Source organism: Seriola dumerili, unplaced genomic scaffold (genome assembly GCF_002260705.1).
Source record: "Seriola dumerili isolate Sdu_G_001 unplaced genomic scaffold, Sdu_1.0 BDQW01000260.1, whole genome shotgun sequence".
Classification (NCBI taxonomy): Eukaryota; Metazoa; Chordata; class Actinopteri; order Carangiformes; family Carangidae; genus Seriola; species Seriola dumerili.
In genome coordinates this window covers 331,987-476,165 of record NW_019174515.1, presented here as the reverse complement: position 1 = coordinate 476,165, position 144,179 = coordinate 331,987, and the positions used below count along the sequence as shown (strand labels likewise).

Below are 144,179 nucleotides of genomic sequence, written 5' to 3'. Positions count from 1 at the left end.
AAGTGTATGTGGGTTTATTATCTAATAAGCTTTATAAATAGTATTATTAATCTGAGTTCTTTTGTTGTTTTTTTTTGAAGAGATAAAACAATCTTTTGAAACGGCATGAATGTGAATCGAGCTCCTCTCCTCAGCATCTGTATTCATGACTCAAAGTGGACAAAACAAACACTCGTGATCGTAGCCTTTAAAATTTGACATTGCGTAATGAAAGGTTAGCTATTAAATTATATCCCTTAATGAGTTTTTCTCTCATGGCATTAATAATTGTTAAGAGTAGATGTGACATTTTCAAATTCCGGATATCTCATTTGGAGTGGATATTGTGAGTTTGTGAGTATTAGAGGCCTGTGATATTTTGATTCAAAGGAGTTCAGACAAAAACAAAGCTTTTAATGATTGAGTTTAAATATCCTCTATTTGTCCTCTCCTGCCCTCTGCGTCTCCTCTCCTCCTCTCCTCCTCTCCTCCCTCCTCCCTCCTCCTCTCCTCCCTCCTCCTCTCCAGCCTCCATTTGATGGTGAGGATGAAGATGAGTTATTTCAGTCCATCATGGAGCATCACGTCTCCTACCCCAAGTCAATGTCCAAGGAGGCTGTCGCTGTTTGTAAAGGGGTGAGTGGACACACACACACACACACACACACACACACACACACACACACACACACACACACACTCACTCACTCACTCACTCACTCACTCACTCACTCACTCACTCACTCACTCACTCACACACACACACACACACACACACTCCACAAGTCTTTGTCTCACAAGCTCAACCTGGCTCCCTCCTCGCAAAATCTCTCTTTCTTTCTGTCTTGCTCCCTCTTTTATTCTCACTTCCTGTCTTTCACACACACACGCAGAGAGAGTATTAAATTTGAGGAAAAGAAGCAGAAAAAAAGAAAAGGGAGGAGGTGAACGGAGGAGAAGTAAGCATAGAGGGACATCAAAATTATCTGCATAATTAAAACCATTGTGCGGGAACATTTATTTGGAGTGAAACAACATTGTTCACTCTTGCTATCTGTCCTGCTCCCATCTCTCTCTCTCTCTCTCTCTCCCTCTCTCTCTCATAACGCTCTCCTGTCCTGCTCTCTCTGCAGTGTCCATTGTTAAGCCGCTGTTTCGCTTTTTTCATTGTACATCCTCTATTCTCACTTCCTGTCTTTATGTCCTGCTCCCATCACTGTCTGTGCACACACACACACACACACACATTCTCTCTCTCTCACACACACACACACACACACACACACACACTGCTCTAATAGCCTAAGCCTGTGCTGTGTGCTCAGTTGGCTGTGGAAACTCCTCTTCAGAAAAAAACGGCCAGTACCAAATGATGCCCTGACACTTCCCGGCTGGGCTTGTGTGTGTGTGTGTGTGTGTGTGTGTGTGTGTGTGTGTTCTGATTACAGCTATATACGGACTACGTCCTCTCTATCAAACCACCACCTCTCTGTCTCATCTTCTAACTCTACGCTTCACTGGCTACGACAAACTACACACAACACACACACACACACACACACACACACACACACACACACACACACACACACACACACACACACACACACACACACACACACACACACACACACACACACACAGGTTGATGCATTGAATGTTTAGGTATACATTTAGTCCTTTTATGCACAGCAGGTCGTCTCTCTCTAGTGATTTCATCGGCATTCAGGACCTCACCGAGTTCTGCTTTAGTGCACCAGAGTAGCACTCCTGTTCTTTACTGTATATCACACGTGCACAAACATGAGAAATACTTACATATATTAGTTGATTAATAAAGATAAAAACAAATGTTCTTGCTCATTAATATGGTTTAAAAGAGAGAAGAGGAGGGAGAAAGTGAATGAAAAACGCTCTGCTTTTCCTAACAATAACCTACAAACACACACACACACACATACACACACACACATACACATACACACACACAACCATATTAACATCAGTATATAGTGCGAGCATGAATTAAGACACACTCACATACACGCAGATGACTTTAGACTGTCTGTACGTCCTCGTACTAAATTTAAAGGCAAATGCATTCATAGGCAAATTGATGACAAATATGTTCACCAAGATACAGACACACGCACATACACACACACACACACACACACACACACACACACACACACACACACACGCACGCACCCACGCATACACACATACGCATACACAGGCTGTGTTATGTATTAGTGATGATTACTGGGTTGTAGTGCTACAACGGTGGATCTTCAGTGGAGCATGAAAGCTCGCCTCCATCCACCCCCACAGCTCCCACTGTGCCCTGCCAGCACTGCCTGGGTTAACTCAATGCATGAGTGTGTGTGTGTGTGTGTGTGCGCGCGTGTGTGTGCATGTGAAGACGACATGAAGCTTTCCTTTTTAAACGCTACAAGATATTTCCATTTTGAAAAAGAAAAAAAAAAAAAGAAAAAAAGATCATGTAAAGTTCATTTTTCAGTTCTCTGCAGTGAAGACAATGCAGCCTGTGAGCAGGATGGCGTTGTGCCAAGCTCAAGCTCAAATAGCCTGTTGTCCTTTTTGAAAATGACAGTGTTTGCACAAATTCACGTTTACAGATTTATTTTGTAAGCTTTAGTGCGATTGTTTTTAAATACCAAAACTAAAATCAGGAGTCATCAGGCGAAGGAGTCCTGTGTGCAGATCATCTGTCAAAAAAAAGTAAAAAACTCCCACAAGAGAAAAGCAAGTTTTCTAAAAGAAAAAAAAAAAAAAAAAAAAAAAAAAAAAGGGCCAAAGCCGACCCCCGTCTCCGACCCCCGTCTCCGACTGCACGCGAGACACTGCTCTCCCTGCTTTGTGTTTTTTTACAAAATGATTGTTGAATATCAGTGTAAAACTTAAAATGGAATTTGAAAAACTGCTCGGCTTTGGCCAGTTTTGAAAAGAATATTTTCCTAACAAGTGTAAAAGTAACGCTACAAACATGATGGTACTGTGCAGTCCAGGAAGGAGCCTTAGTGTTTGTCTCTGACTGACGCCAACATGTTTTAATCGATGACTGAAAACAAGATGCGCTGGAGCTGCTGCAGGTGTAACATCATTTATTCACTAGTTATCTGTGTTTTAAGGATAAGGATATTTCCTTTAGTATTATATTAGGACTAGAATTATAGAGTTTAATTCCTGACTGCGTACTGTACAGGACTGAGGTCATGTATACAGTAGACAGCTTTTGCGGTTTGTGATGTGTGTGTGCTAGTGTGTCTGACCGCATGTGTGGAAAGGGAGTGATCAGAGACATTTCCACTCCCCTGCTTCCACCCTAACCACCATCTATATTTCATAGCCGGCAATGGGCCACACACACACAAAGACACACACACACACACACACAGCTGCTACTACATTCTGTAGTACTGTAGTGTTAGGTACAAGATGTCTTCTAGTTCACGATTCTACAGCACAGAGTAATTGTCCAGATATGTCCTTACACATGCAAAGGCCGGTGGGCACACACACACACACACACACACACACAACCTCACTGCTGTTTTCCATAGCACTCAGCATTGCGGCTCAGTTTTCTTGTAACTGCCTGCCGACGAATGTGATTACAAGTATAGTCAGAGTGTGTTCAGAGAAAAGGATGTTTAGTGTTTTGCTTAAAGTAAAAATGTACAACACCTCCGATAGGTCACGTCACCGGTATGAGGAGCGGTTTAACATCTTGAAACACCAAAGGTTAGACGTCTTTAGTTAGAGTCTCATGCAATGTATACTGTTATTGTGTATAAGTGAATGATTCCTGCTGCTCTGTGAAGGCTTCAGGCATTAAACACTTCAAAGTGAGGGGCCTTACACATTCTACAAAGAGATGAGATTATTGATAACGATTGTTTCAAGAAGCAAAAACTTCTCTTTGCATAAGAAGTTGTTTGCACGCGTAAATATGCAGTAGCACGAAAAAAACTAAACTGCAGAAATTGATCTGCATAAACACAGTGACTCAGCTCCACCACGCCATCGCTTTCTGCTGCACACAGATCCATTTGGAGCCATGAGATTACTAAATACATCCTGGTGCCCCTTTGGCAATTCTAAAAATGACTAGATAGAAGCCTAGGAGGTAAAAGAAATATCTTGATAGTATTGCTTCCTGGTTTTCTCTATAGTTTGCAGCCTGCTGGTACTGAGTGACCCTTGCCACTTTCACATACGCCATAAATACCATGCAATCAGCGACCCGATTCTGTCCGGCTGCTTTGTGGTCGACTGAATGTGTTGTTCTAAGTCAATGACGGCGGAGGGTCTCGGCCACAGTGAGGAGGGCTGTGGATTCACCTTCAAAGGAGAGTTGCTACCGGCACGTCTGCTATATTGTTTTATCAAATCAAGTTGCTAAACGGATCTTAAAAGCTAGTCAGAAACGTTCACGCTTCTAGGCCACACCCACCTCCACAGGTCAGCAGAAAAGAGGAATGCAGACAGGAGAGGTGAAATTAGAGACTGAGAGACCAGGAGACATGGAGAAGAAGAAAGAAACCATTTTTATTTTTCATCTGACAAGTTCTACCCAACTGCTGATTTTTTTGCATTTCTTTTAATAATTGAGGTTTATATGTGTGTATATGGATGAAAGAGTGAGTGTGTGTGTGCGCATGCCCAGGCATTTTGAGCAGTGTGTGTGTGTGTGTAGGTAAGTGTAAGGTTGACTGACCCGTGGAAAATGTTATTTTAGCTGTAATGTAATGAGTTATGACTGCTGCTCCTGAGGGAGGCACATCCCACCGACACACACACACACACACACAGACACACACACACACACACACACACACACACACACACTCTCACACTGATGTCACTAGCCCTGATGCTGTTCTTAAGGTTTTGTGTGGACAGACATCATAAACGGTCCTTAATTACGCCTGTGGAAAAAACTGCTGTGGTGAAAGAGAAAAAAAAAATAGCAAGTTATTCATTTGTCTGCAGGCAGCAGCTTGGTGGCTTATATTTGTTCCCCAGGGACAGGCATCTAACATGATAGATAGTAGAACGGATGGATGGTTAAGAGGAAGGAAAGGAGAAAAAAAAAAGGAGGTGAAGAAGTAATAATAATAGTAACGACGTTAAAATATAAACAGAGATAAATGAAAGGAGGAATCATGGGTGGAAACACTGAGGGAAAGAGACAGGAACAAATGAGATGAAACTTAAATGATTCCAGAGGGGAAATTTGGGGCATCGCAGCAGCTGCACACTGTGGAGCGTAGATCAGATACGGACCTGTCTTGTGGTTTAGGATTATTCCTACCACTTAGTTTATGTAAATGTAACAAGTCAAGACACTACACATCATTAAAATGTAATCATTAGAGGACATGCAGTCTGCTGTCAGTGAGCAAATCACTGTTGCCCTGAAATATTTCTCACAAGTGAATAAATCATGCAACCCTTGTCTGTTATTTGTGTTAAAGTTTAGTGGAGTGGAGCGTGTACATGGTACTTGTGAATACGCATCCTGAAAAACACGTTTCCTGTTGCAAAGACGCAACGAAAGAAATGACGAAGCAGCTCATTTCGCTTTTCACCTGTGATGACAGCGTTGCTCAGTCCAGCGCTTTGGTCCAGGCTGAAATATCTCAACAACTATTTGGGTGGATGGCCGTTAAATTTTGTGCAGATGTTATTGACGGAGGTCGGAGGTGGCAAAGAAAGGAGGAGAGAAGAGAGGAGGTTGTGATGTTAATAAAAAAAAATTTAAAAAACATATTGTATTCGGCAGCTGCACATATGCAAACAATAATAAAGAACAGAAAGGTTAGATTGAGGGAAGAAATAAAGAAAGGAAATAATTCTGTGTCATCTCTCCGCTTGTCCAGCTGATGACGAAGCATCCAGCGAAACGGCTGGGCTGCGGTCCGGAGGGGGAGAGAGACATCAGGGATCACAGCTTCTTCCGCTACATGGACTGGGAGAAACTGGAGAACAAGGAGGTCCAGCCGCCATTCAAACCCAGAGCTGTAAGTCTGACCACACTTAACCCGACTTGACCCCAAACGAGGGGACGTTCAATTCACCCGAGTGGCGCAAAGGTGCAAATTAGTCGCCCGCCACAGCCGAGACCAGGAGTTTAATTTCTCTCAGTGGTTAAATTCCTGGTGAAGACGTTGCCCAGAGCGATGTTTCGTTGTGGTCTACTCCCCTTCCTTTATTCTAACTTCCTCTCTTTTATTTCGGCGCCTGTCTGTACTCTGTTATCTTCATTCATCTTCTCACTTTCAATGTGATGCTTCTGTCTCTTTCCCCTCCTCTGAACGGAACAATGCACACAGGTAAGTGCGGAAACGATGGTGGTGGTGGTGGTGATGAATGTGTGGTGAAGAGGGCAGGCGTGGTGACAGTAATAACACCAGAAATGTTGATAACGGTGCCTGTGAAGATGATAATGATGAGAAAGGTGCAGCGAAAATTGCGGGTTGGATGAGAAAGATGCTGAATACGGTGATAAAGACCCAGATACTGATCGTGATGATGTTTTTTTTTGTTGTTTTTTTTTTTTTAGATTTTTGGAGACTGGTTTTTGAATTTACATTTGTTTGATTGGTTTCAGCTGTTGAACAGAAGCACAAAGTTTTGGTGCAGTCTCACTCTGCATGAGCCGAAAGTGTTTCTCTGGGGTTAGACTGAGTTTAGAGTAAAGCTCCGGGGAGTGAGCGCTCGTCCACACAGCGTCAGCAAAAAGTGACCTAAAACAACAGTGTGTTTGTGTTTTGCTATGACAAAATTAGTTTGATCATAACTCGAGTCAGAATGATGTCATCACATGCTCACACATACACACACACATACAAACCGTAATATGTACACACACACTCACACAGCCTTGGGCCACACTGCTGCTAAAGAGTTTTTTCTGAGTTGAGTTTTTTTTGCAGCTGTCTTGGCCCGCTGGGGTTTTGTGTGTGTGTGTGTGTGTGTGTGTGTGTGTGTGTGTGTGTGTGTGTGTGCGCTCTAAGCCGGATCAGGAATGGGGCAATGTGTAAGCATGCTGCTGCATTTGGGTTTGTGTGCATGTAAATATGATATTTTTGTGTGTGTGTGTGTGTGTGTGTGAGAGGTCATAATTAGGACCTGGCTGTGTTTTAACACTGCAGTGAGTCCTCAGATGTGACTGGCAACATATGTTGTCTGATCTCTTCTTCTATCGTCTCTCCTTCTCTGCATCTCTTCTTTCTGTTTGTTCTAATCTTTGTAGCATCTTTTTGTCTTTCACCCCTCCGCTCTGTCACTTGCTGTTTCTCTCTCTTCTCGTCTTTCATCCCACTGAGGAGAACAAATAAAGGTTCAGATTTATTTTTGAAGAAGAAGAAGAAGAACCGTTGTGTTTACCCCGCATTAAAGTTTAGGGTTCAGTTTGGCATTTGAAGGTGGTTCTTTGATCTCGGTGCTATGCCATCAGACCTTTCTGAGCTATGTGTGAAAAGAGGGCCTTCCTTTTATTTCTGACTAAAACCCCTTCTTCTTCACACTGGTACGTGATGGTGTTTTCGTACAGATAATTGTTTATGAAGGATGCTTCATGCTTTGAGAATCATATTGCTGGTTGAAGTGGCAGGCTCACTTTGGTCAGAAGTTTGTGTCCTTATTGTTTCTGATTATGGTCTGTGTTTGTGCTTTTAAACGCTGCGAATGCCTTTGAAGAGTCTGTTTCATGATTGAGCAAATGAGCTTTTGAATGTGTGAGTGACTGACTGACCAACTGCCAGACTGACTGACTGACTGACTTGGTTTATTCGTTCATCTGACAGATAAAAAAAATGGTCATACCATCACCTCTGAGTTTCAGTTAAAGTTATTACTGTGAAACTGTCATCATCCATCTGTCCTTTCAGCGGTTTTGTCAATTTTTTTTATCCATCCTCCTCCATGAGACTCCATCCATCCATCTGTTCACTGTTCACTGCTGCCATGCATCAACCCATCTGTCTTTCCATCCACCCATTTTTATTTGTCCTCTCTGTGTTCACGGTTTTTCTTATGTTTGTTTCTGTTTATTTGCATGCTCTGGAGCTCAGTCTCAAATGAAACCTGTCCTGGAGTGCACTACTTTAAACACAAGCCTCACAATATAACAACATTTATTTATTTATTTATGTTTTAAAATCTCACAGAGAGATATCAGCCTTTTTTCTGCCATCTTGGCTCACAGTTTAACAACCATTAGCTTGGCTCAAAGCTAACAAATTGCGAAGCGCCTCTTTTGTGCTAAAGGAGCATTTCACCAAAACCAAACCCAGTGACATCCCTGGTGCTGCGTAGGATTTGAGTACGATATGGGAGATGCTTACCACATCTGCTGACAGACTCTTGGCTGGGATGTTGTGTACTGAACTGACACTTTTAAACTTTGTGGCAGTCATTTCATTTCCCTATATACTAAATTCTTCTCATCTGGTTCCCCAAAACAGGTTAAAACAAACGCAAGTAATTAGCTGCAAACACTGTTTGACCCTGGTGTATTGCTCATTTCACATATTTCCCCAAACTCTAAACAGTCTGGTTTAATTTCATTTGGTTTTCCAAGTTACAGAGATTTAATGAGTTTGTAGTTTTCCTCTGGGTGATGTCAGAGGACACTGAATCCTTGTTGTGTTAATTAAAGCTCAGCACACTGATGGAGATGGGGGAAAAAAAAGGAATAGCTTGGGCCAAAGTCCCCGTGAGGCATACTGTCAGGAAAATATAGTTTTCAAGTTAATAACTTGTTTTTATGTACTTAGACAGACACACATCCCATGGGTATAAAATGCTCTTTTTGAGTCCCCATTGGTCAGAATGAGGAAATGAAATTGACTAAAATGAACAGTTACTTTTTTTTTTCAAAGTTGCTTTTTGAGAAAACAAAGTCTAATGTAAGCAGTTGTAGGATAGCCAAGAGTTTGACTGGATAGTGGTATCGATCTTCTTTTGCTACCGTCATTATCAAGGATAGGTGTCAAGACGACATTTCATCCTCATAAATGGAATTCTTTGAAAGCAAATGAGAAACTGTGCAGCTTCTGAGCACATGTCTAAAGAGCTTTTTGAGTTGTTCCCGGTGCTCAGTATGTGTGCTGATTGTCTGATTTGGGTTATCATATCTCAGCAGGTCTCCACAGCTGCAGCATATAATTAACCCACAATTAACCTACAATTACACCATAATCATCTCATGGCTTTGAGCCTTTTCATGTGCGACTATTTAGAAAGTCCAATTAAATCCAAGTGTTACAAGCAAATAAAAAAATAAAAAAATCAAGATGAAATGCCAAAGAAAAATTGTTTTTGGCTATTTACTTACAGCCATGGTGGGAGGGTTTTTTTGTTTTGTTTTTTTAAGTGAAATGCTCGTTACCAAAGAGTAATAGCTCCATGCATATACTAATCCAATGTAGTGCACTGCCACAGGACGTTTGAGACTCCTTGTTTTGAATTGAAGTTGAATATGTTTCAAATATTTGAAAAAGAAGCACCTGATGTGTACTTGATTTATAATCTCCTGAGAGTGGTATTTTTGTATCACTTTGAAGGTAATAAGAAATTACCTTCTAGCCATGGCAAATGGAGGTTGAATCAAGCTCATCCCAAGTACTGGCACTTGTTCTGATATTTGAAACGATGTTCAAGTAATGTCATCTCACACCCTGGTTCAACCTGCCATTCCCCCTTCTTTTGTTTTCCTCTCCTACTTCCCCCGCCCCAACCCAATCCATCCATTCCTCTCCATCCCCGCTCTCCCCCTCCCAACCCTACCCTACCCTAACCCTGCACTCCATCCCTCCCTGCCCTCCTCAACAGTGCGGACGGGAGGCCGAGAACTTTGACCGTTTTTTCACACGCCACCCGCCGGTGCTGACCCCTCCCGATGAGGAAGTGATTCAGAACCTGGACCAGGACGAGTTCCAGGGATTCTCCTTTATCAACCCAGAGTTCCCAGGAACCTCTGCTATCACCACTGCCGATGAGCAGGCTTGATTTCAGCTCATGCACGGACACATGGACACATTCACGCAAACACACAAACACACACACACAGTCATTTCTTCCTTGAAATATACACGTACACACTCACAATTATATCAACTTCAAATATCACGGAAATTTTTTGTGCTGTCACGGCCATGACCTAAACAGATCTGTAAACACATACATTTGTTGTTCACACTGTTGCGACCTGGGTGATGCATTGGTCTCCTCTGAGGGTCCATGTGAAATGAATGTGATTGAATGTTGTGCAGCTATGAAATTAAGATGCAGACTGAGAAATTAAGATTAAAGGAATAGTTTGGCAATTTAGAAAATATGCTAATTCACTTTGATACCATTCTACAAAATTATTAGTATAAAAACATCAATTTGACATTTTACATGGTGGTATGGTTGCCTGGCAACTGTTCAGAGTAAAGAAATAAACCAGCACATAATTCCTGTTCTGTTTAGACGAGCCACATATATCATGTTCATTATAGGCAGGACTTTCCCGTCTTTGTGCTAAGGTGAGTTAGCCGGCTGCTAACGGTGGCTTCATTTTCAGCGTATCAGTCCTCTCTGCAAATAAAGATATTTCAGAAAATGGCAAACTTTTCCTTTAAGAGAATCAGAATGCATTTCGACAGATTCTGTATTTTTCCAGGCCTCCATCTGATCAAAGCATTACTATACGTTAGCAACATATGCCAGACAGTATGCCATAAACTTTCTACAATTGGTTTTAAGACGTTTACTGCTAAAAGTTAATGTTGTATAATATTGTGCAGGAAACTAAATAACATTTGAAGGGAAACAATCAGATTATTACTTTACTTATCAACCCGCGTTGCTCACAGTGTGAACAAAGTGTTTGTGTTGATTTTACCAGACGTAATCGACATCAGTGTAAGGAATTCACAGTGACCTTTACACATTCACAGTGAGGGACAAAACTGTTTGGATAACAAGAGCACAACTGTTGAAGAGTATTTAAACTGACTGACTGAACTACTGGAAATTTACAACCTAATTACAGAACATGGTAAATTTATATAGCGCTTTATCGACCAGTCAAAGCGCTTTATAATGTACGTCTCCATTCACCCGTTCACACACATTCATGGCGCAGCGTCAGGAGCAGTTAGGGGTCCAGTGTCTCACTCAAGGACACTTCCCTCTCCGCGCTCGATGGAGGAGCCAGGGATCAAACCAGGACCTGTCCGATTACTAGACAACCACTCTACCTCCTGAGCCACGCCGCCCCAGCAAACTATTTGATCTTCAAACATTAAGAAAAATAGCCGTACTACTATTACTACCAAAACTTGAGGTAGTAAGAGACCACACAGAACTGTTGGTGTTCCTATAAAAACATATAAATTCCGCCAGCACACACACACACAATACACAGCTGCATAATTTCACATGTAACATAGCTTCAGCTTGTGATTTAACTTTTTCTCATTCCTCGGCTGTTCCAGCACATTTCAAGTTTAGGCCTGGCCTGTTATTCTGATGTGCTTTTTATTCAGTACAATAATAATAATAATAATAATGATAATAATAATAATAATAATAATAGTACTGTCTGTATGTTTAATCTTATCTTAGCTAAAACTGGAATGCTTGGCATACTCTGCATGAATTTCTATATCAATAATGGCCAAGGACTTCGTCTCCCAACCACATTTTAGCATCTGATCTCAGCACCTCTCTGCGGCCATTTTGTGGCTCTTTTTCATAGTTTTCAAAGTAAGTATGAAAAGAAAACATTGGAGTATTATTTTACCCAATTACAAGAACACCAAACAACAAAATCAGATTTGTGCCTCAAACGACAAATACAAATATCAAATTTTTCTTTGTGTATTTTGCTGATGATGATGGTAAAGTGCTGTTGGGAAATGTAGTCTTTATATGGGCTTTGAGTCAGTTAAATAGATAGATATAGATAGAATAGAAAATACTACTTCTTACTCTGATCTTCTCTTATCTAGTATTTAAGCAATGAAAGAGACTAGCGGTTAGTTTCTTTGTGTTTTACAAAAGCATGATTCCGATACGTGGGCGCCTGTTTACAGTGTGAGTGTGTGTGTGTGTGTGTGTGTGTGTGTGTGTGTGTGTGTGTGTGCGTGTGTGTGGTCACGTGTATGTTTTTAACGTGTGCAAACAAGCACTGTGTGCGTTTGCATTTGCGTGCGTTTGTGTGTCCATACCTGCCTTCCCAGCTCATTGCCTGGCCTTGTGTTTACATTTGGTTTTGTGGTGAATGTCCGCAACCCCTCCCCCGCCTTTATATCAAGCAGTATTGGTATGATCCACTTTATTTTCAACCAGCAGCTCCACAAGTAGGAGAAGAGAAAAGAGGAGAAAAGAAAGAGGAAAGGAGAGAAGAAGGTGTGTTTCTATAGGGATGTATTGAAATTATATTTCAGGAAATGTCAGCAAGAGCTAAATAATTTTACATCCCTAGCAACAGCCAGTTCTAAAGCTCGTGTTTGAATCAGCACTGATGTTCAGTACCCTGGAAAGCACCACCTTAGTATTCGGGATATTTTGCAGGTTAGCACTGGACCCAGTTCTGTTTCTGTTTTCAAAATGTAGGTTAAATACCTGAGCATATCAAAAAGTTCTCAGACCTGGGGAAAGTTTCTATGGTAGAATAAAGGCCACCAGCTGGAACAGATCAGCTGACCAATATATCATTCAGCCCTACTTTCCTGATCTAGATTTTCGGTGGGAAAGGATTTGAGGCTCAACTCACTGTGACTGGTATTTTTTTTTTTCCAAGTAGCCTTCAGCATGCGCAATGAGAATGTCCATCCTAACTACAGCAGCAGTAAATGTTGACACGTTAAAGCTGAGCCTTCTGCAGCAGGAAGATGTGTGTGTGTGTGTGTGTGTGTGTGTGTGTGTGTGTTTTGTCTTTTGTTTTCCCTAGCTAGCAATAATCTTGTTGACAAGAGGGAAGTGTCAGTACTGAACCAACTTTCAGAGGACTCAGGTTAGGACCGTAATTGATTTACATACAAAGTCCATGAGGTTCTGAAGCTCATCTCAGCCAGAGAGAGAGCTGGCTGTACTTTGAGTGCAGCTAACATTGTCTGGGAGGTACCTGAAGTTCTTCCTCATATCACCCTCCTCTTCATCACAGAGGGATATCAGGAGTGTGTGTTCACATGAACATTCAGGCTCACTGGTGTTTATCAGTAGTGGTGGCATGAAGTTTTCTACGTGTTAATCAGCAGATGAAGAAGACAGTTTTGTTCATTTTTTCTAGTACAGTAGGAAACAGAGGTCATCAGGGGTCCATTTGGTTCTGACCTGGGATCTGAGTTGGACCGCATCCTAATTACACTCAGTCCAGTCAGCTCAGACTTTACTTCCACAGGTCTCAGATCTGTGTCAGTGTGGATCAGAGTGTACACTCAGGACTGATCACGTGGAGAAAATATTCTAGATAATAGATTTCTGCTATTAAATGACAAATGCTTTGTTGAATTGGATTCTCGGATATAAGATTCTGTCTATTTATCACCCTGTTGGCTACAAAATATTGGAAGTAGTTTGGTTTCTATAAATTTGTCTTAGAAGCATATAAGCTAATCATTTTTGAAATGTGCTTCTATGACTTTACATTAGTTCTCAGGACATTTTTATTATATTTGCTGCTGCTTGTTAATTGATCACATATTATCCTGCTGCCAGTGTTGGTGTTGTCTCTGTTTGGCTCGACTGTATTTTGGATGTTGGATCAGGTCCAATTATCCTCCGGTCTAGTCGGGTCTGACAGCGCTCGGGTCCCCTTCACATCAGATCTCTGTTTTTTAAAATTGAGTTTAAGCACTTTGGGTTTGAGTAGATTTACCACGGATCCAGTTCAGATCAGGTCTGTCATTTTGGACCCATGAAGACCTCTAGGAGGAATGCAATCATATAGTTAGTTAACTTGATCAAATGACAGTTATCTGTCAAGCCGAGTCAGTGTAGTCTCCACTAGTATGACTTCTCACAGGACATTATCACGAAGATAATAGAAGATAGTAATATATCTAATATCTGAAGTAAAAAAAGAGAAGAGTAGAGAGAGAGAATTAAAAAAAAAAAAAAAAAAAAAAACATTTCAGATTTGTTTCAGAAGATAATTACAATCACGTACAGCTGTGTGATAGCTATAGTTACAGTAACTCCTGTGTTACTATCTAAACTTTGTCTTACAGAGCCCGTAGAAACATTTCCAACAGGTGGTGAAAAATGTGCATCTACAATTACAGGAAAAAAAATTGAAAGAGACAATATTTGCAGGAAGCTATTGATTTTTGCTTTGGCCTCGTTACTGAATATTCTCACACGCTGGGAGAGTTAATGGCTGGAACAAGTCATAACTAACATGTGGATAAGGTCGGTCCTGTCTGTGATCTCTAATCTTAAACTTTAGAACGGCTGATCAGTTCAGCAGCTTTAGTGCTTTCACATTTCATTCACGGTTATGAGTGTAGTAAATGCAGCTGTTGCGTTTTATGACTTGATAACATTAAGCTTATCCCATGTCCACCATCTGTGTCGTACCTTCAATGTTGGTATTTATTACAATCAATGTCCCCTGTATTACAACAATAAAAAAGACCTATATATAAACCTATACATAAACATATATAACTGTCTCAATTGTTGATATATATATATATAATATACACCATGTGGTCTGTATTGTAAAGGACAAGAGGAATAGAAGTCCTTCCTGCTGAAGGAGAAGCAAAGTGAAATCTGCATGAAAAATGCTTTTGTTTTACCTTTTTGTTAGTTTGGAGTTGTATACATTTAACATATTAGGGTAATTCATGTTTTCTGTCAGCAGTGCTTCAAAAGTGTGATCCAAGCTACTGCGCTATGTGTGAAAATAATGAAATATATCTAAAGAAAAAAAAGGAAAAAATACTTCCCACAATGCTTTCCATGTGCCAAATTTTTTTTGTTTGTTTTTGTTTTCCAGGAAAAACAGGCATACCTAAAATAAAGGATTTAAAAGATATTTTAGGGAATGTTTGTTGTTGTTTTTGTGTGTATTGTGTTTTCAGTGATGTTCACTGTGTATGTTTTTATGTGCTTCAGGAAATGTCTGAAGTGGGGGCTGGGTTATATATAACTCTCTTTATTTTAGCCCCTTCTTTAATTTCTCTTAATTCATTCCCATCTGATACAAACATAAACACACACTGTTGCTGTGCATGAAGCACAGACTGATTGTGATGGTTGTAGAGAATGAGGAGTGAGGAGAAGGTGGTGAGAAAGATTCAAGTGATGGAGAGTGACAGATGGGGCGGTTTCTGAGCAAATGTGAGGGAAAAAAGGGAAATAAAAGAGAAGAAGAGGGAAGCAGTTCAACAATGGAGGGAGGCGAGGAAGAGAGAGAAAGAGGTAGTGAGAAGGGACGGCGGTGAAGAGGGAGGGAGGGGACGAGGAAGGAAAGCGAGGCTCTGTGAAGCGAGGCAGGCGGCTACGACAGGCTGTGCATATTTCATGGCTGCCACTTATCATAAGAGCCTTTCCCTGATGGGGGAGCGTAGGTCTGATGACTTCAAGGAAATAACATGCAGAACACGGCCTACATACACACAGCCCTGCTGAGCCACTCAGCCACTTCACACCGCCTCTAAAGCTGCTCGCAATCAACCGCAGTCGAGCCGCTGCTGCTGCTGCTGCTCTGACTAGCTGCACATTCACTTAATAGGGGTTACTGTATGTTGCACTATTTACCAACCCCTGGTACAATATAATGTTTACAAGTGTGGACACAAACTACATGCAGTGGTTCTGAACCGTGTCTGAGCTGTGGCACAATGTGATGGGAAACAAAATCAACAACACTGAGTCTGAATGCAGGACTGTGATCACAGAACTGGTTAAGGTTCAGAGTCCATGGATATGAAGAGAAAAACCACGGCAGCGAGGTTAAACTTTAATGAAGTTAGTCAAACATGTTGAAGTGACCTTTAAGTTTTGTTTTTTTACATTTGGGTAGAAACTCGAGGCTTATGGCCCCGATATCCCACAAGAAATGCTGATGTAACATCTGGCTCAGATGGTTTTTAAAAAGTTTTACCATTTGTTGCAACTAGCGCTAAATGCCTGCGTGGTGGCTTCAAGATTGTTAGGATACGTTGGTGTGACTGTCCAGATCTTAAACCCTGATGCTCATTCATTTTGATCATTTGACAAACCTCATCGCCAAACAAAGAAGGCTATTGATTTTTAGCCCAGGCCCGATTACACTGAAATTACACTGAGTCAGAATAGGGAAAAGAATAAATAATGATAATAAATAAACAACTTGATGCGTAGGTACATGAGGTGGCAATGTTTGCACCAGAGTCAAGTTAAATTAAAATGGCATTTAATTTGCAACATGCAGTTGTAAAACTCAACAGCACATGCAGTTAACCTTGATTTATACAAGCGCATGTATCACATGTGCACTGGCACTGAAGAACTCTGGCTCAGTCAGCATTCTTTGGCACTGTGACTGTTGTTGATACATGTTTACAACAGAATCCAGCGCTTCATTTTTTTTTTATTACAGTATCACCTCCACATAAACAGCTGTAATGCTGTTTTCTAATCAAAGTGCTGCATTTTTTTTTTTTTTTATACCAAAAAAAAAAGCCAGAGGAGAGCGCTCCTTTAGGTTGTTTCATGTTGCCCTAAAGGAATGGTTCAGCATTCGAGGCTTTCTTACAGAGAATTAGATGAGAAAACCAGACCACTCTTACATCTGTCCATTAAATATGAAGCTACAGCCAGGAGGCAGTCAGCTTAGCTTAGCATGAAGACTGGAAACGGGAAGGGGGGGGGCCTAGTCTGGCTCTGTCCAAAAGTAGAAAAAAAAATCCACTTGCCAGCACCTTTGAAGCTTACAAATATTTGTTACTCAAACAGAAATGTGAAAACAAAACTATTTCCCAATTTTCAGTCTGTAGGGAAACTATAAAACTGACTGGAACACCGTGTTTAATATCACAGGTTTGTTTTGGTCAGATTTTCATTTCACTGAGCAGATAACTGTTCCTGTTAAGTACAATGTTAATGCACTTTTATTCACAGGAAATGTTAGCCAAGTCGCCAGCTGATTAGCAGGCGAACTAAACATTCAGGATCTGACAGTACCACTGTCAGACAATTCATGTCCGACGACTCAAATCTCAGCAAATGGCTCAAGAGTTGGGATCAACTTATAATCAGTTAAGTACATTTCCACAGTTACTGGCTGCTGCTTCTATTCTTCAACTTGTAGCTGCTTGATGTTTTAGCTTCCTGTTGCTTTGTAGCCCACAATCTGAACACATGCAAACACTGTTGCAGCTTTGAAGACATACACCACTTCCCCCTATGTTGACTGTAAACAACACATGTAGTGCAGCTGTATTTTATGCAAATTTATTATAACAGCAATTCAGACTCCTGTGTAACAGTAAGTTCCAGCACATAAGCTGTATAAAGTTTGTATTGGAGTGGATGTAATAGCCAGTGTACACAGTAAGCCGCAGCAGTGCTGGAGTGTGTGTGATAATTAATTCCAAATGTTGCGGCCCCCAAATTAAAGCCAGTGGCTTCAGCACAAAGCAGCCTGCGCTTATCAGCCCAAAACAGGTCAGCGTTCGATACCGCCTTTCATTCACCCTCCTCTCCTCATCACCTCCCCTTTCCTCTGTGCCTCCCACTCTCCGCATCCTCGGCTCACATCGGCTCGTCTCCCGCTAATCCTCTCGTTACTGAAAAGAGATGGGGCGAGAGAGGGAGAGACTAAATTAAAGACTCAGAGTCATGTTTCTCTATTAAAACCGCTGCCTCTGGAACACAGCGATGTGAAAAATAATTGTGTGTTTGCCCTGATGCTACTGTAAATTCTGAGCTTCTGATCTACACCAAGGGCCACTGATATTTATCTCGTTCCCTGTCCTTTACTGCATCTCTTTCCCCCCCCCCCTCCCCCCCACCCTCCATATCTCTGTCTCTCTGCCTCACAGCATTAACTGCAATTGAAGCGCGCTGAGATGGAACACATTATGAGCTGGCCTACATGGCTGCCAGCTGTGTGTGTGTCTGCGCGCGCACACGTGTGTGCGTGTGTATGTGTGTGAATGACCTTATGTGCGCGTGTTTGGTAAATAACTGCGTGCGCGGTCTTTAGCAGTGTACACAGTGGATTTCCAACGTCTGAGAAACTGTCTTCACTGCACGAGTCCTCACTTGATCGTAAGTTGAATGATATTTAGTTTGACGGTATGTCAATCAGCAACAAACACTGCTGACAAACAGTACGTGTAACAGTTCAGAGTTCAAACTACACTCATAGATACCAGCATGGTGAACCCACTCAGGTGATTTTAACTGACCCTTTGCTGACTTGACTCGTTTTAAAACACACCTGATATGCACCCTGACGGCTCCATATATGATATCATGCTAACAAACTGAGGCTAAAGCTGCATGTCCCAGGCAAAAAGTCAGCATCTTCACTAACTGATGATCCACATGGAAGACATCTCACATTGCAGTGTAGAACTAATCAACCCTGTGATAAGTATGAGAAAGGAAAATGTATGTTGTTCTGAAGTAGTCCTGTGTGGCTGTTTAGCTTTGTTTCACTCTTGATGTTATCAAAGCAAAAAGCATTTAGGGTGAGGACTGACCAATGTGTGTGAGGTCTAAAAGAAGTAGAACAGAGCCAATAATAACATGACACTGAAGCTGTGAACAGGTCTTTTGTTTTGTTTGTTCTCAGCCTAAGAACTAACAGTCTACTACTGGACTGCAGGTACAACAGCTGTCTATGTAGGCCATTAACTATGTAGTCGCACATGCTAACGACTGCAGCTCACAATAGACAGAGACGGATACACACACTGTTAAATCCATTCCTTCCCAAAAGACTAGAAAAAAGACACAACCCTTCAAGCTCTTTAAATGCCAAGTATCGCTGTTACAAGTCACCCGAGAAAAACCCGCTCCACTATTTTAAGAAATCCAAAGCCTGACAGGCCTGCTTTGCCTACGTATAGTTGCTAAACTGTAATTAGACAAATGCATGTTTTGGGGGCGGGGTTTATTGAATGGCCAGTTATTATCTTCCCAGGACTGTGAACGGGCTCGATTTACATTTCCCTCACCGATTTGTTAGCTTTGTTGCACTTGTTGCGACAAATGACCTCTTCGTCATTGGTTCATGGAGTCCAATGATCTCACCTAAATTGTAACGTAGCTCCGCCCACTTTCAAGATGAACACTAGCCTACTCAGCCAGAGTAAAAGGTTTGCAAGATTTAAGGTTGGAAAAGTCATCTTATTCCACACAAGAAGGTTCTGGAGTTCATGTATTATTTTATGCACATTTCAGCAATATTGTATATCTTTGGAAACTTCTGGTATCTGATGTGAAAAGTGAATCACACCACATCCTCATGAGTGTTGAGGCAGCCAGGAGTGCAGGCCTCTCTTGAGTGGAAGCACTCTAGCGGATATCATGCCCAGAACGTGAGGTGGATCTGGGCCAGCTGTGGCAGGTGTGTACCTGTGGATGGAGGGAGCTCCTCTCAGGCCATGGGAGAGTTGGCAGAAGGTAGGAGATGCGACATTTGTTTGTGGTTTCTGTGATCTTCAAAGCTCTTCTGTCCCTCGCTGTCTCTCTCATTGGTGTTTCTGACCCCACCCCCTTCCTTCTCGCTCACGTCAAATAGAAGAAACAGGAAATGTTGTGATGTACAAGCTTGAAATCGACTATCTACCTTCAGAAGTGTTGGACTAAAACTATAATCAATGCCCACTTTGCCAGATTCTGCTCTTCTTTATTCCTGTCTCTTTCTCTCTTCTGTTTTCTTGCTCTTCCTTGTGCTGTGAGTTGGACTGTGGCTTCAGCTATTTGTGTTTTCCAGACGTACATGGTGTTAAGATGCTCACACTCTTGACTTTGTGAATGTATTTGGTAAATCTCTAGCTTCCCTTGCTGTCTTTTTACATAAAATATTTATGGTTGTGGATTTTCTGAGATTGCCCCTTGTGTGTATTTCTCTGTGGCCGCTGCTTGCTTAGTGATGTGAATATTGATGTGGCCGGCTTTTATTCTATTCATTTCCTACTGTCCCTCGCTCTCCATCTACCTACCTATTTATCTATCTATCTATCTATTTATCGAAGTAGTTCTACTCATAGCACACAGACCGACAATCCCTCTAATTAAGTCTTATTAATGAGTGAGTTAATACCAATATACATGTTGAGAATGGTTATAATTTGTTTTCACTGTCCTCTGCTGAAAGGTCTGTTCCGAATCATCTGTCCCACGTTTAATGATCCCATCCATTAAGGATTTGTTTTGTATCTTTCTGCAAGTTCCCCTAAGCTTCCACTAAATCGGCTCCTCTCATGTTCAGCACAGCTCAAAATACGCTTCACGTTGTAGAAAAGTTAAACAAAAAAAGGTGACAATGCAATCGCTCTAAAGTGTTGCTTTTAGAAATCAAATTTTTACCTTTTTAAACACTGAATTTTTTTGTTGTATATTTAAAATAATAACTTCATACGGGAGAAGTGAGCAAAGCCCAGAGAGCCCTGGGGCTTTAAAGATCTACCTGCATGGGTGTTTCCACTACTGCTGCTCCATCACTCCCAATTGACTCTATAGTGCACTGCATTTACCCTCCACCACTTTATTCAAGCGGTCAGATTCTAAATGTGGGACTTTAAATTACGCTAACAGCTGCACAAGTTAACGTGTCACACTAAATATATACAAACGTTATAAGTGATGATGATTAATAACTAGTTTCTATTATATGTGGTGCAGTTAACGAGTGAACAAGGGAGAAAAGAGCAGAGCAGGTGAAAGAGCAGACTATGAGAATTACATTGATATTTGGATCTACTTTTTAATGAACTCTTAATTAATACCGTTTCCTGATAGAGCACCTCTTTTTGGTGCATCTCAAAATAAACAAGCGGGGCTGTTTTTGCGTGTGTGTCTGTGTGTGTGTGTGTGTCCTGGACATCACGCATATGAATGCCCCTAAACAATCCCGCCCCAAGGTTCAAAAATCAAAAACAAAATCACGGAACCCGCACACACTCTCTCTGCTTCTCCTTGCTGCCCCTCTTTGGAAGACATCCTACAGGCCATGTATGGCATACTGTGGTATGACAGCACGTGTGTGTGTGTGTGTGTGTGTGTGTGTGTGTGTGTGTGTGTGTTTGTGTGTGTGTGTGTGTGTGTGTGTGTGTGTGAATACCATCCTCCCTTTGGTATTTGCTCTTACACACAGAGCCTTACGATATGCGTGCATATAGCATGGGCACCGAATAAGAATCATATCCCCTCTGAGTGTGTCAGTGTCAGTGTGTGTATGTATGTATGTGTGTGTCAATACAATGGCAGCCGCTCCCTTTTACCGCATCTAACTTGCCCCTCCCCCACTCGCTAACATACACTCCTCCATCTTTAACACCCAGTTCGCTCTTTCCTCTATCCATACACCAACTGAGCCAAGCAGTGCATTAACAATGCCCTGCCCTGGAGAAACCACACACACACACACACACACACACACACACACACACACACACACACACACACACACACACACACACACACACACACACACACACACACACACACACACTTGTATTTTCATGACTTCAGAGGACATTACACTGACTTACATTAATTACTTAGAGACTTACTCTAACTTACCCTAACCTTAACCTAAACACAACCTTAACCTAACGTTAAAACATGTCCTCACCTTAAAATGTAATGATGAATGTACAGTCTGGGGACTTGCTTTTGTCCCCGTAAGGAAGGCAAGTCATCATAATGTGCCTGTGTAAACAGATTTAGGTCCCTACAACGTGAGTAATACCTGGCAAATACACACACACACATACACACACACACACACAGATTTCCCTCTCCTCCTACACAAAGTCACAGTTGCTGTTTTCCTGTACTCCAGGCCCTCCTGTCCGTCTCATTCCTCTCTTGATTTACAGTATGTCACTTAGCATCTTTCTCTCATCCCTCTGTCTTAGTGTTGACTCTGCTCTGCACTTCCTTTACTTCCTCTCCCACTGTTTTGGCACTTTGATACTGTTCTCTCTTTCTCTTCCCCTGACTTGCCATTATTCTTGGAGGTAGTAGCATGTGAACATTAGCAAATCATTATAACACGAAGTCTGAAACTTCTACAAATAGTGTAAACAAAAGAGACCATTGCAGCAAAGACAGGGGAAGACGAGGGCGCTGTGTATGTTCTTGTTATTTTCTGTGTAAACCAACGGCCCATGCAGCAGCAACACAGGCAGACAGAATATACACCACTATCCTATTATTCAAAGCTGAAAAGCAGCATTGTTTTAGACTCAGCAGGTCCAGGCTACTACACCATCTTCTCTTGTCAGGTGAAAACGAGTCTTCTGCAGCTGTCACAGTAGACAAGGAAAAGACTCATTGTTCAGCTATAAAAGTCCAGATTCCTGCAACTCACTGCTCCAATATTAGAAAAGATGAAGAAAAATGGTTTTGGCTGGTGAGACCTAGCTGGAGAGATTGAATGCTCAGGTGAGGAGTAAAAGGATGTAACAAAGAAAATCCAACTAGCCCAAAATTGATGTCAAATCTTTAAAAGCCATAGCTTAAAAAGGAATAGAAATTTTCGGAAATACACTTATTCACTTTCTTTCTTTGCGCTTCTATGCAGCAGACAGTAAACTATGAGGTATCTAACAGTAATGCTTTCTCTTCTCCTTCTTCCAAATCCATCCCATTCTTCTCCAATCATTTCTCTACAATTCTCCCTCCATTGTACCCTCTTTCCTTCCAAAATCCCTAAACTCCACCTGCAGAGGAGCCGTCGGGACACCTGCAACTTTGACAAGGAGTTCACCAAGATGCCCGTGGACTTGACGCCAACAGACAAGCTCGTCATCATGAACCTGGACCAGGACGATTTCCTCGGCTTCTCCTACACCAACCCTGAATATGTGGCTCCTGCAAACTAACATGCGCTGGATCTCACTGATGGACTGGCAGAAAAAAGGTTTCAGAGCAGATAGGAAAGACAAACTAGCACTAAAATTACAATTATTTTGTGTGTGTTCTCTAAATGTCTGAATTCCTTTTAGGCCACATCGGGGTTTGTCCAATACTTCAGCACAACAAAGGTATCACAACATTTAACTTGCACAAAACATGGGATACCAAAGATTTTGAAGTATTGTTTCAAAAATGTTTAACTTGTCAAACATGACAGATGTGTGGGAAAAATATAAATTCCATATGGCTCTGTCTTTCTTGCCATTTTATTCAGTTAGCTGCACTGTTTTTAACATTGACCTGCTGAAATCCTACAACAAACCTTTTACCATTCTCAGTATTCTTAAGTGAAGTTTTGTGATACGTTCTCGCAACCCTGTTTCCTAGAAAGTAAATACGTTTTTGTAGGAAACATAATTGCAGACTGGATTATGTTTAGAATCAATGTTTTTATTCTTTTTTTTTTTTCTTTTGTGAATGAATGAGGCGCTGCATTTATTAACATAAGCGAAGCCCACAAGGAGATGCACATGACTGTCACAGAGACTGGGGTTCACATCCACAGACCCCCTCTGTGGTTGGGTTTAGGCAACAAAAGCACTTTGGTTAAGGTGAGGACTGTTTTTTTGTTAAATGTATGTAAACATGTTGTCTCTGTTCAACCAGACCGCAAACTTTCCCTAACCTTAGCCAATGTGCCTAAAATATAAACATAAAAAAAGTTTAACAATATTGTAGTCACTACAATCAGATCAGCTATTTTGGCGGAAAACAAACACATTGCCTGTGAACTTTTTACCGAGACGTTTAGCATCAACATATTTTCAACTTGCCAAATATGCAAATTAACAACATATCCTCGCTACGTTAACAGAAAACCCAATTACGTTTTCTACAATTGTATTTGCTGTTGCAGTTTAGTTGTATGTAAACATTATTTCCAGGCGACAGGGTTGGTCCTCTGGTGTTTCTGCTCGTTTAATTGCATTTTCATGACGACTCAAACCAAACTACATCATTTCCAAGAATCCCGTAAGGAAAGTAATAAAACAATGAGATGCTTGACAAAGACTAATCTGAATGGATACAAGCTGCACTCTGGGCTGTGAGATGCCTTGTGTAACTGAAATGGCTGCCATTGACCATTGATGTTGAAAGGAACATTGTCTAAATATGTGAGTTTCATTTTAGTCCTAGTTTTCAGTCTCGCTCCCTGTCCATGTCCAGCAGACATAGGGAACAAGTACCAAACAAACATAAAACGCAGACTGGATTTTTGGATCACGTGTGGACTAAATTGAAAAATGCTTTATTTTTGTTGGCATGTCTTGATGTTAGCTGTTTACTATATTTTAATCTTGTTAGTGCCATGACTTTGTAAAACTGTATAGGAGTATATCAACTTCCTGAAGCTGACAAACTGCACCTGCAGCTGTAATATCCGTATATATGATGCAGCCATTTTTGTGATGGAAACAGAGACGTGAGCGTGCAGGCTTAACATGCACCAGCGTGAGGAGCACTGCCTACCAGTTCAATCTGTGTGTCTTGACCATTGTTGCCTGTTTCAACCAGCCTGTACACTGTCATGAGTTTCACTGTGGAAGTGCTGACACACTCTCAGACTGAGCGTCTCACACTGGGCCATCACAGAGGAATATGCCTAATGAGCAAACTTCACAGCCTGTCAAACCTTTTTCGTCCTTCTTTTTCTTCTTCTGGCTCTTGCCTTCTCTTTTCTCCCTTCCCCCCATCCCGCTGTTGTCTCTTCTTTCATTTTTTTTTGTTTTTGCTCTAATCCGTTCTTCTGACAAGGCCTAACTGGGAGCCTAGTATGACGTTGTGTCACAGGGTTAGCAATGCGGCAGTCACCAGTGGAGCGTACACACATATACACATGCAGATGCGCACACAGTGAATGAGGACCTGTCCCCACATGAGTGATTTCACAAATGGCAATAATAAGAACAGCAATGCTGCTTTTCTCAATTCTTTATTTTGCACGTCCTTCCCCTAAGCCGTGTGTGTGTGTGCGTGTGTATTAGTGCGGTGTTTATGTGCATGAACATATGTGCATGCACTGACAAATGTCCATATGTTAGAATGTGTGTGTGTGTGTGTGTGTGTGTGTGTGTGTGTGTGTGTGTGTGTGTGTGTGTGGTTTATAAGGCTTCATTGGATAAAGCCAATTATTTCAAATTCAGCTCAAACTCAGCAAATCTGCCTTCCAGCTCCAAACCACATTACATTGGCTATAATGCCAACTAGCTCCATGTACTGTATATATACACACGCGCACACACACGCACCCACACACAGCAATACAGTCCAATCCATGACTGAGGGTTGGAATTATGAGGTGAAGCGTAACAAGGCGGACAATGACTGTGAAACGTTCGCTCCTGGAGGCACACAAGACATATACTGTAGGTCCATTACACAGGCCTAGAGTTTTTTTTTTCCTTCTTTAATCTGCACAAACAGTACCCTCATGCATACTATATGTAGTACATATGCATATACTGTACATATTTATAATTAAACACACACAAACACACAGAACAGAAAAGAACTATTTAAACTTTTGGGACACTGAACTGGATTGGACTCTGCTGTCTTGTTCTTATTTGAGTCGATAGTGTATAATATAAAATGTAAGTAAAATACATGAAGTGTAATTTGTGTTGACCTTTCTCAAGCACAGAAATGTATATTGTTCAGGTCAAGGGTGTAAATATCTCCTAATGTTAATCACGCCTACTCTTGACATCTGCTGTTGGGAATTGTGAACCCTGAAGCATTTAATAGCACTCGACAGCTGTGTCCACCTGTGTGTGTGTGTGTGTGTGTGTGTGTGTGTGTGTGTGTGTGTGTGTGTGTGACTGAGCGAATGAATGAGTGTGTAACTGTACATGCATGTACTCACCTTAAGATATTTTAAGTACTGTGCGATTTAATATAAGTCTTTCTTTAAATCTTATAAGAAATCTCTCTACTCTGGCAAAGACAGACGCGAACAGCCTCAATGTACACCTGACCAAACAGCACTTACATGAAATGAAAAGTGACATGCATCAACAGTAACACACGTACAGAGATGTTGCCCCCACCCCACCCATCCATTCTCAGTGTTTTAAGAACCGGCAACGTAATCATCACCCAGTAGATATGGTTATGTTTGGTGTTTAAAATTCCAGATCAGGACTATAAGGAATTATACTATGCATGCATGTGATGATCTCTCTCTTTCTCTTTCATATCTTGTTCCATATGATATGGATTTATCCTATATTAAGTGTTGATCGATGGACTGGTGTGTGATAATTACTTCAATAGACATTAATAGGGTTTATGATATAAATATGTCATGTCATTGTTACCTATTTATGAACTATCATACAAGGGCCATGTTCTGCTTCATTTGTACAAATATAAATATTTTTCAAGTCTATAGAAGTAAGAGTCTTCCATTTCCATAGTTGCATTTATACTCAGATAAATTGATGTGTTTAAGGGTAAAAATTATATATGTGAGTTGCAATAGAAACTATGATGTTAAAAAAAATCCCACCACCATTCATAGATTTATAGGTTCTGCAGGGTGGAACATATTGGCCTAGAAGTGGACCAACTCTTAAACAGTGTCCTCCTCTCTTCCTTCCTTTCTTTCTGTCCGACCTTTTCTCTGATCTCGCCTTTCCATCTGTCATTTTATTTTTTCTTCTGACCTTTCCTCTCCTTCCTCCTCTCCCACTCAGCTTCCACATTGTCTTTTTCTTTCCTCATTTTCTTTCCTCTTGACCTTTACCCCACCTCAATAGACTTTGTCTCCACTCTTCTCTTCTCCTTTCTTGCCCTATTTATTTTGTCCATTTTTAGCTTTCTTTATTAAGGATGAATTTTTTGCCTACTTGTGTTTACTTCTTACCTCCTTTGCCGTCTAATCCTTCCTTTATCATTCTACTTGACCCTAAATTTGAAATCTGATACTACTATATTACTGTTTTACAACTGAACATTTTTTGGCTGCCTTGAATTTATTTCTGCTTTGATTTCAGCCAGGCTTGTATGTGAAACAACAAGTAGTTTAACAATAAATCAGAAGATAATTTACAGTTTTTACCTGCAGAGAGCAGTGAAAACGCTGCAAAAGTAAGAGCAAGAATGTGTTTTGTGAGATAGTTTACTAATAAGAAAATGTGTATTGTGATGTTTTCAATTGCAGAATAATAAATCATGTTGAAAGATCACATATTGCCTCGTTTACATTCAAATGTGATGAATGTGGATGTTGGTTTTTCTTGTGTTGAATGTTTATAATCTGGGCCAAAGGAATGCCTGGGGAAATTTACTTCTAAAACTTTATTAACTTTTATACACTTTGGATTTTGTAAATTTGTCAGTTTGCTTGCAGAGTTACTAGTATTTACTAGTTATATTCAAGCAGTTTGAAGTGAGGGAAAAATGATTACATCAACCTAACCAGCACTATACATCTTAATAACATTTAAGGATGTCTAAATCTCCACTTAGTACACACTTACATTATAGCAAAGCTAACCAGCTCCTGTTCCATTGTGTTTATTTTCAAGCCAACTAACATTATCGCACAACAACAATTTTGGGTTCTTGAATACATTTGTCAGGACAGTTTTCCTTCAGGGCCTTGGTAGGTAGCCTGTTTATTTGACACAGTAAATCTGCATGTGTGCAATTTACAGGAACAGAGATTAATGAGGTAGCTGTTAATGATGTGTTCTACATTAGACTCTTTTCACAGTCAATGCAGCATAAATCTTTATTATATGCATCCTTTTCAATTGGCAGGTCTCCCTCACGCCTATGTTTTACATTTACACACACACACACACACACACACAAACACACACACACACCTCTATGTGCACATCCCACATGGACATGCTTGGCTTCATGTGCCTCTGTGATAATAACAATAATAATCAGACTTCTCATAATGGCAACATCAATATTATTTTCTGCCACAGAGAGCACGCGATCAGTTGGAGGGAAAGAGGGAGTGACATGAAATTTAAACCAAATACAAGGTTGGAAAAAGAAAGAGAAATACATATGATTGGAAAAGAAGAAGAAATAGGAGATGGAGAACTGATAGGAACACAGCAGGTTGCTGATATACTGCTGTACTCACTTGCCCGCACAGTTGGCATATACACAGTACCACGGTATAACACACTGACACACATTCATTCCATATGAGAACACAGAGAACTGTGCAAATACAAACATTATGTGCTGTCCTGCCAAACAGTTATCTTCCCCGAAGCAATGACATTTTCCAAATAAACAGACATAAGTAACACACACACACACCCACACCCACACCCACACACACACACACGCACACACACACACACACACACACACCACATACTGCTTGGAGGCTGTATGTGGTGTGTGTGTGTGTGTGTGTGTGTGTGTGAGTATATTGTCTATGAATGTGCCTGGAAACTCCAAAAGGGGCATCATCTACTCCTTCTACACATATCCTGCTGTCAGAGTTGATGAGAAGAACTTCATTGATTGGTCATTATTGAAGCTCCTCCTCTAAACTGCAAACATTGATTGGTCACATCCATGTACGCTTGTGCTTGGAGTTTGGGCTTGTGCCCAGTTTTATGAAATTAGAGGTTTTGCTGTAGTTCAAACAGCATCTCAATTTACCTCTGACTGCAAGAGACAGTCTCAGGTTTCATTTTAGGATCAATATAACGCAACTACAAATCAGCCAGCTACTGGCCACATAATGCTAAGTGGCAAATTGACCTTTTGTTAATGCCCTTCCCCCTTACTGTTTCTATGCCTGTCAAGCTTTCCGTTCTGACACTTGTAGTTTACAGTCATTTTTTAAACAAGGCATCGTTGACTTCAGACAAAGGTAGACTAGACTTCTCATTACTAGCCGATAACCATAGATTTTTATGCCTCCACGCTGTTGACAGCTGTGGCAAGATGCATAATGTTTTCAGGATATCTGTCCATTAGTCCCATTCTCACAAACGCGATATCTCAGGAACACCTTGAGGGAAATTTGGTTGAAATGTTCACCTGGACTCAAAGATTAACTGATTAGATTGTAGAAGTCAAAAATCACTGTGACCTCACAAAACAAGTTTTTGGCTTTAATTCACAAATAAAAAATACACTTGATAACTTTCATCGAATTCCTTCAAAGTCTTTAGACATGGCTGTGAACTGCAACTTCACTGAGTGGTGAAGACACACAGCGAGGTGGTGATTCTAGTTGTGTGTAAATTGACAGCTGTTGCTGGCAGACATTTATCAAAGGTAGCTAGCTGGCTAATTGAGCTAAAATTAGCATCTTGCGTTGGTTGAAAACTGTGTGTGTGTCTGACTTTTTAATGTTTCCAGCTAATTCCTTTAACACACAAGAACCCTATGAAAGTAAAGGGAAAGCATCTCAAATATGGATTTGATGGCTACACATGATAAAGCTCCATGTGACATATCTCAGGTAAAGGTCGATAGAGTGTAAACACCCCCAAATTAAAAAAAAAAGAGCAGGAAAGAGTGGGTAACACACCTTTGTTTAACAAACAACAACCCAACAAAATAATGTTATATGAAATGCTTCTTGGCCTTGAAAGTAATGCTAGGTTCCTATAGTAGAAAGTAAGATAATTAGTCGAACATGCAAAGAATTAAGCAGATAAACTAGCAATTTAATCAATTCCTTTTTGCCCCTGAGTTTTTGGTATTGGAATGGCTAACAAAGCAAAACACCACCGTCCACACCCTCCTTAAATGCAGAGTACCGTTCTTACTACAACCCCATGCACACCAGGCCGGCATGTGGAGAAATCCAAAGCTTTACAGGCCTGACGTGCCTGGTTACAGTTGCTAAGCTATAAATGGATAATCGCTGTCCAGGGGTGGGGTTTAGCGAACAGTTAGTTAGATGTCTTATCAGTGGTTACCATGTTTGTGGAGCATCACACTCATTATCTGGTGAACTAGCTAGCACAGACACTAGCTGCTCTTGCAGATGGAAAGGGAAAAAAAAAAGGATGAAGGGAAGAGTGGGGCTGAAGTGAACGACAGCAGGGCACTGCAGCACACTGGAGAGAGAGATGAAAAAGGGAAACTGACAAAAGAAAAAGAATCTCTTATTTATTTCATTCAGTGGATCTTAAAAACGCTCAAGAGGGGAGCATGACGGAGAAGCTTATTGGATTTATTTCACACTATCTTTCTTTCTTGCTCACTCTCTCTTTTACTCTCTCTCTCTTTCAGCCCTACACATATTTTCATTAGGCAAACATATTAGACACACTTTCACACCATCAGACATGTGCCTTCACAATTAAGATACATCTCTTTTTCTGTGTCTCCCCTTCATTCACTCTCTACTTCCTCTCCCTCTTGATCAATCAATCTCGCCGTCAGTCAAACACACACACACTTACACACATTTTCATTATGCATGCATATTAGAGACATTTTCACATGATCACTGACCTCATGTCTTCTTCAGAGTGTCCTCTCGTACACTTTACAGACATACAAGCACACATTATTACTTGACTACTACCGTTTTGACAACAAACACAGATCACATCTGCACTCCATCCATCTTCATTTGTCTGCTCTTCCAACTACAGCTGAATAAACCATGAATGGAATAAACACAGAGTAAAGAAGTGGGTAGCCTGCATGAGCAGAGCTAACCACCATGGCTGAAAGAGCGCCACCTACAGAATACCAAACGTCATCAAAACTTTCAAAAACGTAATTTTGGAATTTAATCTTGGCCAGAAATAATCTGGTTTTGGTTCCAAATGATGTAACATCTCGACTTAAACAATTCGCCCTTCCAACCAAATAAACACACATTACACACTGACCTACACCACACATCACACACACATCATCACCTACACACACATCAACAACACACCAGCATCAACAACCCACACACACACACACACACACACACACACACACACACAGCTTCATAGACCATTTCCTGGGGCTGTGTCTGTGGACATCTAAGTCATAAATCACAGTTTTGACATATTAGCATCACGCCAGAGTCATGCCACATCACCATATGTCCTCTCTCTGCCCTGGAGTCATTCCCATCTGGTAAAGCACACACAAACATTAGAAACAAACACAAACACACACACACACACACACCCACACACACACACACACACACACACACACACACACACACACACACACACACACACACACACACACCCATACTGGGCACAGGCAAAGAAATACATTGTAATACACACATACGCATCAAGGTCGCTCGAAAATGAGACACTTAAAAAGCCTATAAAAGGCATCAATGTACATAAATTGGTTTTAATACAGGACTAATTGGTGTATTTCACAGAACACTCATGTTTTTAACATTAAATTCATGTGTGTGTCTATCTGCCCACCCCCACCCCACCCCACCACACAGTGTCTCTTTCACTCTATAATTTCTCTGTGGTTTTCAGTTTCCTCTAACTTCTTCCTCTTGTCTTGTCTTGCCTCCCCTCTCGTCCCCTTCCTGCTCCTCCTCCCAGTCTCTGAGCACTGTCCAGAGGCATGAGAAGGTTCCAGCTCACTGAGCAGAAACCCTGCAGTCCTCCTCCTCCTCTCTTCAAGAACCACCCCCATCTTCCTCTCCTCATCCTCCTGTTGTACTGCCAATAACTGAGAGAGGAGAGGAGAGGAGAGGGGAGACTGAACAAGAAAGGGCAAACACAAGCACTAATGATTTCAAACTGCATTTCCCATGATGCTTTCTTCCATGGGGATCTTTGACCCCTCTCCACTCCTGCTGCCTAGCAACACCAGGGCCATAAGCCAAATGGTAATCAGAGTTTTGATAGACGTTAATGCTGCATCTTTCTGAAAAGTTGCTGTCAGCTACGTACACTTTACCTCCATTCAGAGAAAGAAAGACACCGTTACGTTACAGCGATGAAAGTGCTGAGAGACTAATGGGCCTGAAATGTTCAGTCAAACCTGCGTCGCCTATCGACAAGAAATGTAACAGCAGCAACAACGACATGTTGATGTGCAGCATCTACAGGCAAGAAAAGACATAGATGCTGCAATTTTGACACCTGCAGGCAACGAGAATCGGTGTGTGTAAACCATTCACTTACATTTGTATATATCGTTTAACTGTTTTCCGTCCGTCTCTCTCGCTCTTTCTTCATCCCTACATCCATCACAGTCTCTCACTCATAAAACCTGTCTTGAAAATCATAACAGCATGTTCTCTGAGATGTGTAACACGGACAGCAAGGTTTTTTTTTTAATGAACATAATGAGAAAACATTTTAATGAACTACTATTTGCATATTTGTTGCCTGCAACACAAGCACAACTGACACTGCTTGGCTTTACGGATGCCGATCGAAGTTTGTCGGTTGGTCATTGAGTTGTCCCACCATATTGGTTCAGACTCAAATACTGTACCTCAACAACTGATGTCCACAAAAAAGAGCAATGAATTCCCAGAAAAGTAAAGGCCCACTGCTTCATCAAGGTACAAAGGTGAAAAGCTTTTATTACAACAAGAACATAATCGAAACAACTACTGGATGAATTGCTGTGTAATTTGGTTCAGACATTCCTGGTTCCCTACAGAGATCCAGGTAGTGATTATGTTTTCCTCAGAGCATATTTGGCAACACAAATTAGTGGGATATAAACATATTTTCTAGAAGACATGCATTGCATCCATGAATCATTGCCTTGCTCTTCCTTTCTCACATCACTCCCTCTCTTCCTTCCCTCCTGCTCTATCCTTTCCTCTCATCACATCCCTCTATCATCTTCACTCCCTCTTCTTCCTTCTGCCCTTTTCTCATTTGTTGCCTCCATCAATACCTCTCCCCTCTGACTTTCCCACTCCTCATCCGTTCCTTGCTTATCTCTACACTCTTCTACTCTCTCTCCTACCACAGCCTCTCTCACCTTTTCCTTCCCCTCTTTTTCCTCCCTCCTCTCCTCCTGTGCTGTCGCTCCTCCTCCTCAGCTTCCCTCCTGTCTCTCACCAGAGGTGAAATGCTGTACTTCTCTTCCTGAAGTCATTTCTATGTTAATGAGTCTCCTTGTGAGATAACGCAGGCGGCAAGGGCCTCGGACACACACACACACACACACACACACACACACATACACACACACGCACGCGCGCAAGCAAGTGAGAAGGATGATAAGACCTGTCACTACTCTCTCTGTTGATCTGTTCATGCATTTATTTATCTGTAATCCGTCTTTCTCCCTCTCTCTTCACTTTTCCTTCTCTGATTGTTTTTGATGGCTTTAATCCCTGTTTCCTCCTATGTTTATTTCATAGTCAGTACAACAACCACCAGTTCCATCAGCTAAACAGCCAGTCACTCAGTTAGTCAGCTCATCAGTCACTTAGTTAGATAAACAGTGACCATATTGATGCCAACATACAGATACTCCTAAAATGGTGTAATTACACTAAATACTAACATTTATCTTGTCTTTTACCATGTTAAAAGAAAGAAAGAAAGAAAGAAAGAAAGAAAGAAAGAAAGAAAGAAAGAAAGAAAGAAATGCATTGTTTTGTACATGAGCACGAATGTGTGCGTGTTCAATCACACACAAACATACTACTAGTTGGGGAAGGGTTAGGGGGGTGGGGGTCCTGTCATGCTATCATTTTCATTGGTCTCCAGTGAGTAAGACAGGCTACAATTCGCTGCTGTTTAAACAGGCAATACAAGGAGCTTTTAAACGGTCCGATCTGTTCAGCCGCCTGTGGCACACGCACACACACACGCACACACACGAACACACACACACTTCACAAAGACACACGTTTCATATGTGCACACATTTGCACATAAGATAGTCACGTGAACACAGACATAAACACCTACAAACGCCTACAGTAACCTACATGGACACACACACACACACACACACACACACACACACACACATACGTGTGCACACACACGTTCTCCAGCGTGTTAAGTGAACTGTGAAGCTCAGACCGCCTTGTGTGGACGCCTCGCTGGAGTGGAATCATTAAAAACGGTCCGTGGCTCTTTAAGTGGCGTCTCTGCTTCTCTCCCGGGCGCGATTCTTCATGCATCGCTTGCCAATCTCTCTTTTCCCCCCCCCCCCCCTCCCTCTCTCTCTCTCTCTCTATCTCTTACTCTCGCTTCTAACTAATCAGTGCGGTGCAGGGGCCGCTGGAGCCGCGAACAGAGGGGAGAATAACGCTACGCTTCGAATCAGGACCAAGGACAGCGCCTCTCAGCGCCTGGTACATTCAGCACCACGGACAGCTCTCCAGACGCCGCACAAACTCCTGACGCGACAGCGGCAAGTGGCGCGGCACAGCACTGCCCAAAAACTGGAAGCTGCATTAAAGACATCAGAAGCGGATTTATAAACAAATCTGGTCAACATCACTGTTTTTATAACACCTTTGTGTAGATGTGGTCCACTATGTAATTACAGTGAGTTTATGAGTTTGACCACTATTCCACCGCTTGGAAACCTGCTCAGTCGCCTACTGCGCTTTGATATTGGTAGTCTGACTACATAAACGAAATTCTGTTGACATAAACACAATGAGGTGTCTCTTATAATGGTAAAAAAAAGTAGTCCTCCTTTTACTAAAACTCACAACGCTCTCTTCCCTCTTGACAGAAGCCTCTCACGCTTTATACTGACGGCTTTGCGGCGGTGGGCGGGACATACAGCAGTGACGGTGTGTTATTAGCTCCTGAAGGGCGCTGTCACCCACGAGGCCTATCCGAGCCGAGCGGGGCGGCCTCGGGCGGAGTTTGAGGAGACGCGCGGTTAGTTTTAGTTTGTGTTGGTTGGACCGAGCGGAGGAGGAGGAGGAAGACGAAGAGGAGGAGGAGGAGGACTAGGAGGAGGAGGAGGAGGCGACGGCTGTCATTTTTTTTTCATTTGCACCAACGGGCACGTTTCTTGGGAGCAAACCCAGGCGGGTGTAACTGTCCTACAGGGTCCATCAGCAGGCGTCTTATTGGCCGGTTTGTCCCGGTTGTGGTTGCACTTCGGCGGTGAGAGAGAGCCAAGACGGCTGTTTTGAAGGAGAAAATTAATTAACCCCGTCTTGGTCTCATTTTGGTGCCTCTTTAAAGCCTAATTTAAATACCCGTCTTGGTGTGTCTCCACACTGCAGATAATCGATGGTAAAACTGATTTTGGTTTTTATTAGCGGCTGCGTGTTTGGTCGAGTTTCTGTTGCCTGAACTCTGGACATCGAGGAGGAAGAGAAAACATGTCAGTGAGTCAACAGCTGGAGTGGATAACGCACGACGGATCTCGGTGAACGTCCACTCTCTCTTCATAGCTGACGTATGGGCTTTATTCATCCGTCCATCTATTTAGGAATTCAACGGGAAACCGAACAAAAGGGAAAAAAGCATAAATCCACCGCACCGCCTCATATCTACCACATACCGAGGGGATCATTCACCGGTCAAGAAATCCAGCGGTGAGTTAAGGGCGAGCTGCCTAAACAATTCTGTTTTTGTAGAAACATATTCAAAATCCTCTCTTGTGACATATGCTGTGTGGTTACACCAGTCAAGAAAACAAACTAACCCCCTTTTTTGTTGTTGTTTTAAAGATGGAGTCCCCCCACGCAGACCTTGGCTGCTAATGGTTAACAGATTAATAAGGGAGCTGTTTGGGAAGAGCAGCGGCAGAAGTTGAGAAGAGAGGAGGGAAGAAAGGAAGGAAGGAAGGAAGGAAGGGAGGGAGGAGGAGGAGAAGAGACAGGAGAGACAGAGGGAAAACGGAGCAAAGAAGAAGAAGAGGAGGGAGAAGAAAAGATCTCTGGTTACTGGTGGATAACGCGGCTCCAACAGCAGCTCGCCCTGATTAACCCTGGGACAAATACACGGAATGAACGGAAGGAGGAAAGGAGAGGCAGAATGTGGTACCCTCCGCTCTGACTGACTGAGGGCTGTGTCGGGTAGTCGGGGACAACCGGTGGTCGTTAAACCCCCGGTGTGTGTGCGCGCGTGCGTGTGTATGAGGGTGGTGGTGAACACCGGTTTTTGATGCGCGAGAAAGTGACGTGCCGCCCTCCCACCTTCCCGCCCTTTGCCACGAGCCTCTTGTCAACTCAACGGACAAAGCAGCCAAGTATTTCATTTTTCGCTCCATACTCACAAAATCTCCAGCTTTTACCTAGGCTATTTTTATTATTATCATTAACCTATTGTTTGAGTGCCTGTCTGTTGAACCCCTCACTCTGACTCCAAGTCTCGCGGGATATAAAGGAAATAAAAGGCTGAATCTAAAAGAGAGGAGGAAAAAAGATTAAGACAAACAGGAGCCGCCTATATGAAGATGCTGATGTGTGACCGCGGCGTCCAGATGCTCGTGACGACGGTGGGCGCGTTCGCCGCCTTCAGCCTCATGACCATCGCCGTCGGTACCGACTACTGGCTGTACTCGCGCGGGGTCTGCCGCGTGAAGAGCAGTGGCGACAACGACACGAGCCGCAAGAACGAGGAGGTGATGACGCACTCCGGCCTCTGGCGAACCTGCTGTCTGGAAGGTACGTGATCAGTCTGACCGACTGACTGTCTGTCTCTCTCTTATAGCTGTCTCTCTGCCTCTGTGTGTGTGTGTGTGTGTGTGTGTGTGTGTGTGTGTGTGTGTGTGTGTGTGTGTGTGTGTGTGTGTGTGAACATGTCTCTCTATATGTTTGTGTAGCTGTCTCTCTTTCTCTGTCTGACTTTTCCCAGTGTGTATTAGTCTTTCCCTGTCTCTGCGCACACGCGCGCACACGCGCGCGCACACACACACACACACACACACACAGAGTGTCTCTCCTACTGTCTGCTTCTGTCTATCTAACACCAGAGGAGCTTTGGTGTGCCCAGCGTGTGTGCATACCTACGTGTGTGTGTGTGTGTGTGTCGGTGTGTGTGTGTGTGTGTGTGTGTGTGTGTGTGTGTGTGTGTGTGTGTGTGTGTGTTTATTCACCAGTGTGACAGCATCCCATAATCCCTGTAACTCACTTCTTATGAAGTTGTCCTTTCCTGAGTTCACTCTCGCATCCCTTCCTCTGCCACAGAATAGAATAAAGTGTTGTGCTCTTGTTTGGTTGTCATCACGCTGCATAGCTGAAGGTACAAATAAAGCACTAACAGGCACAAACAGAGACAGCTGGCAGTGTTATTAGCCAGGAAGCTGCACCACTAACAAGTACCTGGATCTGCACACTCTTGCTGGGACTCTTGCACACAGTATTGTCAGGAATTTGTTCTTTTGAAGCCATCTTGTCGTCTCGTTATTGGGAGCCAAAAAAATGCAAAAGTGAGCAGAGTGGCTTAACCTGTGTGGTGCTTGGATCAGGCGTCCATTTGGCCACCACCACAAATGAGACAGACCTGTCGATTTATACAGACACTCCCAAATCACTCCCTGATTTAAATCATAATTCTCATTATAACTGAATTTAAGATGCACAGTGGCCATTGAGAATATTATGTTGTGGGAAAACATGTGTTGACTTTGTATTTCTGGAGAGAAGTTTAGGTCTTTTTCTTTTTTAGTTAAACCTGAATACCCCACAGCTAGCTCCCCTACCAGAGACGCAGTTTCACCTGTAAGAATGTATCACTAGTGCCAAGTGTGTAGCTACTGCTGCCAATCAGAAGTAGATTAAGATTATTTCTGTAGTGAATTTAGCAGTGTAATCAAGTATACTCAAGTCAGACAATTAAAGCCCAAACAAGGTTAAATCTAACTCCAATGGCACTTGGCTTTAGAGACATATCTTCTGTCTGTAATTTCAAATGCCGTGACTACCCTCCCATTCATGTAGCAATCTTATGTTTTGTGACTGTGTGGTGAACTTCAAAAACATCAACCAAATCGGAGGAGACGTGCCATTGAAAGATGTGGATTAAATATCAAAAGTTGGCTGCACAAGTTTATACATGTTGGGTGAAGCAAGCATATTTGAGACAGACATAGAGAAGGGTAGAAGGGGCATGGATAACTGGAGCAGACAGACAAAATAATACGATAGGATAGATTATATAGATTAAAGAGGTGACGTGCCTTTTACTTCAGTTGGAAAGCAGTTAAAGCCACCTTGATGTTGATGTGGCTCCAAACTCTGCTATGACAAAGCGAGCTAAAGCACTAATGTCTTAAGAGAAAACAAATGATAGACAAAGTACTGAGACTGGTAGATCATAGATTTGAATCTGGGCTTTGACCTTGGCTGCATGTCATTCTCTGTCTCTTTCCACCTCTGCCATCCCTGTGGAATCTCAAATGAAGCAGAGATGCCATAACACTATTAGAAAATTTGGCTTCTTATATCAGCAGAAGCTGAAATCACTTGTCTGCAATGTGGACTTCCAGTCATATCCAGTGGAAACCTACACATTTTTTCCTAAAAACGGCTCTAAGAAGGCTTTTTAGCAATTGTTTGTTTATATTTAGTCATATTTGTGCTGTAAGTGTTACAAATTGCTTGGTTGCAGCATCCTGCTGACACTGTGAACAACCAAATATGTTTTCACTGCAACATGTCTACCATCTCAAGCAAGCAAGAACTGAAAACTCACAATTGGATTTGATTTGAGGATAATGCAATATTTGTGGTTTGCAAAGGATTCTCTGAAATATGTCAATTTGTGTGTGTGTGTGTGTGTGTGTGCGTGTGTGTAGACAGAGGAAGGATGGATATTATGAAAGTGATTGTCCTGTAAAATACAAGCCCATGGGTCATCTCTGCATCTCATTATTTTCTAATAATTCTAATTTTTATAAATAGAATTAGTTAATTATTATTATCAGTTTAATCTAGCTCAGCACAAACAACTCCAGCTGTCATATATTTGTAAAAAAGTTGTACCACAAGTATTTAAGACTAGAAACATAACTAAGAGTCTACAGCCACGGTAGTGATTCTGCCAGGCTGTATTGAGGCACAGCGGTGCTTTGAGCTCCAAAGCAGAGTTTTGTGCTGGATGTTAATTCAGGGGATCACCAAGGTTATTACATTTCATCCTGAGGGGGGCACTAATGTGTGCACCAAATTTTAATGACAATCTTTTCAATAGTTAGGAAGACATCTCACTCAGTGCCACAAATGTGAAGCCTGTGGTGGCAGCAAAGGAAAAGTCAGGGGCTCACCAAAGTCATTAGGATACATCGTCAGGGAACCATTAATATCTGTACAAAATTTCATGGCAAGCCATCAAACAGTTGTAGTGATATTTCAGTCTGGACCAAAGTGGTGTAGCAGCTGGCATTGCCATCCCTAGAGCCACATAGCTAGCTAGCTAAAAACACTATGGCATAACAAGCAGTTTACCGACCATCACAGCCAGACCTAGTGACTCTGCAGAGCGTCATAGCTCTGAACAAAACCCAGGTGATTCTTGGGTGTATTTCTGGCTTGCATGCTAGCTAACAAGACAAAACCTCTTGTGAGACAATTATACTTTACCTCTAGCCTTGTTCCCCTGCTTATGTTCTCATGCTAAGCTCAGCCAAATATGCTGCTGCACACACCAAGATGAAACTGACACCAGTCCTCTCATCCAGCTCCTTTAAAGACAGTAAACAAGCATAGTTCCAAAAACTTCTGATTATTTCTTGAAGAGTGAAGGTGAGTCACCTGTGTGGGGTCAAACTTCACGGTAAGTGTAGTTTTGTGTACCACGCTTCATTATGACTTGTCTCATAATTTACACTAAATGATTTGACTTTGATCCTCTGAAAATTCTCCGCATAGAGACAAGTAAACTTTGTTTTTCAATTACCATTAAAAAAATACATCGCCTCCAGTAGCAGCATGTGTGTGCGTGTCTTTTGTGTAGGCCTGTGTGTTTGTGTGTCTGATGCAGCCAGACATAACCATGTCATTCTGGGGGGCATAGAAGGCTATTACAGGGCCAGATGGCGCAGGTATAAGGCTGCATTGAACACACACTCTCATTTTTACACACACACACACACACACACACACACACACACACACACACACACACACACTTGTAATTGAATGAATAATAGAGAAATTCTAGGATATTCCCAAGGCACCAAATAAGCACAGCTGTGGGAGCAGTACACCAAGTTAACACAATGTCAGCACAATGTCAGTGCATGCGCACATGGACACATGCAGGCACACATACAGGCTCACATGCGACAGACACAAAAATATGCAGATGCACACATACTCACTCATGCACACACGCATATAACGCATATAACGCAATACACAACTAAAGTGAATAAGTTATCCTTTATCTCTTTTCTCATTCTGCCCATCTTATCCCCACCTCACTCATTCCCGAGTCCCAGGTTGTCACAGTTTTATAATTCATAAACACCTCATAACCTGACAGGAAATGGATGTCTCTGACTGCTTACATGTGGCTTGTACTCTGCCCGACATCAGAGAGTGAGTGAATGAGAGATAGAGCGAGGGTTGTGGGGGTGGAGGGGAGTAAGAAACATCATGTATGCAGGGTTCTTACAGTAAATGTATAGAGCAGTCATGCATGTGTACCGTGCAGCATATATAACATGCACAACATTTTCCAGTGGCACAGTTTATTTAACTGAACACATGAGAAGAGAGAAAGAAAGCTTTGACAATCATCCTATTCTTTTGATTTCAGCATCATTCACAAAGGAGCAAAAGTTGACTCAAGTGTGGAATGATTGTTTTCTGTTTTAAGTAATTGGACTGACCCCATTTACACGTGGTATTAACATGCGATTTCTAACTGGATATCTTATCAGGATAAAGAAAACTGCGTTACTGGATGTTTTGGCACACATTGTAAACAACTCTCAGCCAGGTGTGGATTAAATCTGTTCTGCTTGGCCTCATTGTAAATAAATTAAAAAAAAAAAAAAAACAGAAACAAACAAACAACAACAACAAAAAACACTTGAAAGCCCAACTGTAGCGGGTTTGACACGTTTAGAAGAAAAGGGATGCCAGTCACAGTCACTTCTGACAAATAATTACTTAATCAAACCATACAAAAACAATGAGGCACACAGCCAAATGATAATGAAATATGCAACACAAATAAATCAGCACTGCAAAAGCAAATACACAGCTCAAATCAGATTTCAATGATGTTCCTATTCAATCAAGCAAGCCAGCAAGTGGGTAAGTTCAGTCCACTCACTAAAGAGCCCGTTTCGGTATTTTCCAACAACCCAAAATCAACTCAGTTAAGTCCAGTTTCACCTAAGAAAAGACAGTCAACTCAACACCGGGTTTTACCGTGGATCCCCACAACACTAATTAACCAGGAAAATCAACTAAAAATGGCGGCGTCTGTAATCGCAGTGAAAATAGTGATTATTTACTAAATATACACCGGGTACTCACGGTACTGTCAGTCAGGCAGGCAGGTTTGCAGAGTCCTCTGTAGCTCCGTCATGACTGGCAACTTCTGGAAAAACTCCGCCTGGGAATATACATCCACTGGGAATCCTTCTCCTGACACAGCTCCAGACTCGACGCTTACTTTTTAATCCACAAAGCTCGACATGCCGCGGACTTTACAACGCGGTCGGATGCCGAAGGTAAAGCTGAAGTTCCCGTGTTCACTGACCAACAAACCGGGCGGCTCCGAGACAGATAAGCAGACTTCTTGAAGGTATCATTCGCATTGCGCGCGTTTTTTTGTTGTTGTTTTTTTTTGCAGGGGAACTGTGATTGGATTGTTGCAAGATTGGGGGCGTTAACTATGGGAAACATAAATGACAGGTGGGTGGTGACGTCATTCAGACGAATGGCGCTCAATCTCTTCCACCCATCTCAAGCTCCCCGGCAAGAAAACCTGCAGACAAGCTCTTTCTTGGCACAGGAAAAATGAGCACTGCTCATATAGTAGCATCACCTGTATCATGTTTGTTGAAAAGTATGCTAGCTCTTACCACCTAACCTGTATATTAAGATCCAGGACTTTCTTTCAGCAATTTATTGTAAACCTCCAGCGTAACTCCCATACAATTACAGAGAAATTATGCATTCACAAGGTCTCCTGTTTAAATTCTTTCTTTGTCTTCCAAGGTAAAGGTAAGATTGGTAAGAGAGCATAATTGGTACTAAAATACAAAGAGATCTCCTCATAGTTATGTATAAACGAATAAAGTAATAAATGATGAAAATGAATAAAACTTCAAAATGTAAAAAAAAAAAACAATCATATTTTCATTTGACACATATTGCACAAACACTGAAAGCAGAAAAAGTGCAAAAAGACAGCAAGACAACATATGTACTCTTCCCTTCACAGTAAAAGTCTCCACTAAAGCCACATAGGATGTTACAGGATTCTTTTTTCCTGTCTAGTTCATATTTTAGAAAGCTTATTGATTGGTATCAATAAGCTGTGAATGCCTGACATCCCATGTCATAATCAAACTAATGAATCCAGATATAAATGACATGTTAATACCATGTATAAATAAGGTCTATGTTAAGTGTGGTGGGCTTTAATGTATCATAGTATTTGTGCAGGCCTCTACACACCAACTGTGTGTGTGTAGTTTGCCTGCAGTGAGTGTTTGTGTCTCTGCAGGTGTACTGAGGGGTTAAGTTCCCCCTGTGATAAATGAGCATGAGAAAGCCAGGAAATGAGGAGAGAAACACGGAGGGGGGGAGCTAGAGGATGGAGACTGTGCATGAATGAGAGACCAGAATGTGCATGAATGAAGCAGGGGAGAGAAGGAGGAGAGCGGTGGTGGGTGGAAAGTGATGGATGAGCTGTGCATGGCCTCAGTTTCAGGTGAATCTCTAGGGAGTGTTTGACCACGCCGGGGATCTAAATGATCACCTGGTAATAGAGAGAAGGAAGAGGGTTTTTTAACACAGACGGGGACAAAAGCGATCACCCAGGTGGCTGCGGGAGGAAAGAAAGAATGAAGAAAGTAGGAGGTGGGGGGAAAGAATGAAGGACAGAGTGAAAAATGAGGTCACTGCATAGGGAGGTAGGCATTAATTAAAGATGCGGGGTGTTTGACCGTGTCTGGGATAAAAACAATCAGCTGACAGAGAGGGACAGAGGTAATGATAGAGGGGGCAAGAGGAGTTGTGAGGGAGAGGATAGGAAATAAATAAAGAGAGGGTTTGTCTAAATATTGTCTGGGAATAAAAAAGAAGGAAGAGAGATGCAGATGCACAAGTTGATGCAACAAGTAAGAACGAAACTTTAATTTGAAATTTTGTTTCTTGGATTGTATTTCAATTCATGACATATTTATTGGCTATAACTGTCTTTTACTCAGTTCCGTTTTTATTTCCAGCAATGTCTTTCAATATTTCAGAATTTTTAAAGGAATTGTTCAACATTTTGGAAAACATGTTTATCTGTTGTCTGGCTGATATGAGAGAATCAATACCCCACTCATATCTGTCCATTAAATATAAGGCTACAACCAACAGCTGGTTAGCTTAGCTTAGCATAAAGACTGGAAGCATAGGGAAACAGCTAGGCTGGCTCTGTCCAGCGGTTGTAAAATCCCTCCAGCACCTCTAATGCTCACTAATGAACGTTATATCTTGTTTGTTTAATCTGTTGAAAAACCAATGTGTGAGAAACAAATGGACATTTTCCAGGTAAGAAATAGACCAGCACACAACCCCCATAAAACAGCAACATTTTCTTACAGATTAAATATATGTATTATGTTAATTAGTGAGCTTTAGAGGTGCTGCTAGAGGTGGTGGTTTTTAAATTTTATTACCTTTAGACAGAGTCTAGCTGTTTCCCTGTATTCCTGTTTTCTTTATGCTAGGCTATACGTCTCCTGGCTGTAACTTCCTATTTAGCGTACAGACATGAGATTAGTTTTGATCTTCTCTTCTAACTCTCTGACAGAAAGCAAATAAGCGTATTTCCCACAGTATCGAACTATTGCTTTAATGTTTCCTCATTCTGCAGTGGGTTCTGAGTTCTGATAGTCCTGCGAATATCAACCCCTTTTCAGTGTAGGAGGTATAGAGGAAGACAGGGAAGGATGAAAGAAAGGAGACTCAGACACAAGAAGGCAGCATGTACAGTAACCATGAGTGTGGATATGATCAGTCTCCTAACAGGGAGACAGAGTGAGTACGGCAAGATAGTGTGTAAGGGATGAGTGGAGAATTTGCAAAGAGGTGATACCGGCTAACGGGAAGCGGTTGAGAAAGGATGGGCATCAGGTCAGGAGGGATAGTGTTTGACCAGGCCTGTGATGAAAAAAAAGAGTTGTTAAATAAAAAAGAATGTGAAATAAATACTCCTGGCTTTGGGAAGAGGGAGGGGAAGACAGAGCCGAGGGACATTTAGCCATGTTTCAGAAGACAGTATCAAGGGAGGGAGATGAGAACAGAAGGAGGGGTGAAGGAGGAGATATAGCAGGAGATGAAAAGTTTGATAGTGCCTTGGGAGTAAGTGGGGAATGGTGAGAGAGATGGATGGAAGGAGTGAAAGATGATACAGCAAAGGGAAAGAATGTTTCAATATCGCAGTGCCCCCGTGAACAAAGCAAAGTACATAAAGAAATGATTTTCTAAGTTTGATGTGGAAGAATATGTCCTGCACAGAGCTCTGATCTCGACCACATTCAACACCGTAGGCCTTGTCACCCAGCATCAATGCTTGACCTCACTAATGTTCCTGTGCCGAATGGGAGCAAATCAATCCCTGCAGCCGGATTCAAAATCTGGTGGAAAGTCCTTCCAGAAAAGTGGGACTGTTACGGCAATGTATTAATGTCCATGGGTTTGGAATGAGATGTTCACCTATTTTGCATGGTTGTAATGTTCATGTGTCCACACACTTCTGGCCATGTGGTGTTAGACAGATGCTGGAAACAAGCATGCATAAAAGTGAGAAGAGACGAGAGAGGATGAGGAGGAGATTGGACAGGGATGAATGGCTGTTTTGGAAATGAGAGTAGAGAAAAGGAGGGATGATGAGAAGATTTGAAACAGGAACAGAGGGATGTTTTTGGAGGAAGAGAGAGAAAGAAACATAGGTGGATTTGAGGAAGAACAGACTGAGAAAAGGGGGAAAGAACAGAGAAAGAGGAGAGGTGTGCAACCAAGCAGAACCTGTCTCGTTCTCTTTCATCAGTCATCACCGTGGAAACTAGCCTCTTCCTCTCTCTCTCTTTCCCTCTTTCCCCCTCTCCCGTCTTCTCTCTCCTCCGCCTGGAACGAGGTAATCAGAGAGAGTGAGAGAGGTAGAGACAGAAAGAGAGAGTGAGAGAGAGAGGGGAAGAGGCACAGTCACCCACACTGAGCTGTCAGAGGCGCTCTGAGGAAACAAGCAGTCCAATTTGCTCTGCTTTTCAACTTCCTCTCAGTTCCCTTGCTCACTCCCCCCTTTTCCGTTTTCTAGTCGACAAAATCCTTTATATTCTGAGTGCATGTGTTTGTGTGTGCATGTGGCTGTGTTGAGACAGACCACTCACATGCAGTGTTTGGACCACACACCATCTGATTAAGGGCAGCTCGCCTGGGAACAAGGCTGGCTTCACCAGAAATACTGCAGCAATGGTCATTTGTTCAAATGCCTAAAACAACATTTTACTGACCAGGACCTCTTGTGGTTGCACAAATTATGACTGTAGTTTCTCAGAAACAAAGGAATAAGTAACAATGGCTCCTTGTTAGGAGGACGTCAGGTACGTAGTTAAGCACACAAAGCCTGTGATTTTAACAAGGACCACTGTTTTTGTTCATTTCCAACCAGCAGTAAACAATGGATTGTTTTAACCATGAGTGTGATGCGACCTATTGATTTGATCTAGACTTTTTCTTTAGCAGCACCTTGACACATTAATGCTTCTCTCAGGATTAAATGAAATAACTTTGATGTCCCCAAACTTTCCATCTAGCACCATCATCAGACCAAAATCTTTAATTTGTCCAATACTAATTCATTGAAATTAAATGAAATTCTCATCAGACTTTGTTTGTATTCAGTACTACATTATCAATTGTTGGCATGTAGGTAAACATAACCTGTTGAAAAGCAGCATGTTAGCATGGCGATGTTAGTATTAAGCCTGCCAGAGCTGCTTGTACAGCTGTAGACTCTTTGTCTTGTTTTAACCTAAACCATGATCTTTCTCTAACCATAAGCCTAACCTTATCAATGTGGCATGAAGTATTTTTGTAACAGTAATGTTTTGATAGTTTAGTTATTGCCAGTGGTCTGTTTTGTCAGCCAGTGCGGCTGATTTGTTGCAGGGAACACATTCGGTGTCCCTGCTGTGTTTTAACTGCAGCTGCATTTTGGAAAAACTAAAATCCTTAAAGTCTTCAGTGGGGTTAGTTTAAGATAGTTAGAGTTAGCCATGTGGAAATTAAATATGCCAGTTAAATTTTGCCCAAACTGCTAAAGTTTTAACACACAAAAAAGCTCTCCCACTACACTGAAAGTAAATCTTTTTACTCTGACGGTTATGTCCAAGATTTGTCCATCCTGTACTTGACGGTACGTGTTACAAAGATATTAACCTGGATCTTTGTTTACATCAGAGCATTCTGGGTTGATTGTCATTATTTGATTTTGTGTCAGCGTATTCCCTGTAACTCTGCCGTAGTAGAGTGTGTGTGTGTGTGTCTGTGTGTGTGTGTGTGTATGTGTGTTTGTGTGTGTGTGTATGTGTGTTTGTGTGTGTGTGTGTGTGTGTGTGTGTGTGTGTGTGTGTCTGTGAGCGAGTAGAATAGTGTGTGTGTGTGTGTGTGTGTGTGTGTGTGTGTGTGTGTGGTGGAGAGAGAGAGTATGTTGGATCAAGGACAAACAGCTGGCATCTCATGTCCAGCGCATCATAATCGTGGGGGCATGTGGACACACAGTGTTGTTTGTGTTGGTCTCCTTTTTAACCTTGATTCAGGCACTGTTTTTTCTAGTGGAATATTTAGTATGCATGCTGCATGACTTGCCTGTAATTTCACAAGTAGAACTAGACTGATACTGTAGACCTGTATATATGTTGTAATTGAAATCATGCAGCATGTTAACTGGTCAGAGTTGTCAATCTTCAAACATGGTTTCTATATAGAAAAGGCTTTTTTCCTGTGCTGATTTTGTAATGTTTTATTTATTGATTTGTAATTTTTGATAACATATTGTAAATGCAGACACCACAGAAGCAAGCTGACCAGGAAAAGTTAGCGATAGAAGACAGTGAAAGAGAGACTGGGGGGGGGGCATACTCAGCTCAGCAGGAGAAACTAGACCCCATGACACATGAGATAAAACATACAGACACACACAGGCAGACAATCATGAACACACTAGACTCCCATCCTCATTCGCTACTTCCCATAATGCCTTTCTGTGGCTGTGGTTGCAGCTACCCTCGGGCCACCCTGACCTTTGTGAGGCAAATGTCTCCTGATAGATGGGCCCACTGTGTGTGAGTGTGTGTGTGTGTGTGTGTGTGTGTGTGTGTGTGTGTTTGTTCATTAGTTTGTAGTTAATTAGACTAAAACAAAAACAACCCAACAGCACACAGAATTAGAGAAACAAAACAGCAGTGTGACGTAGTAAGTCCTAATTACAAATAAGCAACATGTCAATGTTACCGTATGCTCAAATGAATGTATGTGTGCTTGCATGTATGAAAGGGCTACACCTGCGTGTGAAACAGAACAGACGATTTCTATACGTAGGAGTCAAGCTAACTTACAGAAATCTATCCGTCTGTGCACACTTCTTATGGTTTTGTGGGGAAAATACTTTCCATGCTGTTTCCTGTGATGAAAGTAAGCTGTCAAAATATAAAAGATGTGGATTCATCTTGATGGTATTTAATCTGCCACCTGATGATAGTGGGAGTGAGATTCTAATGGTCTATGTTGTGCTTGAGCTGTCCTATAATTGAGGGGAAATTTGTTTATAAGAGATGTATATTTCAGAGTATTTGAATCTGTAAGGAGGAAGCTGAAAGGGCATCAGTCTAAGAGACATTACCTGTATGTTTACCTTATCGCCTGAGATTGGACAGAATCTCAGTAACAGATGTAAGATCTTTGGCAGAAATGATGTTGGTTCTTAAAACCTTACGTTCCAAACCACCTCTCATTATTCCTATATATCTTATATGCAGGTTGCTACACTTTGCTCGGTGGCTAGTGGCTCAGACTCAGTGGTAAACACTAAGAATGGACAGCTGCATCTACTTCCTCATTGTACGTTGAATTGTTGAGTTATATTATCTGTATGAACGATATCAAACCTTACTGTCCTTTCAAGCACACTGAACCAGTGGTCCTGTTACTTTATAAACTCTATCTGATCAGGCAAGATTATATTGGGACTATAAGAATTATATCCAACAGGCAACTGTTATAATTTCACTAGAATTCTGCTGTGCACTCATTTGATACTGAACTGCTCTGTAATCGATCCCTCAGTGGGGAGGGAGGGGGAGGAGTTCTTAATCGCTGCAGTAACCTCAAACACCTTGTCCAAATCTTCTGCTTGTGTTGTGTCTTCATAATGGATATCAATTAGAAGACTCTTATCAGTAAGCCATCAGGAAGAGATTTGGATGTGTGCAGATTTGAGTGAAATTTTAGGAAATTAAAAAATTCTTAAAGCAAAGAAATATGAATGACAGATTAAAAAATAATAGTGTACTATCCTACCCTGAATGACATAAACCTGTTTGTGTCCATTTGAGTGGTCTTAATGGTTAGTGATCTGTTTATTTCAAAACAGAGATAGACAGATTTTCTTTCAGAGGAAACGTGGTATTTTAATTATTCAGCCCATGTGTTCAGCCCACATTGAATGGTTTTACTGTAACCATCCATTTGAGTGGCTTCCATTGTATTTTACTGTACATGCCACACACTCCCTTTGCATCCACATTTTCTCTTTTTGTTTAGTTTTGTGCTGGTCTCTGGGAGGGGCTTCTGTGTGAAATAGACAAAATGATTTACCCTCCCTGAAATCATTCATTAGAATTAAACAGGAAGTAACAAGCGTTAGCTAGGGGAACATAAGCAAACCTTAAGTACCCTGTGGCCTGGGTTTTGTGCTGGTTTCTCTGTGATGGGATCATGAGCTGGTTGTGACACTTGACATAAGCCTGTGTGACAGCTACTGACTCACTCACTGATATAGCATTTGGAGGTAGCTCACCAAAACCTTAGAGAGGGCTGAGCAGTATGCGATACATGCTCACCCATCTACACACACACATACAGACAGTGGTACCTGTATCTGTTCGGTTGATTGAGCTGATTCAGACAGTTAGACAGTTAGACAGCTACTTTTTTTTTTTTTTTGGACCATTTAAGAAAAAAAAATGTTGATTCATTCATGGTTCATATTTATCCTACTATATGTTGACAACCTGTCTAAGCTGCTTGCTTACAACCCACCAAGTGCATGCTGGGATACGCTTAGGGCCACCTGTGCAACCAAAGAGGAGTATAAAGAATGTATGAATGTATACACAATACAGAGATTAATATCTAAAATGACTGCAAAGGAGGCGGAATCCAATAAATCAATAAAATAATAAAGCCGAACAGTCACAGAAAATCTAAATGCAGTGATTCAGGAGAAATGCTTCAAATGCCCTATTTATGAAAGCAGCTAATTTGTCCCTTCAGCTGTGGCCAGGTCCAGGAACATAACTTCTTGGTGAAAGTACAGCAATGAAACCTTTTTATACAACTGAAACCAATAAAATACACTAATGATGAGGCTGGTGTTATTTTATATGTTTGTTACTGGCATCAAATTTCATGAAACATCTTGAGTTTGCAGACCAACTCCTAATACTTTGTGTCTGAGGCACTCAGATCTATAAGCCCATTGGTTCCTGAGGAGGAAAGTCTATAAAAGCAGGTCAATATTACCAGACACCAGACCTTTAAGCGAGGTTTGACCCAAGCAGCTACCACCAAGTGATCAGCCCGCTGAGCCTGCCCTGTGGGCTGATCAGCACGCACAGCGGTATTGATCTCTCTCCCTCTTGCTCTCTCTTGTTCCCTCCCTCTCTCATCTTCGCAGCCCACCAACCACAACAGTCCACTGGGAATCTCTGTGCCTCCCGATTAGCCACCCCATGCCCAACGTACACCAAACTTCATAGAAAAAAATTCAAAGTCATAGTAATTGATCCGGATCTGCTATGAAATTGACTGGGTTCCTCTCTGGCCCATGCCCCATCCCTCCACCAAGTTTGGTGCAAATCGGTTCAGTACATTTTGCATAATCCTGCTGACGAATAAACAAGTCTCAAGTCACTGCAATTCGAGTTTTTAGCAGGCCATCTTTATTTTTAAGACAGTAATAGTGTGACATCATCAGGTACACTAACACAGAATTGTGTGTGTTAATGAGGGTGTGTGTGTGTGTTTGAATGTGTGTGTGTGTGTGTGTGTGTGTGTGTGTGTGTGTATGTGTGTGTGTGTGTGTGCGCATGTGTCTGCTTTTATTCAGTTGGGATTTAGGCCACCGAGAGAAAGCAGCCATATCCTCTCTGTGTGTGTGTGTGTGCGTGTGTGTGTGTGTGCCAATTCACTGGTATGTCATTGTTTGAAGCTGTTTGTTGCTCTATAAATCAGAATGGTTCAATACAAATCCGTCCATTTAAAAGGCAGGAGGTATAATGAATTTCCCAGGTGGTAAACACAAGGCAGAGCTCTGACTGATGATGCTTTACACTTTGATGCATCCAACAGGAACATCTATGGTTACATTTACCTTCTGTGACTCCACTACTTTTATCATCCAATTAAACGAGGCCACATTACAGGATCAGCTGAGCAGTATTCTGCATTTTTCTTATTGTCAACAAATCTCATTTAAAAAAAAAACTGATCCCACTGAGAAATAGTGTCAGTGTAGCTTTAGCTTATTCCTCCACTGAAAACTATTAAAAACACATCAATGAGTCACATCGTTGGACTGGGGGACACGTTCCTCCATTACAGTCAGCATGTGCACTTCTTTTGAGTCAAACCTACATAAACCATTCTGCTGCCTGAAATACTCATTACACACAACAAATATGAATTAGCCCTCGTCTGAAAATATTCTCAGAAAAATGCACAAATTTACTCCCGTTCGAGTAAATGAAACTATAGACTCGCCGTCTGTCTTCAGTAGGAACCTGTGGGCTCGGGGGTTGACAGCCACACAGGGTTAGGAAGTCAGAAAGTATTAAGAGAAAAACTGATGCATTGTTGGTTTAGGCCTTTTTATGGGGTTTGTTGACAGTAAGCAAAATATAGAATCACAGCAGGCTTATGCTTTAACCTGTCCTACACTTTTGATATTATCTGTTCCATCGTTACCAACCCAAAATATTTCCATTTGACTAATTACAACCAGAGAATTTTAGCTTCTTTTTTTTTTTAATAAAACATTACTTTAATCAATTATGGAAATAGTTGCTGATTCATTTTCTGTTGATTGACTAATTGATTTACTGGACAAATTGTTGCAGCTCTAGTTGTTTTTCCAAACATCAGTATGTGTGTTTTCTGAAAAGAAGAAATCTCCTTGTGTTTGCCCTGTGCCACCACTGTCCAAAGCAGATTGATTTAAGTACACAGCCATGGCATCCATTTTTAAATCATGTGTAGGTATGCAGTGAGAAAATCAAATCTCCAGATATGATTTTCTCTTGGTTTTCCTTTGTTAGCCTGGTGGTTCTATTTTCAACCACAAAAGCAGAAAAATTATGAATGAGAGGATGAATTGGATGGATTACAGCATTAAGAGCGTGTGCAAAGATGATGCTATCCATACACTTGTGTGTGTTTGTTGAATTAGTAGTGTAACGCTCAGTGTAAGGGACTTTGATTCATATGAAAAGTTTACAGAATATTACTTTATTAATTCTAGATATCAAAGACTGTCGGCTACAAGCGTATCAGAGTCTCAGTCAGAGGTTAGTTACTATCCCTGACTGCATGAGCGAGATGAATCAATTTATGAATGATTTTCTGAGTGTGGGTACTGGAAAGAACCTCTTCATATGCAAATAAGCAATTAGGTTGAGTCGTTCATTTGTTCCTCACCAGCCTCTATCCTCCCATTTCTCTCTAATTCCCCCGTGCCGTTTTACCACCAAACCTCTTTCAACCAGCATTTCCTCTCTCTTCATCCTCCTTCATCTTCCTTTCTCTCCTCTTCCCCTTCATCCCCCGTCAGTCCCCCCTCCCCCCTCTCTCTCTCATATCCCCTGTGGTGTTGACCATGTGCGAATGGGACTGAATGATGGGTGGGAATGAAGCTGCATGCAGTGTATACACACACACACACACACACACACACAAACAGGCACACATACACACGTACAGCAGGTTCATGCTCACACAGAGAAACACACTTCCACATGAAAGCGCATAATGGATGTGTGCGTGCGTGCGTGTGTGTGTGTGTTTGAGGAGGTCTTGTACAAAGGAGGATGAGTCACTCTGCCTGACACACGGCACGCTCATAGGAGACTGCATCCTCGTCAATACAATTCTCTCTCACACACACACACACAAACACACACACACACACACACACACACACACTAACTGACATACACTGATATGTACTATCTAGATACAGAAGGCTGAAGACTTTTACTTACATGCATGATTGATAGTGTTCATGTATCAGTTTAATGAGCTTGCTTGATGTGTGTGTAAATGTAATGTCTGTATTTCAGTAGCTGCGTGTGTCTGTATTAAAAGTGGTGTGTGTGTGTGTGTGTGTGTGTGTGTGTGTGTGTGTGTGTGTGTGTGTGTGTGTGTGTGTGTGTGTGTGTGTGTGTGCTGGGTGTGATAAGGCTTTTCATTAGTGTTTCCCACACATAGCCTGAAGGCTACAGCCCTGCTCTGCATCATCTGTCATCTCTCTCTCTCTCTCTCTCTCTCTCTCTCTCTCTCTCTCTCTCTGTGCTGGTTTTTTCTGCTTTTGGTGTATTTTCATATCTCCATACATGATGTGTATGTTCACTCATACTGCAGCACAATCACACAAGGTGATGACTGATTACTGTAAAAATATTTCAATCCAACAATCCAAATCAGTGACTGACTTTCATAACAAGAAAAAATTTTAACATTTTGCATTTAATGCATTTAATACTCATTTTGATCCATCGACAGTGAGTGCAACATTAAAGTAAGCTGTCATTTGAGACCTTACAGAAATGAGTGCAAGGCAAAGCAACACCCTGTTAAAAGATACAACTTCTCATAACAAAGTAATTACATGACATAAGGTTTTGTCCTCTCCTGGTTTGTTAATCTTGGGTCACTGCTCAGAAAGTGATTTGAAGACTTCTGATCTACAGCATGATGGGTAGAAATGCACAGTTTAAAATATTTAATATTAGCATGAACAGTGGAAATCCAGTGTGTGTATGTTTTTAAGTTGAAGAAATAGTATGTCACTGACTCAGAATTTCCTCTTGTGGGACAGTAAAGGAACTGATCTGTGTTTCTCCTCTGCAGGGACATACAGAGGAGTGTGTAAGAAGATTGATCACTTTCCAGAGGATGCTGATTATGAAGCGGATGCTGCTGAATACCTCCTCCGTAAGTTTGATATGAACACACAAACACAACACGTGTACACATGCGTACACACACACGGAAATGTTTGCAGCTGGCCTCCGCTTTTACTGGCCTGTTACCTTATTTTTAGCTCCCAAAATTCCTGTAACCCTTTGAAAAAGTAAGCAAAGCTCTCCGAATGAAGCATGGTGATATATTTCATTCAAACAACCTTTTTTCCAGTTCTTAGATCCACTTCTATAATGTGTTTTTTTTACAGTTATATTTGGTTGAGATGTGAGACTACAGGGTTTTTTTGTGAAAAGCCTGCATTACATGTGGTGCAGGGCTTGAAACGGGTATTTTTTAAGTATTTTCAGGCGAGGACGGTGCAATGAAAGACACTATCAAGTTGAATCATGGGAAGTGTAGGATCCAGCTTTTTGGAGCTTGACCATGGAGACTAAAAGTTGGGATGTCTCCGAGAGCAAAATGAAAGCCCTGGCGTATACCTTTGATGATCATGTGGACTTTCCTCGAGCGCCACCACAGGGCAGACTTTCGTTTTTTACCTCCACTGTAATCATTCTGAACTTTAATTGAATTGATTTGAAAATGAACCCTCTGTGGAGAGGAGTTTTGAGTTGAGAGTAAATTATTATAGATGAGATGGATAAAACAGAGATGAATGAATAGATGGAAGGGAGGTCCTACATGTGTTGTTTAGCTTTCACCTGCAGAAACAAGGAGATAGATGGACTGCAGGTATAATGGAGAGAACAAGAGATACAAACAGTTGCCAGAGTTTTATCAGCAAATAAGAAAAATGAGGGGGAAAAAACATTGCTGTGGCAAGAAAATGACAAAGGAGGAAAAAGGAAGCACCTTATTATTTCTAGATGTATCAAAAGAGTAATATGACAGAAGTGAAAAGGGATGCAGCCTCAAAGACAGAGGGTGGTTTAGTGGAAAACAGAAAGGAGGGGGCTCTCTGTTTTTTCTCCCACAGTAAACATAGAGTAAAGATGGATGGAATGAGAAAACAGCCACACACAAAAAAAAGAAAAAGAAAATGGATTCAGCCTGTGCTTCTTTTTCATTGCTCCACTGAACACAGAGCAACATCCCCAGAGGCAGCCAATTAGATCACAGGCCTCAGAGCTGGCCAACCAATGGGGAGCGGGGACCTAGTGACCGGCATTTCATACAGCCCAGGGGTGTGGGCCACAGGGGCGGGGCCTGTACACTCAACCACACGACGCCACTGGTCACAGCAGCTGTCAGTCATACGGGATGTGTTTTGGAATGTAACAGGACATAAAGAAAACAGATTTACGATTAGAAACACATTATATGCTGGATACATGTGTATATATGTACATTTAAGTACATGTCAGCTTTTAAAGATATCTAAACAATACCACACATCTCTGTTCTGCATGACAAGCTGTTTGCAAATATCCTTCAATATGCTATCACATCATGCAGACATATGGGGTTCTGGCAAATATTTCACTCCAACTGCAGCCTCGCTTTCATACTTATCATTTTGCCTTGCATATGTGTCAGTGCGGCTCTCCATCTGTCTTGGTTTTTGTCCATATTTTTCCTCTACATCCCTCTGTCCCTCTTGCTTTCTCTCTTTCTCTCTCTCTCTCTCTCTCTCTATCTCTCGCTCTCTCCCTCTGAATGCTTTAACATGTTCTGGATTCAGATTCAGTCAAGCATGTCGCAGCACACTGGCTCATGTGTTTTTGTGTGTCTTGTGTGTGTGTGTGTGTGTGTGTGTAAAGTAGCTCTGTCCTTCAACACAGTGGATTGTGCCTATGACATTAAAATAGCGAATAAAATGGTGTTCACATCTCTCTACCATACATACATGGTGGACCGTTGTAGGTGTGCTTGTTTCTTGTTGCTTGTCTCTTTTTTTCCTCTCTACAAATATTAAAAGTGGGATATATTATATATATTACACAGGGTCTTTGCTTAGTACAGTGCACCATCTGCTATTTTGAGACGTGTACTCCTCCTGCATGGTGCCATAAAGCAAACCAGCAGATTTACCGCAAAACAGGATGTTTAAGTAGGAGATTCAGAATTGATTCACTATCACCATGGGCATCGGGTCAAGATGCAGGATGAATAAACAAAGGCCATTAAACATCCAACCCATCAAAATTTATTTGATTCTCAGATAATTGAACATGAAAAGAAAGAAGACACACATGGGCTGCGGGTTCAGAAACTGCCACCCCGTGTGAAGCTGAAGAAAGAGTGAATTGAATTCATTAGTAAAATGCAGAGTAGATGATGGCAGCATTTTCAGAGATCTGTTTTTTTTTGTACTTTAATTTCAATTCACCAATGCCGCAACATGATTATATTCATCACAAGCAACAAATTGATTGTAAAGAAAAGGTTGGTATATATCAGCAAGTAGATCTTTACATCACAGGAGATACTGGAAAACATGGTGTAGAAAACTAAAAAAGAAACTTATGAATGAATAGAAATAAGGAACATACAAACCTGATGAAAACTGTCACATTCACAAATCTTCATCTATTTTCCAAAACCTTAACACAATTCTGGAGGCAGTGTTCATACCCACAATAACAACTGAAAATGCACTTTTTGATGTATATTTGGCAATTGAGCTCTGTCCCCAAAATGTAAATCAGGAGTCAAAGGTATTACTGGTTCTAACTTTGAACCAAAATATATACACAATGTAGGAAAGCTGTCTCTTCCATCCTGCACCTCCAACACAAATCATCCATCATCAGTTTCATTCTGTGAGGTCTGAGAGGCAACATCTTTCCACAGCAAACGTGTTTGTACTTTTCAGTTATAGGTATATTTCCGCTCTTTTTCGTGTGTGTGCAGGTGCTGTGCGTGCCTCCAGTATCTTCCCCATCATGAGCGTGGGCCTGCTGTTCCTGGGGGGGCTCTGTGTGGCCGCCAGTGAGTTTTACCGGAGCCGACACAACGTCATCCTCAGTGCAGGAATCTTCTTCGTCTCCGCAGGTTAGTGTGTGTGTGTGTGTGTGTGTGTGTGTGTGTGTGTGTGTGTGTGTGTGTGTGTGTGTGTGTGTGTGTGTTTGTGTTTGTTTGAATTTGTGTCTTTGTTCTATAAGAGGGGAAGTACAGTGGTTACCCGTCATCAGTGCACCATTGTATATGAAGTAGGTCTAAGCATAAAGGCATTTTTCTTCATTAAGCTTATATGTAAAGCCTTGATCAGGTTCAATTTAGGAAGAAAATCCTTGGTTATTAACTAAGAATCGGCTCATTTTAACCTTCTTGGCTACATATGCTGCTAAACTTGTATCATACTGATGTCACTATCTAAAGTCACTTAATTAATATTTTTTGTATATTATTTTCTGCTTATTTTTTTTATTTTTTTTCCTCCATGATATTGATGTTTCCTATTACTTGTGCCACTGTAATGGACTCATTTCCCTACAGGATGCATGAAAGTAATTAAGTTCTCAAAATGATGAAAAATGAGAGCACACAGTCATACAGTAGATATAAAATGGTATCACCATAGTGTTTGTGTTTCCCCCTGATTTCTATGTTGCTATGTATCAAAAAGTTGTGCTCATTACATGCTACATGCTGCTGATTTTCTTATATTCTAATAAAGGTATTTTTATAATTGTTCAAGAAATTTTAAATAAATAGTGCGAAAAAATGGTATGAGCCCTATTTAATCTCCCCAATGTGACCAAATTTTATTGTGGTTTCAGTCAAGTCAAATTTTAATTATATTGCCCATTATCACAAATCACAAATATGCCTCAAGGGGCTTAAAAACCTGTACAGCATTTAAATACAAGGGTGTCCACTACATTCGAGATACGGGCTACATTGTGTGTATGTGTCTATGAGTGTGTGTAATTGTGTCACTGCGGAACCACTTGAAACAGAGAACGTGCAGCACTCAAATATTTGTTGAAGGAGCCCATTAGGCATCTAAAACACACAGAAGAGCCTGAGTGTAAGGAGTCGCACTGTGGAAACTGGACACAGCAGCTGATTAATCAATCAGCAAGAATACCATGATGCCGCTGTGATGCACTGTGAGGGTGTGAGAGTGCAAACACACACACTCACACACATTATCTATTTACGGTTTCTCATAAACACACACACACACACACACTTATGCTCTAGCCCCTGACACACAAAAGGCGGTAATTGCTGTTCAGTGGGATGTGTAGGGTCCCATTGGGATTTGTCGTAAATTTATGAAGCCAAATTGGTAATTATTTACCACAATAGTGTGGGGCTGATTCTGGTTAATTACAGCTGGCTAATTGTCCCCATTCTGTGCGTTCCACCACACTGCATGAACACTGTATTGTGGACTAATGATATGGAATAAGAGAGCCCAGCTGTGTGCAATGACTCTCTCCAGTGTTTCTATCAAGCTCCACTCCCTCTCTCTGATGCTCCCCTCTCTTTACTGTTCTTTATTTCGTTTGGCTGTCTCACCGTCACTGCTCCTCTCTAACCTCTTCTCTCCGCTGCTCTCACTACTCTGCCACTCCCTCACTCCCTCTTTGTGATTTCTAAACAAACATGAGTGCTTTAGTCATGCCAGCAGCATGGATGACAATTTTAAAAAACTATTAGTATACTAATATTATACCTGCTATACCTGCTAAACATCAACATGTTAGCATGTGAGCGTATTTGCATACTGACTTAGCAGTTAGCTAAAAGCACCCTTGTGCAGCCTCACGTAGGTCACTCCAATCTCCTATTATTTTTCCCTCTCTTTCTTCCCCTCCAGGCCTCAGTAACATCATTGGAATTATTGTCTATATCTCAGCTAACTCGGGCGACCCGGGCCAGAGCGACAGCAAGAAGTCCTACTCCTATGGCTGGTCCTTCTACTTTGGCGCCCTCTCCTTCATCATGGCAGAAATGGTAGGCGTGCTGGCCGTGCACATGTTCATTGAAAAGCACCGCAAGCTACGAGCAAAGTCCCGCACCGAGCTCATCAAGAAATCCGCCTTCAGCCGCATCCCCTCCTATCGCTACCGCTTCCGGCGTCGCTCCAGCGTGCGTTCGTCCGAGGCCCCCAGCCGTGACGCCTCACCCCTGGGGAAAGGTGGCTACACGGGGCCTGCCGCCTCCGAGATGCCTATGTACACGCTGAACCCACGCGAGGCGGGCAACGCCGGCAGCAAAGCAGGTGGCGGCATGGGCGGGCTGCTCAACTCAGAGAGGGAGTTCCTCCAGAGCAGCACGCTCACTAAAGACTACAGCAAGGACCCCAACCGCAGGACCACACCTGTCTGAGAGGTGCTGGCTGCAGATATCGCCCAATCAGAGTATCAAAGAGGATGATGATGAGAAATACAGGGGGAGTGCCGGCAAAAGCAGGGGCCACACAGGGTTACGGGGTGGGAAAGGGGTTTGATAAACTTCGACTGTGAACTGTGAACTTTTAGCCTTTGAACTGTGAATCCTGAGCCCTGTGAGAGATTCAGTGTGTGTAGCAGGGTCGGTTCTGATGGAGAAGTTGATCCCAACTCCACTTTACCACATATCACTGTAGTTGTACTTGTAACTCCTTACATATGAAGGCACATTCAATTTATGTTCATGATTTTTATGTTCATAAATTGACTTTTTCAAGAGGGAAACAGAATTGAACTTAAGAAAAAGTTTAAGAGCATATTGTAAGTGGTTCACTGTCTGGTGCAACTTCTCCTAAAAATGAAAATAATGTGAACTAAAGGAGAAGAGGGAAGAGGTGAGAGTGATCTCTGACCTTCTGACCTCCGTCCTCCTGACCTTTTGGATAGCAGCAGAGTTGGATCAGTGCAGGGTGCTCTGCTATTTCAATGCTATTTAAAAGTGAGGGAGTTAACACCTCAGGATAGGGATTGATTCATTTTCAGTTCAGCTGAAATTCAAAATATGAATTGAAGATGTAGTTTGTCCATGTTACGGCAGCACATTTGTGGCACTAGTTATTATTTTCTATACATATTGTATATATTCTCCTTTCATAATGATTGATTTTATTTTTAATGATGGAAAAGCTCACTTCATTACCGACTGAACTGAAACTGAATTGAGCTCATTCCTGGTAACATTTACCCCCCATCTTCTCCCAGGTCAGTTGTTAAACCTGCAAAGGGATTTTTTTTTTTTATGAAGGGGAAAGAGTAAACTGACTGCAGATCAGCTGCTATTGGGGAAAAGGTGTGACTCAACAACACTAATGAGTCTCTTTTAGGGTAATGTTAGATCATTGGTGCTTCCTTTTACTCCTCCTTTCAGCCACACAAGTCTTCTCTTGATTTATTTTTTCACCTAAAGCTTAAAGAGATGATCAAATATTTATCTATCTGTCTGTCTGTCTGTCTGTCTGCCTTCACTCATCACCTTTCATCTTCCACATTTTTCTGTGTAGCCCCCCATAACTCACCTCACTGCCGCCCTCTGCACACCTCCTCTCACCCTCTCTTTCCTCTGAGGGACACTCCACTAGATTTAGGTCCTGTCTTCCGTTGTTGTCGCTCGTAGACTAGTCACGTTTTCTGGAGGTTGTTGGTTCGGGGTACTGTGGAGGGGAGACCGCTGAGCTGTGAATATGCTTTAAGGCAGAGCCAAAAAGACATTAAACAAACAAGAGATGGACTTTTTGTTTGCCCACTACCTCTTGGTGAATATCTATCAGATTCATTTAATATAAAGTTGTCTTTACTTGCTAGAACAATTGTCAAAATTTCAGCTGCAGAAACAAACGCTGAGAAAATGCTCACTTCAGTCTAAAGTACACATCTCTCTTCTCCAATGGAGGATTGAAAACGAAAATTGTATGTGTCGCACAATTTTCAGATAGATAGATGGAGCTGCATTATTCAAAGGATTTGTGCTCCATTCATTCAGCCGTCACTCACAGCCTCTCCTCCTTTTTATCTCCCTTACATGTGCACACACACTGCACAAATACACACACACACACACCTAAACACGTCTGTCAAATGTCTCCCGGCTGTGACATCCACAGACAGCCATGGCCCTATCATATTTCAAACACCTGTACAGTTTTTACTGTAACAGACTCTAGAGACACATCAATACATTTCTGTTTATCTCTCTCTCTCTTGCTCTCTCTCAGACATATACACATTAACATACTGCACGGATGAGTTAAAAAGCAACAAATATCAACTACTGACTAAAAGCATTTTAACATACATTGGGCAGGTGTGATCTTAGATTTGGTTTAGATTTGATCTGGATTAAAAACAAAAAGTAGATCAGACACATCAATATGAGATTCACGTGATTTATTGTGAAATGTTTTGGTGCAGACTCTAGTGCCCATGTGATCCGAAGTCCTGCGAGAAGAGCAGTGCAGAAAAAAAGAGCCGGTCTTTGACTGGGAAGCACAACAGAAAGCTTGGATCCATTTGATGAATAATACAAAATGAGAGATAAGATAAGAGGAGAGACACAAACGAGCCAGCCTCAATCTCATTTTAAACGTCAATAAAACTCAAATTTTTCTGTTAGCTGATGTCATTGAGGTGATGTATTGGATGTCTTGGGCCGCTGTGGCTTTCAGATTATTGTGTCTCTAAAAATATACAAATCTGAATGAACAGATATGTTAAATACTGCGTTGTTTTTGACTGGAAACTGATCAGATCCCCATCGACCCTGACTGAGAGTTGTTTCAGTAATTTAACTGCACATTATCAGGCTTTTTATGGTTATACCACATACTGTATATGTAGCTATTGTTTACACACAGCCACTTCTCCACTGGTAATCTATCGCTACCTCTGACCAATTGTTGGCAAATGATAAGTAAGTAAATCTCCAAGCTTGATGCGACATATACAAAGACCCAAAACACACATCACATCACATTACACCTGATCATACACACGTCAACATGTAGATGCACACACAAGGGGAGGGGCTGTGTGGTGAGAAGGAGGTAAAATAGCCACACAACAGAGAGAAAGAAGAAACTGAGGGGAGGAAAACATGCAGCAGGGTTATGGAGAGAGAACACAAGTAGCTAGTAAATGTTCACAGCATTTTTCTCAAAATTTTTTCTGGAACTGTGATTAACAAGTGAGTGTGAAACTCAAAGAGGAAAAGAAAAATGCATTTTTGTTTGCTTCGTTACCTCCCTAAGCCACCATTGCACTGTTTTGTATAAACTAAATATGAAACAACACCAAGCTAAAACCATTACACCACAACTTTGACAGTTATTACCCTGATAATAAAAGATGTTTTAAACCTCAGTCATACTGTTTAATTTATGACAGTGCTGTTTTATCTCCTGTCTTTTACGCCATAAAGGGAGCTTAAAGGGACAAATGTGCATCAGTATGGACTTGCTCTTGCTGTCCTCCACATGTAAATATTAATTTTGCAAGCTAACTACAACATCAGCAGTTGTCATGGGCTGTGAAAGGGAAAAAACTGCTTTTCTCCAAGCAAGGGCTTTTAATTTTTAAAGGACAGGAGCACACAAGGGCTTTTTATGCTCAGCGCTGCAGAGACATCGTTTTAAGGGTGTTATGTGGGAGGGCGGGAAGGAACGGCAAAGTACATTTGCACAGGAACAACTGTTTTTAAACCAGCTGAATAGCTAACTAACGTTATAAAATGCTTCATGCAAAAGAGAAGCGGGGTAGATAAAAAGCAACAACTGTACTCTTCTGCTCATTAGGACATGTTAGCTACTGGTTAGCCTTTAGCTGCTTTTTGGCTAACTGTAGGTTAGATGCATAACTTTCTGAATAATTAGAAATGAAAAATATTGCCTTAAGTAAGGTAGGATAAAAAAAAATTTATAATTATTTGAGTTAGCTTAAGGATCTAACATATATCAGCAAAATATTGCTAATCATACTTGATGCCAAATATTACTTAACATGTTTCCTGTGTATCATGGCCTCCAGGTTAGCTTTAGATCATAGGTTCGCTGCTCTAAATACTCTTTTCAGCATAGGATTTCCAGCAGTACGCTGACTCAGCAGTAGTAGCTATGTAGCTCAGCACATCAAGGCCCCCTCGGATCCTGAGGGTCTGTCCTGAGGGGTCAAAGTTCAGAACTGCCATCCATGAGCCATGTCAGCATTGACCTTTCAAATCATGCATGCCATATCCATCCGCTTCCAGTGCTTACATTCGCTGTATCTCTAATCGAGTCTCAAATAGCACCCTAATCTCTATACTCCGTAGGGACACTCGACTGCTACATTTACGACGCCTTACATGGGTGTGTGGGCCCGTGAGCCTGTGCCGTGTTTAACGATGTTTACTCCAATAGAGCACAGGGTGCTTTTTGAGATGAGACCTCTCTATCTCTTCTTACCGCCATACAGCTTTGATACTCTGATATCAACAACAAATAATTGTATTATTAGTAAAAGTTATTCTATTCTAAAGGTGCCACTGTGCAGAGGATGACAAACTCTGTCACATATTATAGTAATTAATGTATTAATGGGGGGTTTGATCGAAGGGAGCAGAGTTGGGAAGCAGGGGTCATAGTCTTTGTAATATTATATTATTCTAGTTTCATTTTCTACTTTGATGTGGTTTTTGAGATTGTGTTGTTATGATCACATCTGAAGCCTCTGACAGGACGGACAGAGGAGAGGAGGAGACAGTGGAGCGCTTGGACGATCTCTCATGGACGTTAACCTGCAACTCACTGGTGTCAGCGAAACACTTGACTCTGAAAAGGCAAAGCAAACACATACATGCATTCAAAGTAAGGTTACTATACTATTGAGGACTTATTGACCATATTCATTAGCCCATAACCTTAACACAATGTATTACAGGCAAATGGTCTGTTCCCTGGTACAGGTTCTCTGTGTAGAAAATAATGCAATCAAATACAACAGTCAGTAAAAATACTATTATGAAGCTTAGAATATCCATCTTTGTTAGCAAAATATTGGGAATACTTTTCATTGTAAAGCACTCAACTACAACTCAACCACAGCCTCAAAAATACCTAAGATTTGAACCAGGGCTGTCTGACAGTTTCAACAAAAAAAATTACATTTTACAGATCACAGAAATTGTGTTTTTTGCAGAACTAGGTAACTTGATTAACAACTGATATGTCCTGATTTGTCCTAAACTCAACCATTACAGCATAACTGCTAATTAGAAATGTAGCCCACATAATGTGCCTTAAAGGAGCTATTTTTAAGTTTTGCTATTGCTACATAGCCAACTGTTTACTTTATTAAACTTAACTCCTTTACTCGCCAAGAGCTGTCTCCAGCGCTGGATACCAACATCAGTGTTAACTCTTGTCTCTATAATGTCTTTTCTTCTACTGAAGTTAAGCATGCTAACCAGTTAGCTCTGGCCTGTCTCTTTCCGATAGCGACTCATTGTCACCTCCAATCTGCCCTGAAGACGTAGCAATGCTCAGAGGGCGTATTGTAACCTCTTGCATTGTTAGCGTGACAATGGCCGAAGCACTTGACAAGCGGCAAACACAACCACCCACTCCCAGCAAGAAGCCACATTCAACGGCAGAGAAAACTTGCAAATAGCCTCTTTAACAGGGACACACCTATTTAGATGTTTATGGTTTTGCTTAAAATTAAGACAGCAAATGCAATTTTGTGTTAAACTGTTCTGATGCTCACTACAAACTTTATCAACTTAACCCAAAATCTGAAACACACCCTGAGAGAAGTAAAAACTTGCTAAATGAAGGATTTTTTCAAGCAAGTATTGTGTGGAATATTGGTCCTCATAAGTATAGAAAAACACAAGAACACATCATACACACACTTATTAATGGTCACAAAAAGACATTCATGGGTGCACAGACATACACTGAAACACACACTCATACAGTACACACACACAGCTTCAGCTTCTCCCAGTGCGATGTGGAGGGAAGTGCGTCCTGTTAAAACAAAAAACCACTGTGTCATGTTTGGAAAAATCATTATGAGTGTTTCTTTGGGAGAAAAACAACAAACTGTTACTGTGGCTGATGTGTCGCTCCTCATGGGAACTTCAAGTAAACTGAGCCTGCTAATCCAGCAGCGAGGACCAGAAGGACTGTTTGAGAAATGTGAATTTAATGGAATAGTTGTGAGACAAACACAAGTACTCTACACTTTGCACTTGTGCTACCAACACACAAACACACATAAACAACACATACAAGGTTTCTCTGTGAGGGGGGCTGATGGGTGGAGTCATGTGCCTGCATGTTTGTGTGTGTTGATATTCATATGTGTGTGTTTGTGTGTACGTGTGCGTGCAGTTAGCCTCTCCTCACCCATGCACCCAGTGCCTGCCTGTCCTGCCTTCAGACAGCACCCAGATCAGCCATGGGGCTTCCAGTATAACCTCCTCTGCATTCCCACAACCTTTAACGGTTGCACTGGGATCAGATTTAGAGCTAACTGCCCCGATCATTCCTCAGCAGACGCAGCCATACAAGCTACAAGGACTGTTTTGGATTCAGAGTGTTCTGATGGAGTCTTTTTTTTCAAATTTTTGGACTGTTGGCCCTTTATTTTGACACACCTGCTGTTAAGATCTGATTTGTTTTCTGACCTTGTTGTCTCTGTCTGTGAGGCTGATTTAGGATCAGCAGAGGGGACTTAGCAGGATAGACAATGATCTAACCAGTCTCTAATGATAGCTGGTCTTGAATCAGTGCACCCTGCTGGAGCCTGCTGTTCCTCATGTTCTCAAACCTGACAAAATCAGCCAAGAAAAGGGAAACCCTGAGGCTCGATCTGCACGCCTTCCTTGTAAAACTTGTGTTACTTGAGGATTTGTCTATCGAAGATTTCACACGACAGCATTTCTTCTTTCAGATGACACAAGAGGTCGTCCCACTTGTACTGCCAATTAGAATTAAAACTTATACTGTTAATGTGGGACAATATAAAGAGAGATTGTTGGTCTCCAACACAAGTTCCCTGAACAGAATCTGTGATTAAAAAAAAAAAGCAGTCATGATATCAAGACATATTCTGGCCATTGTGCCTATTAAGCCCGTTTTCCAGACACGTTTCCTCTTCCTTAACAATTTCCTTTAATTTGTGCCAACCTTTAGCCCTTTAGCTAGAGTGATTTCATACCTGTCCTGAATTTTACATATATCATTTTGACAGGGAGTACGGAGTGATTAAAATCTGCTTTTTGCGGTTTTGCCTCAAGCCCACGGGTCAGACAGTGTTGTTTACATGCAGAACATATCGGAGGCTGGCATGGTTGACTGACCAAGGATGAAAGGCCCAAATGGCAGGATGTTTTACCAGGCTTGGAGAGTTTCGCTCTGCATCAGGTGTATTGAGTCTCCCTCTTGCATTATTTGCTTATGAGCAGGAGCAACAGAAATGTTAAAGGTTTCCTCTTCTTGGACGTAAAGTAAAATCATGAGTTATGTTTTATTTATATTTCAAACAGAGATTTTCAGAGTAATTCCTACAATGCACATGATGTACTTACATTGGATTACTACTCAGATTTTTGTATGAGTTCAACTCTCATCTGAGAGAGCCATGCCCCAAAGAGACTAAATTGCCCATGACTTTCTACTGAGCCATGATGTAATCAGTAGAGTCAGGCTACCAGGCATAGAAACTGGTGAAAGCAACACACAAAAAAGGACACAGTCTGTACAACAGAGTGCACAGACTGCAGGGTTTTTAGCCATGATAGCGGTGTGGCCTCTGGATAGAAATGTCAGTCGGTCGACCACTTTGGCCCAGACTGAATTATCTCACCAACTATTGGATGGCTTACCATGTTGCAAACATTCACATCTCCCTCTGGATGAATTACACCTACTTTGCCTTTTATCATCAGGTCAAAATTTGTCCAGGACTTTGGTTTATGACCAAATACATGCAAAACTAATGATATTCCCATTAGACTCAGCTACTTAGTGTATTTAGTGAAAATTATCAAGTGTTAGCATGCTAATATGCTAAACTAAGATGGTGAACATGCCAAACATCAGCTTGTTAGCATTGTCATTGTGAGAATGTTAGCATGCTGATGTTAGCATTTAGCTCAACACACAGTTGACTCAAACTACAGCCTCACAGGGCCGCTAGCATGGCTAAAGACTTGTTATTTAAAGTAGAATATAAAAAACAGTTAAAGTGGTAAATGACAGTAACCTGACTTTGTCCATTTTGAACTGACCTGAGGACTGTTAGAAAACAAATGCCAGAGCACAAACTCAGGAGAAGATACATACACATAATCATGTATTAGTTAGTTGGTTTATTGATTCAGGTTTGCATTTATTTAATGTAAAGTACCAAGATGGAGCTGTCATTGACACATAAATAGTAAATGATCCAGAAATATGATATTATTATACGTTTGTTATATGTGTGGCATTGGGCTGGCAAACAGTAATATGTGTATTTTCTTTTCAGGGAGTGTATCGTGCAGGCGATGTAGCAGTTTGCTTTGAGGCTATTCAGATGGAGATGAGGCGAATAAATAGCAACTAGCCGTTACTGTGTGTCTTGAAGGGTGACACTGGGGATCATCAGTGTTACCTTGCAGCAATGATGAAAGTGAAAAACTAAAAAAGCCTAAAGACAAATGTGCAGCTGGAACCTGAAGTAGCATTGATGAACAAAATCTCCCAAAACTGAGGGTTGTAGTTTCGAAACACCTAAAAGCATGGTGATAGGTGATATGTTTAAAGGTTGAGGATGATCAACTGTTCTGAAAACCAGTGTCAGTGGGCAGCTTTTTATCCTGCTCCATATCTCTGAGCCCTATCATGAGATACTTACTCCTCTACAAACACGCACACACACATGCATGCAGAAACATGCTGGCACTCACATTTGTCTTTCTATACACAGGCACACTGACTGTATAACTCCCACATCTCACACACACACATATAGTGACACACACACACACACACACACACACACACACACACATAGCTGCCAGTCAGTTTCACTGTATACTTTATAATGTAAACCTCCAACTAACAGCGGTCTGACACAGACACATGCTGTGAATAAAAGCACACTTTTACTTACATGATATAAATATGATTACCTATATCTAGAGAGAAAGAATATTATATACAGTATAACAACTAGAAAATAAAGAGTCACCTTTTCAAAGTGCCTGTGGTGAGTTCATTTTGTATTTGAGTGTGTGTGTGTGTGTTGTGTGTGTGTGTGTGTGTGTGTGTGTGTGTGTGTGTGTGTGTGTGTTTGTGTGAATGTATGATTTATTGCTGCGTGATCTTCTCTTACATCCTGCGCTTTATCTCTCACACACGCAGGTAACACAGTTTGGTGGTCCTTTTTCTCAACAAATTAACACGTCCACAGAACCTTCATCTGATCCTTATCAGAAACCTAACCAGACACCAAAATAAACCTGCACACACTCCTCCCTGAACCTGCGCACACATACGGACATACAAGATGCGCATCAGCTGTGCTGTGTCAACCGTTCTGAATTAGCCATCCGATAGATAACATCTCTTCTTATCTCCACAGCCAACACACAGATGTTTGAATGACGAAGAGAGGGAGGGATGAGAGTTGAGACCTGTGAGGGAGAGAGAAAATATTAATGAGGAAACTGGAGGATGTGCTAGTCTATAAGTGTTTGAAGGTGGTGAAGAGAGAAGCATGTGAAGGTAATCATCTGGTGAGATTGTGAGAGCAGTATTTATCTATGTGTCACACCAGGTGGGTGCCACCCTGTATACATACCCGCTGACTGAAACATTTTGAGGAATCATGAGGTGACTTGTGCAACTCACCGCTGGTCCACAGAACCTTCAGTGGACACCATTGAAAGCAGTGGTTCCCAAGTTGGGGTCATAATATGAATCAGGTTACAATCTGAACATCTATGTAGAAAATAAGCAAAATAAACATAATTATTATAATTAAACACAAAACCTAATTTATTTTTCAAATGTTTCCCCAATATTTGTTTTTTTTTTTGTGAAATACTGTTAAGTTTTACCTCTTCAAGCCTCAAATTAAATAGTCTGTGAAGAGGGTTATGGTCACTGCTTTGTTTTAAGGTGTCATAAACCAAAACAAAGGTTGGGAACAACTGATCTAAAGCTCAAGCTGGACAACACTGTGCTTGTTTTCAAGGGAAAGGATGTCCACACCAAGACCTGTTCATCACCTTGTAAAAATTGTGAATGGTGAACTTCTTGGTAAACATAGCAGTAGCCCGTTGATTCCTTCTGTACATCAGGAGTCTGACTTTGGATGTGGCCCAGGTGCTCGTCATCTCCCAGATGAACAACTGCAACTCCCACCTTCATCTGGCCTTTCATCCGCGATCAGATCTCTGCAGCTAGTCCAGAACGCTACTGTCCATATGGTGTTCAACCAAGTTTTCCCACACTGCTCTGCTTCCCTGTTACTCGCGCCCTGTTGCCTGTTTGTTTCAAGAGTCTGGTGCTTGCCTACAGGGCAGTGAAGGCAACCGCTTCTTTCTACCTTCAAACTACGATAAAAACACACCCACTTCATGCAGTGATTTATCAGGTGTGAGGAGGTGAGACGTAAGCAGATTTTGGACTTTGAGTCTGTCCTCACACAATTACTTTTATAAATTTTTGTATGTACAAACGTGGATTCGATGATGCAACTAGTTTGTTTCGAGTATATTCCAAAGTTAAACGAATCTAAGTACTTATACTTAGTTTTTTTTTCTCAGGATGCACAATTTTTTAACATCTAGCACACTAATTCATCCAAATGAGGCCACTGGGTTCCAGGCCAAATCAAGGATGGATTATTTGGAAATCCCTGGGGGCGGTCACACTTACAGACCAACAGGACAAGAAATGAGGAAAATTATGCCTGAAAGTTGTAATTTGTGTTTCAACATCTGAAGACTTCCTGAATTTATAGTTGCAGCGGTGAATTGTGCTTAAATACCACATACATACTCTCGCTTGTTTCTGATCCTTTATTACGTGTCACCAGATTACAATTCAACAGCAGGGCAGTAAGTGTGTGTAAAATGAGAAGGAAGGATTCAGTGGAGAGCTCAGATTCACCTGATGAATATTCATAACTCTGACGTCACCGATGGAGCTCCGCGTCGTCGTCATAGAGATTAGAGTGGATGACGGGATTATTGGAGAGTCACTGGGATTGGCTGCCACTCTGCTTTTGTTCCTCTTAACTGCGTCTAAATGTGCGGTTTTGTCACTCAATCTCTCCTGCTGCTCATCTCCTCTGCTGCACAGAGATATAGTGACTGTTGCCCAGATTTCATTTTTCCATTTTTCTTTTTCCCCTTTTCACCCAGGCTCTCTCTGCTATTTTTTCTTCTTCATGATCCTCTTACCCATTTTCCCCTTTGCCACATTTTTCTGTTTTGAGATCCCACCCTCCTGTCGAGCAGTATGGTACTGTAGTAATTGCTTTCTTCAGCTCCATTGGCCCAATAAGAGAAAATTGTCCCTTATGCTAATAGCCCATAAAAGACGCAGAGCATTTCCCAGCAGGAATCCCACATCAGATTATTTCATAGTGCTTCACCAGACAGTAATGTCTTACCTCATGGGCTCTAAAAATAAATCTGAAATTTGTGAGGAAGACAATTAGTTCTGAATACTGGCGATCATTACACTGTGTTACTAGTTTATCAATATCTTTTTGATTCTATGTAGTGCAGGTGAACCTAATAAATTGGTAATTGTGTATTTTGATGTCACCTACACAGTTTCTTGATCTTAACTTGGTGTCACATTCTTAACTCATGGAAACTGTTGACAGTAAGTCACTATACTGTATGTAATACACATACAAACTTTAACTTTAAACCTTTTCTTAACCATAAAATTGAATGATCGACATTGTGTGGGCTTGTATTTTGTCCCCAAAAGGTAGGTTAGTCCCACAATGTGACTATGTGAACTGATTTATATTGACACAACTTAATAGGTAATACACACACACACACACACACACACACACACACACACACACACACACACACACATCTGGCAATGTGACACACAATAGTGATATTATGCCAGACAAGCTCCTGACATTGCATACAAATACAAGTGTCTGTGTTTGTGTGTGTTTGAGTGTTTGTGTCCCAGTTGGATGTTGCTATAACAGCTGTTTTAGACTGAATAAGGCTCTGAGGGAGAGTTGCTGCCAGCTTTGATGTCTAAATTATCTATCTATCTATCTATCTATCTATCTATCTCTGTTTGTCTGTCTGTCTGTTGTGAATGTGTGTACTTCTGAGTGCACCTGCTCTGCAAAGTCAGCTGGCATCATTTTTTGTTTGGTCGTGCCCAACCCACCTGTGTGTGTGTGTGTGTGTGTGTGTGTGTGTGCGTGCGTGCATGCGTGCGTGCGTGCGTGCGTGCGTGCGTGCGTGTGTGTGTGTGCGCATGCATGCGCGTGCATTCACCAGAGACGTGCAGGAAACACCTGATGTCAATGTGTGCAGTGTTGAACAAAGGTCTGAGTGCACATGTGCATGGTAAATTGCCTTATCTGTGTGATTGCATGTGTTTTATAACTTCTGTCTGTGTGTAATGTACCTGAACATGAAACACTGTGTATAGTTCATTATTTGTACAAACTGTTATGTGAGACTACTATCCTCCATTTCATCCAGAAGACACATTCAACTGCATTTTACAGAAATGTGTATAAACACTTTCAGACTTCCACTTCACTCTGTAAATATTCTGGAAATTTGTTGTTTTTTATGTGAAAGTTGTTTGGGCAATCTCCCTTCTTAATACCTGTTAACCTTTCCATAACTCTATATTAACTTATATTACACACATTATATTGTCAATAGGCATTTTGGCATCTAAAATGTACTGTGAATCTGTTCCTTAAAATCCCACTTACTTATCAACTACCAGCCATCTGTTAATGGGACAACAAGAGTCTACAGCCATGCTAGCACCTCTATGAGGCTGCTCTTTCAGCTAAATGCTAACTAAATGGTAAATGCAGCAATGTGTTCACTATGACAATGCTAACGTGTCGATGTTTAGCAGGTATAATGTTTACTAATATCACCAGTCGGGACCAAAGTGGTGGAACAACCAGCTGACACCGACATCCCTGGAGCTATGCCGCTAGCATGACTTAAAATCCACTTCCTCACACTTCCTAAATCACATGATTTTGGTCCAGGGTTGAGGATTGCCACCCACTCTGAACCTGAAGACACAGAGCATCTGATCAGTGCCAGACCTGGTGGACAAATCTTCTGCAAGTTGAGATTTAAGGACAAGAGATACTTCAGTTCTCTGAGAAGGACAAAGTGAGTGAAGAGCACTCTGAACCATTGACAAGGAGAGCAAATGTGTGTGTGTGTGTGTGTGTGTGTGTGTGTGTGTGTGTGTGTGTGTGTGTGTGTGTGCCTTGAGTGGAGTAACACTATGGCCATCTGCAGTGTGAAAAAAAGCCTTGGAGCTGTGAATGCTGCTCAAGCAGAGGGACAAGAAGGAGAGAGTGAAAGGTGAAGGGAGGATGAGGGAAAGGGGGAGAAGGGAGAAGAGAAAGTGTCGAGGGCTGAAGGCAGCAGAGGAGAGATGATAAGGGGAGTGTGATATCAGGATAAAGAAAGGAAAGTCAAAGATGCCAGGGAACAAGAGAAGGGGGAAAGGAGGGATGAAGACTGAAAGGTCATCAGTCATCTGCTGACCAGTTTGGTCCAAACAGTTGGTTTTTCTCTCAGTTCGGCCTTCCAGCCACAAGTGATCATTAAATGACAGATTTTGAAAATTGCATAAATCAATGTAAAGCATTGGACTGACAGAAGAGATTCTATCATTTTCCAACTGTTTAGGCATTTCAGCATAACCAACAGGCCTAGAGTAAAATGGTCTGGAAATTACAATGAAATGGAAAACTCACATCACCCAAACATATTTTCAGATTCATCAGCATATGTGTCAAAATGGCCGACAGACAGAAGGGCATTCAGATATCAGTCTGTCAGTCAGCTTGCCACCAAATCAGTCCAACAGCCATCTGTCAACCAGCAGAAGTTGTATTAATTTCTAATTATGATAATTAGATGGTTTCAGTGACTGATTCAGCTAGTTAACTTATTAGTTCCTCTGTCAGTCAGTAAGCAAATCCAATAGGTAGCCAGACAGTTAGCTACTCACATGGAACAATCAGTTTGCATTGTTCAGTTTGGGTGGGAATCTGTCCTAGTAAAACTCACTGGTTTTTACCGATTATTATTTTACGTGTTATGAGAGTCTATATATAGTATTGGAAGATCATTTGTGTAGGAAAGCTTAAAATAAAAATAGTAATTGTAAGTCAAAATTATGAGATAGAAAGTCAAAATTGTGACTTACTATCTTTAAACTTTAGACTTACGTCATAATTTTATTAAAAAGTTGTGATTGACGTTTTTCTTCTTTATCTGGCTGAAATGGGCTTCCATATATGATGACTATAATATACTCCATTTTAAACACATCATATGCCAGGATATGAGATTGTTTCCAAGCAGCTCTTTGATGGCTGAGTCACTGAACATGTCCTGTATCATATCACGATAAGAAGAACATCAGTTTAAAGGCAGCAGCTGTTTCCCTTTCATCCTCGCTCCCTCTCTCTCCCTCTCTCTCTCTCTCTCCCTCTCTCTCTCTGTCTCTCTCTCCTTCTCCTTCTGCATCTCTCCATCCTCCCACTGCTTTCACAATGGTGTGCTAAGCCAGGGAAGATAGGGCAAATCCCTCCTCTGAGCAGAGCAGGCAGGAGAGAAAGAAGCAGAGCAAGAGACTGAGGAGAGAGAAGACTGAGCGCAAAACACTCCTCTCTCTTCTCTGTTCTCTCCCTTCATTTATCTGAATCCAACCAATCAGCTTGCTGTCCCCAGTGAACCACTGTCTACTAGCTTCACTGTGATATCCATGCCTCCTCATGTGTATGTGTGCCACAACCCTCCACCCCCCCCCCACCCCCATCAACCTGTGGTGATGATGTCACAGCGTCAGAAAAGGATCCTGCTTCCTAAGCCCCTTGCTTGCACTCAGCTTGTTTCCTCACTTCTTGTCTCCTTCCCTTCAATGGTTCCTCACATCCAATATGCTTTTTAGCTTTCTTGCCCACAATTTGATTAAATAAATCAATACCGCTCGCACTCCTGTACATGTATGAAGCTATAGCCAAGAGAGGGCTAACTTAGCATAGAATAGAGACTGGAAACAGCTGAAACAGCTAGCCTAAATACCACTCACACTTCTGTACAGTAAATATGAAGCTTTAGAAGTGCAGATAGACAGATTTCATTACCTTTGGACAGAGCCAGACAAGCTGTTTACCCCTGTTTCCAGTGTTTATGCTAGGCTGAGATCACTAACTGCTTGCTGTAGCTTCATATTTACCTTACAGTTAAAGTAAAGTAAGTTAAATCGATTTTCTCATCTAACACTTGACAAGAAAGAGAATGTTTTCCCACTGTGTCAAACCATGTTTTTATTTTCTTTGACATGAAAAATGTAACTTTTATCAAAATTTGTTCTGTCTCTGCCAGTTAAAGAGTCAGTTTTCACTAGATGACAACAATTCTGGAAATCAGAAATGAATTTCTTCACAGTAAAATATAACTGCCATAAATTTCCTTTTTTAAGTCAAGAATTCACCTGCAGGTTAAGTCTTAATACAGCCTAGATAACATAACTGCTGATATTTGGAAATTTAGTTTCATGCATTTACCAATTGAATTAAATTCAACCATAATTAATTTTTTGGTATGGTATTTTTGTTGTTGTAAACTACACATTCTCTTTACTGCAAAATCTCAATGGCAGCCTAATTCTTCGTAAAGGAACCCAGTTGGATTTTTGCATAGGCTATAGTTAAGTCAAATAACACTGGGCTTACGTTTTGTTTTGCCAATGCCACCAAATGTGTCAAAATGTGAGCCTTTCAGACTGACTGCATACTGCAGTACAATTCACCGATCACAAAACAGCATTATAAATGGTGCTTTGTGTCCCTCTAGTGGATCATTTAGACTGCATACTAACAGAACTGCAATCAGCAACTAAGTGTAATTGTAATGTATGAATTTTGTACTCTAAAAAACAGTAGGCCAAATATTTTTCCTACTTGGTACTCAGCCTCAGTGAATTTGGTCGCGACTCCACTGGGAATAAAATGCAAAAATAAATAAATAAATAAATAACATGTCACATCTTCAACACAACAACTGGACAAGTAAAAGCGATTATTTCATCTATAATTGGCGTTAATCTGGTTGTCTTTGAACCAGCCTGACTGCTGTCCCCTGAGCCCAAACAGGTGCACTGCTCCGAGCTCGGACGCAAGATGTTGCTTTCAAGTGTTGGACGAAAAATTGTACATCGCTATTTTCAAACAAAACGAATGTAGAATACGAGAATTGACCCTTTTTATGTTTCCTCTTGTATTATTGTTTTGCGTGGTAATTTCCCTTTTACCTTTCCCTGTCACAATTGCATCGATTTGGTTGATTTCTTTTACCCCTTCCCCCCAGCACAATCACACTACACAACTTTATTTTCCACTAACCTTATTCCAAGGCGTGTAGTATATTTCTTTTCTGCTTTTTGTCCTTGAACTTGAATATTCAATGAGTGTAACTATCTACAGTTTCATGTTCATATGTTCAAACTGACATGCCAAATTCTTACCTTTAACGACAAAATACTGTTCTTAAAAAAAACCCATCAGATTGAAAGGGAGTCATTTTGTGTGTCTTTGAAGTCATTCTGCATTTCTTTGTAGTCATTTTTATCTTGTCATGTTTATAGCTGCTTAGCCTTGCTTTGTGTTCGTATTGCATCTAATTTTACTTGTTTTGTGTCCCTTTTGGGTCATTTGGTGTCTCTTTGACGCCATTTTGTGTCAAGTCATGCTTTTGATGGACTTTCTGACAAGAAATATTAACAGTCACTTCATACAGAGGCTCTGACCTATTGGGCCCCTGGGCCCATTCAGTAATCAACCCATGTGTGTAGATGATAATTAGTTACTGCTTAAAACATTAATTGCTAATGACCATTTTATTTGAAATGATTTAGAATGTAATTTAGAAAAAAGAACATAAAATGTTTCGATGTTCTGATAAATTTGTCAGAGTTGTTATCATTTTATATGGTATGTGTTTTCACATTGATACTCAGTTGTGGAAACTGAGTCAGGCGAAATTACCGTGGTAATGCAACTTCGACGCTTGGAAGACGGAGTGTACGGGAATCACGTGAACGCAGCATCAGATGGTGCGTGCACTGTGCTGACGAGCCGTTGCTTGTGGAAACAGCTGGTGGTTTCTGTCAGCGAACACCTCGGATTGATAGCAGCTTTGCCAGGAATAAAAGTTCAAATTAGACCCGAAACTAACTGAATGCGCTTTCACTTGAGTCTCCGCTGCTGTTCCACCAGAAGCCGGGACATGTCATCCTGTGAACGCCACTTTATCAGGCAGTTGTTAATTACCGACCTAGCTTGTTAGCGGCAGACCACTGACGCTCGACGCAGCCGGCTGCTAACGCCTGCTAGCTAACTTTGTACTACCATAGCAACTACAACGATACCGATTTTTTGTCACCGTAGGAAAACGGTCAACTGTCGGGTCCCTGACAGTTTAGTTTTGCTCAGTTTCAGCATGACTCATGTTCATTATAAATTCTCCTCTAAACTCAGCTACGACACGGTGGTTTTTGACGGCCCGCACATCACGCTGACGGATCTGAAGAGGCAGATCATGGGCAGGGAGAAGCTGAGAGCCGGGGACTGCGACCTGCAGATCACGAACGCACAGACAAAGCAAGGTAATACTACATATATGTAAACTGATGAGAGTGCGTTTATCCTGATAAGTGAACGACAGGTTGACAATTTGAACTTTGGAAGTAAACACGTGGTCAAGATTTGACAGCTGTCCGAGTTAGGGGTGGAGGGTTGCGTCACCTTTTTCAGCTTGACGGGGGTCCAGAAAAGTCAAGCCGGGACAAAAGGGTCCAATGAATGGGCCACATTCCTGATGCATTTAGGCTTCATGCCCTTAGTTAAACGGCCTGATGGTGGTGGATCAGCCCTGTCTGTACCATGCATGTAAAAGTCACAGGAGAGGTGTGGGATAAAAATAGCAAAAGTAGAGTAGGAGCACAGCCTAGTTATGACCATAAGATAAAAGTCCAGCCAGGCACACACACACACATATGAAAATCATCAATACAAGAAATATAATTTGCTGCCATGTAGGTTAAGTAAACTCACTACATTAAAGAAGGCAAGAGTGACATGCAGATTAAATAATGATAAGTATCTTAGAGTGTGTTAGTATCTTGAAAATAAGATCTGCAACCCCATCATATTCTGTGACCACAGAAACCACAACCCGCTCAGTGTGTGAGAAAATACAGGCACATATACAACTCCTGCCGTATGATAGTTTGTAGAGATTGACACACAAAGTTAGTCTTGGCTGGCACACACCAAACAAGTCAAATGAGTAACGTGCATTATAGGAAGCCTTAAGGGGCCCCCTACCCAGATTTCTGTCATCAGATTTAAGTCTTGCAACAATGCTGTGTCATGCCGCCTGTGTTTTTTTGTAGACCACACTGCTGGATCCAGGAACTATGGTTTGGCTCACAACTGAGCAGCTGGTGAATCAGAGTGATGCAAAAGTGTTGACATCGACTGTAACATTAGCATGAAGTCAAAATAGTTTTTATGAAATGTGAATCATCATATTTGGGGCTTTTTTGTATTACTTCACAGATTTACACATCTGATAGACATTTTTTTATGAATTCACAACTTTTGTCGTCTAAACAGTTCATCTGTGAATCAAGAAAATAATCAGTAGGTAGATAGTGAAAATAGACTAAGACCAAAGACCAATTAATTTGTACCCATTAGAGTCCTAGACTAGTTTAAGACTCTGACATTCTCTCATTAACTGATTTTCAGTAAAGGATGCATGATTTCATAAAAGCCCAGAAGATAAGAGATCTTCTCATAACTAATATTCTTTAATGTGAGCTAATCTTCAGACTGTAAAACCTCACTTTCACGATCTCTCCCCTCTCAGAGTACACAGACAATGAAGGTCTCATCCCCAAAGGGTCCTCTGTCATCGTCCGGAGAATCCCCATCAGCGGAGGCAAGTCCAGCTCAAGTGGCAAGAACCAAAACATGTAAGTTTTTTCTGGGGTTTGGCACTGAACTCGACTGTAGCTGAATTCCTGCACTCCTGCATTCCTTATTAGTGTTGCTATCCTTGCCATTGCAAAGCTCCACCCTGCCTGCAAGAGCTACACCACCTGGCACCTACAAGTCTACCTTTAGTGTTGCAAAATCACTCTCAGATGACTCAACCAAGAAACAATGCGTCAGCCATTCAACTGTTCAAAGCAAACATAAGATGATAGATAATTTTAGTATACAAATTAGGCTAAGTTTTGGTCAAAAATATTATTATATTATAATTTTATCAGCATCACCCAGCTTCTGCACAGCTATGTGGTAATAGATGAAAAAATAAGCTCAGAATGGATCCCAATCAGGAAGCTCAGTATATTTATGAATAAGAAAATGATTCCTAATTGAACACATTTACTGTTAAATGCCTGAATCACACAGAGACATGGATTGTAGATGATAAGCAGTTATTAGTATAAAAAACAGTGTGGAGGTTAATGGATAAAGGAAGGGTCCTTTTTGCTTACTGGGATGGTTTTGAGCAGCAGCATGTCTTTGCAGGTCACATACTGAATCCATCCAGAGACCTGACTCAGTTAATAGTCGCCAGTTGATAAAACAGGGTTTTGCATGATATGTCCATGATAAAATATGCTCACAGGAAAAGAGTACGACTGTAACTCCACTGTGACGTACACGAGGATTACCCAGATATTAGTCAGGCTCAGGCAGGAGAGTCAACAGTGGTGTGAGTTTCATGCATGGAAAGCAGGAAAAGACCTCACTGGAACAGACGGACGGTCATGTGATTAGCCCCGTCAGCACCATGCAGACGGGCAGAGAGGAATGAGGGCTGTAACACTGCCCACAAGATTAGATGCAGCAAATCAACTCTCCACCTGCACAATCAGGATGACAGTCACTTAGTTTCACCGTGCTGCCAAGTAAGCCTTAAATGATGAGCTGGTTTAAAGGCTTTTATGTTCACATTTTACATTACACTTCACATGAAAATTTAAACTCAACCAAAGCAAAAAACATTCACTGTAAAAACATGTCGCTAACACTGGTAGAAATAGTTGTGGGTCACATAACTGACATTTATGGCTCGGTTTTATTGCTCAGTGGAGTGTTTCTCATATTGTACATTTAACTGGGCCAATTGTTGTGGTTGTGATGCTGCAATTATGCCAGTCCTCATAGAAGATCTTATTAACGTTTGCATTTTATTCTTTTGTTTACTCCCTTTTGCTGATGTAAAGTATCGCCAACAAATGAAGTGTGCTCCTTTTTAGAATAAGAAAAAAAAAGAAATCATTAAATTGTCATGGATGACTCTGGTTTAAAACGATTTTTCTTTTTGTGTTTCAGTGAGCGTTCAGATGTCCATCTTCACCACGCCTTTGCAGCCGTCAAAGCAGTACGTAACCAAACCAAATCCCACTGCACTTCATTTATAGCACAGCTCAGCACACACATTGTTAACACAGCAGAGCAGAAATGCTTGAATATTTGCTAAATGTGTGCTTTTGAAATTGCATATTGCTATTTCCAAACGTAGAATAAGATAAACAAATGAGACCTTCATCGAGATCATTGAAAGCCTCTGTTTCCTCTTTTGCAGTTTAAGTTCCTGTTGCAAAGAGGAAGTTGATTGCTGTTCAGTGTTTGATTTTAGCTAATAAATCAAATTAAATAATGACACTAAATTAAAAAAGTTATCAAGAAGTATTATCTGCAGTTGCACCATGTACAAATAAGAGAAACTAAGCCTATTTAACCAGTGCTATATGGTAAAAAAAAACAAACTACATTATATACGTTATCGCTCATAAAGGCTGTCAGCTGTTAATTTAACAAGCTGCTGTGTCACCAGTCGGTGTTCATTGTTGAAGATCGTTCAGTATCTATCTGTGGGTGGTGGGAGCTGCTCGGGCGGGTCAAACATTATCATGCCGGCCAGCTATTCACAGCTGATAAACCCAACTGTTGTTTTATGATGGTGGCTCTGCTGACGGTCTTTACTCACTTATCCGTCATCCATGAGCGGCTGTAGCACTCACTTATTATTTTTTGATTTATCTGAGGCACCTCACCACCACTGCAAAAGCACTATACAGTTTTATTCTTGATAACTGTGTAGCTTGTGAGTCTTCAAGTAACATTACAGGCTGTTTTTTTATTTGTTTTTTTTGAAAATTTGGTATATTGGATCAATATCAGTCCCACCAAAGAGTCAAATGTGTCAGAATGAATGAGTTAGCGTCAGAATAATCTAAGTCTGTTGTGGACTCTAGTGAGATGAGCAGATATTATTATAGAAATTATTATAAACACCAACCAAACTTTCCAAATCTGTCAAGAAAAGGAAAGAATTTGTACTTTTTGAAATAAACCTTGCACAGCACTGTGATGTCAATAGTAACAGAAAAGATCTCCCTTACTGTAGACAAAAACATTATTAAAAAAAAGGCTTATTGAGGCAGGATTTACAGCATTTTAGCTTTAATGTAAAACCTCTGACCAATAAATATTAAATGGCGCCTCTCTTAAACCCGCTCCCCAGTCACCAAGTGGTGCACCATTGTTATTTTATGCTGAATTCTTGTAGTGCTGTTTTGTCTATGATCCTGTGCACTAACTCAAACACATCTCAAAAGCTTTTACTTGCTGCAGTCTGAATTAGTGTACACTGACCTGACCTGATTTTTCTCTCGAGTTTCTCAGTAGGAGAAGTGTCTGCCGTTCTTCTTAGCACTTTGAAACTTTTTGTGTGTGTGTGATTTTTCTACCAATAAAGTCGTTTGTATGAAGCTGTCTTATGTATTGATTATGTGTTTGACTTGACTGGACAAGTGGGGACACAACCACAGTCACATCGGTCTCTGTCATCATTTGACATTTCTGATTGATGGTTAAAATCTTGGTTCCACATTTCTCCTCTGCAGGAAAAAAAAAGTGAACATAGATACAACAGATATGATGGTATACACACTGGAATCACATTTAACTCAAAGGGGTATTCAACTTTCTTAAAGTATACAAGAAACAGATTTTCCAAAAAACTGGATCCTACACTTCCCATAATGGAACTTGATAGTGTCTTTTATTAGACTTGCCTTACCTTTACTAAATACTCTCAGAAAATCTGTCATGCTGCTACAGATAATATCAGAGTGCAGTCAGAAACTATTTTTATTGGTTTGACTGCAGCATATTGGATTTGCACTGAAACGGTGACTACAAGCTTCAATTTGACAAGTGTGTTTACATCCACATCAGATGAATAATTTAGGAATTGTAGCCCTTTTGGTTACAATCAATGCCATCTGTTATCTTTGCTCTGCCAGGCCATCCACACTTCTTGCTTGTTTCAGTGTCTTTTTGCCTGTAGTCTGGTTTACAGCAAGCAGATGTGACTAACTTGTCCAATGAAGGCGAGCCAGTCTTCAGCTGTTTGGCCATAAAATATAAAAAAAAACTTTGATTGTCTTGTTTGTATGTTAAGCTGAAAGTCAGCACTTGAAGCTCAGTCATTGCTTCATTTAAATCCAGTGTGCTGGTTTTCAACAACAAATGTGTCCTTATGTATCCTAAGACTTTCTGACCGTACTGTATATCCTCATACAAGAAGTGTGTGAAGGACAGCAGTGCAAATGACCTGAAGCAGTTACTTACAGTGTGACTGGGGATGAACCATTGATTAGATAGGCAAAAGGTTTTACAAATCTAATTTAACTAAGAATGCATTTATGAATGTGATGACTGACTGGCCGACCGACTCCTGTAAAACCATGTAACCACCAGAGTAAATCTTTAAATGTCTCATAGTTGATTGGAAGGAATTTATCAGAGAAAGAGCTAAATACTAAGAATGTTAGCATGCAAACATGCTCACAGTGACAATGCTAAAATGCTAATGTTTAGCAGGGTTTTTTTCATATTTAGCAGGTATAAGTTTTGAATTTTGCATTAAGCACAGGTGAGGATGATGGGAATGTCATTAGCTTTGCAGATATTTGGTCATAAATATGAGCACGCTGCTAGCACGGCAGTGTCACACATACTGAGTGAAACCCTTCTTTCTTGGTTCCTGTATCTACTCTGTCTCAGTCAAGGAACTAAACAAAAATAGGCAATCAGAAACAAGACAGAAGTGAGGTGAGAGGAGGCAGTGAGGTAGATATTACTCTAGGTGATGAGGGCAAAGATTGTTTTTTACCCAACAAAACGCTCACCTAACAGGTGTAAAACTCCTAGGAAGCATCGCATTGTTGGCTTCTTCATTTTCAGTGTAGTGAGTTTTAAGGGATGAGAAGAGAGTTGGCAGGAGGTGCTGAGGCGGAAATCCTGGGATGACATTTATTATCCACCCTGTACAAAAATCTCTGCTGGATGCTGGTGTAAATTTTTATCTTGGTTAAAAAGGATATGGAAGTGAAAATGGAAACTACAGCAGTTGCTTCCATGTTACACAGGAAAAATCACCAAAGGAGCATTTTTTGTGTCTTTGCCAGGTCGTAGTGTTTCTTCTCCAAATGAACATAGAGCTCTCAAGACGTGAACTTGAGGCTCTTGTTCCTTCATGAGTAAAACTGATTTTGTGTTTAATTCTAACAGATGAATGACCAGGCTTCTTCCAGTGCTTTGCCCTTTTTCTCCAAGGTATACTCTCTCTTTTCTGTGTGTTTTTAATATTATTCAGTTTTTACATATTCATCCTGGTTAATGTGAAATAGTTTGAGTTAAACATTTGACCTGCCGTCTCTGTGTCTTGCTTACATCCATTCATGTGTGTACATGCAGATGGCTAACCTGGCTGATGCAGATGTGTCAGAGGAGGATAAGATCAAAGTTATGCTAAACCAGTCCACCTATGATACCATGAAGTGAGTCACTGTAATACTTTCAAATCTACTACTCCATACCCGTCTCTGTCCCCCTTTTTTAAATTTCACATCTCCGTGTTCTGATATGTCACTGTCTCTCTCTTGGATGCCATTACTTTGATCCATCTTCATACCGCACTCCATTTACATCCTTAATTTGTTTCCATATGTTTCAGACTCCCTACCTTTCTGTCATTTTCTTCTTCATCCACCCTCCTCTCATTCTCTGTCTCATTCTCTCTACAGTTACAACAAAAAGTTTGGTAATGTTCTTCCTGCAAACTACACTTGTTATCGCTGTGGAAATACTGGACACCACATCAGGAACTGTCCCACCAGCGGGGTAAGAGCAGAACCTGTGGGATCTCTAAATTGAGACAATTTGTTTTGCAGTCTTGCACAGATCTTACTGAGGCAAGAAACTGATTTGGTTAGTGTGTGTTTATATTTGTGGTATCTAGTACTAGGGTTATTTGTGTGTTTATGCTGTTGACTGTCAGCTATTATAATGGCTATCATTAAATATAGATGTGTGTGTGCTTGACAGCAGGATAAAAATTTTGAGGCCCCACTGAGAATAAAGAAGAGCACAGGCATCCCTCGTTCCTTCATGGTTGAGGTGGATGATCCCAACATAAAAGGAGCCATGCTAACCAACTGTGGACGTTATGCCATTCCTGCCATAGATGCGTAAGTCTGTGTATGTGTTTTAAATGATTAGTTTAGCATTTTGGGAAACACACTTATTTACTTTCTTCCTCTGACTTAGATTAGAAGTTTGATACCATTCTCATGTCTGTCCATTCAATGTAAGTCTATAGCCAGGAGCCAGTTAGCTTAGCATAAAGACTTTCAAGATGTACCCTACCCTTTTACTGTTTCGGTTATTTGAAATATTGTTAATCTAAGTTTATTATTGCACTGATTTCAGAAACAAAAAGAGTTAATAGCAGGACCACCTAGAACTGTTTAATCAATTGATATGGATCGATGGATGTACAAAGGCCTGGATAATCGAATCTGGACGTGAATGTGAACTTATATACTGATGTCTGTCATTAGGGAGGCGTATGCCATTGGGAAGAAGGAGAAGCCTCCATTTGTTCCACAGGAAAAACCCAAGTCAATAGAAGCCGAGGAGGATCCTGTACCTGACGAACTCCTCTGTCTGATCTGTCATGACCTGCTGAGTGATGCTGTGGTCATACCCTGCTGTGGAAACAGCTACTGTGATGACTGTGAGGGCCTTCTGCACACACACACACACACACACACACACACATGCACACGTCATATACTGTACACTTACTGGACTTAGAAGAATAAAGCCATTTTTATCCTGATACTGTAAATCCATATTGGCTGTACAAGAACCAATGTGTGTGCTTCTGTGGTACTTGGTAACTCCTAAAATCAAAGAGCTAGTTAAGCTGTATTACTGCATTAACATTATTAGAGTCAGGATGTTTAAATATATTAATGTAGGTAATAGTAAGTGAGCAGCCAATAATTTGTCATTATTTTATCTTTTGGTGACAAAGAACACAAATAAACATAAATGTGGAAACGTAGTTTATTTATAGTACATAAATAAACTACTGTATATGTATAAGCATGTGTGACTAATGTACTCATAAATGGTACTGTTCACTCTTCAATCAGACTCTCCACATTTACATTTCAACTTTCTTCCTCTCTTGCTCAGGTATCCGTACCACGCTGCTGGATTCAGAGGACCATGTCTGCCCCACTTGTAGCCAATCAAATGTCTCCCCTGATACCCTGATAGCCAATAAATTTCTCAGACAGGTGAATTAACAAATAAATTGGATACATGAGTTGAAGTAAGAATTGGAGGAAAATGGAGGGGGGTGTATAACTTATTACCTCTTGATTTGATACATAATGTGTCTGACCTTTCAGTTTGCCGTCTGTTTCTTGCCACACAGGCTGTGAACAATTTCAAGAAAGAGCGAGGCTACACCAAAAGTCTGACAACGAGTTTTGGTACCTCCCAGTCCCAAAATCCAACCCCGACACCCAGCCCTGTCCCCACCCCGCCCCCTCTTACCGTGCAGAGCCAGTCTCAGAAGCCTCCCCAGTCAACACACTGCCAGCAGGTAAACCTCTTAATGATGTGTTTCATCTGGGAGGCAGAAAAAATAGTCCTGTATCTCTGTGACTCAGAAGCAAGAGGAATAATTACTGTTGTTACAGTCAGATGTTTCTTGGCTCACAGAGTGCTAGTTCTCTAGTGGCAACCATTGAAATAAGTGTTAAACCAAATATACTGTAGGTTTTATACTGGAAATATGCATGTATATTGCCATTTATATTGTCTTATGTAGATATTCTGAGAATTGTTTATTCTAGTGGCTCAACTAAACCTTTAAATTTTACATTGCATTTTTCCCTTTTATTATAATATTATATTCAGCTATATTCTCTTGTCCTCTCCCCTCTTAGGACTCTCTCCTGCACCACCCACAGGCTGCAGACACACTGCCACTGTCTGGAAATCCTCCTGCGACAACAGGCCCCGCCTCTTCTTGCAACACACCTAGCACTTCCCTTCAGACTGAGCAAAGCTCCCTGGAGATACCTGACAAGTATGGAAACACAGAAACACATGCATTCACACCTTGAGAACTGTGATATCACAGGTATACAATTAATTGCTTATTTAATGTGCAAATACATGTGTTGTGTAAACTGCATTGTAGAAGTGATGTTTCACTCATTTGTGGTGCCTCTCCTGCCTCATTTGGATGTCAAGCTATTCAAGGTTATTGAAGACTGTTCTATTCCATTAAGTTAGATTTATTGATACATTGCTTTTCAAATGCTTTGGTACTATAATTATCCAGTTCCAGCTTAATTTACTAATAGGTCCCATTTACACTTATTGTTTCAATTGTGTCATGTCCAGAGACACTTTTTGTTGACATAGATATCACAAATCCAACTGCAATCCATCCTGGTTTCTTCCAGGCTACATGCAAATAAGAGTTGTTCCTACTCCAGCTCAGAGGGCATCTATGAATTACGATCAAGGCAAAAGTTTGTTTGTCTTCATTTGCTCTGAAACATGCTGCTTTCCCACCCTCACTGAACTCATTAGTACAGAAATACACTATAACAGCTCAGTGCGGCTTCTGTATGATTGTATGCTTTGAAATAGCTGGAGCCGCTTTTTCCTGCCCCTAACCCTGGGACAGGGAGGACGGATAATATCAATGTCACCTCAGTGTAAATTCAGCTGCTGTTATCAGTGGGGATAGAGAGTGAAATTAGGGATGAAATTTGAACTAATTGTGTCTGAGATGGGTTTTTTTTTTATGGTTTCTAACAGCTGATGGCGTCAGTCAAAAAACTTTCATAACAGTAACTTCAATTACCCAGACAAGTAGAACATTTGGTGCAGTCTCTGATCCTGTGCGGCGCCATGGATTTGAGATTGAAGAACTGGTAAACAATAACACTGGTGTTGCTTTCATGTGGTACTGACTGTGATGTATCTGCTGTTTATTCAGGGAGGCTGAAGGAGACTTGGCTTCTGCTGCTGCTGCTACCCCTTCTGTACTGGTTTCAAACAAAGAGTCCACTGCTGCTCCATTACAGCTGATACCACTGGTGAGGACAAACACACACGCACACACTCGTACACACTAACTCACACGTCTGGATGAAATTGGTGATGTTTGTGTCTATTCAGGTTAACCACACAACAGTGGCAGAGCAGCCCCAGACAGTCAGTGTGAATGAACAGCAGGCCTCCTTAGGTGAGTGACTAAGCAGCTTTGTGTCTTTTAGTTATATTGTCCCTACTATTCATTATGTGTTTTGTCTTTTTGTCTTAATTATTATGTTTAGAACTGCAGTAATAGTAAAGTAAAGAATGATATAACACCATTTTCCTTTGAATCCAAAGGTCCAGCACCAGGACACTCGGGGCCATCAACCTGCTGGGGCAGGTCAGTGTGTGTGTGTGTGTGTGTGTGTGTGTGTGTGTGTGTGTGAGAGTGTGAGAGAGAATACTGGTCTGTATTTGACTCTATCCACTGTTTGAAGACTGATTTCCTCTTCCTCTTGTCTTCCTCGCAGCTCCTCTTCCTCCTCAGGTTGTCCCAATGGAGGCTGGACTGAATCCCAGCGGCTTACTTCCTCCTCCTCCTCCTCGTCATCATATTCGGCTACTACGCCATCTCTCTTTCCCTCCCCCCTTTTCCACACATATCTCTCGGCTCACCAGTCCCACAGCAGTTACCCTCCTGGATACCCACCTACCACACCCATCTGGACACTCCCATGTCCCCAGGGTGCCCCCATCCCTTCCCTCTGCTCCTCTATCTCCACCTCTTCCATCCCTGCCCTCATCCCCAAGGAGTGGTACAAACACCAGAGAAAGAATAAGGAAAGGTATACTGAACAATCAACAGCTCTGCATTTTTCCAAGCCGTCATATCCATGACAGGGTATCTTCAAATCTCCATGTCTTAAATCATATGACTGTACTTGTTCAATTGTAAGAATGGATGTGCCAGCTCTCAGCTGTCTTTTAGGGAATAACATTAGGTATTGAATTCTCCACCCCTACAGAAATTCCAAAGATACAGTATGTTATCAGTAATTTTTAAACATTGACATCATTATACACTTTGTCCACTAGAGAGCACGGACAAGTGTATTTTTCCAATGTAATGTATCCTGCTCAGCATGTTCTCTCATAACAACTGGTGAGACTGTAATGTGAGTGTAACAGTTCTAAAACCGAGACTGAAACTGTGATACAAATCTTGTGTTGTGATACTGAAAAAACCAGAACATCCCAACCCCAAGCCACTCACACCGCTGCAGGTGCAGCCTGTTCAACTCTCATCACGTTACTAATGTAAATAAATTTAGCTACAGAGGTACTGTGGTCTGAGGACAATGTATTAATAATAATGAGAAGTCTACACGTCGACTCAGTTGGTTCCCTGTCTCTTTGTCACTCAGGTCCCCTCACAGAGGATCTAGCTACAGACGCTCCTCGTCTCGCTCTAATTCAAAGTCTTCTAAATCCAAGTCCTCTCGCTCCTACTCTCGCTCTTCAAGCAGGTCTGGATCCCGTTCACGATCCAGATCCCAAGGCAGATCAAGGTATTTTTTCCCTTTATTAAAAAAGGTTTGGTTTAAAAAGATTTAATGTTTTGTTTGTTTGTTTATTTACAATAAAACTGTTCATACATACTTTTAGTTTTACACGTGACTCCATGTCCATTTTAAAGCCCAAAAAGAACAGGTGCTGTGTTTTTCCCATTTTTCTTTTCTTTCAAAGACAAGATGGCAATGACATACACTCAAATAATAACAAGACAATGATGCATTAAAATGTGTGTGACAAACAACAGATGATTTGAATATTTCTCAGGGTTTTTTTTTTAATTGTGTTTTGATTCATTTTTTTCCAGGCCCCGCTCTCCTTACTCCCGCCACAGAGATCTCCACACCCGCTCTCATCCCTCCCACTCATATAGCTATGGCTACAAACGCCCACGCTCCCCTACACCCTCCTCATCATCGTCACCTCAAGTTGGCTACCATTCTAAGTCCAAGTCACCGTCAGATCACCGGAAAAACCGCCACCATAGCCGCCATCACACCAAGAAGTCTCCTTCGAGCAGCTACAGCTCCAGGAGGCGAGGAGAACACTCAGGAAATGAAGAGGGAGGCTCTGGGGCGAGTTTAGCCAGTTCCCTTTATGCTCACCATGCGAATCAAACAAACAGTCTGGAGCTGGAAAGAGAGCGCTACCTGCAGTGGAAGAAGGAGTACAAAGAGTGGTGTGACAAATATTTCAGCAGCTATGTCGGCCATTTCCACCAGCTGCCTCCTCCTTTCATCAATCTTCCTCCTCCTCCTCAGTGGGAAGGAAGCAAAAATCACTCACATCCCAACTCGGACTCTCATTACGGACACACTGCCCGGACTGACGGCCACTCCCCTCTATCGCAGTCGTCCAGTGACAGCCGCTCGCCTTCATCGCAGTCTTCAAGTGACAGCCGCTCCACACCATCTCAGTCGTCTAGTGTCAGTCGCTCGTCTCCATCTCATACGTCCAACGACAGCTGCTCCCCTCCCTCTCAATCGTCCAGCGATGGTCGCTGCACACCATCAGAAGAAGGAGCTCAGCCAAGGGCGTATCAACAACAGAAAGACAGCCACCTGCCTATCACGCTCGCAAAGGGCAGTAAGGAGGTGGAACTGCAAGAAAGAAGTAAAGAAGACAAGCAGGTAATCGTTAAAAATTTGGAGGACCTCAGCACCCTGAAACATCAACAAAGGAGGATGAAGACACATGAGGAAGGAAGGGGAGAGGAGTCGTCATCCTGCGATGCTACAGACTCAACAGATGACAGCAGAAAGAACGAGAGGGGGCACGACACTGGACCACATGCCTGCAAGGATGGCACCTTTGTACAGGACAAAGCAGCTGCCAGAGATACCTTAAAATCATTCCAACCTTCTCTGAAACCAGATAAGTCTTTAGATAAAGACTGTGAAAGAAAAAGCAGAGAACAAAGGAATGTGGAAACAGAGAAAGGATGGAGAAGAAGCAAAGACTCCAGGCAAGATGTGGAGAGACAGCACAAAGTAAAGCCCAGTAAAGAGGCAGACAGGGTGGATTCAGAAAGATACAACAACCTCGGAGGCAGCAAAGCCTCTGACTCAAGATCAGAGAAGAATAGAAAAAGAAAAGGAGAGAACCTGGAGAGAAATGAAACCCGCAAGAATGAATCCCCCAATCCTTTTGACAGTAAGAAGCAAAAGACAGAGAAGAAAAAAGAGAGGAAAACATGGCCTCCGACAGAGAAGCCCCCCCTCTGGGAAGGAGGAATAACAGTGAAACCACAGAAGAAAATAAGTATCAACATCAACCTGGATGGGAGAAGGATGGAGGAGAAAACTGAAATTCAGGGGAGTATCGTAGGAAAATCAAAGGATGAAATTGAGAAGACTGGTGATGGAGAAGAGGAGAAATTAAACACTGAAGATGAAGTTAATGAAAAGAAGGAATCTATCAGAGAAAATGAGAGTGTGTTTGAAGAAAAAATAATGCCAGACGAAGGAGAGGCAAGACAGTTTTGCGAGAAACCCACCTTGATAGATGACAAGAGAGAGATGTGGAAGAAATTTACAGGAGGGAAAGAAGATAGAGAAAAGAAAGAGGACAGAAAAGAGGAGGACTTTTACTTATGGCATTATGCCTTTAGAGGAGAAAAGGAGGAGAAGGGGAGTAAAAAGCAGTGGGGAGGAGATGGGATGAAGGCCAGCAAAGGAGACGCTACTGGGAAAGAGGAAGAAGAAGAGAGAATGAGGAAAGAAAGTCGAGGCCAAGAGATGAGAGAGTTGGTCCGGGCAGAGGAAGAAAGCACAAGCAAGGAAAACAAAGGAAACCTGCCAGGGGACTCAAAACCAAAGGAGGCCGCGATGGAGGGAGTGAAGATGAGGACAAGGACAGAAGAAGAGGACATGCTGAGGTTCATGTCACAGAGGAGCAGCACAGAGAGCAGCCGTGACAGACCAAACTCCAACATGGACGGTGGCAGGTCAGAAATTTACTGCTTTTTAAAAAAAAAAATTTATGGATATTCATAATCCCACAGCTTCATCTCACAGCTCACCGTGGCTGCTCCTTCTTGCAATATTTGAAACTGACCCACTGTCCAGCAATGCAGAAGATGACCTTGGTCTTGTCCTGTAGACACATTTTGATGAATAATCATTGTCAGAACTTCACACAGTCACAAATACATTTCATTTCCTGTGACTGCCTCCCATTGAGAGCTACTCTGTGTTTTGCTTGTAAGGAAATTTTCATTTCACATTCGCACTAACTTAATAGAGCTACTTACATACTCTTCACTCTCCTACAGTCGTAGCAGAGTGGAGGGTAAACAGTGAGGCTGATATTAATGAGCTGGATTAACTGCAGCATCTTTTCCTGTGAATCCCTTGCACACAGAAAGTCCATTTGAGTTCAATACTGGAATGGCAGACTGTCACTAACGAATTACTAATGAAAATTACTATATAAAAAAGGTAATGACTGAATATAAATGCATTGAAAGGATATTGCTGAAAAGCTACTCACTGTAAATAATGTCAAAAACAATGTAGCTTGACTTCATGAAAATCCAATGACAATACATTTTAACTATCTGCTTTATATTGTTTCTTTGATTCTGTTTGTTGACTCGCCCACAACCACAACTAATGACAAATATAGATACTGCAATTAGCATGTAAGTCAACTCATTATGTTAAGTTGGATTTAGCTGTTAACAGATGGTAAATAATTTCCTGTCAAAACAGCACAGAAAGTCCTTTATCAGTTCTTTTAAGATAGGTGCCAAACATAAAAACCAAATATTCTGTTGTCTGACAACTAGGGACTCAAGTGTGTTTTATACAAGCCTGAAAGCCTTTTTGTACTGTAGAGCTATATACTGATTTTAATGTTCTGTGTGTGTGTGTTAAATGCAGCAGCTGCGAGGATTGTTGGGAGAGGAGGGCGGTGGTTAAGACTGTGGAGGAGTACACTCAGGAGAGAGCCGCAGAAAGGGAGGATCCACTCGTGCTCGTACAGGTGAGTCTGTGAGTCTAGATCATGATGTGTGCCCAGAAAGCTTTTATAGGCCGTATCATGACTTATGGGAATGAAAACATTTGTATCCTGCACATTCGCTCTCGTGGTTTATACGAACTTCTGGCCTGTGTAATTTTATTACTTGCTAAACTGTTTTTGACTCTGTGGGATGCTTTGCTTTGTTTTAGGGAGCTATTAGTCCAAAAAATTAAAGAACCACAATACATGCACGCACACTAACAAAAACTGTATGTTGTCTCAGACACACTTTACCTGTCTGTCTCAGGTCCCTCACTCCAAATGGGAGATGGACGAGCCTGAGGAGGAAGAGCAGAACGAAGGAGAGATCAAGGCTGAAGACCCTCTTCCTGTGGTTCTGCCTCCACCATTAGTGATAACAACCAAGAGAGAGGGAGAGGGAGAGAATGAACTGAAGAGACAGAGGTCAGTGGACAGAGACGGGGACAGGGACAGAGCGATGCAGAGAGGAGGGGACAGGGAGAAACAGAAAAACTTGACTCTGTTCAGTTTAGACGAGAGTGTGGCTCCCTCTAGTGGCAAAGACAGAACTGACAGCACTTTGTGTACAGAGAGAAAGATGGAGACGGAAAGGTGGAGGGACAGAACAAGAGGGAGGGAGAGTGAGAGGCCGAGGGATAGACAGAGAGAGAGCAGAAGATCAAACGAAAGGTCAAAAGAGGAAGAAAAAGGGAGAGATAGAGGGAGAGAGAGGGAGCACAGCAGCTTGGCCTCTGTCCAAAAGAGGAATTCACCTTCCACCGGTCACGTCTCCTCTTATTCGACGTACCAGGACATAGAGAGGAGAGACCGGCAGCGAGGAGGAGAACAGGACCGTGAGAAGCGTTCCAGCTCACGTCCTGACAGGAAACACTCTGGCAGGGGAAGCAGGGAGAGAAGCTCAATGAGCAGAGCTGCCGTACTGCCTGATAAACACGCACACAAAACATATGGAGACACATTACTGGACTCAAAATGTAAAGACAAAAACCATCCCCACGACTACCGTAATCACAGAGATCCATCAGGGAGCCACAGACACCAAGGCCGACCTGCAGGGACCCACCACTCCTCACCGTCCCACTCCCACAGCCAGGGTAGGGAAGGACAGATACCCCCATCCGAATCCTCCAGCCCTAAGACCAGTAAGTCCAGAATGAGCAGCCCTGGTCAGGAGTTCATGCAAAGCAGAAGTAGAAATGAGAGGAAGGAAGAGAAGCAGGAGTGGAAGAGAAATAAGGTGAATAAAGTGATTGAAGAAAGCAAAGGTGAGAGAGAGACTAGAGAGATGGAGGCTGAGGGAGTAGGAGTTAGTCAGTGGCAAGATGAGGCTGATAAATTGTCCGGAGAGACCAAGTGGCAGGGGGGGGGGGAGCTTGAGGAGGGAGAGAGGCCCAGCAGTGGCAGCCGCAGCCGAAGCAGCAGCAGTGTCAGCTCATCAGCAAGCCAGGACAAAAGCAGGGACGACAAGAGGAATGAGCGGAAGAAGAAACAAAAGCACCACAAAAAGGAGAAGAGCCAAGCCACCCCAGAGCTGCTGGAGGAATGGGAGCTGAAGAAACACAAACACAAGAAGAAGACAAAGAAAAACAAAGATGGGAGGGAGGAGGAGAGCGGAGGAGAGGTGGACGACAGGTGGAAAGAGGAGGAAGACCACGCTAAGCTCTGCTCAGTTATGTTATCTTGATTGTCCTGGAGAAAAGTGAAATTTACTGGAATGATGTTTTTCCTTTCTCTGTCCAAAAAGTGCCTGGATTTATTTTTTTGACTTGTTTTGTTTTTTTCCAGGATACTTTTTGTATCGACTTAAGATCTCTAAGAAAGTGAACAATTTTTGAGGGAAAAGCACTTTATAATATATATATACACATATATATAAAGAAAATGAATGTGAATGAAAGCAAAAGTCGAACCTTTGACATCTTGAATTATCTTAAGTCCGAGGAATTTGCACATGCTCTCAACTTGCTCAGGACTGCCAGCAACCACGGTTCATATTTACTGAACCTGCAATGTTACAGCTTGCATGAGGAAAGTCTCACATTTTGACAAGAGGTCAGTCAGTACTTTGATTTGCCTCACACAGGAGTGCACATAGAGGATTATTGAAAGAGTTTGCGATTAATTTAAAGGAGATACTGTAAATACTATATGATTTGAACCTCTGTGTTATATTTAGTTTTTTCTTTTTAATTTTGTAATTGTTTAATTTAAAACCAACTGCTGGATGGATGAATGAATGAAACCAGAGGAAAGTTGAGTTTTTCCTGTTTTGAAGGAAATAAACACAGACATCCATAAAATGTTGTGGGTTTTTTTCTGTCTAGATGACTTTGCTTATGTTCATTATAAATAGGTCAAAAATGTCAATGTACATTTCATGTCTGGCCAGTAGAGAGACTCAATCATGACAGTGGACAGTCCAAGTGGAAGAAGAAACTCTTGGGACTGAATTTACTTTCTTTTTGTCTCTGGCATTTGTTTTTGTCTGCCAGCTAGCGATCCATACATTGGAAATATTATGCTTTTCAAAAAAATGTAATAATGTGATTTTATTATGCAACAAAAGTGGATGTTGAACTTATGGATGTTGAAGCAGCCACAGTAGCGGTGTGGCTCTAATCACATACTAAACGAAGACGTGGAAACATTTCAGCTGCTTATTGTCATGGATGTTTTGAAGAGAACCAATTCTGATAACAAAAATAAAGACTACCATACCTGCTCCCTCAGCAGTAGTGCTAACTGAATTCTTGTAAATCCTGATAATGAAAAATCATTTTGTGAGAAAGCCTGTGTCATGATTATTATTTTTTATTACAGATGAAGAGAAGAATGAATGATCACTGCAGTATCGTACTATTTACCACCATCTCTGCGCTCTTCCTTGTTGTCATCTCTCCACTCCATTTCCTTTGTCCAGCCTTTACATCAGCTTCCCATCCAACCAGCCGTCCCTCAGATTTCAGACAGTCTGCCACAGACTGAAAACAACACCGTCTCCCCTCCACTCATCACCTGTATGCCAGGTAAAGATGTTCATGCTGAATGAATATATTATTTCACTTTGACGTATTTCCTCTTTGCACCTTGATCCAGCTTTACATCAAAAAGCACTGAAACGTCAGAAAAGCCATCCGACAAACAATTTAACCACGAACAAAGACATCGCTCACACAGTGAGTTTTCAGACGGGTTGGTGGCTGTTCGCCTTGTTGGGGTTTTTGTTTGTGCAGGAGGTGGGAACATGTTAGAATAAATATGAAAGATGTGTTCAATATGCCTGCTGTCTGTGCTGGCTTGGGTTTTTGTGCCCACTGTGTGCGTGTGTGTGTGTGTGTGTGAAAGTTGATGCTTGAAGTGTATCCAAGCTTTTCTTGCTTCATTAACTCACTACAAGGAAGACATGGCAGGGATCCAGCCTCTCTGTCTCTCTTTCTGTCTCTTCCCTGTTTTGCCGTTGTGACTGCAATCACTCAGTGTCGTGCCAAGGCATGCTGGGATTGAACAGAGGAAATCTGGTGGGTGTGGGATGCCCGACTTGGCCTGGGTCCAAACCTTTGACTGAGAGGTACAGGAACAGTCGGGTGTTTGGACAGTCGGGCATCTCTAGTGCTTTAATAAGAAAAAGTATCGCCTCCCGCCGGCTTCTTGTGCACTTCTGCTTGTCCTCCAAAATGGCCGATTAACTTCATCCCGCCTCGCCCCTGCTTCCTGCAGTGTCTGTTTCCTCTGCACTTGTTTGCTCTGAAGCTCCTGACTGCTTTTGTGATGAAGAATCTGAAATGGTTGTGGGTCCATCTGTGCTTCAGTGTGTGTGTGTGTGTGTGTGTGTGTGTGGGTGTGTGTGTGTGTGTGGGTGTGTGTGTGTGTGTGGGTGTGTGTGTGTGTGTGGGTGTGTGTGTGTGTGTGGGTGTGTGTGTGTGTGTGGGTGTGTGTGTGTGTGTGGGTGTGTGTGTGTGTGTGGGTGTGTGTGTGTGTGTGGGTGTGTGTGTGTGTGTGGGTGTGTGTGTGTGTGTGTGTGTGTGTGTGTAAATGGGCTGCAGCAGACAGACAGACACACAGGCAGGAGTAGACTGTATCTGTATATGGCAGACTGGCCAATAGACTACAAAAGATGCAGAAAATGTGAGAGTACAGACACATTCAAATAAACAGACACACAGACAAACTCAGACCAATACAGACTACAGACAGACAAGTAGTCATATGCATCACAATAAAGTAAACTGCAGATTAAGATATGAAAGACACCAAGAAAAAAAAGGCACATTAGAAAATATGAGACAGACAGAAAGGTACAGATGGCAGACAGATGCACAGACACAGACAAAGATCCAGGCTGGCAGAAGGACAGACAGACACACAGACAGACAGGTGGACCCTGTAGCAATCAAGAGCAACATCCCTCCTGCTCTCCCTGTGTGGTGTGGATCAGAAACGAGGTACGCTTTTGTCAGATTTATCTTTCAGCCTTCTTTATTTCTGTGTCGTCCCGCCATCCGCTGCGCTCTCTGTCTTCCTCCGAGGATATTTTAGCCTCTTTCTTTCTTTCTTTCTTTCTTTTTTTGTTTTGTTTTGTCTTTCTTTCGTCTGGATTTCCTTCCCTCCTTTGTGCCCATGATGTGTGCCGACGTCTCAGGGCACTGTGCCAGTGCTGCCTGATGGAGACCAAGCTGCGTGTTCTCTTGTTTGTGTGTATGTGGTGTATGTGTTGGTGTATGCAGATTGGTTTGTTTGGGGCCGGTGGCAGCTGCAAACACTTGTTTGTGGCATTACATCCATGTGATGATTGAGAAAAGGACCCGCTTCCAGTCGGTCTAACTATATAACTAAAGCTTACTTTATGATTTGATGTTCATTCAAAATGTTCTGAGAGAAAATAAAAGGGAAAATGTGAAATATCCAATCAGCAAAAGGGAAAACAGGGCATGAGATAAATAATGTATTCAGAATTTAATTAATCACAGTGCACGATACTGTGATTATGAGCAGAGGCTGTTTTGAAAACTATCCATGTTGGTGTATTCAAGGTCACTCCAACCAAGTTCACATTATAATTTTCAGTTTGCTGCTTTTTGTTTCCCTCTGTGATTCTGCTTGATCAGTGAACTACTCTTGTGGAGCTTGGATGTTGCAGCATCTTTTAATGAACGAAAGATGAAAGATTTTGAAAATAGCCCGTCGCACAATACAGAACATCTTTAGTCTGATGAATTAAAAGTGAGAGAATTAGAGACGTCAGTATAAAAACATACTGGCATAAGCATTCAAAATCATTACTATGATCTTTTGAGTGCCAGTGGTGGAGGAAGCATCCTTCACTTAATACTGCAATATAAAAAAATACTCTAGTAAAGCTGGTCATAGCTGAGCTAATTTCAACTATTCCATATGCTGTAGCTACTGGTGGGCAGATTAATAACACTAATCATGTAATCTATGTAAGTTCAGCTGTCATATGAATGTAGTGGAGTGCATTATTTCCCTCTGAAATGTAGTGAAGTAGAAGTATAAAGTATCATGAAATGGAAATACTCAAGTACAAGAACCTGTGTGGCAATGTTGCTTCCATCCTCCCACACTAGTGTAAGACAAGGAAAAGGCACTAATAGGATGCATTTACAGCTGTTAGGGCAACGTACTGACATGCAGTACTGGGAGTAGCAGGATGTTTACTTGAAAATATGATCTTATAAAGTGTTTGTTTTTTTCTGTAAAGCAATACAACCACAGGTGGAATATACAGTACAGTATGTCACTAACAGTGCAGGGTGAGAGCTTCCATTGCACCGGGGCTCAAAAATGAGCTTTTATTTGGTAAAACTCCTCCGAGGTGACAGATGTTATATACAGTAGTCAGCTGTTGACTGGACATGAGTTGGCTTTTCAGGTTATGTGTGCAAGAAAGAAAGAGATAAGCAGGTCATGGTAAGAGGCAGGAAACAGGTGAACACTGACTAATGTTTATGTGAAGGTCAAAGGTCAACTACAGCAAAACATTCCTGAGGCACCAGAGCTTCTGTGCCTTGCTCAAGGACTGCAGCACAGCATAACACACACAAACTGAGTGCACTCTGTGATGCCTTACAGTTTACAGCAGATTGTGAGCCTCACTGAGCTTTAGGAGACAACAACACCCTGTGATTTAGTTTTATTGTGCTGTTATGCGACTTCCCTGTCAGTCCCACTCACAGGAAAAGGTCATGCTTTTTTTTTCTGTCAGTCTTTAACAGCCTCTAGTGGAAGATTGTGGTAAAACAGGCTGCAGCTGGCTCAGTGAAATCAAAGCCAAAATCAAAATAATAATCCATGAAATCCAAAGTCACCGTTCATTTTTTTGTGCAGACGGGTTGAAGTGAAGCTCAAAACAAACAAAAACAGACGTAGCCATGCTATGCTAACACCCCAAAGATTCTCAAAGTAATGTGTAAATTGTTCTTACATACAGTATTTATTGCAAAATTTTCTGCAGACTTTGTATTTCTGTCAGTCAGTCAGTCTCTCCTCTCTCTGTCTCTCTCTCTCTGTCTCTCTCTCTCTCTCTCTCTCTCTCTCTCTCTCTCTCTCTCTCTCGTTCTCTCTCTCTCTCTCTCTCTCTCTCTCTCTCTCTCTCTCTCTCTCTCTCTCTCTCTCTGTGTTTCATGGAGTGCCAGGAGGAAAGCTTGCTTTCAAAGAGTCTATTGGTGGCAGATGTTACGTTGGCACTGATGGAATGTGTGTGTTTGTATGTGGAGTGTGTGCGTGTGTATGTGTGTGTGTGTGTGTGTGTGAGTGTGTAGCGGTATGTGCAATTGTGTCTATGCAAATTAAGGGTGTTTTTGTATTTCTTAATCTTGAATGGTATTTAGCATTTGTAATGTGTCATGACAACATGTGCCTCGCTGTGTATGTGTGTGTGTCTGCACTCCTGCCTGGCCCTGTCTGTGACCACAACTGTGTGCAGAATAACAATGAGCATCTCAGGCTACTCAGACTGTGTGTGTGTGTGTTTGTGTGTGTTTGTGTGTATGTGTCTCTGCCAAGGGCTAGTGTTGCCCTATTGAGTTTAAATCCCACCTCCTCTCCTCTCTCCTCTCCTCTCCTCTCCTCTCCTCTATGCAAAGATCTAAAGTGTCACTTCTGAGGTGATTTCACAGTTTTTGAGTGGTAATAAGCACAGTTGATGTTTATGCAGTATGCAAATTTGAAAAGGGTTTTCCTTTTATTTCGGTGCACTATGAAAACCAACTTGAAGACACTTGCAGAAATGTGTATGTAGGATCATTGTAAAAATAATTTCAACTTTATTTTCTAATGGTGTGCATTTGCAAGCAGGAATTGTTTCCATGGGTGCTACAGAAAATAATTGAATTCGAACACAAACAATGGACATATGTTAAAAGATTATGTGAATTTAGTGGCTTCTTTTATTTAAAAAGCTGCTGTCTGGCAGCTGGCTGTTGAGCAAGTGTTTCCTCATGCGTATCTGAGCGCACCAACAACAAAAAAAAATCATTTAAACAGTCCCTGCTTACAAATGCATTTCTACATAATGATGTAAGACAGACTAAACTAATACTAATCGGTGCTTAGGAGAATAGGAGAACAGAAATATATGTAAATTGTTGAGCATCAAAAAGTTCATTCTTGACCTTGGAAACAGCAGTTGACAAAACAATCTCACCTCCAGGTCCATTAGGAAGCGGTAGAAACAACAAGACAACAACAAGAACTGTAAATAACAAGGCGATCGACTGAAAGACAAGCGGGGGGGGGGTTGCAGACTTAAGGGTCCCTGTTGTGGTGTGTTGGTGAAAACAGTGCCTCTGGTGTGTGCTGATGTGTGCATCTGCCTATGTGTGTGACTGTTTGTTTACATACCTGGAGGTTAGTGTATTATTTTGTGCGTGTGTGTGCGTGTGTGTGTGCGTGTGCATGTACATGGTTGTGAGGGTCAACAAGGCAAGGCATTCAGATGAATCAGTCTTTCCTAAAGGAGTGCATAAGTCATGCACATTTATTTATATACCTCTCTCTCTCTCTCTCTCTCGCTCTCTCTCTCTCTCTCTCTCTCTCTCTCTCTCTCTCTGTCACTCCTTTGGTATGTATGATCAACACACACCAGAGGGCAGACTGACGGCTGTGCTGTCTAGACACCTTATTTATGGTTGTGTGTGTGTGTGTGTGTGAGTGTGAAAGGCAGTGACAACTCTAAAAAGGAAAAGTAGTCATGTTACTTCTCTTTTGCCGCTCTTGCCTTGACACACACAAACACACACAGTCTACAGTATTTACCTACAGTGTGTCCTCCTCCAACATGTGTCCAAACGAAAGGAGAGAGACTCAGGTTGGCCTCCAGCATTTGTGTGTGTATAGTGTCTGTCTGCTGTCGTCCATTTTAGTGTGTGTGTGTGTACATTTGTGTGCTGTGCTTGCAATAGATTGGCCAGTGAGAAAGTGTGTGTGTGTGTGTCTGTGTGTGTTTGATGTCTACATTCCTCTGTACTCCTGATTGGGTCAGTGTGTGGTATTCTGTTTAATTAGCGTGTCTATGGCGACAGCTCATTAACATGCAGAGGGGAGGGGAAAAGAAGGGCGGTTATGGGAATTATGCAAATTGGCGTGCTGTCTTGTCATCAAAGCTGAACCCACATTCTGACACACTCAGTCATGTGCTTTCACACACACACACACACACACACACACACACACACACACACATATATATATATATATATATAAATGTCTATATACATACATAATATTACACACTGAGCTACTTTGACATTGTTTAGCAGTAACTTTGTTTCAGATTTTTGGTAATAATCTGCTGTAATTAATTCATACTAGGGCTGAACAATTAATAGAAATATTATCAAAACCACAATATGGCCAACTGCAGAAGCTGCAATATTTTGATAAAGGTAAAATGTGTCACAACATACCATCAGTGAAGCATTGTGGTGCTTCAGAGATGCCCCAGCCTATAAATCATATTCTCCAGATATGAGAGAACATGCTTGATTTGTAGAGAACACAATAATAATAAATAAAAATAATCACAATATGATTTTTTTTGCATCAGCCCTAATTCATACTTTCTATTTTTAAATTTTTTTTTTTTTTTCCTTTTCATTTTAGCCCTTATTGACAGGCAACAGGAAACAAAGTGAGACAGACATGACATGCAGCATGGGCCTGTGACTGGAATCAAACCAGGGATGCTGGTATGTGTCATAACCACCAGACCACTGGGACATCTCAATATCCTTTATATTCTCGCTTGTTCAAACAGTTCATTTGCATGTTTGAACGTCAGATAAGCAGTCGTACACTTCTCTGCAGAATAACAAATCTCTATGACACTTGGGATAATGAAGCACTCTTAAAGCCATTTAATTTGGTTAAAATGGACAAGTACCTGACAGTCATGACTGCTGACATTTTCAAGATACAAGGCTTTAATCAGCAGCGCTGCGTTGCAATATTCTCTTTTCTGTTTCCATTTGAGACCTGCTGGTGAGAGCACTAGCCTCCATCACCCAGTTAATTCAGAACATATTGGTTAGGTCAGCTTAGGTGTAAGCATAAAACCAAATAGTCTTAGTTCACCGTCCTCTGTTTCTCCTATTTATTATTGAAAATCATTATATTATTATCAGCAGTTCCATAAGGAAGCACCTTTTCTAAAAACTACATTACCACGTTCCTTATGTAAAACCATAATAAAGATAAAGAATATGGTGATATGTTTTTTTTTCTTGTGAGCGAGAGGGTGATACGCACAAGTTGAGCTGAGAAAGTAGGTGAAAGACAATGAGGGAGAAAGAGGCTCTGCAAGTGTGTGCGTGTGTGTGTGCGTGTGCCTGCCAGGCTGCTGGTGTGAACTAGCTAGCTGATTGTCCTGCTGCCATTGATATGGAGATGGAGAGGAAAGAAAGGAACTCTCTGCCCCCACCCCCTCAGCCCCCCACCCCCAACCTCTCTCTGTGAGAGTGTAGCTGTAGGAGAATTGCAGAAGTTGTGAAAATCCAAGACAATACTTAATTTTATCCAGAAGTAAACAACAGCAAATTTTAGATGCAATAAACAAAATAATAAAAGCTGAGTAAATGAATAAAATGCAGGAATCAGTCCCTGGTATATCATCACCCATCCTTCTGACACATCATTTTATATTCTTGTAATCACAATAAACATTAATCCACCCAAGCTGCCTTACAACACATTTAGCAGAGTCAAACATATGATGAATTTAATGATCATTGTTGCAGACACTCAACAACAAACAAGGACAAACCAAAGGATGTAGCATAAGATGGTTATGTAGAGGAGAATATGACCAGTATAGATTTTGGTGTCAATTAGATAGTGTAACTAATATTATATGATGATAAAATAATTGTACAACTCTGTTAAAAATGTACAACTTGAGGTGAAACAGCCTCATAACTTGCATTTAAATCAATGTGGGACACCTACACTCTCCATTAAAAATCAGCTTTGCAAATGAGGTTGGCATCTCTGTCTAGCAATGCAAGGCAGGCTGTACTATAGAAACTGATTCCTGATGATAATACCTGATTACACATGCTTTCACATTACACATGTGAGGTACTGTTAATATAGAAATATTGATTGGTACAACTTTAAGTTAGCAAAAGCCCCTCTCAGACATGGATCCTGCAACATTGCTGGGTTCATCCATCTGTTAATGACTTCACATGTTTTTTTTGATGGAAAAGATCCATGTTCCTTTTGGATTTCAGTGCATGTCTGAGTGGAAAGATAGTGTCTGAGGGGACAGTGTGAGGGAGGAAAACATGCTGTATGCTAAGTGTATTGCTTCCTTAAATATGGTCCTGGAGGTGTAACAGCTCTACAGCACGCATTTCTGATCTAAATGAAAACAAATGACTCCCATTTTTTTTTTACCATCTAATAGTTTTGTTATAAACTTTGCAAACTCACCTTCATCCCACCCTCCATCACCCGTGTCTTTATTTCTCTCTCTTACACTCTCCATTTCTAATCTCCACTCATTTCTCACTCTGTCCTCTGTGCTCACCGAAATGTGAAATCTGCAAAGCCCCCTCCCCATGTCATTCTCTCTCTTTTTCACTTTTTGTTTTAACCTCTGTCCACTTCTTTATCTCTCGCTTTCGTTTTCTCCCTCTTGCTCGCACGCTCACACTCTCTCTCGCTCTGACTGTCATTGCTGGTCTTTTGTTCCTGGTAGAATGAGAACCAATTGCCATTTGGCACCGGGCCAGAATCCAGCAGAGATGGGGAGGGGAGCACACTCTCTCCCTCTCTCTCTCTCTCTCTCTCTCTCTCTCTCTCACACACACTCACACACACACACACACACACACACATCCATACACACTCGTGTGAGAGAGATTCTCATAAATTTCAAAGTGAACCATTAATGATCCAGGAAAGTCAAATCAGAGTAGTACTCGTACTTTGTAGAAGCCCCTTTGGCAGCAAGTACAGCCCTGAGTCTTCTTGGGTAAATCTACGAGCTTTGCAAACCTGGATTTGGGAACTTTATCCTGTTCTTCCTGGCAGATCCTCTCAAGCCGTGTCAGATGGGATGGGAAGCATCTATGAACTGCCATCATCAGGTCTCTCCATAGATGTTAAGGGTTTTAAGTCTGGGTTTTGGCTGGGCCACTCAAGGACAGTCAGACTTGTCCTGGAGTCACAGTCTTAGCTCCAGGTCACTGTTGTTAGGTCGCATGCAATCTGGAGCAAGTTTCCTTCATTGACCTCTCTGTATTTAGCTGCGTTCATCCCTCACTCAGCGCTGACCAGCAGGCTGTCTTTTACTCAAAATGGCGTCCGTCCAGCCACTCTATCATAAAAGCATGGTTGTCATTCCAGCAGGTTCTCCCATCTCTGCAGAGGACTTCTGAAGTCAGAGCAACCATGGTCACCTCCCTTACCAGGGCCCTTTTTGCCTGATGGCTCAGTTTGGTCGGACGACTAGCTCTTAGAAGAGTTCTGGTGTTTCCAAACTTTTTCCATTTAGGCCGCCGTGCTCCTGGGAACAGTCAAAGCTTTAAAGTTCATTTTGTGCCTTTCCCTGATCTATGCCTTGCAACAATTTTATTGCAGAGAGTTCCTTGGACTTCATGGCTTGGTTTTTGTCTTGACATGCAGTGTGAATTATGGGACTTTATATACACAGGTGTGTGCCTTTCTAAACTATGTCCAATCAATTCACTTTACCACAGGTGGACAGTCAAGTTCTAGTCACATCTCAAGGATAATTAAAGCAAAGAGGACGTATCTGATCACAATCTGGAGCAGCACTGACATTAGATAGCAGAAAGTACGATACATGCAGATGCAATAGCATACAATAGGACATTTGCCAAAAGACAGAACCTCTACTTGAACCTTTTTTCTGTATTTAATGACACACAAAACCGTGTATATATATTTGTTGCTTGTGTGCGTAGTTTTCTTAAAGTAATGCAAGTTATTTCAACTGTCAAACCAAAAAAGATGCTTTCCAGTGCATGATTGTTTATTATACACACAGGAGATCCTCCAAAAAGGTCTTCAGAGCTAACTCTGTGTGTGTGTGTGTGCGTGCGTGCGTGCGTGCGTGCGTGCGTGCGTGCGTGCGTGTGTGTGCGTGTGTACTGACTCTGTGGTCATACAGTAACTCTATGCTGTCATGAATAAGTAATGCAGACAGAAACTCTACACACACTCTCACATTTGCATAAACACAGAGGGATTCCTATGGATACACACACATACACACACACACACCTCTCTTCATAACACACACAGGGTCCTCCAAACTGTCGTGGTTTGATAGTGTGACAGTTGGAGTCGTGGAGGACAAGAGAGTGGGTAACAGAGAGGTAGAGAGACAGAGACATGAGAGACAGAGACATGAGGAGTAAAATTTTCGGAGAATAACTGTTTAGGATGTCACCTGTGCAGAGAAAAATAAATACAAAGAAAAGAAAAACTGAAATGAAAACACACATTTTAAATTTTCATTGAGATGAAACAGCGTAGAAGTAGGATAGGATATGTGAAATCCCTAAGGACCAAAACACCACACTATACAGTAGATGCTGAATATGCAAATATTGATCAAAAATACAAAAATGATCAATTCAAATTGTTTAACAAGGTCTAAAATGGCAAATCTAAAATTGACCACCTTTAGCAACACTGGAGATGAACTTGTATGATTCTCATGGCTGAATCATCTCCTGAACTTATGTGCACAGTGTGTGTGTGTGTGTGAGAGAGAGAGAGAGATGATTGCTAGATCCAGATCCATCTCAGAACGGAGGAGAATAAAAGGAAGAATGAATGTTTAAGTGAGAGTTTGTCCATCATGATAAAACTTATTTGTATGGCTAACCTGCCGATTTAATATGTGTGTGTGTGTGTCTATCTGTGTGTGTGCGTGCGTGCACGTTCCTGTGCTTGCACGTTCCTGTGCGTGCATGTGTCCGTATGCTTATGCGCCATCCTGTAGAAATATGATGCACTGCATCTGGAACCTGCTCTGGCGTTGCCATGGTAACGCCCGTCACGCTGGTAGGCCCCCTTTGCGCACTCAAATACACACACACTCAGACTCACACTCTGATACACACACTGGTAATGAGAGACCGAGAGACTGGCAGCATGCCAGGACAATTGACACACACACCCCTTCCCCCCATGCACTAGAACATTCTGAGCACACGCACGCACACGCACACACACACACACACTTCATTTTGGGCTGCGCAGACTGGCATGGGGGTTGGGGCAGTGTCTATGTGTGTGCTGGAGGAAGGTAGAGAGAAGGACAAGAGGGAATAAGTTAAATTCCCTTGAATGAAAAAGAAGAATATAAAAAGGAAAACTATAATTCTATCTTCTCCTTTTTAGCCTGTTAAATAGATGGAGAATTAACTTCAGTGTAATTAACTTAATTGACCTCTTTGCAACAGAAATACACAACAGGGAAAGCTGAGAGAGGATGCATCATAGTCAGAGGTTGATTAGACTTCTATAAGGGCTACATGTGTGATTTGTGTGTGTGTGTGTGTGTGTGTGTGTGTGTGCGCGCACGTGCACGCGTGCGCAGCAGCATTTAATGTGATGAAATTCTTTACTGTCACGACGAGCTCTCAGTGGTTTCTGTCAGCTCGTCTGACTGTTTCCCCCTCTCATCTCCTGTGCCTGCCACTTTCCCCCTCCCATCACATCATTCTCCTCTTTGTCATTCACACTTTGAACTGCAGTTACACACACACTCTGTCTCTCCCTCTGCAAGGGGTCTGCTGGTCTGTCCAGCACTAACAAAAGGCCAGCAGTGGCTCTGTCCATGACAATGGCTCTCAGGTCAGCCTGCGTGCCACACATTGCATCATGGGCCAGTAGAGAAACTAAACTGTTCTTTACGTTACAAACCCTACCATAAATGGGAGATTTCCTGGCTGGCACACCACCTACTCCTGACATTCAAAGATCAAGCCTCCATCTTTTAAATCCTTTTATCTCAGAATGTTCCTACGGGACTTTTCTTCTTCTGTACAAATCAGAGTTGTTCCAGAGGGTTAGGAGTTATAATAGCATTAGACTTGATGACCTTTTGTTGAATGATAAACTAGAGACTTAAATAGAACACATACAGAAACTCAAATTTAAGAAAATGAACATGGACATGCCTACAGAAATGACCATACTGCAAAAAACATGTATTTCACCATTTTGACGCTCCAAATGCTGCTCGGATTTGAGTTGCAAAACCTCTTTTTGTAGCATGAGTTAATACTGTATGAATAGCAAACTCAACAAAGTAGCACTATCTAAATGTACATACATGTACATCTCAGCTGTTCAATTGGTTCTGCATTTAAAAAAAAAAACTTTTTTTTGTTTAAAATATTTTTTATCAAGACTCTGGGCTCTGTACTCAGGAACAATTGCGCTTTAAGCTAAATGCTAATGTCAGAATGCTAACATTCTCCTAATGATATTGCTAACATACTGATATCATGCAGTCTTGTTTACTATGTATCTTAGTTTAACATATCATGCTAACTCTTGCTAGTTATCATTAATACAATATCATTAGTTTAGCAGATATTTGGTATAGCCAAACCAGCACTATCTATAATCTATAGCAATCTACAGCAACTACCTCTAATGTAAACTGTATTAATAATGTACTTGTAACTATATTGATTTTTTCTTCATTTCCTATATGAAAGGTGCTACTAAACCAAAATTGGCAAACATTATGCTCTTCCTCACACTTAACTTAAGAAATATCAGATGTAATATTAGTAATGAAGCTGCTCGGATTCAGCTCAGCTTGGGTGTGACTTATGATCAGGCTTCACTTCATTCGGAGTTAAATCTGAACTCCTTTTCCTCAGTATTTCCTCCTGTACATATTTACTTTGCAAGACAGGATTTTGGTCTCTCTCCATCTTTCTAAGTTATTCTGCCTGCAAATGTGCATCTTTTCTTGGATGAACTTGGAACATTGATAGCGCACTGACCAACACAGGCAGCAATCATTTACATTCACTGATAGTGAATAAGACATACTGTACATTCAGCAATTTGAAGCCATCGATGAAGTAACAAACTAAAAGAAAGCCTTGACTGTGACTGGCCTTTGAATGTCGACGACTGAGCCATTAGCCACACAGACATTATTCTTTTACTTCATCTTTCCCTCCCCTTATATCTACCCCCACACCCACACAGATACATGCACACCACTCAATGAACAATACCAGGGTGGCAGGGCTGTCTTTACCACTTTCATGGACTGATGTTAGCACGTTATGAGGTGCAGAGTTTTAGCATGGGACTGGATGTGTGTGATTTAATGTGTCTGTGAGATTCTTTGTGGTTCCTCAGCCCAGTGTCACCTTTCTCTGCACAGTAAAATATGTACATCAGAGATGGATGAAAATAAGACCAGCCAATCACTGTACCCTGTGACCACCGATCTGCATGAGTTCCTGCAGTAATAGAGGAGCAAGGCCAGCATTGGATGAGGGATATGAATATAAATGAGAATGAATTTAAATAAAGGGATATGTTTGAATATGTCATGTTGTCACCCAGCGCACTTATCAAGACTATCTGCATATTCGAGGCAGGGTGATGGATTATGGCGGCCGAAATGGAAAGCTCTCCTGGAAATAACACAATAGTACCTTTCTCTATACTATATGTTGAAAAGAGAATATAGAATTACCAGTTTTTTGTGTGTATGCGTTGATGGATTAGGTTGGTATTTAGCCTGTTGTGCGTGTATGTGTGTGAATGCCCTAAGAGCTGAGGGAGGATGAATGATCAGGTAATTGGTTGAAGAGCAGGTGTAATTTTAGCCACAACAAATCCATTTCAATGCTGGTACCCTGTCAGACAGAGGGATAGAGAGATGGGGGGAAAGAACAAGGCAGGTAAAAGACAGAGCTCCATAGAAAATATCAAGTTTTAGTACAATTTTAGGCTGGAACAGTGGGGCCAGCCCTATAATAGTGAATGTCTGTGATTGACTGACTGTGTACTGATCATAATTCTACCATTGTTCAGCCAAATGCTGATTGAGTTAGTTTCTTCGGGACGTTGTAGTTCATGGATGATGCTGGAATCCCCTATACTATCCATAACATATGGGATGTACAGTCAATTGTGAAAAAGATTAACAAATAAATAAGTTTTTTAAAAAGAGGCTGGCTTCGTTCATTTCTGACTTAAAATACTATAACAATGAATACACCATGAAATGTCAAGGTTGTCTACTGTCCATATCTAGATTGTAGCTACAGTTGTTTCAACTTGTGCTGCACTTGAGAGTGGAAACACCGTTGCCAGTGTTGGTTTGTCTGTAAGTTTGATGATCTACTTAACACTTTCACACAGTGTGAAGTATACTGAACATTAACCAAGCCGTCATTTAGAAGAGGTAGGAGTTTTTTAATTAATGAAGAGAATTCATTAATTTGTGCCAATGCACTGCAGATCATATGTTTTGTAGCATTCAAAGATTAAAATTGGCAATGGATGAATTACACAGGCTTGACTAGAGCTGCAACTATTTAAGTTATTAATCAATCTGCTAGTTATTTTCTTGATGAATCTCAATCATTTTGTTTATGAAATATCAGAAAACTGTGAAAAGTGTCCTGTAATATTTCTCACTGCCCCAAAGTCATGTCTTCAAATATACTTTGTCTCACCAATAGTCTAAAATGCAAAGTTAGTTAACAGAAAAAGCATCATATTCCCACATTTACTAAGATGGAACCAGCAAATGTTTGTCTTTTTTGCTTAAAATGACTAAAATAAATATGTGATTATCAAAATAGATGCAGGTACATTTTTCTCTCAGCCGACTATTCAATAATTAAACTAATTGTCGCAGCTCCGGGGTCGATGAAAATGAACAGAAAGATAAATAAAGGGAGAGTCAGAAATACAAAGAAAGATAGCACATGAGTCAGTGTGTGTTTGTTGATGGAAAGTGAGGGAGGAGGGTGGAGGCAGTGAGAGGATAATGAGGTTGAAGAGGGAGAACGTGAAAAATGAAGGGGTTGCAATGTTAAGTGTGGACTGGATGGGGGAGGAAGCCTGAACGGGTGATGAATGATTTGGATCAGACTCAAAGAAATGGCATCAAAGTCAAAGACACACTCAAACACATATATTTGTATACAGTATGTAAGTTGTTTTACAGGCTTTGAAACACAAGAGTTAGACTGGAGACACTTGCAGAAATGTACATGTGATAAGTGCAGAGGCAGCTAGTTGAGGCTGGCAGACACAGGAGAAATAATGCACTGCATGCACATACACGCACACACACACACTGCAGCATTATGAACACTGCAGCTTAGTAGTGTGCGTGTCTGTACTCAGGACAAGCCTATTACTACTTGACATGCAAATCTCTTTTCTGACCTTCTTCTTTCTGTCAGTCTGTCTCTCTCGCACTCTCACCCCCTCCACATAATCTCTCTCTCTCCTCACTAACTTTGTGTTCCCTGCTCCTGCCTGCTCACTTTCCCTTTTCCTCCTGTACATTCACGTTTCAGCCCAATTTTCTATGCCCCTCTCTCTCTCTCCAGTACAATGGTCTTCCCATTTTTACATGCACCCTAAATCCTGCAGCTGCAACAGTTCACAGCGCGCGTGCGTGCGTGTGTGTGTCTGTGTCTGTGTGTATGAAATACAGACTGTGGATGAGAGAACTGTACAAAACAAGCAAAATGATGGACATAGAAAACATTACAGCTCGCCAAAATAAAACTTGACAAACAAACTTAAATGTGTGTGTGCATCAGTGTACAGGTTGTAGGGGTTCACATGTATGCAATTGCATAACCTTATCATAGTCAGTGGTGTGCCAGTAAATGTGGACCAAAAGGTGTTCTCGTGTGTGTGTGTGTGTGTGTGTGTGTGTGTGTGTGTGTGTGTGTGTGTGTGTGTGTGTGTGTGTGTGTGTGTGTGTGTGAATGATTAAACCTTGGCCTGTTCTGTATGCACTGCCTGTCAAGGTGACTGCCTTGTCACAGAGTATTACCAAACTCTTTGACTTCACAGCCCTGCTCAGCTCCCAATAAACCTAGTCTCACACACACACACACACACACACACACACACACACACACACACACTAAGCCACGTTTCAAAATTGTAGATTTATCATTCATTGTGACAAGAAGCCAAAAAGTTGTTTTCTGCCTTTTCAAATAAACCTGCGCACACACAGGTTACTATTGGGTTAGGGTTTCTGGGCCATTTTATAATAAAAGGCAGAAGTTTGTGTACTCTTGATGTTACCACAGATGTAAAAAATACACCATTTTACTAATGCTTGTAATTTGTTTCTGTGTGTGGCTAAGCTGTTTTGCTCTATTCTCTTCTGTCCTTATCTGCTCTTTTTGTTTTGCTTTATTTGGGTTTTAACTCTGGCTTTCTCTTGACTTTAGCCTTTTGTTACAGACTACCAGTTTAATCCCATGGTAGTTTGCTTCAGTGTTCTGATGCACACTGTATACTGTAGTTAACCCCACTTTTAACTTCACCAAATTTTGACTCAGGGCTAATGAACAACTTGATCTACTGGCAAGGTGCATGGAGAAAAGATGCCATTTTAAAGATGAAAACTTCAGCAGCACTTGTAGTATAGAGAAAAACTTCTCTGTTAAAGCCAACAATAAATCTCAGAGCTACATCTGTTACTAAAGCTTTCACCTTCAGCTGCACCAAACTTGCAAGATTATGAGATTATTTATTATATATTATTCTATTATTATTATGTGTAGTGTCAGTTTGCACTAATGCCAGTCATGGCTGTTGTTACACTGCCTGACAGTCCTGTGAGCTGTGCCTGAGGTTTGTTTGCATGCATGTGTCAAAGTGCCCCAAACCATTTGATATCATGTCAGTACATCCTGTAGTGTCCCATAGTTTTCTAGCTATCTACCCACAGGATATACACTTGAACTGGCAGATGATATTGATAGGAAGTGTAGTCGAAATACAGTACACTATCAAGCATGCAATAGCTCTATAGAGGCTTAAAGTTCCCAGGTGGGTAATGCTAAATAATATCAATGCTTGATTATATTTTATGAAAATGACTGTCATATGATGGTAGAACTTCAAGAAGTCTAAAAGTCATGACTCACAGCTAAAGGTATTATTTTGCAAGCTAAAAAACCAACAACCTCTGTGTCCTCCTGACATCCTCACGGTGTCTGGCTTTGTAATTATGACTTAACAACTGTGAAATAGGAAGTTTATACAAGTGGATGAAGGCAGGAAGACAGGCAGGGACAATCAGCTGGATATTTTCCCATTTGGAGACCAATTATATCTGAATTCCCATTTGTCATGAGCACAGCAGCAGCAGCAGTAGGATTCTATTGGGAAAAACAAGCTTTGTGTAGCATTTGGCAACAGTCCCCTTGGGCTGAGATCTCACCCACTTGTTTATATACTGTATAATCTAATCTTGCTGTCTTTGATACCTGGTCAAATAAAATCATTAATTGGCAGTAGATGAACTCTACCTCCAACTCTCCCTCACAGTCAAATACACACAGATAAGGGAGGTAATTCATGCACAAGGTTGGGGGTTGTTTTTGCCAGTGTTGGGTCAATGGTCATTGCTTTGCACACACGTTTTGCCGGTCTCTCCTGTAAGCAGCAACAGCCTTTGTCTCGTTGGTGAAACGTTGGCAGATTCCACACTGTATTTGTTTCTCTGCTGTTTGGGCATCACCACTCACTTTCCCTCTGCGTCTGTCTCTCTTTTAAAAACTCTTTTTCAGTGTTGTTTTCTTACATAAGAGCTAAAGCCATGCATGGATGGCTAAGACAAGCCTGTAAAAACAGAGGAGAGATGCTGAAATTCTCCACATTCTTTTGTTTGTCTGTGAGTGTGTGTGTGATAGATATTTTCACTTTCATTTCAACATATGTTCCCAAGTACACTCAGCAATGACTTGCAGAGCATTTGCATTTCCTCTTGTATGTACCAGTAAAATATAGTCACTGCAGGGAGCTTTTAGGTTTCTGGGTTTGCTGACACACACACACACACACACACACAGTAATAGACCCTTGCTCGCTTTACACGCACACCAGGTCAGTCACCTGAGTTAGAGCCAATACAATTAAACATAATGACAATAATGAGATCAATTATATAATTGGCAACAATGTTCTTATTTCACTTGATTTCTCCTCCACAGGGAGGTCAGAGGTCAGAGTCACCTGCTGTACAGACAGACACTGTGTTCTGCTCAAGGACACTTCAGCAGAGTGGACATAGCCTACTTCATGTTTATGTGGGAGTTTGACTCTACGACTGAAAGCCCGTCTCCCCTACCCCGAGTGAATAAATCACTGATGCTACTGTCTGCATCTTTTTAAATGTACATTTGCAAACTGTAGATTTCAGTTTCATCTTAAGCTATATAGATTATAATTGCCATGAACTTTCCTCAACTTTCCTTAGATTCCTATATGAATGCTTGAATGATTTTGTTGTTATAACCCAATAATGTCTGAGGACAAAAAAATAAATAAACAAAAACATGACAGAATGACCTAGTACATTGCAGTAACTGTCAAAATCCCCTCATCTTGATACTTTACAGTTTAAAAGAGACAAGAAGAAAACAATATAGAGAGTTAAATATGGATTATAAATATGCCCAAATAATTGAATGCTTTACTGTGTATTTCTACAGGGACTTTGTGTGCTATTGAGGACACTACAGTTATGTTATCATTATTTTTTATTTATTTTTTATTCATTTATTTCTGTTCCTTGGAAGATACATATCAGTAATGGGAGATACTTTCTGGTGCTTAGAACATTTAGCCTATTTATTTATCTATTTATTTTAAATTACTCAAGCCTAATTTGTGGTGTCTTTATTAAACTCGTTATATATATATATATATATATATATATATACATGTATCTTTCTTTCATGGGTTTTTATTTATTTATTTTTTTTTTTTTTTTAGCTCTGCTGTACATGGTACTGTGCTTACATTTATCATGGGTTTATAGGGAGACAACTACTTACCTTGGACGGGGTTTACATGCTTGGCTTCACATGCTTTTACTCATAATTTCTATCAACGCCATTTAGCTACCTTTGGCTGTGTTTGGTTTTCTCAGTCAGAGGAAGTGGTGAACGTGTTTCCTGCCCTGTCTCCCCCCTCTAGAAACACACACACACATACACACACTGAGCCAGAGCTGAAGTGAATGCAGAGAGAGAGGAGGGGAAAGCAGAGCTCAAGCGAAAGAAGGTTTTAGCCAGCAGCGAGTGAAGAAAATGGCGATCATGCAGGACGAATTCCTCCCCTCGTAGATGCTGCAAACGCGCTGAATTTCTTTTAGCCTTACAGTCGGCTTTCCTTTCCACTCTGTTGCACTTTATACTTCAATGAGGTGAGGTTGATTTTACGGTGTTTTCTTAACAGAGGATCTTCTCTTTTGTCGAGCTAATGTACATAGAGAGTCAGAAGCAGGGAGACCGGGGGCTGGTGTAGATAAGTTGAACAGCCGCTGTTGTTTAGTTAGCCATGACTGATCTGTGCTAGCCAGCTAGCCTCCTGCTCATCTTACTTGGTGAGACGGCTCGGTTGCATTGCAGTTTGCAATAGTGTATGGAAAATGCATCGACTGACAAACCAGGGGATTGCGTTAGCCTGCAGACAACTTAACACTTCAAGACGTCTGTGACAGGCAAATACTTGTATTTGTCGGAAGCTTAACCTTGTGCTAACGCTAACTAGTACGAGCATTGGTTAACCTTAACGCTAGCTCGCCAGCTGTGCGTACATTTCTGTCAAGAATATTACGTATTTTGTAACATATCAATGTCTCATATATTTGTTTATCAGCAACCCAACATAGTTTGTGGATTCCTTGTACCCCCGTGTTTATTTAAAACCATAATTGCTACATTTAAAATAAGACCGGGTAGGCTAACTAGCTGCTTCGCAACGTTAGCTTTTAGCTAGCAGTAGCAGCCATGCTAATTTGACGACGTAGGTTGTTCGGTGGTGACTCCGACTGATTGCCCTGCTTTTTTATGACTTGCACATGGGACGCGGTGGTTCAAATATCATTAAACATCCAACACTTTGTTGGTGAAAGGTGGTAACAATGTAAATTTGGGGGTGAAATTGTTAACCTGCAGAGCTGTATTTCGATCAGAGCGTTTAACACCCTCTGTCGGCAGAGACGAGCAGCTGGTTAGCTCAACACCAGACCTCCGCTATGCTGGTTTTGCAGTCGTGTTCACCTAAGTTTTTACACTCGCCTGACGACGCTGCAAATGCGACTAAGCCACATAATGTTTTAATTGCAACGACTGGAATTAGATGCCATGTTAAGGTCACTGTTAGTCTTGGCTGTGGTGGAAAAAATACCAGGCTCGAGAGAAGCCATGTTGGTTAAGCTGTAAGTCAGGCAACAGCTGAGATAATGGCCGATCAGGACCAGATCTGTAACTCTGACCTACGCACACACATTCACTCTGTGTCTTTATCTGTAATTCTCAGACACACATTTTCTATTTACTTTCAAAGGCCTGCGCTTAAGGGGCCCTGGTCATGCTTTGCCGTATTATGTAGTTCAACCGGCATTTCCACATCGCAGAGTTGAAATATATAGTAATTGGTTTAGAGCCTCAGTGTTTGTTTGTGCATGCTTGTCCTTATGCAGATGGTGTGGGTGAGGTGCATGTTTTTTAACCTGTGCACCATGGCGGACTGATGTTTACCATTTGTGGTTTAGCATCTATCTGTGTAACCCTCTCACATGTTGTTTCTTACTATGGGTTAAGTCACAATAAACCAATAAAACTGTGTCACACCCAGAGGTTATCTTTTATGTGTAGTTGAGGTGTGTTTTAGTAAATGTCTTTGCTATCTGAGAGATTAACCTTCTTATCTCTTCGTTCTCTTTTAGAGATTCGGAATTGGAAGCTGTTGCCACCAAAGAAACTGAAGCATCTTAACAGGTGAGTGTGACAACATTAACACACACATACGTGCATGTTCAATTTAAGAGCAGGTGTACAAGTTTATATCGCCTTTCTAGCCACTTTTCTTTAGATCATAGCAGGACCTGTGTGTGTCTGTGTGCGGTGGGCTGCTAAAGGGGTGTGTGTGTGGGTCAGGGGGACACAGGATGGGCAGCTGCTGCTTATGCAAGCACATGCAGTTCCGTTTGAATTGAATTGGAGGGTCTGGGTTGGTCTAGGCCGTATTGTGCTGAGTAAGCTTTGCTGTTTTAAAATCACTAAATGAGAAGCCAGAGTCCTGATGTTTTGTGTGTGGAGAGGTGTTTGTGCAGCTCATTGTGTCCATACAGTTGGTCTACATGCACGCACACAATAGAGGCAGGGACCACAACTAGTCCATCACACTGCACTAAGAGTCGTGTTAAATGCGTTTTCTGTTTTTAAATCCAAAATCTGTTTATGAATCTTAGCTGTCATGCTCAATTTCCCTTTCCTTTTTATTATGATTGTGCTGTAATTATAGAGAGCTGGTGCATTGACTCGCTGCTCTTTGACAGTTCTCATCTCCAAAAGTGTCTGTTGTCGGCGTTGGGGTATGTTGTTCAAACAAGACATGTAAACCTTATCAACTGCCTTGTTTTAAACACTGGCTGGGTCCTGTGTCTGTTAAAATATATTTGCCGTGTTTCATTGTGTGAAGATATTGTTTCGCTAATGGCTTCATAAAGTATTCTATTGTGCTGGTTTGTTTGGAGTTTGTTGCTAAAGACAGATGATGTTTCACGTTTTCCCAGCATTGTAGCATATTTGCTGTGTGTGTGAAGTAATGTAAGGGGAAGTAATATTGATACCCTTAGATGTATAATAACGTGAATTGGTTTTCATGTAACAAGTCATATTTGCAGCTAAATCTCTGACTTACATTTAAATGATTTGCCGCACAGGGATCATGTTTCATCTGATCTTTTACATGAGCCTGAAATATGTTTTTCCTCTATAACTCAGCTTAACTCTGGGATGTGTTCATTTTCATTACGTAAATTGGATGGAAACTGTTTTTGTTCCATAAATAATACAGTGAGGCAATTCAATTTCAGTTTCAATTCATAGTTTTTGGGAAGTGGTTTTATGTTTTTTTTAAAAGCAGATGTCCTGTCCTGAAGTTTACGGCTAGCATTTTGTAAAAGGCAAACCACAGTATCATAAATTTGATATATTTATAGCATTTGTGGCAACAACGAGGATTACATACTTGTGGATGAAAACTGAATAAGAGCTCAACATTCCTCCTCTGAAGCCCTGTAGTTGTACATAAGCAAAACTAAATGGTGAGGGAGTTTCTAGACACAGCCTCACCATCCAGCTTGTTCACAGATAGTCACGGATCCAGTTTATTGGTTTGAGCCTGTTGAATTCGTAGTCATAACACAATGACAAAATAACGTGTAATTAGTTGTGACTAATGTTATTTCCTTTGACTTTGTAGAACAATGTGCTGTTTGGCTTCACTTTCAGTTTTGATTGTTGTCAGGCTCCATTCACCAAATTACAGTTCTCTAAACATGTTGTCATTCTTGTCGAAAAACATCAACTGTTGAATCTGTTGCGCTGTAAACTTACATAAAATGGCTCCATGCTTAAATAGCCAACTTGAGATTGTTGTGTTGAGAATTTAATACCGCAGTGCTATAAATTCCTAACGTCTTGCAGCATTGCTACATTGGTTGGGGATCAGGTAGTTGACCATTGCCCCTCTGAGCAGTAAAGCCACACCTGCAGGTGGTCATGAGACTGGAACAAGCAAGGAGCTGGAATGGAGCATTTGATACCATTGACCTGTGCAGGCTCAAAACAGGATGCAAGCCACAGAAAGCCAATTTTACGTGAACAAATCATTTAAGCGGTGTGGATGGACAGTTGTGTCTTTGACTTTGAATTTATTTGAATCAAATTAGTGTAGCTGAGATTGTGAGGCAGAAGTGTTGAGTACAAAAGTTTGACCATAATTCCATTTAATCAGTGGTATAATGGTTTTGGATTTAAACATGTAATACAAATTTCTGCAATCCATGGAGTCACAGTTGGATTGATGCCACATATCCACTTATTGTAAAAATGAAAAACAATTTGTAATTTTTGCACTTTCCTTAACAAAATTTTGTGTAATGGCTTACTATGGTTGTCATATGTCATAGCTTCGTCTTTTTGAAAAACCACCCAGTTATAGTGAAATATCTTTAACTGTGTACATATTTGAAGTAAACTGAATTTGCCATATACCACAATTCCTTTGATCTTGACTTCAGTTGTGTAAAAAAAAAAAAAAAAAAAAATTGTAAACCTGTAAAACACCTTGCTGCAGGAAATACTTTGATTCACAACTTGTCCCACCCTCCTCTGCCAGCATCAAAATTAAAGAGCTTTTTTCTGCCAGAAATATTATATTACCTTTCTTAAGTTACCATGACCTGAAATGAACTGGCCTGATCTTGACTTCTCGGCTGAAACGACAGGTTTAATACAGCCAGACTGGAAATGGCACATCTTGCAATGTCAGCCTCTTTGAGCCCTCCCTGTTGGGCTGCTTGTGATGAAGAGATACCCGCTGTCATTCACTAATTGAGTGATGGCTTTCCTGAACGGAGCCTCCAATGTCTGTCCTCTGTGAGAACATGCTAATGCAAATTGATGCAAATGATGTGGCGTTGTACATGCAAATTAGCCACGCGACTACCCCTCCGGTTTTGGTTCTTCGGGGACAGAGAACCCGTTGAGAGTGTGTTTAGATGCTCCTGTCTATCGGGTTATGTTTGGGTGTATGTCTGGTGTGTTTGTCTGAAAATGGCTACTTCCACGAGGCTACAAATGCAATCAATACTCTGTCTTCTATAAATTCAACAGTCTTTGCTGGCTTCACTGCATGACTCACTGCTGGGGGCGAAAATAATCTTGAAGGGTTTAAGAATGCAATAGTGTTAAGTCTCAGACTTCTGATCTCTACCACCTCAAAAATCCAAATATAGTTTGATTATTTTTAAAGTGTTTCAGCTTTATTTGATAACAGGCAGAAAAGGAGTCAGAAAAAAGGCAAGTGGGAGACAAAAAAAAATCTGTCTACGCTATGAATCTCACAAGGGCAGAAGTAGCTTTAAACTGTATGTAGCAATATTCCCTCAAGTTAAAAGGGAAATTCCGGGCAAAATAATGAACATAGAGATGGATTAATAAACATTTTTTCATATGACCCAGTTCAAATGTGCTCTCAACAATTATAATGTTGTCACTAGTGACCTTTTACAACTATGTTCCTCCTCTTTCATCTTTCTGCTGCTCTTTATCCCTTTCAGCCCTCCCTCTGTCTCAAGATGGAAAAACCAAAAAGCACAGGCTTAATAGTGGAATCAACTGTCCAGATTGTTATTTTATCCACTTTAAACACAACAAAGACCATATTTAGAGAGAAGATATTTTTGGAAAGCGATGCCTCTACTGCAGTCTGGTGATGTTGTGTATGTTACAGTGAAAATGGCAGCCCTTTTTTCTGTTTATTGTAGAGTGAAGCAACACAATCAAAGTAGCATTAAAATGTATTTTGTGGCAACTTGGACAGAAATCTATCCTCTCAGTATCATTTCACATCTTCAGTTTCATTCACAACGCCCATGAAAATAATAGCAGTGAACCTTGTAATTGCAGTTTTGTACATGCTGAACTTATTGCAGAGACTCTTCTTCACAAGTACCTGTAGTCATGCAACAGGGGAAGACAATTATATCTTCCTGCCTGATTTAATGAGTCTGTTGTAATGGACTCATTAATGAACAGTAACAGTAATCACGTATGTACCAAAAGCCACAATTATTACATGTTTTGAATTATTGCAGATGAAGTATGAACTATAAATTCTAGTTCGAAATCATACATCCATGAGTTTTCAGGCTTATAAGATGGCAAGACTCTTCACAGCGCTTTAGAATACTATGAGATGGGATTTTACAACTTGGCATAAAAATGTAAACTGAAAATTTTATTTTCTGTGTCCAGTCTCTTTAATTTTTTCAGTTAGGATTTGCATTTTCTCTGTGTGTTGTCCTTTGTAAAAGAAAAAATATTGAACATCTTTGGATTTTGGAGTGTTGGTCAGACAAAACAAGCAATATGTAGGTGCCACCTTTATGGTCGGGGAACCTTTTCACTATTTTAGAACATTTTATAGACTAAACATTTATTTAATAGGCAGATCAATTGATAATGTAATGATGCTAAGTTAGTTGCACCCCTAAAATTTTCAAACTATGGCAGTGGATAAAAAGACTTTGCACATCATCTTTTTCGGCCAAAAATTATATATATATAAAAAAAAGAAATCTTTTAAAAAGATTATTAAGCAAAAAAAATCTTCAATTTTAATAGCGGATAGTTATTGTCAGCCGTTAAGTGCAATGTATGGTCTTGGATTGAATTTGGTTTAAATGTTTTTTGCTTTCAGCACAATCCTGACTAGAATAGATAAAACAAACCATAAACATATTTGGAGTCGCAACTTTGATTTTCTTTTTTCTGTCTTTCCCTCCTGCTGTTCTGACTGCCTTGGTCTTCTTTATTCCCTCTTTTGCTTTTGGTGACGGGAGGTGTCCCCCTCCCTCTGTCAGCTGTGGCTGTCGGGGGATGGGCAATTGTTGGTCCATTCATAAACAGATGCTGTCCATGGTGTGTATGTGTGCTCTCCAGGAGGGCCCCCACCATGCTCTGTTGGTGTTGTTGTTGTTGAACCCAGAGCCATCTGCTGAAGCACTTGATGGTTGGAAAGGAGTGGAGGAAGGAGATGGGGGAAGTGTGGGAACAGAAGGAGAAGGGTGGTAGCAAAAAAAAGATTGTAACTCTGTTTGCATTTATGGTTTGTTTATAACAGATTAAGGCAAAAATCCTATCCAATCTGTCATTTATACACATTTACCAGTTTAGTTTAGGGAAATTTAAGCCTTTTTTGTGTGGGAATTAAAAATGCAGTCACAGTTCATTCACTGGTCATTTTCAAACTTTAGTTCCTCAGAGACTGTAATTCCACACATAACACTAAAGCTCAAACTTCAGCATGTAGTAAAGATGTGTGTGTGTATGTATGTATGTGTGTGTGTGTGTGTATATATATATATGAGACCCCTTTCTCTCATAAAAATGTCCTATAGCACAGCTACAGTATTAGCTCTGATCACTGCTACTCACAGCAGCTCAGTGCTGTTTGTAAGATATGTAACTCTAAATTATACTGAAATGTGCCTCTGACACTTACTAGACAAACCAGATGTGGTGGTTTCTTTCAGGCCAGGACATGGTAAAAGATTTGTTTGTTTTCATTTATTTTTACAGAGACAATGCACATTGATCGACATCACTGTAAATGTACCAGTGGCTAATTTTCTGCTTTTGTTGTCCCCTGGCCAGTTACGAAATTATCCATTAGATTTAACTGATGTCAGTGAGTTGGTACGCTCTTGAGGGGATGCCTCTGCCTGTTAGACAGTAATTGAGCACAATAAGTTTTTGTTAAACAAAATAATTCTTAGTTGCTGAATATTTTGGATCTTAGTTTTTTGAATGCAGTAATTGTTTCCATCCTACAGAACATATTTTTGCTTTTGCAGAATCTTGCATAATCATCTTGTCTTTGATTGATACTGAAAGAACATTGCCACTGTGCAACTATCAAATGAAAACAGTGGCAGATAGTTAAACATTTAATGTTGCAGCCGTGGTGACTGTCTAAGTTGTTTCAACATCTCTGTGCGTCTGTCTGTTTATAGCTAAGGTACGTGCTGTGCTGTAATCCCATTATCGGATTAGACTTTCTCCTGCAGGCTAAGTTGCACACCCACCGGGACCAGTACAGCTAAACTTAACACTCAGTCAGGGAGAAGCTACAGTCTGATTATTAACTAATAAGACACTAATTGGAAGACTTTTCTTTTTGGCAACAGAAAGAGATCAGCCAAGAGCAATGAAGATGTTTTATTACAAATGTCTGAGTGTAATAGTTTTTCTATTCTGAGTCCACCTGTTTTCTCTTCTAAGTTGCTTGTTTTGTCTGATCAACAATCCAAATATCAAAATTACTCACCTTAGACTTTGGAAGACTCAAAATCAGTTAATCTTTGCATAATAATAAATTACTTGAGCAATTTGTAAATTAGAAGAATAGCTGTCTAACTTGGATTTCACAAAAAAAATTCTGGTGAAATGAAGCACTACTTGATGTTAAGACAGTGGATGGGAAAGAAATTTTGTGATTTAAAAAATCATGAAGTGAGACAGTATGGCAGCCATCTCAAAATTTTCTTGACATGTGTAGAATGAAGTTTTTCTGTACTCCGCTTAAACCCTGTTGCTTATCCTACTCTCGTCTCCAGTAAGTAAATGATGGAGTCTGCATGAGAAAAAGAGTCAATCTAGTGATGGTTGTGCAGATGTGTCTGCATGTTGACTCAACATGAAACATATTGCTGGATGCGGTTGGCACGCTTCATCTGCCATGTCAAATTTTCCATACTGAATATATTAATCTTTTGTTTGGATGGCAACCAGCTCCCTCATTTCAGTGCATCCACTGTCAACTTCAGTTCAGATAGGTTTTAAAGGTTAGATTTATCAGATTGGCTTGTCAGTTTTTTAAGTTTTATCATGCCACATTAAACATAAAATATAATAATGGATACAGTGCAAGTAACGGTGTCTCCTGTTCTCCTCCACAGGGATCACACCCATAGAGGGAAGAACAGTGGATGGAAGAGAGAGAAAGACGGAGAGTGTGAAGAGGAAGGAGGATAAGAAGATACAGGACTGGACAAAAGGTTAGAGAAGGTGTCGGATAGTTGTTTGTGCGCAAAACACAAAATTCAACAGCTCATTTTGGTCACTTTAAAAGTTGGAGTCATTTATTTTGACAACAGAATTTAGCAAAATCATAAATCCTGTGTGAGGACTTTTCTTCATTAGTTATTTATCAGCATCTGCTTCACCATTTTCCGTTTGCCTTGAACTGAACCGTTAATCCACAATAAGCAATGTGTCACTAGAACAGCAAGGTCCAGCTCCCATAGTGTTCAATAGGCCCATTTTGCCAACCGCCAAATGCAATTTTGCACAGTAAGCAAGGATATGATTAATATTGCATATCAACAGAATTGTACTCTGGGTAGTAAAAACTGAACAGTGCTTAAGCTTAAAATAGTTTCATAACCCTCAGTGCTGCAGTTTAGTGTAGAGACATGAATCTGGCAATACATGATAGGAATTGGTTCAGTATAAAAATAACCAGAGCAGAAAATCCACAAACTGCTTGGCTCACAACATCAGAAACCAACACTCGCATTAACTAATATAAGACTATTTATTCACTTAAGCTATGAAACCGTCAGGAGTTTTAAAATATCAAAATGTTTATTTTTCCAAAAGCTTTTCCTCCCTGCATGGTCTGGGTCCTATCCCTGTTTTTCTGTCCCAGTAATGCATTGTGCTTTGCTCTGACAATGCTGGAGTACTTTGCCATGTGACGTAGTAGCGTTTTCCATTTGAATTGCTGTTACAGTTTCCATTGAGTCCTGTGTGTACGAGCCTACTACTGTTACAGCTGAAACTACTGTCATGGCTAGTTGAGGCAGGAAGTCTGATAGTGTATATCTCTGACCTTGAGTGTGTCTTTTGAGTTTCAATTGCTCTCTCAGTCTCACTTTTTGTCCTCACTCCTCCGCTGTGTCTCTAGCTCTGTCTCTCCTTCTGACTGTATTGTTACATGTGGTGATTTGTCTCTGTACTAACAGACGAGTTGAGAGTTTAGGTCTCTGTAGTACCAGAGTGTGAACTGGCACAGCCATTTATTGTCATGGAAGCTCTTCCCCCAGATAATGGTTATACAGTAACAAGACTGTAATCATTATACTGCTGAAAGGCTCAGTGTCCATACTTACTTACTATAGTGCAAGTCTATAGACTAATTTGCTTTCAGTTCTCAGAAGCTCTGTAGCATTCATGATCAGTTAACTTTGGACTTGAATCCAGCAGGAACGTGACAATTTTTAATCTTGTTTTTTTTTTTTTTTTTTTTTCATCACACTGATTAGTAGAACTGCACTGACAAGTTGTTTTAGTAAATTGACAGAAAATTAATCTTCACCACTATGGATTCATTTTAAATTTTTCAACCTAAAATGCCAAATAAGCTCTGGTTCCAGTTTAGTAAACTGTGATTACTTTTTGGATTCGTTACTATAAAATAAGCAGCAGATTAATTGAAATGAAAATGAAAATAATTGTTAGTTGTGGCCTTACATGTAAAGAAAAATGTAAACTTATGCTAGTACAGTGTTATAATTGATAATTGTCAGGATTAAACCTGGTTGACGGAACCCCCAGTCATTTCACAATAAGAGAAAATAACCCATAACCACTTAACGCTTGTTTTCCACCTTGTGACTGATAAGAGTAGAAGTCCTGTAAGCTTGAAATAGTTTCACAACCCTCACTGCTGCAGTTTAGTGTAGAGACATGAATCTGGCAATACATAACAATTGGCGTAGCATAAAATAGCGAAGCATGGTTGACTCCCAGAAGACTGAAGAAAACCCACTTGCTGCCGGGCTCAAACCAGCATCTTTAAAGCAAAAAAACAACTAATTTTAAACTATTTGTAGAGGAGACAAAAGTTTCTGAGCATGCCTGGTGGCAAACACTACCAACCTGGGTGTGGGTGGACTGGTGAGTGTAAAGTCAAATGGATGACTGAATAATGGACAAATCAGCTAATGAGTCATAAGCAAAACCTGATGCCTGTACTTTTGTGCAGATTGCCCTCAGTTTGAGTTTGGATTGTGTGTTGGTGCCCCTCCAAACCCCTCCCAAAGTTGATGCGACATTGCTGGACCATATGATGAACGTGCTTATCTGCTCCTGAACACATTTGCAGTGTACATGTAATCTTGGGCAGTGCATACTGTTTTGAAAGTGAGGCAGACATGTGCAACACAGTCACCCCCGTGAATTGCACCTCTTGGTAACACTTCACGCACGCTCTTCAGTCGTCGTTGATCTCACATGAAAGCAGGAAAGATACAGACTGCCTATTTTCACTCCCAGGGTTCTCCACAGCTTTACGTGTTTGAGAGAAACACTGGCATGTGCTTCTTGCACTGATGTCAACTTGGTCGGACAAGCCCAGAGGAACTGAGTGTGTTTAGGAATGTTGCCATGACAGCAAGGTCTTCCCTAACTTTACTGGTTACATCAGCTCTAGAAAATACATTTCAGAGGGGTTGCTCTGAGAAAGAATAAATTAAACAAAGTTTAAAGGTAATCAAATTAAATATCTAATATTTTTAAAATCTGTAATAAATATACAAACATGTCTGTAAGCATCAGGGGTATTTGACAAGGTGCGTGTGTTGAAGCTGGAGCAGATTTTCAAACACAGCACTACAGAGGTGGGATGAAAAGATGAGGAAACATATCCACGTATGAGAAGTGTTTGCTCCAGCGCAATATTTATGACACATACAGTAGTTGGTATGTGTCTCTTCACCCACCTTTTTCTCACAATGCAAGTGTGCTTTGATTAATGTGACGGATGAAATCCATTTTATACCCAGACTAACTGTACAGCCAAATCCATATAATGGTGCATATCTGAACCTGTTTGTTTTCTATACCTGTTATACCGCCTGCCCTTGGTGCAACCTTTTTTTTTTTTTCATTTTCTACATTAAGGTTTCTTGCTGAAGGCCTGTTGTGTTTTACTCCCATGCAAATGATTTAAAAGACTTTGTCAGCTTTGGGCAACAAAAGCATGATGCTTCAAATAGATTTTGCAGTTGCATAGCAACAGCAGGACATGTTTAGAGTGCCTGTAGCTAAAAACAATGTTCAATTGCATCCAGAGTGTTTTAGACAGTCGAGTCAATCAGTGCAAAACTTGTACAATGAATTGCTTGTCCGTTTGTTAACCTTTCGACTGTGAGTGTATGGCCTATCCGGTAATTGTTTGGTATCAATTTCTAAACATAGAACAGTCGTCTAAAACAAGACCCAATTTAAGCATATATTTATAATGTGTACCGTTGTGGAAATGACATATGTGAGAAAAGAAATGCCAGAGATTTTGAGAATAAGAAACATAGACCTTTTGAGGGGCCCCTATGGTGAAGTGATGTCGTAAACATTTAAAACCCATTAAACATCTCACTTTAACTCATCACAGGATAACATTTTGATTATGTGTTTACTGCTTTTTGAATTTATTAAAGCACACCTGCTATTTAGCAGTACAGAAAGTTACACAGTTCCTCAAGACTCTCAAGTAGCCTCAATTGTCCAAACAGATATACCTGTATTTAAAACAGGTTTTCTCCTTGAACAGATGCTCTCAAAAACAACCTCTTATGTCTGTTTGGATGTATCTTGGTTTAAATCCACTTCTGTTCTACTTCTACTCTCCATGTTAGTTTATGTAAGTGTTAAGGTAGAAAACAAAGCCAAAACCCTTCATTGGTTAATTCTGTTGTTCCTTTACCACTGTTCAAGGATTCAGTATGTTGGCTGCTTTACCTCACGCTCTTTAGTTCCTTTGCTTCTTACTCTGTTAAAGGGGGAGTACACAATGTACTGCGTTTATGTGCTGCTGACTTCAGGAAGTTGACCTCTTTGGTTTTTATACATGTTAGAAGCTGCAGTTGCATTCCTCTTACATCAACCTCAATGACAGGCTCTCTTGCCTCTGCCTCTTTCCCTCCTTTATCACATTCCACTTCTCTCTCACTCTGTCTACTCTCTTCCCTCCTCCTTACCTTGGTATCCTCTGTTTTTTTTTTTTTTTCTTTTGCATATTTCTCTTCCCCTCAGCTGCACCCTGTTTGTGTCTTGTCCCTATATTCCCTCTCCCCCCCCACCCCAACCCTCTCTGTCTGTAAGATGATAGCAGCAGTCGAGCTGCTGCCAACTCCAGGGGCCCTCATGAAAGCCGTTCTCTGATGGAAGCAGGGGAAAGAGGAACAAACTGTACTCTATGTACTGAGCACCAGCGATGAACATGCTTGCACACACCAGTAATGAGCATTGTTAACGTTTTCACATGAATAATTTCACATAATGAAGAAAATAACAATATTATAATAATTCCTAACTAGCTAAATAAATGAATAGTCCTTCTAATTAAAAACCTCATAGATTTATAATATTAAATAATATGCAGAGAAAAGTGCTGCAATTGACGATTATTTTCATTATGAATAAATCTGCTGATTATTATTTTCTTAAATAATTTTGAAAATCTTTGTGCCTATAAAATGTCAGAAAATAGTGAAATATGTCCTTCGCAAGTTTTTAAAGCCAAGGTCACTTTTTTTTATCTGGAAAAAACTTTGAACCTTAAACTATTGATTTATTATCAAAATAGCACATTAACTTTCTGTTTCAGCTCTATTAAATGTATATACTCAATACTACACAGGCAACAAATATAGGCTGCAAGTTTAATTTATGGAAGAAAAAAAAAATTTCACTTTAAATTGCAATACTGGTCACAAAAATCATTACTTTACTCAAAATTATTGAACACCCACCAACAGCGGCTAAGTACATGATGAGCACAACCTTAACTAAAGTCTTAAATATCTTCCTACATTATTTAGATGTGCACTGCCTTATAAGGATAAATGGTTATCCCTGCGTAGGCACTTTGAATCGGATGCTTTGGGGTTGACAGAGGTCTTTCCATGTAGGAAGGTTGAGTCAAGATTCATGGAAGTAAACAGCTCAGTTTGCTGGAGGGGGTTTGCCCTTTTAGCACAGTGGCTGCCAGAGGGAGCAGGTCAATTCCACAGTCCACGCTCTTAAATTGCTGTGTTACTTGCTCTTTTTTTTCTTCTTTTGGATAATGCACCTTCTTTAAAATACTTTTAGGCTACTTTGTCAGAAGTTTTTTTTTTTTTTTTTTGTAACGATGATATCATTGTCCTGTCTGTCTTTTGATTGGTTCCAGAAGGTGGCTAAGCAGCTTCTGGCAGGCTTTATGTTTAGGTGCTGGCTGTGTGCCCAGTTTAGCTAGTGAGCTGTGAGTTAACAAAGGTGGAGTTCGGCCTCAGTAAAGTGTGTTTGGTTACTATGTAGGCTTTTATAGCACTGGAAGCTGTGTTTCTGAAAGAAACTTCTTCCCTACTATGAGTTGCAATAGTTGGATTGCATTTTGTTTCAGTGGAATGAGGTTATTCTGACTACGATAAGCAGTTAGCATTGCACATAAGAATCATTAAATTTTGCTCCAAATTTTCCAAAGTTGTAACACATTTATGCCTCATTGCATCTGCACACTTGTTCATTGTCCACACATGGGTTTGTTTGGCCTCTTATCATGTTGGCTAGTGAACAGAGTGGTTGCTATTTGAACTGAAGGTTTATAAATAGACCTGTGTACTGCTGCAGCAGGCAGAGAGAGCTAACACACTTGCTAACCTGCTCAGAGAAAAGGTCAGGAGACACGTACACACACTTGTCTTCTTGCTGTCAAATACAGTGGTCCACTTTCACTGAAGGATGTCTGTGTCCCTCTCCCCTCGGTTGATTCATGCCATTGTCCTCTTTCAGTTTTTATTGTCTTTACCTCCCTGTCTCTTGTTGTCTTTGTCACCTTGCTACTTCTCTGCTCTAGGATAAGAGGTTTTGCTTGCCATGGCGTCCTAGGGCAGTGCTGCCAGCTTTAAGCCTGTTGTATAACCCTAATCTAGTCCAACTTGTACACATTCATTCCCACTCAAGAGGAGAAGGTATAGGGGCGCTCTCTCTCCCTCCTTCTTCATGTTACTTTTCTGACTAACTTAGTTGACTCACATACTTGTGTAACATTCAAAATGTACCATAAGCAGGGCTGAGGACAGATGGGAATAATTGGTCTCCTTCAACAGGAGAAAGAAAGTGAAAGAGAACAATAGGAAGGGATAAGGCTGTGTTCAGACAGCAGTGGCACTGAATCAGAAAACACAGACCCCTCATTCATGTCCTAACATTTACAATTGCACATTGGAGGTGCCACTACTGGCAACTCTGACTTTGGCTTCAGTGCCAGCACATGTAGCTTTCATAGATGTGCTGTTGGCTTTGCCAGAACTGACCCGCACCTTCTCTGAAATTTAACTATGCGTGTTACTATGCATCAGGGATATGATGGCTAAGGAGTTGCCACGTGGAGACCATAAGAATAGTGATCTGCTTGTGTGGCGTGATGCTGGTAGGGATTGTTGACAGTGGAGACAGCATCAAACAAGCCAAAGAAGCCAAAGAAAAGCTCAATAATTTTCTTGTTTTCAGTACTTCAAGAAGCATTTTGGTCTGTGGCAAAACCATTTGCACAGCAAACCTCCTTGTGGCCATCACTATCACAGCTATCACAGGGTTTTAAAAAATGTAACCAAGATTACTTTAGCTTTGACTAATTTCATAGTGGCTAGACAAGGCCAACCCTCCCACTGTCACTTTAACACAAATAAAAGAAAGTAAACATCACTACTTCCTGTATGACAGGGTCTGATCATGTCCAATACACTCTTCTAGTGTTAGAAGGTCTACATTAGAATTATACAAGAGAAATGGTGTTTTTATTGATTCATCTGCTCCTCTGAGTCCCTGTGGACTGATGCATAAAGGCATGCGTGTGAAATATATGATTGAAAACCGCTGGTGTCAACTGGTGAGGTTGTGACTGAGTGGTTTACAAACTGATCGATATTGTAAAGTTGTTGATATTGGGCATGCAGTGCGATAAACTAACCTTCTTGTTCTCCTCTTTTGTCCTTTCCTGTTTTTCTCTGCAGTGCCAGAAAATACCAAGTCAAGGCAGAGTCCTAAATCTAAACCACATCCCCCCTTTCCCCCTTCCCACACATATACCTACACACCCACATACACAGACAAACACAGACATACAGTCCTCAGCGATGCCAAGGGGGCCTGATCAGCCTGCTGCCCGCTCTGACAAGCCCCGCCTCTTCACCTCAGACCCTTGAGGCTGTGTCCTCTGAGCTTTGACCTTTGACCTCCCCTTTGTCGACCTGGGAACCAGAGGTCACCTGTTCTCCACTCAACCCGAGGACGCCCTCCTGCCCAGCCAGGAGCCGCAGCCACAAGCCGCACTCACAGGTAAATTCTGAAAAGACAGAAAAGAGCACCAGCTAACAGCAGAGCATTACATTCACTTAGATCCGTCTGCATCTTCAATTGCAGTCAAGGACACTTGCTTACACAAGCACACTGTCTGCCAATGTTCACATTCTTGGATAGACAAAGAAACACTCAGACAATTACATTTAAATGGCACTAAATGTTAAAATGTGGATATGCTCTTGCTCACAGCTCTTGATGAGTTTCCTCTTTCCTAAATAGCAGGAATAAAGAAGCTGTCTATCTTGTAATGAACCAGATTTGTGGCCTTTGAACTAAGGTGCATATTAAAAAATGCTGAAGTTCTTTTAAGGGACATTGAATTTGTTTATTTTGAAATATTTTCAAATGCGTTGGTTTGCTCTAAATTCATATCAGCTGTAATATCGAGCAAAATAAAAATATTGTGTTTTGTTAGTGTTGTGTCCACATGCACATGCAACAACTTATTGCTGATTTGCTGACACCGTTAGTTAACACACATTTGAATGGTACATTTTATGCTTTATGTTATAACCTGGATAACCAACTGTAACTATTATCTTAGGTTCAGATTCCAGCAATGTCTGTCCACTAATACTCTACCTGCAATCCCTTCTCCCCTCTGACTTTAACGCTTGTGTTCTTCTCTGTTTGCTTGATTCTCAGTGAATGATCTATCTGCCTTCACTGCATCTAACATCTCCCCACTCTGTTTGTTTTCTGTCTCTATCTCTAACTCCCTCTAAGTCTGTTTGACAGTCTTTCCTCTCTCTCTGTTTCCAGGCATGGCTCCCATTCGGGATTCCGTCAGCCACTCCCCTAATCAAACAGGTGACTACACATGGCTTCTTTCTTCCTCTTTTCTACTGCCTTTCATTCTCCCTTCCGATCTTCCAATGTCTTCCCTTGACTGTCTGCTTTGTGATTGTCAGAAGGGGTAGAAGCAGTCTGACCTGACCTTGACTGATGATGCATTTTATTCATGGCAAATCAGAAGTACAGACAGAGAGATGAATGAGTGAGACAGTGGGTGTGAAAGAGTGCAAGAGGAGACTTGGCAAGCAAACACGATAAGCAGCACACATGGCTGGCAACCATTTTATGTGAAAGAGGCTTTGAAAGTGAGAGAGGTGGGCAGCCAATTGGTCAAGAGACTAAGAATGAACTGTCAAAAAGAAGTTGGTATTCAATTAATAAAACACTGCTCAGCTGATGTAACCTGCCTCAGTTGATGCTTTTGATGTGTGCCTTTATGGTGTTTTTTCAAAGTTCATAGTTTATTTATAAGGTAGAAATTCAGTCGATGTTTTTGAGATGTCGTTTCATATTTTGTCTGAAAATCGTTTTTGTCCTTGCAATGTGACAAATCACAAACTTCCTCACACGAAACTGTCAAAAGAAAACTATCTATTTGGACCATAATCTTGTCAACTGTTGGTAACATAAGTTAACCTTCATTTTAAGAGGTTCTTTCATAATGAAGGCCTGCTTCAGTGACTGCTACACTGCCTACACATTAAAACACTTTCACTGTAAGTTATCAACAGTACCATAATTCATTCACATTGCATTCCCCCTGCAAATGAATGGGAGCTACCACTACAACAATACTGTTTCACTGACAAAGACTGTCGGCAAATGCTGATAAATAAGACTATCAGAGAACAGAGAGAGTTTTTGTAGCACTAAAAATCTAGGCACTTGCACCATTGTGACCAATTGAATGTGTGCATAATTGCCATGAAAGCAAACTCGGATCCCAACTGGTCTCTGAAGTCTAATTTTGGAGATATACCAAGTCTAAATGCAGATGATCTTGGAAAGTCTTAAATTTGGGAAAAAAAATATTAAGGTTTAAACCAAGTCAGTTTTTTTCAGTTGCCACCTCCTCCCCTCCCTTTCTCCATCCTCCCTCCCTCTTTTCACACTCAATTGCCACCTCCCCTATGCCCCGCATCTCTCATCTCCTGCTGCTGGTCGTCCTCCACCTCCCTGAATCCTAGTTTATAGCTTTGGCATGCTTTTGGGTCCTGCTGCGGTGACAAAATGGTGGCAGCTGTGTCCAGGCTCAGGCCTGGCGCCGATCACATTCAGAACAGTTGGGCAGCTGAAGGTTGGAGGGAATAGAAAATTAGAAAGGCGACTGTGAATGAGGGAATTAAAACCACATCTGTTATTTTAATATAGTACCCCAAGCGTAAATTAACACCTTTCCTGAACGCTTGAGTAAATGTACTTGGCTTTTGTTTTTGAAAATGGGAATATTTTTTTTAATCTTCAATCTAACTGTGATCTGCCTTGTCTACCCTTTTCTCTCTCCAGGTCTGGAGCATCCTGGCTTGGACTCACAGTATGAGCCATCCCCTTGGTCCTCTGGCTCTCCCTGCAGCAGTGACAGCAACAGCAACTGGGGGAAAGTCCTAGTGGACGGAAGCACCGACAAACCCAACAACCCTTCTTCAACCAACTCTTCCGTCTGGCCTCCCTCCTCCTCCTCATTCTCTTGCTCCTCGTCTTCTTCCTCTTCTGGCTGTGGGTCAGGATCAGACCCTGAGCTGGCATCAGAATGCATGGACGCAGACTCTAGCTCCTCGATCGGCTCAGAGAAAAACCTTGCCGCTGTTGCTGTGACAACAGTGATGATGATGTCAGCAAATGCTTCTTCCTCTGTGTCTTCTACGACTTCTTCACCCTCTTCCTCTTTGGTGACTTCTGCCATGATGGTCGGCGTTTCAGTGAATGGAGACAGCAACGGCAACAGTCGTCAGGTTATTGGTGGAGGGATGGGAACCATCAGCGGTGCAAATAATGGAAATAATAACATCACCGGATCCTCCCACTACTCTGTGGCTGGGTCCAGCAGTATTGGCAGCAATAACATGGGTAACCACAACATCAAGCTCGTCAATAACAGTGGCGTATGGGGCAGCCAGACAGGCAGCAACATGATCACCACGGGCGGAAGCACCCCTTGCATCAATGGAGGGTTAAACCCAAACTCTTTAAACCCAAATGCCAACCACGGTGCCTGGCCACAGAATCCAACCCCAAGCCCAGTGACCCAGGGCCAGCGGCCTCCACAGGCTCAGGGGATGAGTTCCAAACTGGGTATAGCTCCCCAACAGGGCCCCTTGCTGGGCTGGGGTGGCATGGCAGCTCCAGACAACAGCAGTATGATGGAAGACACTGAGGTGAATAATGGTACAGCAAGCAGCAAGGTGTTAGGAAGCAGCAACAGTGGAAATGGTGGCCTGCAGCCTACCAACCTTAACACTGAATCCAATGGACCAAATAACACTATTATGATGAATACTACTACTACTACTAACGCCACAATGACCTCTAGTCCACCAAACTCTACCGCCTCACCCCAACTCAGTGGGGATTGTTCCTGGGGCTCCATTGGAGGAGGGAATGGGGGTCCGCTGGCCAATGGAAACCCTTCATCAGCCCCCCAGAACCCCCAAGGAGAGCTGGGGGGTCCTGGGGCTTTCGGTACGCCTTGGGGCGCAACTACCTACCCTGGAGACAAGGGCCCCCCAAATGCAGACACTGTGAACCCCCAAAACCCTGCCTTAATGCAGGCTGGGAACCCCCAAATCTCCTCTACTGCTGCTTACAAGAGTAATAATAACCACAATAACACTGGGGCCCCACGCTGGGACCAGGGGCCCACTAATAACCCAAACCAGCCTCAGAGCAACTTGTCCTGGGGTGTTGGCTCAAATCAAATCCCAGGCTCTGCAGGCCAAACACCTGGAAATGGGAACCAAACTACGATGGGCCCTCCAGCGGGGATACCTCGTCCCTGGGGGAGCAGCGCGTCATCTTCTTCCTCTTCCTCATCATCTTCTTCCACATCAAATACCAAGATGTCAAATGGAGAATGGGGATCAGCAGCTCCTGGTAACAACCATTCAGATGCTGGAAGTCAGAAAGGAAGCTCTGCCAACAATGGCTGGAAGAGCCTGGAGGATGACGCCATGGGCATGGGAGGTGGAGGGGGAGGAGGTGGAAGTCATGGCTTGGGGAGTGTCACTGGAGGCTGGGGTCGCTCTGGAGGAAGTGAAGGAAGCGGAGAGAGCTCCGGAGGCCGATCTAGCTCAGACAGAGACAGCAGCCAGTCAAAAGGGGGAAACCGCAGAAAAGGTACCCATTCTGCAACAATAATAACAGCTCTGACCCGGGCCGATGTGGACCCAAGAGTTCTGTCCAACACTGGGTGGGGTCAGACACCCATTCGGCAGAACACCGCCTGGGATGTCAATTCTCCTAACAATCAGCCCCAGGGTCCCAGAGGAGATGAAAGAAAGCACAGCAGTGGAGGCTCCAGCTGGGGCACAGCAACACCGGCAGCTCCCTCCCAGACCTCTGGAGGTAGAGGCATAATGTGTATGAAGCTTTTGTGTGAATACATTGTAGAAAAATAAATAAAAATATTCATAATTAGTGCAAGAATTGCTTTTGCAATAGAACACAAAAGCAAGAAATTGATCTCCCTTTCATTTACTTGCAGGCTGGGGAGGTAGGCCCGGCAGCTCAGGCACGGATACAGGAGGGTCTGGCTGGGGAGAGCAGAGACAAACCTCTGGGTGGGACAGCAAAGTCCCAGCAAGTGGAGGAGGTGGGCAGAGTGGCTGGGATGATGGATCCAGCTACAAGGGTAGCAACACCAATAGTAACACCTGGAGCAACAACTTCAACAAAGATGACAGGTAAATAATGTGTTCTGTGTTTTTTGGCACTAAGTGATATCTTGGTATCATTTCTCTGCATTTTACAGTCAGTATTGTCCGCTGTCCATTTTACTGATCACCTTCATTTTTTTTTGTATAGGTCCAATACATGGACTAATGCACCCAAACCGCAGCAGGGCTGGGGTTCCAGTAGTGGAAATGCAAGTGAAGGCTGGGGTAGCAGTGGGGATGGTACCAGAGGAGGAGCCAACAACCACTGGGGGGAGCCCCAAAAAAGTGCAGGCTCAGTGGGCTGGGACAGCGACAGTGACCGGTCTGGCTCTGGATGTTGGAGCGAGCCTAGCCGAACCAACACCAGCAGCAGCAACACGTGGGTAGGGAGTGGAGGATCAAATACTCCAGACCAGAGCACGCCAAACCCAGGCTCCAACTGGGGCGACTCAGTCCACAAACCCAGTTCTCAGAGTAACAGCCAGGGCTGGGGTGAGCCAGTGAAGAACAACCATGGAGCCCAGAACTGGGGTGAGCCGAATCCCAAGCCCTCCAACGAGTGGGGTAAAGGTCCTGAATCCAACATGTCCAGAGGCAATCAAGGCTCTAACAAGCCCACAGGTAGTTATTAGGACTATTCACCCCATCACAATCAAGGTCTCAAACAAGATTTATCCTTTGTTTATTAGCAAATTTGACTTTGTTGCTGCCTATATCTTCTTACAGTGACTACAAGGCATCTATTTACACTCTATAGCAAGACATTTAAGTGGGAGGACATAAAACTGATGACTCACTTTTGGACATTTATTTATTCTTCCATTAGGCTGGCTGGGAGGCCCGATGCCCACAGTAGGTCAGAAGGAAGAAGTGGCAACTGGGTGGGAAGAGCCTTCTCCAGAGTCCATACGGCGGAGGATGGAGATCGATGATGGCACTGCAGCTTGGGGAGACCCTGGTAAACACTTAATCCATTTTTTTCTGTGGTGTTTTTTGTCTGGAGGAGAGCTGTGCAAGGCCAGAACAAGATTAGATGTAATTCCAGGCTTCTCCTTTTCAGCTGACGGCAGTCATTTTTAGCAGATGACAAAACATTTAATTAAACCTTTCTTTCTAGGCAAATACAGTGGTGGATCTGTCAACATGTGGAACAGGACTAGCCAATCAGAACAGGAGAACATGGGTATGTCCTCTCAGCACCAGTCCCACCCAGCACACAGCTCAATGCATCCTCCTCAGCCCATGCAGCCTGTTGCACAGGAAAAAAGCTGCAGTTCTGGTAAGTTGGGATATGTACTCATGCACGCAATTCAGGCATGTACGCATCCTTGTGTTTGTATTTATACACTTACTTATAATTATCAATTTGCTCAATGAAATACGTTACCAAAGTCAAACAGCCCAGTTTCAACAGTCAGAACATCTTTCACACAGCTTTGACTACAAAAAACAAATAGGCAGAAAGAAAATGTACACGTTCACACACACCTCTAACACATGTATACCTTTGAAAAATTAGGATTCCTACACTGCCATTTCTCACTGGCTCGTTTTATATTTTAGGACCATGTAGATGTGGTCGGCTAGGTTACAACAGATCTTAAATTGTTTGGCCTGCAGGGATACTTTCATCTCAACATTCCTGAATGACAGCGTTTTATTGAATTTCTTTTTTTTTTTCTTTTTCTAGTTTCTCAAATGCATAGTTCTTACAGCATGTAGTGAATGTAGGTGCATTAGCTCACAGAGTAACGTTTTACTTCTTCTAGTTTGATACTGGCATAGAAAGTGCAAGGACATGAGTCTGATTCTAAAAAGGTACGAGCATGTAAGTGCAGGCCTTCTGGTGCAGTCTGTAAGCCTTAAGAATGGATAAAAAAGGTGCAAGTCCCACCCACACACTTATTTATTTAGGTGAAATATGTTCATGAAAGGATTTTGATTGTGACAGTACAAACACAAGAAGCGTGGATGCACACACACTCACGGTTGTATAAAAAGGCATACACAATTTGCACAGAAGCATAAAGAGGAAACAAACATGTGCACCCGTTCTCTCCCATCTCCCTACAGTGTTGTCTGTGCTGAGGGCTTTTTGTAACGCAGGTTGAGTCATCCCTTTGGAATGCTAAGAGCATCGATTTTTCTCTTCTCTCATTCGCCTTTTTTCTCCTCCCTTTCTCTCTCACCCGCCAATTCTGCTCGCTGTAGAGACACAGGCTTTTGTTGGGTTTGAGAGAGAGAGAAAGAGAGAGCGAGAGAGGCAGTAAAGGAGGAGGTCTGGTGACTTAGTTATAGGAATGGTTCCAATGTAAGATGGGAAACTAAAACAAGTAAGGCAGCTATTCTTTAGAAGTGGGCTGAGAAGGGGAGGGGCTGTTAGGGTTATTCAGGGTTGCTGGTCTAGCAAGCTAACTGGAGCAGCTAAGTGGAAGTGGCGAAGAAGGGTGGGGTGAGCTAGCCAGCTACTGTACTGAGAGAATATAATGAATTTGTGGATTGTGATTCATTTTAGTAAATGTGGGTTTTATTTGTTTTGAAACAAAAGTACAAAAGCTAAACAGCTAAATGATATATTTAGAGAAAATTATTTGAGTGAAGTGTTCAGAGATACAAAAATAAAACCATTCAATTAATTTCAAAAGCAAAATTGAAAACTTGTTGAAAATGCTGATTCTGATTTTAGAAATAAAATATATTTTCAACCTGCTGTTAGATGCCCATATGAGCAACTAAAATCACAACACATTCATGCACATGCGTATACACACACGCACACACGCATATTGAGTTGTTCATCTCCCCTTTTGTATTTAGATCAGCTGATGCACCTACATAGACAGGGACACAGAGCAATAGATGCAGAATAGGGTTACAGATTGTGTGTGTGTGTTTTTGTATCTGTTTAGATGGACATACACCACCATTTGTGCATGTATAGCAAATCTGCCTTAAGACATGCATGTGACATTTTGTGTATTTGTGTCTACCTCTGTGTTTGTCTAAGTGGCTGTGTGTGCATGTTTCTTTGTGTTATGTGCAAGTGCTTGTGTGCGAGCATGCTCAGTCACATGAGGGACACTGGACCCTGAGGCCACCCCATGATCTGTCCTATTTTTACGGGGAGGTATCCCTGGCATCTCCCCAAACACCTCCTGTGGAGGGAGAAAGTAGCAGGCCTGGGTGGTCAGCTGTAACCAGAGCCTTTTGAACTCATACTTGCACGCACTTGAACACACAGCATCACATTTGAAAGTGAACTGGGGTCTACATCTACACACCCACAAGAGCTAAAGTAACACTTTAGTAACACTTACATAAGCAAGTTGACGCAGGGTTCCCCAGGGATATGAGCAGGGCTGTCTCCATAACCTCTATTATATTTATATTTTCTCTGCTGGTAACAAGTCAGTTGCGTTTCAAGAAAGATTGTATGTACTGGGGGCATTGATGTTACCCTTCACATGATCCAACACTCATTTCACCTCTGGCTAAACAAGCCTTATTCAGCTGCTCCTTATTGGTAGAGATATATTACCAAAAAAAAACAAATATCTTAAATAATGTGGTTGTATGTATGTTTAATCCTGTTTCACTGCTGAGAACAGTATTTGTGCTAAATAAAAAGAATTTTGAATATATATATATATATATATATATATAATTTCTAACAAATACTGATAGACATTAAACTAGAGCTGTCACATTATCAGATTTTCACGATTATTGTAGTTAAAGGAATTCACATAATATATAACGATGTTATTGCGATATGTATGGAAAATCTTTAAAAAAAATTTTTTTAAAAATAGATAAAGCTATCAGTCAAATTCATCTTTAACTTTGTACATTGTGTGTACACTTAATGGGTAGTGAAGGGCAGCCAGGTGAACTGATTAAACAAAAAAAAGATCCACAAGGCCATCACAATATTATCATGTGTAATTTTTAACACAATATCAATATTTAATTTTTAAATATCATAGTTATCGTCATTATTGTTTAAGACAAAACCACAGAAAATATATCGTAGCTCTAATGGTTGACTCCCTCTCTTTTCCTCCAGGTTGGGGTGAGCCATACCCCCAGCAGAAGGAGTCCTCATCGTGGGGGGAGCCAGCCGCTGCTCCGCCTGTTACAGTGGACAACGGGACCTCTGCCTGGGGGAAGCCCATGGACAGCAGCTCCGGCTGGGATGAACCCAGCAGGGACAGCAGAGAGTCCGGTTCTGGATGGGGCAGCCAGCATAAGTCGGGTAGGTGCATACATGAACATGATTATTCAGAAAAAATAATGTTAAAACAGTCCTCACTGATCATGAACTCTTGATTTCTGTGCAAGGTGTCAGGAGAGAGGATTTCCCTGTAGGAATTGCTGAAATGAACACTAGAATCAAATAGTCACCCGTTGGTATTCACTTTCTTCCTCCCTTCCCTTCCCCTTTGATAGCTCCAGGTCCTAAGCCCATGGAGACATGGTGTGGTGAGGAGGTGTCCATGGGTAATAGCTGGGATCAGGAAGAAGAAGTGGAGATTGGCATGTGGAGCAACAGCCAACAGGACAACAGGTCCCATGACCAAAACACCTGGAACTACAAGCATAAAGGCGGAAACAAGGTTTGTTGACCTTTTCCTTGCCTATTTGTTCATTTTAAACATGAAAACACACAACTCTTAAACACGTGCTGACCTGCTGTTGAGGTAAAGTACATTATATGTCAAAGTTAGCCACCTTTAGTTGACTGCAGCACATATGTTTCAGCCAGACAGATGATTCTAAAATTATTTGTCTGTTGTTTCAGATGAACAAACCAGTCAACAAACAGGATGAACCGTGGATGAAACCTTTCATCAACCAGTTCAGCGGCATGAACTTCCCTGTAAGTACCATTTCCCATTATGTAGTGAATATGGAACTTCTGATAACATTATCATGAAAACAAATGTGTTAACATGGCAAAAACATCTTTTCATAAAATAGTTTGTTATGGCATATATGTTTAACATGCCAACTCTCTGCCTGAAGCTTTAGACATATATAAAACACACTTTCTATTGCTGAGGTCACAACTATAAAACAACAAGAATTTATATATGGCCATAATAATTCAGATTATTCTATGATCAGAGGAGCTATACTGACAGATAGCCAGAAAGCCATAGTTGAATCCAAATTGAATTCTGTACAGCAGTGTCTCTTTATTCTCTTATCGGTTTAAGTATTGAAAGTATATAATTCTCTTTGAAGAATGAATGCAAGATATTTACTCTTTTCTGTCTTCCCCATTGCAGAGAGACTCTCCTGACGACCCCATGAAGACAGGAGCAGGGATGGTGCAGGACAAGCGTATGGACATGGGCAGTATGGGAGACTTCAATGGAGTAATGGGGAAGAACCCTGGGTCTCGACACCAGCTCCACAAGGAGTCTGCCATGGATCGCAACCCTTACTATGACAAGGTAAGCAGAAACATCAGCCTTTTCCTGGGTGTACAATAGGTAGAGGTAAAGAAAATACTTGAGATGTGGTCAGCCTCTTTACTATTGCAGCGATCATGAGGTAGGTATGTGGAGACAGTCTCGTGCATGTAAGCTGCCGCAAACATCTGGCTGGGTAGTGCTCCCTCAGCCCTGTTGTGCCCCACAGTGGTCGTTTTAGCTCACTGCATTTGAAGTGTGGACTACTGAAATGGATGTTTCATTTAATACTTGCTGTTTGCATGATGTAGCAACTCATCATTGCAAATTATTAATTAGGCTGCGTCATTTATCAGCAAAAAAATGAAAAATTAAATATGCATATTTAGATGTTTAATCATAATAACAATTGGAGGTTTTGCAAGTGATTTCTAATCATGCAGCAATGATTCATTCCCTTTCATTGTCCTGCAAAAAGCTGCAGTGGGTTGGTTTGGCTTTGCTGCTTTTCCTTTAGCACTAGTCACTGCTTGTCTTTTACTTTTGTTTCTCTCTTTCTTACTCCCATCCTCTGGTGCCACCTTCTTTTTCTATTTTTTTCTTATCCCGTCTTACTCCTTCCACTCTCTCACTCTTTCAAACACTGTTCACCGTCTCTCCCTTTCTTTCATCTGTCCTCACATTCCTTGCTCTTTCTTCCTGCTCCTCCCTCTATTCTTCTGCAAAATTAACTCTTTTCCTTCTTTTCTCCTTCCCTCTCTGCACTTCTTTGGCTGCTGATGTGCTTCCTGTCCCTCTGTGCTTGCCGTCCATCTGCTGTGCGCCTGGCCTTGCCTCTGCAGCTGTCTGTTTCCCCCTCTGCTTATGATAGTCCAGCTTCTGATGAGCTCTCCTCCAATCAAAGCATGAGCTTTTCCCCTTCCAATTCTGCTCAGCCTATCCGCTGTCTCAACTCTGGGCCATCTCCTGCCCACTCTAGTCCTGGGGCCACTCGGCAGGTGAGTGTGGAAGAATGAGGAGGGTGTTGTCTTCAAGTCGGATCCTGTGTCTTCAGTCTGCCAAATACTCTTACTGAGACACTAACAAGACAACAACAATAAGGAACTTCTCATTTATGATTGCACTCACCAACGAGTTAATAGCCTATGATCTTAAAATCACCCATTCTTGTGTCAGTTTCATTACATTATGATTTTTTTAATGGTTATTTGACTGTTACAACAGTGCATGTTTTTTGTGTCCTCTCTGCTCAGAATGTAAACCCTATGTTGGGTGGCAGCAGCGTAGCACAGGGCCGAGGCGGCCCCCAGTCCCAGGTCCCCCCCCAACCCAACCTTCGTAACCAAGTGCCTCCACCCATCCTGCCCTCTCAGGTAGCACACACAAAACCACAAAACACACCACTTATCATTGCATCTACTGCTCATAAAAGTTTATGGTACAAAGTTTGACAAGTCTGGTCTCGTCTCTGTAATAGTCTAAATGTCTCAGTGTGTCGAATGTGGACACACTGAGCGTTTTCAAGACAACATATGTTGATCAATCTCAAAATCAGACCACAGCTTTTTCAAATGATGAGCATTTTTTATGTTCCAAGCAGCCACTGGTTTCTTAATTTCATCACAGTATGAGAATCAACTTGCAGGAATCTGAATCTCACCTGAGATGGATAATCACAGTATACACCACTTAACTCAATGTTGTCATGTAATGCAAAAAAAGAACTCTTTAACTCGTGCTTGGGGTTAGGTGGGAAGAGGCAATCTCTAAAGCTCTAGTAAATACCCATGATGGTTTATGACCTTAAGCAATCAATTTATGAATTTTACAGATTTGATTTGTGTTAAACATGAAATTCAAAGTAAAACTTGGCATTGGATAAATTCAAACCAAACTTTCATTTGGGTTTAGGTCCCTCCATCCCTGTTGAAGTACCCAGGAGGTAACGGAGGTCTGAACCCCCTGTTTGGCCCTCAGCAGGTGGCTGTGCTCAACCAACTCTCCCAGCTCAACCAGCTGTCACAGCTCAACCAGATCAACCAGTTACAGGTAGAGATGCACTTCAACACACGTGCACACAAGCGTGGAGAAAATGAAAATTTCTGCTGCCAAATATAGCATTTAGTTTTAGAATTTTAGCCTCCAAAAATAAAACTGTATGAGAATTACAAATCGATATTTCACAGTACCTTTTAACATAAGTGAGAAATTATTGTTTCTATGATTTGAAAAAAAGACAGTACAACTATTATTTACAGTTTTTTTTTTTTTTTAATCCTGTTGTTTTTCTGCAGCGTCTTCTTCTCCAGCAGCAGCAGCAGCAGCAGCAGCAACAGCAGAAGGCTCAGAGCCAGAGAACCATGCCTGTGGGGCGACAGACTGAACAGGTGTGTGTGTTTTTAAAATCTCTCTGGATCCTGCAACAAAACACACACAATGTAAGATGCGAAACGGCACAGTGTCTCTATGGTGTTGACTCTTTGGTTGATTTCTCTAACCTCCTGCCTCCTGTCCTTAGACACGTCCTATTGGTTCGTCTCCATCAATGATGCAGCCCCCACGTCATCTGGACCCCTCTTTGCTGAAACAGGCCCCACCTCTCAAACCGTACCTGGAAAACTACTTGTCCCACAATGCCCCTGAGATGCAGAAGGATGCTGCCGCTCTCGGATCCTTCAGCAACTTCCCTTTAAGTATGTTTTTCGAATGTAATCAGTATATCCCCCCAAACTTGCATGGCAATGCATTTATGTGGATATTTTTCGGTAAAAGATATATTATATATTTGAATATGTATATTGCCATTTTTGCTTTGTCCAATTTTGTCATATATTTAAATTCAGATGGACAAAATTGAAATTCTCCTGTTTCCTCCTTCTTATCAGGCTTGAACTCTAACCTGAATGTATCCCTGGACATGGGTGTTGGTGGTGGTAGTAGTGGTGGCGGAGCTGTGAGCTACAAAGAGCCGCCCCAGTCCAGACTGAAGAAACTTTGGGCTACTGACCCTCTGGAGCAGAACAGCAAACCTGGTACAGAAGAACCTGTATATGTTTGTGACATTACATCCTGCAGCATCAAACTGAACCTGTTGGTTTTTGAGCCATTAGTTATTTGTTCAGTGATCTTCCGTTCTGGGAGAGGTGATCTTGTACTTCTAGCTTCCACAAAGAAAGTTAGAAAAAGTTTCCTGCACACTGACCACCTGTAGTTTTTAAAGTTGGCTGTAAAAGTTTGTAGCTTGGGTCATTTGTTAGAGGTTGGTCCTATATTCAATCATGGCATGGAACATGTTTCAATACAACATAAACCATGCATTAATTTTGGAGAAAAAAAATATTTCTGTGGCTGTTGAGTTTGTCTCCTTGTTATAAATGTTTATTCTAAACAAATGTTTGTGTGAAAAAGGTTGGTAGACTTTCCACTGTTGTCATTGAAACATTGTTTTTCTGTACTTGCATGCTTATAAAAAAATACTCATGACTAATTTGTGTTTGTCCCACAGGTGCTATGTCGTCTGGGCTGCGTCTGGAGGACTCTCCCTTCTATGACTTCCTGTCTCCTGGCCCATCTCCCCTGAGTCCTCCCGGCCAATCAATGGGCTCGGTGGGTGATGGCTGGCCGCCCCGTGCCAACTCCCCCCCGCCCCATGGAAACACTGTCACGTGGCCCCCAGGTAGAGCTGCTTTCACAAACATAAAAACAAGAGAAATGTTTGCTTTGAAAACTGCTAATCCCTGTGTCCGTCTGTGTCTGCAGAGTTCCGGCCCGGGGAGCCTTGGAAAGGTTACCCCAACATTGACCCTGAGACTGACCCCTATGTGACCCCCGGCAGTGTCATCAACAACCTCTCCATCAACACCGTCCGCGACACAGACCACCTCAGGGACAGGAACAACGGTAGGTCACACACATGGCCAAACATAACCACAAACTGGGGCTGAATTTCGAAAGCTTGTTCAGTTTTTTATTTTGGTAAAGTTGGCAAGTTGGTAAACCTTTTTTCCCTTTTTTCTTTTTGTCAGCAGTGACCAATGTGTAAAACTATGTTTAATTTGAAGCCAGCAGCTGTCAGTTTTAATACATGAGATAACAGCAGTCACTGCCAATTATCAGTTATCGATTGTAAGCCAGTGTCTCAGCCAAGGATGGTTTCTTAGAGAAAGAAGCACCACTCTTTATCATTCCACCACTAATTATCATTCCTAGAGGGTCTTTAAGCCTTATTAGTGTGTATCAATAGTAGAACTTAAACAATTAGTCCATCAATTGATTAGCTGATTGACTATTTTGATACTCAATTAATACTAAATAGTGAATTGACTATTATTCTCTGAGTCCAGCCTCTCAAATGAGACTATGTTCACACATCACTGTTCGTCATTATCACTGTAAACTTAATATTGCTGGGTATTTGGACTTTTGGTTGAACAAAATAAAACAATGTCACTATTGGTTCTGCGAAGTTGTGATTTAAACATGTGGAAAACTAAACCTGAATTGATTTAATAAGATATTTGAAAGGATTAGTTTTTGACAGGATGCCCTTGCTCCAGCCACAACCTAAACACACTCACAAGTACTAACCCTTCTTTTTGTTATTCTCAGGGCCATCCTCATCACTGAACACCACGATGCCTTCTAACAGTGCCTGGTCATCCATTCGTGCCTCCAGCCACAGCGGTTCCCTCACCAGTACAGCACAAAGCACTTCAGGTATGTATTCCTGTTTTGTAATTCAGTCTTAGACATCTTGTTGCCCCCTTCCTCATCACTCAGGCTGCACATGTTTAAGAAGGACAGTCAGCAGATCTGTGAAAATTGATGAGAGTGATGTAAAAATGTTTCACTTTGTTCTCCTCTCCCCTTGCAGCCAGACCCAGTGAGTCAAAGTGGTCTCCCGGCGGCGGTTCTGTGTCCAACTCCTCCCT

The 144,179-nt window shown here is 41.4% G+C and overlaps 4 protein-coding genes and 2 long non-coding RNA genes across 8 annotated transcripts in view; 5 read left to right on the top strand and 1 right to left on the bottom strand.

Annotated features, from left to right (window-relative positions):
• Positions 1-15,049, top strand: part of prkcb (protein kinase C beta) — an 82,839-nt gene extending 67,790 nt beyond the window's left edge. The window contains exons 15-17 of the mRNA XM_022756841.1: positions 508-615; positions 5,889-6,029; positions 9,847-15,049. Of these exons, the coding sequence (XP_022612562.1) occupies positions 508-615; positions 5,889-6,029; positions 9,847-10,023 (426 nt within the window). The 3' untranslated portion in view covers positions 10,024-15,049. The remainder of the gene's footprint in view (positions 1-507; positions 616-5,888; positions 6,030-9,846) is intronic.
• Positions 15,050-32,395: 17,346 nt separating this feature from the next.
• Positions 32,396-58,981, top strand: cacng3 (calcium voltage-gated channel auxiliary subunit gamma 3). 2 transcript variants are annotated; one of them, XM_022756969.1, is made up of 5 exons: positions 32,396-32,416; positions 36,496-36,706; positions 53,624-53,707; positions 56,552-56,692; positions 58,470-58,981. In XM_022756969.1, exons 1-5 carry the CDS (start codon positions 32,396-32,398, stop codon positions 58,979-58,981), a joined length of 969 nt encoding a protein of 322 aa, XP_022612690.1. The 2 variants fall into 2 exon arrangements, with proteins under 2 accessions (XP_022612690.1, XP_022612689.1); XM_022756968.1 differs by lacking the exon at positions 32,396-32,416 and having other exon boundaries at positions 36,490-36,706.
• Positions 58,982-76,018: 17,037 nt separating this feature from the next.
• rbbp6 (RB binding protein 6, ubiquitin ligase) lies at positions 76,019-93,263 on the top strand. The gene is made up of 20 exons (XM_022756858.1): positions 76,019-76,508; positions 77,777-77,882; positions 79,258-79,306; positions 82,507-82,551; positions 82,693-82,775; positions 83,022-83,118; positions 83,326-83,465; positions 83,838-84,013; positions 84,481-84,584; positions 84,725-84,895; positions 85,242-85,384; positions 86,309-86,408; positions 86,491-86,557; positions 86,707-86,749; positions 86,880-87,194; positions 87,774-87,917; positions 88,229-90,367; positions 91,305-91,407; positions 91,694-92,693; positions 93,214-93,263. The coding sequence occupies exons 1-20, from the start codon at positions 76,343-76,345 to the stop codon at positions 93,261-93,263; spliced, it is 5,241 nt and encodes a 1,746-aa protein (XP_022612579.1). The 5' UTR covers positions 76,019-76,342.
• A 19,974-nt stretch (positions 93,264-113,237) lies between these two features.
• On the top strand, positions 113,238-118,373 carry LOC111230255. The gene is made up of 3 exons (XR_002665431.1): positions 113,238-113,383; positions 114,911-114,962; positions 118,313-118,373. It is a non-coding gene; the product is annotated as an uncharacterized LOC111230255 (long non-coding RNA).
• A 57-nt stretch (positions 118,374-118,430) lies between these two features.
• On the bottom strand, positions 118,431-123,796 carry LOC111230254. The gene is made up of 2 exons (XR_002665430.1): positions 123,699-123,796; positions 118,431-119,759 (listed from the first exon to the last, which is right to left on the bottom strand). It is a non-coding gene; the product is annotated as an uncharacterized LOC111230254 (long non-coding RNA).
• Positions 123,797-129,102: 5,306 nt separating this feature from the next.
• Positions 129,103-144,179, top strand: part of tnrc6a (trinucleotide repeat containing 6A) — a 17,679-nt gene continuing 2,602 nt past the window's right edge. The window contains exons 1-21 of one of the 2 annotated variants that reach the window (XM_022756922.1): positions 129,103-129,140; positions 129,927-129,974; positions 131,466-133,520; positions 133,660-133,858; positions 133,980-134,452; positions 134,658-134,789; positions 134,949-135,110; positions 137,898-138,086; positions 138,281-138,447; positions 138,633-138,710; positions 139,123-139,290; positions 140,091-140,246; positions 140,502-140,621; positions 141,160-141,297; positions 141,543-141,635; positions 141,767-141,941; positions 142,134-142,280; positions 142,754-142,924; positions 143,008-143,148; positions 143,857-143,964; positions 144,122-144,179. The exon at positions 144,122-144,179 is cut by the window's right edge and continues 173 nt beyond it. In XM_022756922.1, coding sequence (XP_022612643.1) covers positions 129,929-129,974; positions 131,466-133,520; positions 133,660-133,858; positions 133,980-134,452; positions 134,658-134,789; positions 134,949-135,110; positions 137,898-138,086; positions 138,281-138,447; positions 138,633-138,710; positions 139,123-139,290; positions 140,091-140,246; positions 140,502-140,621; positions 141,160-141,297; positions 141,543-141,635; positions 141,767-141,941; positions 142,134-142,280; positions 142,754-142,924; positions 143,008-143,148; positions 143,857-143,964; positions 144,122-144,179 — 4,976 coding nt within the window. In that variant the 5' untranslated portion in view covers positions 129,103-129,140; positions 129,927-129,928. Of the gene's footprint in view, positions 129,141-129,926; positions 129,975-131,465; positions 133,536-133,659; positions 133,859-133,979; positions 134,453-134,657; positions 134,790-134,948; positions 135,111-137,897; positions 138,087-138,280; positions 138,448-138,632; positions 138,711-139,122; positions 139,291-140,090; positions 140,247-140,501; positions 140,622-141,159; positions 141,298-141,542; positions 141,636-141,766; positions 141,942-142,133; positions 142,281-142,753; positions 142,925-143,007; positions 143,149-143,856; positions 143,965-144,121 lie in introns of those variants that run through there. The other variant, XM_022756923.1, reaches the window with a different exon arrangement.

What these genes read in the sequence shown, in the direction of transcription:
- cacng3 (XM_022756969.1), top strand. Translation starts at nt 32,396, where the DNA reads ATGTGTAACACGGACAGCAAG. An exon ending in TGTGTAACACGGACAGCAAG is followed by an intron (nt 32,417 to 36,495) that starts GTTTTTTTTTTA and finishes GCCTATATGAAG; the next exon opens with ATGCTGATGTGTGACCGCGG. An exon ending in TGCTGCTGAATACCTCCTCC is followed by an intron (nt 53,708 to 56,551) that starts GTAAGTTTGATA and finishes GTGTGTGTGCAG; the next exon opens with GTGCTGTGCGTGCCTCCAGT.
- rbbp6 (XM_022756858.1), top strand. Translation starts at nt 76,343, where the DNA reads ATGACTCATGTTCATTATAAATTCTCCTCTAAACTCAGCTACGACACG. An exon ending in TCCACCTATGATACCATGAA is followed by an intron (nt 82,776 to 83,021) that starts GTGAGTCACTGT and finishes TTCTCTCTACAG; the next exon opens with TTACAACAAAAAGTTTGGTA. An exon ending in ATCCACTCGTGCTCGTACAG is followed by an intron (nt 91,408 to 91,693) that starts GTGAGTCTGTGA and finishes TGTCTGTCTCAG; the next exon opens with GTCCCTCACTCCAAATGGGA.